Genomic DNA, 144,179 nt, shown 5'->3' with positions numbered 1-144,179 from the left:
GGAGTCAGGATTTTAACTCAGGTCCTCTGACACGGTCACCTCCTGCCTCTTTTAGGAGTGTGAGTTGTAAAATCAGAGAGTAAGAAAAAGCCTCTGCCAGCCGTCAATCAGCTAGCTACAAAAGCAAAATCATTCCTAATTAAAATAAAATCAACTAAAGCACACTGGCTCAGCTTGTCTGCCCTGGCAACAAAACCTTGCAAAAAGTGCTCTGGACTTTCCTCATCTCACTGTGTGCAAGATGGGAAAACTTTGTCAAGACTTACAGGGAGTGCCCTTTGCAGGAGTTCTACAGTCACTTACATCTCTAAACACGAGAGAAAGACAGAAGGGAGATGTGATGAACATAGAGCAAATGAGGGAAAAATAGACTTGTTCAGATATGGGGCAAGCTGTGTTCTGACGGATGTGGATGGTTCTGGATCATTTGTTGGGTTCAGGTTTGTGTTCTCATGGGCCCAGCTTCACATCCAGCTGTAGGATGCGCTAGGGCCAGGCTGCACTCTGTTTCCCTGAAGTCTGTCACAATCATCTACAGTGGAATTGATCGTTACCTGCTCATTTCAGGCGTGTATAACTGGCAATGACTTCTTAGCCACATGAATCTGGCACATTTTACAGCAGTATGTGGGGTTTGGATTTAAAAGAGTTAACCTCGAGCAAAGTATTTCTGGCATTGGAGCAGGACCAGAGGAGGGAAAATCTGATGGTGAAATTTGAGAGGACTTGGTCGAAGTCATTTCTTCTAGGAGCATCATATGATGATTTTCCTTGTAACTCTCAATGCGTGGAGTCCCAGTGGATTTTAGAAACTTTTCAGATCCTCTCCATCTGTGTATACCGCTAGACATATGGACGGCTAGAATAATTTTAGAAAAATGACTTCATATGGTTTATTTTAATTTAGAAGAATTAGGTTAATTAAAAAAATAGCTGACAAGAAACTAAGGTGAATTCACTTTGGTTACAAGTTTTCTATAGGGTTTTAAAACTTCATACTATTCTTTTAATTGACAACCTTCAGGGAGAGTGAAATGGCCTGTAAGTGCCAATAAGCAGCAGCACAGAGCTAAAAAAGGGCCAACAAGTAGTCATTTGGTGCAGATCTTTGCTTTTAGTAGGTCGACCTCAAATTTCTGAGCTTATTTTTAAACTATTTTTTAAAGAACTCAAGGGATAAAAGGCTCAGTTGTGTTCTCAATACATGTCCTGCATTTACTCATCCTTTCCCTTGTGGCTCGGACGGTAAAGCATTTGCCTACAATGCTGGAGACCCGGGTTTGATCTCTGGGTCGGGAAGATCCTTGGAGAAGGAAATGGCAATCCACTCCAGTACTCTTGCCTGGAAAATCCCATGGATGGAGCGTGGTAGGCTACAGTCCATGGGGTTGCAAAGAGACTGAGCTACTTTATGACTTCACGTGATCACTAAGCCTTTCACCTGTAAAAGGGTTTCATGAATTTTTGGGGGGAGGGGTATTTCTATGGAGTTCAAGTTGTTTAACATCTAAATTATTCTTCTTTGTATGACCTCCCAGATAAAAGCCTTGTAATTTTCACATTAGGTTCATCTTTCTGATAACCTGAAATGTTGTCTTAAAAGGGAGTGGTTGTTTTGCAGGACAGGTTGGTGGTGAGTGGATGAATGGGATTGCCGGGGGTGTATCAGGGATCAGAAGAGAGCCCTGTCAACAGTTCGTTGTCATTACCCGGGAGCAGTGTGTTCGTGCCTTTAAAAGATAGCCATTCATCACGGAAGCATTCCCTTGGCACCCTCTTCTTTATAGCGAAGAAGAATGGTCAAAACCATCCCCAAATAGATCTTTACTATGCATCACATTTCAGAACAGATGAGTAGTAGATCTTCAGGCAAAGTTGCTATGTCATTGTCCTATGATTTAGAGGGCTACATAAAAAAGATAAAACATTTATAGAAATAAAACATAGCTTCTACAGTGATGCCAGAGCAGGGATTCTGTAAGTGCCTAAGTTTGTCAAACTGTGGCCAAAAAATAAAATTTTCTCGTATTTTGATTTTTCCTGGAACAGGGACTGACAGCTAGAAGGTTTAATTAAGAAGCATTCAATGTTGTTTTCAGACTAGGAGAGGAAATCAAACCAACTTAAAGTTGCTTCCAAATATACCTGTTTAGACTGACTGACAAACCAGGAAAAATAATAAACACACACAGGCAAAAAGAGTTTTAAGATCATAGAAGGAAATTTTCTTGAATGGAAGATAATGAGACAACTATGTTGGAAACCTTTCTTTCTAAAATTTTTATTTTCTATTGGAGTATAGTTGATTAACAATGTTGTGTTACTTTCAGGTGTATTGCAAAGTGATTTGGCTGTGCATATGTTTAATACATATACCTATTCTTTTTCATTCTTTTCCCATTTAGGTCATTACAGAGTATTGAATAGAGTTTCCTGTACTCTACAGTAGGCTCTTGTTGCTTATCTATTTTAAATATGCCCTTCTTAATTTGATTTTTCAAAGCAGGAGAGAATTAGATAACGATGCAGAGGTGGATAGAGCCTTGTAAGTGACTACAAATGAATAGCATCAGGGACCTTAAGAGAAGAGTTAGGGGGACTTCCCTGGTGCTCCAGTGGTTAAGAATCCATCTTCTAATGCAGGGGTTGTGGGTTCAACTCCTGGTTGGGGAGCTAAGATCCCACATGCCTTGGGGCAATTAAGCCTGAGTGCCCCAACTAAGACTCGACACAGACAAAAATAAATAAATAAATATTAGAAAAAAGAGAGAAGAGTTAAGGAAAAAAAGGGAAGAGTTAGGAAATTTGAAGTAGATAAGATATTAGACTACAGAAATAGGAAGCAGATATTAATTCAATAAGATCTGTATTGACAGAAATCTAAGTAATTATTTATTTAAGTCCTAATCTGTATTAGCATATTTCTGAGCAATTGCAAACACATAAAAAGGTGAAAAACATGTTTACTGCGTGTACTCTATAGTAAAGAATCTGCCTTCAGTGCAGGAGACGTGGGTTTGATCCCTGGATTGGGAAGATTCCCTGGAGAAGGGAATGACTCCCCACTCCAGTGTTCTTGCCTGGAGAATTCCATGGACAGAGGAGCCTGGTGGGTTACAGTTCATGGAGTTGCAAAGAACTGGACATGATTAAGTGACTAATACACATACACACACTGAATGTCAAACAACTGTCTAGTTATCCCAGCTCTTAATTTCTTAATACTTCCAGTTTATAGAGGGCTGTGGCAGGCCCTCCATAAATGTTTCTCAACTTTGGTCTTGGGAAGAATAGAAAGCAATGGATTTTGTAGAATAGAGAGAGGGAGAAATGAGAGGAAAAGAAAAATGGCTGTGCAGGTGTAGTTAAAAAAATATAAGCTCTCCAACAGAATGAATACTTAAGGGACTCTCATGTTTGGAAAGGAGCAGAAGGTCCCAGGAAATAGAGTCAGAACAATTGAATGGAAGGGAAGATGAATCCTGTAGAATTTCCCAAAGGCTGGATTTTGCTGATTGCATTCCTGTGGTTTTTTTTTTAGGTTACTCTGCCCCCTGTTTTTCTTGTTAGGTGGTGGTTAAATCTAATGACTTTGTTAGATTCAAGTTTGGCATTTTTGGCATGAATAATACTTGATAGGGAGCGTTGCATATTTCTATCACTCCTAACGAAATATCTTATAGTGACCTTACTTGACCTTGGATGTTTAAGCTCTTGAAGCTTCTGTATCCATGGGGAAGATTTCCCAACTGAAAAACAAGACAATACTTCAATTTAAGCTGCGATTTTTAAATTCAGAATTCAGTGGGTAGACTTCAGGAAGTTAGTAAGATCTCTAAAGTGATATGCAAGATTTTTTTCCACGTGTTCTAATGCTTACTTTTTTAAGTGGAGATTATAACTTCCATGAAGTTTTCCAAGGAGTATATAAATAGAAAAAGTTAGGATCCAATGATGTAAAACTTTAAAAGCTCCTTCTTTCTATTGGCCTCTAGTTACCAAAAAAATGTTTAGGATTTTCATGTTTTATAGGAACATACTATTAGACTTTGAAATGAGCCATGTTTATCATCTGCCTCATGCCCATTATTTTATAGACAGGAAACAAAAGAAGGGAAGTACCTCTGGCAAGAGCCCATGGCTAGTTAAAAGGAGCAAGGACTGGCAGCAGTATTCCATTATATTCTTTTAGAGTTCCTTATTTTTTATGGTTTATTATTTACAAGTGGCTAGCTATGTTTAAGTGTTACCATTCAGTTCAGTTCAGTCACTCTGTCATGTCAGACTGTTTGCAACCCCATGGACTGTAGCACGCCAGGCTTCTCTGTCCGTCACCAACTCCCGAAGCTTGTTCAAACTCATGTCCATCGAGGTGGTGATGCCATCCAACCATCTCATCTTCTGTCATCCCCTTCTCCTCCTGCCTTCAATGTTTCCCAGCATCAGGGTCTTTTCCAATGAGTCAGTTCTTTGCATCAGGAGGCCAAAGTATTGGAGTTTTAGCTTTAGCATCAGTTCTTCCAATGAATATTCAGGATTGATTTCTTTTAGGATTGACTGGTTTGATCTCCTTGCCATCCAAGGGACTCTCAAGAGTCTTCCTCAACACCACAGTTCAAAAGCATCAAGGGAGAGGGTGGGAAGATTTGGGAGAATGGCATTGAAACATGTAAAATATCATGTATGAAACGAGTTGCCAGTCCAGGTTCGATGCACGATACTGGATGCTTGGGGCTGGTGCACTGCGACGACCCAGAGGGATGGAATGGGGAGGGAGGAGGGAGGAGGGTTCAGGATGCGGAACACATGTATACCTGTGGCGGATTCATTTTGATATTTGGCAAAACTAATACAATTATGTAAAGTTTAAAAATAAAATAAAAAAAAAACCAAAAAAACAAAAGCATCAATTCTTTGGTGCTCAGCTTTCTTCACAGTCCAACTCTCACATCCATACATGACTACTGGAAAAACCATAGCCTTGACTAGACAGACTTTTGTTGGCAAGGTAATATCTCTGCCTTTTAATATACTGTCTATTACTAAGCCTTTTAATTTAATTCACTTATTTAAAATTTTTTAATTTATTTTTTTCATTGTAATTGCTTTACAATGTTGTTTTGGTTTCTGTGGTACAGCAACATAAATCAGTCATAATTATATACATACCTCTTCCTCTTGAGCCTCCCACCTCCTACATCCCCTCCCTCTTGAGCCTCCCTCCCTCCTCCCATCCCATCCCATCCCTCTAGGGCCATCACAGAGTGCCAGGCTGGGCTCCCTGTAATTCACTTAATTATTTTATTGAAAATTTACTTTTAAACATTTATTTAAGCATTTTTTTATTATTTATTTGACTGTGTTGGGTCTTACTTGTAGCATGTGAGATGTTTCATTTATTCGTTGCAGCACTCAGGCTCTCTAGTTGCAGTACTCGGGCTCAGTTGCCCCATGGTATTTGGGACATGGTCCCATCACTTCAGGACTTCCCTAGTGGCTCAGACGGTAAAGTGTCTGTCTACAATGAGGGAGATCCGGGTTCGATCCCTGGGTCGGGAAGATACCCTGGAGAAGGAAACGGCAACCCACTCCAGTACTATTGCCTGGAAAATCCCATGGATGGAGGAGCCTGATAGACTACACTGGGGTCGCAAAGAGTTGGACATGACTGAGCGACTTCACTTTCCTCCTTTCCTTTCCCATCACTTCATGGCAAATAGATGAGGAAAGAATGGAAACAATGGTAGATTTTATTTTCTTGGGCTCCAAAATCACTGTGGACAGTGACTGGAATCACAAAATTAAAAGACGCTTGCTCCTTGTAAGAAAAGCTACGACAAACCTAGAAAGCATACTAAAGTGCAGAGACATCACTTTGCCGACAAAAGTCTGTACAGTCAACGCTGATTTTTCCAGTAGTCATGTACGGATGTGAGAGTTGCACCATAAAGAAGGCTGAGAGCTGAAGAATTGAAGTTTTTGAACTGTGTTGCTGGAGAAGGAAGTCCAGAAAGCTGACTTTAGAACTTCTCTGATTCTTTTGTTTGTTTGTTTTTGTTATTTAAATTTTATTTTATTTTTAAAATTTACAATATTGTATTGGTTTTGCCAAATATCGAAATGAATCCACCACAGGTATACATGTGTTCCCCATCCTGAACCCTCCTCCCTCCTCCCTCCCCATACCATCCCTCTGAGTCGTCCCAGTGCACCAGCCCCAAGCATCCAGTATCGTGCATCGAACCTGGACTGGTGACTCATTCCATATATGATATTATACATATTTCAATGCCATTCTCCCAAATCATCCCACCCTCTCCCTCTCCCACAGAGCCAAAAGACTGTTCTATACATCAGTGTCTCTTTTGCTGTCTCGTACACAGGGTTATTGTTACCATCTTTCTAAATTCCATATACATGCATTAGTATACTGTATTGGTGTTTTTCTTTCTGGCTTACTTCACTCTGTATGAGGTACCATCTCACGCCAGTCAGAATGGCTGCAATCCAAAAGTCTACAAGCAATAAATGCTGGAGAGGGTGTGGAGAAAAGGGAACCCTCTTACACTGTTGGTGGGAATGCAAACTAGTACAGCCACTATGGAGAACAGTGTGGAGATTCCTTAAAAAAACTGGAAATAGAACTGCCATACGACCCAGCAATCCCACTGCTGGGTATACACACTGAGGAAACCAGAATGGAAAGAGACACATGTACCCCAATGTTCACCGCAGCACTGTTTATAATAGCCAGGACATGGAAGCAACCTAGATGTCCATCAGCAGATGAATGGATAAGAAAGCTGTGGTACATATACACAATGGAGTATTACTCAGCCATTAAAAAGAATACGTTTGAATCAGTTCTAATGAGGTGGATGAAACTGCTCTGATTCTAAGGCACAGTCCCTGCCTTCAAGGATCCTTCAGCCTATGGATGTGGGGTTTGTTTTGTTTTTCACAAATTCAGTTCCTCTGCCAAATGACACAACCTGTTACATGAGGGTCTGTTCTGGGTGCTTAGGAGCAGCTAGTGATCTTTATCTATTTGTACCTTGGACTCAGAGTTTTAATTTTCAGGGAGAAAATTTAGCATTATCACCAACAGAGAAAATCTCATTTTCCTGTTTGTCAGGATCTTTCCCCCTTTTATCGATGAAGTCATCATCACTGGAGTGACATGTTTGTCGTTAAGTACCTTAGTGTGAAGGCTGGGAAGAACCAGTCAGCTTCTCCCACGATGCTGGGAGTTGAATCTCATTTTTCACCATCACCTTCAAAAAAGGAGGCCCATTTCTGCCCCTTTATTAGCTTCCTTTTCCAGTTGACATCAAACCTATCAGAGAAGGTAAATGATATGTCAGCCAGATAGCTTCTTTGAAGGGAGTGCTGGGACAATCTGGTTTAAACATGACCTTAGAAAGATCCTTCAGTCCTTTTGAAATCCCTTTGGCATGTCACCAGGCCTGTTGGGTGATTTTGTGCATTTAAGGCTACAGAAGAAAAACAGATCCTCAATGGTGGGTGGGGAGTGCTAGCACAAGACTACAATGGTTTCACTCTTCTTGTTTTCTCCTTATTATCACCTTAATTCAAAGAACATGATAGATAATCAAATAAATCCATTGTACAATGGCTGTTGTCACTGATAATCCTTGAATTAACCCACACATTAGCTTTGGTGCCATTAGGTGTGATTTTCTTTTGCCATTTAAGGAGGCATTTTGAGTAACTGTGGTGTTCGTTTGCTGAGACATCATCTCATGCAATTTGCTGAAATCTTTTTTTTTTTTTTTAATTGAGGTGTAGCTGACTTATAATATGATACTAGTTTCAGGTGTACAACATAGTGATTTGATATTTTTATAGATTATGCACCACATGAAGTTATTACAGCATTGACTGTATTCCCTGTGATCTACATTACATCTCCATGACTTGTTTATGCCCGGTAGTTTGTGTCTCTTATTCCCCTTCAGATATTTTGCCCATTCTCTGATTCCCCACCCCTCTGGTAACCACCAGTTTGTTCTCTGTATCTATGAGTTTGTTTCTGTTTTGTTATGCTTGTTTTTTAAGATTCTACATAGAAGTGAAAATATAGAGCATTTATCTTTCTCTAACTTCTCTCACTTTGCATAATATTCTCTGGGTCCATCCATGCTGTGGATTTGTAAAATAGTAATGTTTCATTTTTTATGGATGAGTAATAAAAGGCAGAGAAACCAGAGACCAAATTGCCAATATCTGCTGGATCATCAAAAAAGCAAGAGTTCCAGAAAAACATCTATTTCTGCTTTACTGACTATGCCAAAGCCTTTGACTGTGTGGATCACAATAAACTGTGGAAAATTCTGAAAGAGATGGGAATACCAGACCACCTGACCTGCCTCTTGATAAATCTGTATGCAGGTCAGGAAGCAACAGTTAGAACTGGACATGGAACAACAGACTGGTTCCAAATAGGAAAAGGACTAGGTCACGGCTGTATATTGTCACCCTGCTTACTTAACTTCTATGCAGAGTACATCATGAGAAACGCTGGGCTGGAAGAAGCACAGCTGGAATCAAGATTGCTGGGAGAAATATCAATAACCTCAGATATGCAGATGAAACCACCCTTATGGCAGAAAGTGAAGAGGAACTAAAAAGCCTCTTGATGAAGGTGAAAGAGGAGAGTGAAAAAGTTGACTTAAAACTCAACATTCAGAAAACAAAGATCATGGCATCTGGTCCCATCACTTCATGGGAAATAGATGGGGAAACAGTGGAAACAGTGTCAGACTTTATTTTTGGGGGCTCCAAAATCACTGCAGATGGTGACTGCAGTCATGAAATTAAAAGATGCTTACTCCTTGGAAGAAAAGTTATGACCAACCTAGATAGCATATTCAAAAGCAGAGACATTACTTTGCCAACAAAGGTCCGTCTTAGTCAAGGCTATGGTTTTTCCAGTGGTCATGTATGGATGTGAGAGTTGGACTGTGAAGAAAGCTGAGCACCGAAGAATTGATGCTTTTGAACTGTGGTGTTGGAGAAGACTCTTGAGAGTCCCTTGGACTGCAAGGAGACCCAACCAGTCCATTCTGAAGGAGATCAGCCCTGGGATTTCTTTGGAAGAAATGATGCTAAAGCTGAAACTCCAGTACTTTGTCCACCTCATGCGAAGAGTTGACTCATTGGAAAAGACTCTGATGCTGGGAGGGATTGGGGGCAGGAGGAGAAGGGGATGACAGAGGATGAGATGGCTGGATGGCATCACTGACTCGATTGACGTGAGTCTGAGTGAACTCAGGGAGTTGGTGAGGGACAGGGAGGCCTGGCATGCTGCAATTCATGGGAACGCAAAGAGTTGGACACGACTGAGCGACTGAACTGAACTGACCGAATATTCCATTGTATATTGGGTTGGCCAAAAAATTTGTTTGAATTTTTCTGTACTATCTTTTGGAAAAACTGAAATGAACTTTTTGGCCAACCCAGTATATACTATATGGCACATCTTATCCACTCACCTGTGATGGGTACTTCAGTTTCTTCCATATCTTGGATATTATAAATAATTCTGCAATAAATATTGGGTTCATATATCTTTTCAAATTAGTGTTTTCATTTTCTTTGGATAAATACCCAGGAGAAGAATTTGTAGATCATATGGTGACTCAATATTTAACTTTTTTGGGAAACTCCATACTCTTTTCTAGTGGCTGAACCAATTCACATTCCCACAAACAGTGCATGAAGATGCCCTTTTCTCTACATCCTCTCCGACACTTGTTATTTCTTGTCTTTTTGATAATAGCCATCTGAAAGGTCTCAGGTGATATTTCATTGTGGTTTTGATTTGTATTTCGTTGATGATTAGTGATGTTGAACATCTTTTCGTGTATCTATTGGTCATCTGTATGTCTTCTTTGGAGAAATGTCTATTCAGGTCCTCTGCTCATTTAATTGGATTGTTTGTTTTCTGATGTTGGGTTGTATGAGCTCTTTATATATTTTGGATATTAACCTCTTATCAGACATATCATTTGCAAATATCTTCTCCCATTCAGTAAGTTGACTTTTTGTTTTGTTGATTGTTTCCTTCATTGTGCAAAAGCTTTTCAGTTTAATGTAGTCTCTTTCTATATTTCTGCTTTTGTTGCCTCTTACCCAAGGAGACAGATCCAAAAAAAATATTTCTTAGACCAATGTTAAAGTGAGTACTGCGTATGTTTCCTTCCAAGAGTTTTCAGGTCTTACATTTAAATCTGTAGTCCATTTTGAGTTTATTTTTTATGTGGTGTGAGAAAATGTTCTAGTTTCATTGTTCTACATGTAACTGTCCAGTTTTCCCAGTACCACTTATTGAAGAGATTTCCCCTCCCCCCATGGCATATTTTTGCCTCCTTTGTTGTAGAATAACTAATCAGAAGTGCATAGGTATATTTCTGGGCTCTCTATCCTGGATCTATGTGTCTGTTTTTGTGCTAGAACCATGCTGTTTCGATTATTGTAGTTTTGTAGTAATAGTTTGAAATCAAGGAGTGTGATACCTCCTGCTTTGTTCTTTCTCAAGATTACTTTGGCTGTTTGGGGTCTTTTGTGTTTCCACACAAATTTTGAGGTTATTTATTAGACTCTTGTTTGGATAGCTTTTACTTTTAGTTCAGTGTGGTTCATGTTGTAGCAGAACCAGTGTATAGAAGACTATGGGAAAGTCCTTACACACCAGGATTCTTCCCCATTTGGCAGTTGTCAGTGCCTGAAATTCAACCATTTATTGTGTTTGGTTCACCAAAATATTTTTCTTATTAAAAAAAACTTAATGTATTGTTTGCTTTTTTATTCATTCATCTACTCATTGAACAAATATTTATTGAATCTAAATGACTGGAGCACAAAAAGCAAGGGAGAAAGTAGAATGAGATGAGCTGGCAGTACACACGGCTGCTGGGTTGTTCTGGGGTTTTTCAACTCTGCTAACTATTTTGATCTTCAGCATGAGAGTCGTGGAAAACCAGAGGCAAATTTTAATCAAGGGAGTGCCATGTAGTGGTCATATTTGTGTTTTAAAAAGATAACCCCTTCTTCCTTGTAGAGAATGAATGAGAAAAAAGAGTAAATTATGGGTATCAGCTGGTAGGCTATTACAATTGTGCAGAAGAGAGAAAATGGTAGGTTATTATTTATTTTTTGTGGAATAATTATTTAGAGCAGTAGCACAGCATTTATTAGTTTTCTACCCCGAAGAGCATATTGAATAAAATTCAGCTTATTACAGACTCTTATGGCATCTATTGTATGTGTAGGCTGCATTCATATATTCTATAGGATTATATAATAAGCAATGTTTATTGTGCTATCTTAAACTCTACATGCTTGATAATATTCTAATCAGTATTCTTTTAGATAGGAAGTAGTTATATATCCAAAGAGCTGACTCATTGGAAAAGACCCTGATGCTGGAAAAAATTGAAGGCAAAAGGAGAAGAGGGTGACAGAGGATGAGATGGCTAGGAAGAATCACTGACTCAGTGGACATGAACTTGAGTAAATTCTGGGCGATGGTGGAGGACAGGGAAGCCTGGCATGCTTCAGTCCATGGGGTTTCAAAGAGTTGGACATGATGTAGTGACGTAAGAGCAACAATCACCATCATATATTTCAGTGAAGTGTTTTTTATTCAAGGCTCTTGTTTCATTGCCAGATTACTATGATGGACTAAATGAAAGAATTAAAGCAGTGAAAGGAGAAAGACCTGCCTGAAGTTGTCCAGTGAGTTAGTGGCAGAGGCGCCATGGAGCCCAGCTCCCCACATAACCACTGGCTTCATATTTCAGCTGTGTTTACAGCCACTTCTTGTGTGTTTATAGTATCTTTGAAGATTTACTTCTAGGTAGCTCCTTGCTATCAGAGAAGGCAATGGCATCCCACTCCAGTACTCTTGCTTGGAAAATCCCATGGACGGAGGAGGCTGGTGGGCTGCCATCCATGGGGTCGCACAGAGTCGGACATGACTGAAGTGACTTAGCAGTAGCATCTCCTTTCTATGGCATCACCAACTCAATGGACATGGGTTTGGGTTGGACTCCGGGAGTTGGTGATGGACAGAGAGGCCTGGCGTGCTGTGGTTCATTGGGTCACAAAGAGTCGGACATGACTGTGCGACTGAACTGAACACAAGCTCCTTTCTACATTTGTGGATGATGTTCTCCTTATCTATTTTCCTGCCTATTAATATGCTCCATGATTTGACTTTTGACAAAATTAAACTTATTCTTTCCTCTTTCTTTCCTTTTTTTGGGTACAGAAGATTGCTTTTCCTATGCTTCCAGTTTCAAAGATCTCTCCATAGCCTTTGAAAAGTCTTGATGATACTGTACCTTTTCTATATCTTTGTGTGGATTAGTGGAAAAGGCTTTGGGCTGGGGGTTAAGTCTCTGCTTACTATTAGGTTAAAAGCACTGGGTGATCTTAACTTCTCTACTCCCAGCTTTTTCTTATCATTAAAATGGGATTGATAATTTCCCTTGTTATTAATAGGGCTGATATAAACAGTGAATGTATATGAGGTCTGTGATGGATGTATATACATGAGCCTTGTAATCTGTAAAGTGCAGTATGCAGATGAGGGCAGAAGATGGTGATAATTGTAACCTTTTGTCTGGCTGCAGCCATGACCCCACAGGTTTAGGGAGAGGGGTCAATAAAGTTGTCAGGCAGTCACAAGAGCTAGATAAAAACTCCAATATAAAAGGCATGGCTAATTCACTTTGCTGTATAGCAGAAACTAACACAACATTGTAAAGCAACTATATTCCAATTTATAAAAGGCCTACTTCTGTCTCCAGGTGAATTAAAAATTAAACATTAGTTGCAAGAGTTTATATTTTATCAATAAAGTTCATGTAAAGGTCAGCCTAAGTTTATGCTGATGAATGTTCTGGTTACCAGCTTTAAGTTTAAACTCTGACTTTGCTATTTGCTACCCAACCCCTTCAGACCTCAATATCCACAAATGTGAACTTAGGTTAATACTCACCTCTGATTGATGAGGTTATTGTGTGAGTTAATTTAGATAATCCATTGCATATAAAAATGCCTAGTGGTCTTGTTTTGTTATATCTGTTCATTTGTTTTGTTTTTTAGATTCCACATATAAGTGTAAACACAGAGTACTTGTCCTTCTTTGACTTATCTCATTAAGTAGAATTCTATCCATGTTGTGGCAAATGGCAAGATTTCATTCTTTTTTTATGGCTAAGTAATATTCCATGACATACCACATCTTCTTTAGCCGTTCATCAGTTGGTGGGCACTAAGAGATACAAATGGCTAGTTATAAAATGAATAAATTGCATGGATGTACAGCACAAAGAATATAATCAATAACTTCGTATAGAGTGTACTCTATAAAGTATTGAGTTACTATGTTGTACACCTGAAACTAATACAAGTCAACTATTCTTCAATTTAAAAAAAAGAAAAGAAAAATATGAACAGAGAAAAAAAAGCTCAGTTGGTTCTATTATTAAAACACATGTGTAGTGCATGTGTGTGTGTAACAGCATACTCTATTTTGCACAACTCAACAGCATAAAAGCAAACAACCTGATTAAAAAGAAAACAGAGGAACTGAATTGAAAGTTTTCCAAAGAAGACATACAGATGGCCAACAAACCCATGAAAAGATGCTCAACTTTACTAATTACAGGGAAATGTAAATCAAAAACACAATGAGATTATCACCTCCCCTCTGTTAGAATGGCAATTATCAAAATGATAAGAAATAGCAAGTGTTGAAGAGTATGCGGAGAAAAGGGAACCCTCATACATTGTGGGTGGGGATGTAAATTGATGCAGTCACTATGGAAAATTGAATGGGGATTCCTAAAAAAGAATACAGCTGCCATGTGCTCAGTTGCTCAGCTGTGGCCAACTCTTTGCGACCCCATCGGTTGTAGTCCACCAGGCTCTTCCGTCGATTAAATTTTCCAGGCAAGAATACTGGAGTGGGTCACCATTTTCTTCTCCAGGGGACAGCTGCCATATGATCCAGCTATTCTACTTGTGGGTATTTCTCTGAAGAAAATGATAATGCTAACTTGAAAAAGATATATAAACCCCAATATTCATTCATTACAGTATTGTTTACAGTAGTCAAGATGTGGAGACAACTTGTGTCTATCAGTGGATGAATCAGTAAAGATGATGTGATACACACACACACACACACACACACAAAACAGTAGAATACTGCTCAGCTGCATAAAAAAATTCTTGATGCGTGTGACAACATGGATGGACCTTGAGGGTATTATGCTAATTGAAATAAGTCAGGTGGAGAAAGACAAATATTGTATGATTTCATTTATTTGTGAAATCTAAAAAACAAAACAAAAAACGAAATGGAAACAAACTCATAGAGATTAGATTCATGGTTACTGGGGGGAGGCAAGTTGCAGGGAGGATGAAATGGGCGAAGAGGACCAATTGCATGATGAATGGTAAATAGACTTGCGGTGCTAATCACTTTGTAGTATATGCAAATATCCAAATTAATTATGATGTTGTACCCGTGAAATTTATATAATATTCTGTGTCAACTTTGCCTCCATAGAATATTAAACTACCAAGTGCCAATTTTATCCAAATTTTAGATACGGATTTGACAAACATGAATTTGAAGCATAAAAGTAATAATTTCACAATTTGAAGGCAATTGGGAGACTACTGCAGATATTGCTCACTATTTACCAAAATTCAATATTTATTCAGCCATAGAAATGGAATTTTGGCCAAGCACATGCCTGTCTAACTATACTAGTTTTCTTAGCTTTGTTTAAATTTAGTCATGGTGGTATATCTAAGTTCTTTCCAGTGAAGTACAGTACAAAAGCTGTGGCTTTGTTCCTGAGGGTGTGCCTCCTCCGTGTTCTCTTTCTTCTTCCCACCAGCTGAAATCCGAGAGAACATCTGTGATTTATGTGGACTACATCAATGCCTAGGGCTGGAGTTATGATATGGAGGGATAAACATGGGTCCTTCAATCAACAATATAGAGCAGATGTGTCTGCCAACCTGGGATACTCACCTTGGACTATTAAAAAGGGAGCAATAAACTTCTGTGATTTTGTCTCTTAAAGAGAGAATACTCTGTTTTGGTCAGGTAAAATGAGCCTAAATCACACTATGTTCTGGGTTTGGATCCAGTTTGCTGGGAAGTTATATTTTTTTAAACAGATTGCTCTAAATTTATGGACTTTATTTCAATATCCTGGGTGCCTTTTTTTTTGGCTGCATCTTGCGCCATGCAGGATGTTAGTTCCCCAACCAGAGACCAAACCCATGCTTCCTGCAGTAGAAGCACAAAATCTTGACCACTGGGCCACCAGGGAAGTCCCAGCCTGAGTGCATTTTAAAGTCTCACTTTTTTTTACATAGATTATATCCTAAATTTAATTCCCAATTTCTTTATTTGGTATATTTTATTCTTATTCTTACTATGTTATCTGTTTAAAGTTATTTATACTTTAGGGTGGATGCTATGTCCATTCTCAGGTTTCCAGAACATTCCATATGTTACAATGTGTTATAATAACTGAGGTTTAAAAGGTAGGGTGGAGCAGTGTGCCAGTCTTTGCTAGGGAGGCTTTGCCTGTGTCCTATTTCTTTGGAGCAGGTGAAAGTCATTCCCAAATGTCTCTTGTTATATCTCACTCCCATTCTTTCCCTACCCTCTCTCTGTCTTCCTCATTTCTTACACAAACTATGACTCCTTCCCTCCTGCTTTTTCTTTCATTTCTCTCCTAGAATTAGAGGAGACATCAGGGGAGAGTGGTCAAGTTGGTTGGAGGGACAGAATCATTCCAGCTAGTTGTCCTTTTTCTTTAATATTGAGATCATAACACGTCAGGCTTCCCTGGAAGCTCAGCTGGTAAACAATCTGCCTGCAATGCTGGAGACCCCAGTTTGATTCCTGGGTCAGGAAGATCCTCTGGAGAAGGGATAGGCTACCAACTCCAGTATTCTTGGGCTTCCCTGGTGGCTCAGCTGGTAAAGAATCGGCTTTCAACCTGGGAGACCTGGGTTTGATCCCCGAGTTGGGAAGATCCCCTGGAAAAGGGAAAGGCTACCCACTTCAGTACATGGGATCACAAAGAGTCAAACATGACTGAGCGACTTTCACTTTCTTTTCACAAGTCGATTAGGGAATAAATTCTTGCCAAGTGTATATTGCTTTAGAAAGGAAGAGGTGGTTTTGCATGGTAGTTTAAAGTGCAGGATCTGGAATCATGCAGTCCTGGGTTTGAATCCCAGTTCTGATACTAGCTATGCTAAATTTTGAATGATTCATGCCCCAGGCTCCTCATTTGTAAAATGAGCAATGTAGTAAAAGCACCAGGAGAACACTAAACACTTTGTCTCCAACATAGGAAGTACTCAGTAAATGTTACTTGTTATTATTGTTGCTATAAAAAGATGACCCATAGAAGGTTATGGAGCATGTTTACATCTTCAAATTATTAGTTAAGGTAGAAATCTAAATATATACTATCATTACATCAATTGTGTTCCCTGAGGCTCAAGTACAACAGGAAAACATGATTTCATGTTGAAATGATTTAAACACTCATGCCTTTATATGCACTAATCTCCTGTTTTGGCTTTTGGTATTCTATGGAGATAATACATGAGACTCCCCTCTCCAGGTTTACCTTTGATTCAATTGTTAGATAAGGGTGGCAGACAGTAATGCTCCTCTAAAGATGTCCATTAATACCTAGAAGCTGTGCACACGTATGCTACTTGGTAAAGTAGAATTGAGGATGCAGACGGAATTAAGGTTGCAAACAAGATGGTCTTAAAATAGGGAGGTTTTCTAGAATTATTCAGTTGGACTTGATGTAGCCTCATGTGTCTGTAAAAGTGGAAGAGGGAGGTAGAAGAGTGAGTCAGAGAAGGGTTCAGAGTGATGAGATAGCTGACTTTGAAGATGGAAGGGACACACAAGTCAAGGAATGTGGGAAACTGGAAAAGGCAAGGGAACAGATTCTCCTCTGGGACCTCCAGGAAGGAAAATGGTTCAGCCAACACCTTTTGTTTTAAGCCCAGTGAGATCCACGTCAGACATCAGACTTCTGAAATAGAGAACTGTGAGACAACAAGTGTATGTTGTTTTGAGCCATTAAGTTTGTGCTAATTTGTTACAGAGGCCATAGAAAGTTAATACAGCATGTATATATGTGTGTATAACATTGCAAATAGGAATTCTAGCAATTGATTTTGGCTGAAGATTAAATTAAGACCGATAGACTATTTTCCCATGTCACTTACAAAACATATATTTTCAATGCACATATATAATATGGAATTTTAAATTATTACCATGGCAGCAAAGACGATTGCAGTGACTACTTCATAAACTCTACATTATTCAAATTATAGGCAAATTTTTAAATTTACAAATTAATTTATGTATTATACCTCACAGAATTAGAATTTAAATCACGTTAACTTGAACATTTCACAAGTGAGTTTATTGAAAAGTGTAAAATTAATAAAAATCAAGGTTTTTCCTGAAGATGCAAGGTGTACATGGGTACCATGGTTAGGGTATGGATGCAAATATTTTTTTCTTTACACCCAAGTCCATCTCCCACCTGATCTCATTCTCTGTCCACATGTTTTTAACTCCCCTGTGGACTTTGCTCTCAGACAAACCTGAACTGTGGGTTTCTCTGTCACTAATTACTGTTTACTGCATAAGCTTCATATCATTAGTATGAAGAGATGGTGCACCAGATGAGACAGTGGACATAATACCTGCATTCTACTCCCATTGAATATTCAGTTCTATTTGGGTGAGCTCCAAATGATCCCTTGGATTATCTCACTCTGTGGCCACCAGACCATACATTTTTCTTCCTTATTTTTTTCTGTTTCTCCCAATTTCTCCCCTGAAGTCACAAACATACCATCTTCTACTTTTACTATCTAAACCTAATATTACACTTGATTTCTTTTCTTATAACTAATGCCCCCAAATTTGTGGCCTTCATTAAACATGGTTCTGGGGATGGATTTTCAATGTCCTATCCTATCCCCCCTTTCCCTGTTAATCTCAGGATGGATCAGAACCAGAAACCCCCTAGAGCTTTAGTGGCCCCTGAAGCTGATGAAGCCACAAGTCATCTGTTGGAAACATGAGTATCTTGTAGCCATTGTTTCAACGCTGTGTTTATCATGAATATGAAAATGATTAGAATGAGATTTAGTTTTGATATGCACTTCTCTGATAATTAGTGATGTTGAGCATCTTTTCATGTGCCTCTTGGCCATCTGTTTGTCTGATTTGGAAAAATGTCTATTTAGATCTTTGGCTCATTTTTTGATTGAGTTGTTTGTTTGTTTTCATGATATTGGGTTGCGTGAGCTGTTTGTATGTTTTGAGATTAATCCCTCGTCCATTGCAAATATTTTTCTCACCCTGGGATTTCTTTGGAAGGAATGATGCTAAAGCTGAGACTTCAGTACTTTGGCCACCTCATGCAAAGAGTTGACTCATTGGAAAAGACTCTGATGCTGGGAGGGATTGGGGGCAGGAGGAGAAGGGGACGCCAGAGGATGAGATGGCTGGATGGCATCATTGACTCGATGGATGTGAGTCTGGGTGAGCTCTGGGAGCTGGTGGTGGACAGGGAGGCCTGGCGTGCTGCGATTCATGGGGTCGCAAAGAGTTGGACATGACTGAGCGACTGAACTGAACTGAAGGGTTGTCTTTTCATCTTGTTTATGGTTGTCTTTGCTGTGCAAAAGCTTTTAAGTTTAATTAGGTCCCATTTGTTTATTTTTGTTTTATTTTCATTACTCTAGCAGGTGGGTCAAAAAAGATCTTGTAGCTTGGTGCTCTGTGGTGACCTAGATGGGTGGGATGGAGGAGGGTGGAGGGGGGTCCAAGAGGGAGGAGATATATGTATAATACAAATAGCTGATTCACTTTGTTGTACAGCTGAAACCAACACAACATTAAAGCAACTATACCCCAATTAAAAAGAAATGAGGTTTTCCTGATAGTTCTCCAATGAAGACCTCTTGATTTATGTCTGGTGGAGATGAACCACTGCATGCCAACCTTCAAACAATAAACTTTACATGAACCCAGCAAACATAACTGCTGTGGTTAGACTGAGATGAGGTGGAGATGCTCTTTAGAAAGGCTCTGTCTGATTACCAAGGCAAAGCATTTCCAGGGCGACACTCCTCTGAGCAGTCACAGTGGTCCATCTCTGTTCTCAAGCTGGTGGGTCCAGGAGCATCATTATTATTAGTGTACCAGAACCAGAGGAATGCTCAAGAGCTGATTCGTAGTAACCTAACTATTAAGTGACAGTTGAGTGAGCTAGAATGCAAATGTAATTAATTTAACATTGAGAGATGATCCATTCTGCAGCCAGAAAATTCCCGTCTACACCTTCTTTATTGTATCTGAGTACTGGAGAAACCAAATTGTGGTGTGGAGGTTGTTCAGCAAAATGGACCCAGATGAGAGATGTTGGGTTTTCATAATGAAGCCTCGGGAACCACCCGGACTCTCCACGTGCTGTGATTGTGTTCAGTGTTGGTCTTTCACGGATTAGGCTGGTTATGAACACCATTGATTTGTTTTTAGGGGTCCCCTTCTTCAGACTTCTATGACACACACGTTATTTCTTTAAACATTTATGCCTTGATTGGGCCACAGATACTGTATTGTCAAACTTGAGTGATTAAGCTCAGGTCTTTTGGCATATATTAATGGAAGACTTGAATTTATTCCAATTTTAACTTGAGTGATATATAACCGTATGACACTGAGCGAGTGGACTTCCGTAAGCCTTGGTTCCCTTATCAGTAAGGTGAGAATGATAATAATAATAGTAGTATTACCTGTTTGTTTTGAGATTGAGAGACAAAATTCATGTAAAGCTCTTAGCACAGTTATGCTAGGAGAATGGTCACCAGTCCTATCTGAACTGCTCTGTCATATCCATATTCCACAACAGTAATCCTATTTACAGGGCTGTCTTCAAACTATTTTCCATCCTCCTCCTGGGCCATCTTCTTCCTATTGATTGCCAAAGACTGTGAAGGTTGACATATTAAGAAGAGGTCATTTCCATCTGAGTTCCATAACATTCTGGAAAATAGAAGAGTTAGACCTATATGTGGCAATCATTCGCTATGTGTATGTAATACATCAAAACGACTTGAATGTAGGTAATGTTTATTAAAAAATAACATAAAGATTTCATCTTAAATCTACAGCTATCATTAGTTATCAGGATGGCTTTCCATGTCTGTACCATTGCCAGATCAACGGAAATACTTCATTAGCTCAAATGTGGGTATTTTGTCCATTGAATGTACACTTCTCAAAGCAACACGGTGAAGTCATAGTCACAGTGTTGCCAGGTACTAGGCATGCTTTCAGAGCTTTGCTTGCATTAATTAGTTTCATCATCTCAACCCTATGACATCGAAGCTATTAATAGGCAGTGGAGATAGAGAAGTTAGGTAAGTTGCCCAAGATCTCATGGTAGGTGGCAGGGAAGGGCTGGGAATCAGACCTAGCTAGTCTAACTTCAAGTATTTGTTCTTAATCAGCATGTGACTCTGCTTCTTAGCTAGAGATGGCCAATGTTCTCTTCTGGCTTTTTCTGATGCTTTGGTAGGGGTCATGGGTTCTGAATTTTCATTCTAGTCTCTTTTTCTTGATCAAGTTACAGAGTCTTCCTGAATGCTGTAATTTTTATTTGCCTTCTACTGTGAGACTTTTATCTGCACCCACAAAGCTATGCTAAGGGATGGGGAGGGATGGTCTCTTGGACTGTGGTGGTTAAGGAGGAAGGCATAGTTAGTTTTTTCAGATGGGTCAGTAGAAAATGAGTTGACAAACACTTATTCTCCACTGAGATGCAGAGAGAAGACCTCTCTATTGTTACATACAAGTGAGAGATAGGCGGTTCTCTATAACCAAATACATGGCTTTGGAGAAATTCAGTCCCAAGTGGGTCTTCTGGGCCTGTAGAGTTAAGTTGCTTCTCCAAGGGCAACACGTGTCAAGTTAGTAGGTACAATCCTCACCAGTGTGACTCACAAGCACCTGCTAGGCACACTGGGCCACCACAAGGAGGTGTAATACCAGAGATCTTTGCCCCTGGCTTAGAATAAAGGCCTTCTTATTTTTTTCAGGGTACCAGTAGTGTGTCCAAGTTGATTGTTAGCATTGTTCTAGGCAGAGAGGGAAGAGAGAGAGAGAAAAAGAGAAAGAAGGGGAAAGGAGAGAAGGAGGAAAAGACAGATGGAGAGGAAGAGAAGGGGCAAGAGAAGAAGGAAGAGGTAGAGGAACAGGAGGAGGAGGAGAATATGAAGAGAACAGTGGGAGGACCAAGAAAACACATTCAGAAACTTGGCTATTGGTGACATCACGTTAATTAGAATATTTAGAAACATTGGCATATTACGTATTTTCTTATGTGCATGTAAGTGGTGGTCTGCGTCTTAAATGTATCACCTAAGAAAGAACTGCATATATAATGTTCAACCCCAAATGATAATTCAATTAAATAAACCTTTTCAATGTTGCCAAATAAGGTTGTTCCCATTTGAACTGGGTGCGTGGGTTGTTCCCATGAAGCTTGTGAATCATGCATAAATACACAGGCCAGATATTTCTAGCCAGCCAAATAGCCAAAGGATTCATTTCCTATAAAGTCATTTGATCACAGTGTTGAAACAATGTATCCCAGACTTGCTTGACTGATACTAACCCATGGCACTGTCTCATGGACGCTGGTTGCCTTGGCCTAGGAACTCTTCCTAGCATGGATGGCATACCTCCTTTCTCTTTGGGGACACTTACCTTTTCTCCTGAATTTTAATCTCTTTCTCCCTTCCTCTCATTTGGAAGGGGAATTTGCTTTTAAAATACCGTTTATTATCAAAACTTGAATTTAATTTTTTCTTTATTTTATTTTTGTTTTTTTAAGCTCTTTATTTTGTATTCAGTTATAGCCAATTAACAACATTGTGATAGTTTTACGGGACCAGCGAAAGGACTTGGCCGTACACATACATGTATCCATTCTCCCCCAAACTCCCCTTCCATGCAGGCTGCCACGTAACATTGAGCAGAGTTTCATGTGCCAACCAGTAGGCCTTGTTGATTGTCCATTTTAAATATAGCAGTGTGTACATGTCCATCCCCAATTCCCTAACTACTCCTTCCCCTTATTGCTCCCCTGGGCAACCATAAGTTTGTTCTTTGAAAACTTCAATTTTAAATCAAAACAGACAGAATTAGGATAAACCTACTCAAGCAATGAGTAAGATATTTTTCTCCATTGTTTGAGAGATGGAAATTAAGGGAATTAATAATAATAACAACATACAATTATTAGCTTATAAAGAACTTAAAGAGCTTATTGATGGCATCAAATTGCTTTTGAAAGAAATCAGAGAGAGGAGTTGGAGGATGTTTTGTCAAGTGTCATTTCCTGTGTACGTATGCAGAGGACTAGACACAATGAGTGACATCAGGAATTGTAAGGGGAACTAATGATGTTAGATCAAGAAGATTCTGGGTGAGGATTCAGAGCACAGGGAAGTCAAAGGATGCTCCTGACGATTAGACCTGAATGGCACTGTCTTGTGGCCCAGGGTGGTTTCCATCAGACCCAGTTTCACCCCAACTACTACCGATGTGACAAAGAAGCAGAAGAGAGAGTACTAGATTCTCTTACTGACTGCGTAGTGATGGGCCAGTCACCTTTCTCTCTGAGTTGCAGTTTCTCCATCTCTGATATGAAAAAAATATATATATATTAGATGCCACAAAAATACTTTCCTAATTTTCAAAAAGACACAAGCACTTTCATGTTCGTTGTGGCACTATTCTCAATAGCCAAGAGAAAGAAACAACCGTCTCTGTTCATGATGGATGAATTAAAAAAAAAAAAATCACACACACACACACACACACACACAGACACTCACACACTGAGCCTTAAAAAAGGAAATCCTTCAGTATGTGGCAACATGTCTGAACATTACACTAAATGAAATAAGCCAAGCACAGAAGGACTAAAAATGCATAATTCTATTTATATGAATGATTTTAAATAAAGTCATTGCAACAAAGGATAGAAGTTGCCAGGGGCTTGGATGAGGGGGAAGGGGGAAGTTACTAATCAACAAGTATAAAATTTCAGGGGGGAAGGAGCTAAGATGGTGGAGGAGTAGGACAGGGAGAACACTTTCTCCCCCACAAATTCATCAAAAGAACATTTAAACGCTGAGTAAATTCCACAGAACAACTTCTGAATGCCGGCAGAGGACATCAGGCACCCAGAAAAGCAACCCAAGTCTTCGAAAGGAGGTAGGAAAAAATATAAAAGACAAAAAAAGAGACAAAAGAGGGAGGGATGGAGTTCCGTCCCGGGAAGGGAGTCTTAAAAAGAGAGAAGTTTCCAAACACCAGGAAACCTTCTCACTGCCGAATCTGTGCCAAGCCTTGGAAGCACAGAGGGCAACATAATAGGGAGGAAAAATAAATAAACAATTAAAACCCGCACATTGCGAGCCCTAAGGTAACTCCCCCAGCGGAGAAGCAGCGCAGACTCCTGCATCCGCCATTAGCAAGCGGGGGCTGGGCAGGGAGGCGTGGTGCAGGCTGCATCGCAAGGATCTGGCAGAATACCCTGAGCGCTATCTGAACGAAATAATTTGGGCTAGCAAACCAGACTGGGGGATATCTACCACTCGAAAAGCCAGCCCTAACCTAAGACACCGCCAGGCCCGCGCACGGAACAAAGGACTGAACAGAGATAGCCGGCGGCAGACCTTCCCCCTCCGGTGACAGGCAGCCAGAGCCGGAAGGGGACAATCGCAGCCCCAGAGAGACACTATCTATAAAACTGTAAGCAGGCTTCTTTGCTAACTAAAACTACTTGGGGGTCTGGACGGTCAACATCTGCCTGAGAAGGTGTGCCGGTTGCACACCTAGAGAACTGAGCGGCGGGGAGGCGATAAGTCACAGCAATTGCGCGCGCCAAACACCTCATCACCTGAGCTGCTCGGATCTGGGAAGGGCACAAAATGCAGGCCCAACTGAGAGTCTGCGCCTCTGAGGACTACCCGAGTGCCTGAACCTGAGCGGCTTGGACCTGGAAGTGCAGGCAGCCCAGGGCAGGCCACGGATGGTTCCCAGCGGAGCAACCTAGAGCCTGAGCAGCGTGGGCAGGGAGGCTACACACGCCGTGAACGGGGGGCAGACCCAGTGTGGTTGAGGCACTGCGAGCACACGCCAGTGTTATTTGTTTGCAGCATCCCTCCCTACCTCCCCACAGCGCGACTGAACAAGTGAGCCTAAAAAAAAAAAAAAAGTGTCCTCAACCGTCCCCTTTGTGTCAGGGCGGAAACCAGACACTGAAGAGACCAGCAAACAGAAGAAGCTATAACAGAGGGAACCGCCTTGGAAGCTACAGGCAACAGATTAAAACCCTGTGGTTAGTACCAACTACATAGGAAGGGGCCTATAGATCTTGAGAAATATAAGTCGGACCAAGGAACTAGCCAAAAATGAACTGAACCCACAATACTCACAACAAAACTGGAGAAAGTCCTAGATATATTTTTACTGTTTTTATGATCATTCTTTCTTTCTTTCTTTTTGTTATTTTTTTTAATTAAAAAAATTTTTTTTAAGTCCTCTATTATTCCCTTAATTTTCACTTTTATAACCGATTACTTTGCAAAAAAAAAAAAAAAAAGAAGACCCTATTTTTTTAAAGCAAACTTCATATATATATATTTTATAATTTTTTTGACCTTGTTTTTTTTTTTTTTTTTTCTTCTTCTTTTCTTTAACATTGTATTTTTGAAATTCCAAACTCTACTCTAGATTTTAAATTTTAGCTTTTTGGTATTTGTTATCAATTTTGTACCTATGGTTTTTTTTTTTTTTTTATAATTTCTGTGACCCTTTTTTATTTTTTCTTTTTCTTTTTCTCTGTTTCTTTCTCTTCTTCTTTTAAATAACATTGTATATCGGAAATTCCAAACTCTACTCTAGATTTTTAATTTATGCTTTTGGTATTTGTTATCAATTTTGTACCTGTATTTTCTTTATAATTTATGCAACTTTCTTTGTTCTTGTTTTTTTTTTTCTCTCTCTTTCTTTTTCTTCTTCTTTTTTTAACATTGTATTTTTGAAATTCCAAACTCTACTCTAGATTTTTAACTTTTGCTTTTTGGTATTAGTTATCAATTTTGTACCTATATTTTCCTTATAATTTTCGCGACCTTGTTTGTTTTTGTTTGTTCGTTTTTTCTCTCTTTCTTTTTCTTCTTCTTTTCTTTAACATCGTATTTTTGAAATTCCAAACTCTACTCTAGATTTTTAATTTTTGCTTTTATGTATTTGTTACCAATTTTGTACCTTTAAGAACCCAATCTTCAGTACCCACTTTTCACTAGGGAGCAAGATTACTGGCTTGACTGCTCTCTCTCCCTTTGGACTCTCCTTTTTCTCCACCAGGTCGCCTGTGTCTCCTCCCTAACCCCTCTCTACTCTACCCAACTCTGTGAATTTCTGTGTGTTCCAGACGGTGGAGAACACTTAGGGAACTAATTACTGGCTGGATCTGTCTCCTTCCTTTTCATTCCCCCCTTTTATCCTCCTGGCCACCTCTGTCAACTTCCTCCTTCTTCTCTTCTCTGTATAACTCTGTGAACAACTCTGAGCAGTCCAGTTGTGGAGTGCATATAAGGAAGAGATTACTGGCTAGCTCACTCTCTCCTCTATTGATTCCACCTCATCTCATTTGGGTCACCTCTAACTCCCTCCTCCCTCTTCTCTTCTCCATGTAACGCTGTGATCCTCTCTGGGTGACCCTCACGGTAGAGAAACTTTTCATCTTTAACATAGATGTTTTATCAATGGTGCTGTATAGAAGGAGAAGCTTTGAAACTACTGTAAAAATAAGACCGATACCTGGAAGCAGGAGGCTTAAGTCCAAACCCTGACTCCAGGGAGCTCCTGACTCCAGGGAACATTAATTGACAGGAGCTCATCAAATGCCTCCATACCTGCACTGAAACCAAGCACCACACAAGGGCCAACAAGTTTCAGGGCAAGACATACCAAGCAAATTCTCCAGCAACAAGGAACACAGCCCTGAGCTCCAAGATACAGGCAGCCCAAAGTCACCCCAAAACCATAGACATCCCATAACTCATTACTGGACATTTCATTGCACTCCAGAGAGAAGAAATACAGCTCTACCCACCAGAACACAGACACAAGCTCCCCTAACCAAGAAACCTTGACAAGCCACCTGTACAAACCCACATACAGCAAGGAAATGCCACAATAAAGAGAACTCCACAAACTGCCAGAATACAGAAAGGACACCCCCAACTCAGCAATTTAAACAAGATGAAGAGACAGAGGAATACCCAGCAGATAAAGGAACAGGATAAATGCCCACCAAACCAAACAAAAGAGGAAGAGATAGGGAATCTACCTGATAAAGAATTCCGAATAATGATAGTGAAATTGATCCAAAATCTTGAAATCAAAATGGAATCACAGATAAATAGCCTGGAGACAAAGATTGAGAAGATGCAAGAAAGGTTTAACAAGGACCTAGAAGAAATAAAAGAGAGTCAATATATAATGAATAATGCAATAAATGAAATTAAAAGCACTCTGGAGGCAACAAATAGTAGAATAACAGAGGCAGAAGATAGGATTAGTGAATTAGAAGATAGAATGGTAGAAATAAATGAATCAGAGAGGATAAAAGAAAAACTAATTAAAAGAAATGAGGACAATCTCAGAGACCTCCAGGACAATATTAAATGCTACAACATTCGAATCATAGGGGTCCCAGAAGAAGAAGACAAAAAGAAAGGCCATGAGAAAATACTTGAAGAGATAATAGTTGAAAACTTCCCTAAAATGGGGAAGGAAATAATCACCCAAGTCCAAGAAACCCAGAGAGTCCCAGACAGGATAAACCCAAGGTGAAACACCCCAAGACACATATTAATCAAATTAACAAAGATCAAACACAAAGAACACACAAGAGAATTCCCATAAGGATAACAGCTGATCTTTCAATAGAAACTCTTCAAGCCAGGAGGGAATGGCAAGACATACTTAGAGTGATGAAAGAAAATAACCTACAGCCCAGATTATTGTACCCAGCAAGGATCTCATTCAAATATGAAGGAGAAATCAAAAGCTTTTCAGACAAGCAAAAGCTGAGAGAATTCAGCACCACCAAACCAGCTCTCCAACAAATACTAAAGAATATTCTCTAGACAGGAAACACAAAAACAGTGTATAAAATCAAACCCAAAACAATAAAGTAAATGGCAACGGGATCATACTTATCAGTAATTACCTTAAACGTAAATGGGTTGAATGCCCCAACCAAAAGACAAAGACTGGCTGAATGGATACAAAAACAAGACCCCTACATATGTTGTCTACAAGATGCCCACCTCAAAACAGGGGACACATACGGACTGAAAGTGAAGGGCTGGAAAAAGATTTTCCATGCAAATAGGGACCAAAAGAAAGCAGGAGTAGCAATACTCATATCAGATAAAATAGACTTTAAAACAAAGGCTGTGAAAAGAGACAAAGATGGTCACTACATAATGATCAAAGGATCAATCCAAGAAGAAGATATAACAATTATAAATATATATGCACCCAACACGGGAGCGCCGCAATATGTAAGACAAATGCTAACAAGTATGAAAGGAGAAATTAACAATAACACAATAATAGTGGGAGACTTTAATACCCCACTCACACCTATGGATAGATCAACTAAACAGAAAATTAACAAGGAAACACAAACTTTAAACGATACAATAGACCAGTTAGACCTAATTGATATCTATAGGACATTTCATCCCAAAACAATGAATTTCACCTTTTTCTCAAGCGCACATGGAACCTTCTCCAGGATAGATCACATCCTGGGCCATAAACCTAGCCTTGATAAATTCAAAAAAATAGAAATCATTCCAAGCATCTTTTCTGACCACAATGCAGTAAGCTTAGATCTCAATTACAGGAGAAAAACTATTAAAAATTCCAACATATGGAGGCTGAACAACACGCTGCTGAATAACCAACAAATCACAGAAGAAATCAAAAAAGAAATCAAAATTTTCATAGAAACGAATGAAAATGAAAACACAACAACCCAAAACCTATGGGACACTTTAAAAGCAGTCCTAAGGGGAAAGTTCATAGCAATACAGGCATACCTCAAGAAACAAGAAAAAAGTCAAATAAATAACCTAACCCTACACCTAAAGCAACTAGAAAAGGAAGAAATGAAGAACCCCAGGGTTAGTAGAAGGAAAGAAATCTTAAAAATTAGGGCAGAAATAAATGCAAAAGAAACAAAAGAGACCATAGCAAAAATCAACAAAGCCAAAAGCTGGTTCTTTGAAAGGATAAATAAAATCAACAAACCATTAGCCAGACTCATCAAGAAACAAAGGGAGAAAAATCAAATCAATAAAATTAGAAATGAAAATGGAGAGATCACAACAGACAACACAGAAATACAAAGGATCATAAGAGACTACTATCAACAATTATATGCCAATAAAATGGACAACGTGGAAGAAATGGACAAATTCTTAGAAAAGTACAACTTTCCAAAACTCGACCAGGAAGAAATAGAAAATCTTAACAGACCCATCACAAGCACAGAAATTGAAACTGTAATCAAAAATCTTCCAGCAAACAAAAGCCCAGGTCCAGACGGCTTCACAGCTGAATTCTACCAAAAATTTAGAGAAGAGCTAACACCTATCCTGCTCAAACTCTTCCAGAAAACTGCAGAGGAAGGTAAACTTCCAAACTCATTCTATGAGGCCACCATCACCCTAATACCAAAACCTGACAAAGATGCCACAAAAAAGGAAAACTACAGGCCAATATCACTGATGAAGATAGAGGCAAAAATCCTTAACAAAATTCTAGCAATCAGAATGCAACAACACATTAAAAAGATCATACACCATGACCAAGTGGGCTTTATCCCAGGGATGCAAGGATTCTTCAATATCCGCAAATCAATCAATGTAATACACCACATTAACAAATTGAAAAATAAAAACCATATGATTATCTCAATAGATGCAGAGAAAGCCTTTGACAAAATTCAACATCCATTTATGATCAAAACTCTCCAGAAAGCAGGAATAGAAGGAACATACCTCAACATAATAAAAGCTATATATGACAAACCCACAGCAAACATTATCCTCAATGGTGAAAAATTGAAAGCATTTCCTCTAAAGTCAGGAACAAGACAAGGGTGCCCACTTTCACCATTACTATTCAACATAGTTTTGGAAGTTTTGGCCACAGCAATCAGAGCAGAAAAAGAAATCAAAGGAATCCAAATTGGAAAAGAAGAAGTAAAACTCTCACTGTTTGCAGATGACATGATCCTCTACATAGAAAACCCTAAAGACTCCACCAGAAAATTACTAGAACTAATCAATGATTATAGTACAGTTGCAGGATATAAAATCAACACACAGAAATCCCTTGCATTCCTATACACTAATAATGAGAAAACAGAAAGAGAAATTAAGGAAACAATTCCATTCACCGTTGCAACGGAAAGAATAAAATACTTAGGAATATATCTACCTAAAGAAACTAAAGACCTATATATAGAAAACTATAAAACACTGGTGAAAGAAATCAAAGAGGACACTAACAGATGGAGAAATATACCATGTTCATGGATTGGAAGAATCAATATAGTGAAAATGAGTATACTACCCAAAGCAATTTATAGATTCAATGCAATCCCTATCAAGCTACCAACAGTATTCTTCACAGAGCTAGAACAAATAATTTCACAATTTGTATGGAAATACAAAAAACCTCGAATAGCCAAAGCGATCTTGAGAAAGAAGAATGGAACTGGAGGAATCAACCTACCTGACTTCAGGCTCTACTACAAAGCCACAGTTATCAAGACAGTATGGTACTGGCACAAAGACAGAAATATAGATCAATGGAACAAAATAGAAAGCCCAGAGATAAATCCACGCACATATGGACACCTTATCTTTGACAAAGGAGGCAAGAATATACAATGGATTAAAGACAATCTCTTTAACAAGTGGTGCTGGGAAAACTGGTCAACCACTTGTAAAAGAATGAAACTAGAACACTTTCTAACACCATACACAAAAATAAACTCAAAATGCATTAAAGATCTCAATGTAAGACCAGAAACTATAAAACTCCTAGAGGAGAACATAGGCAAAACACTCTCTGACATACATCACAGCAGGATCCTCTATGACCCACCTCCCAGAATATTGGAAATAAAAGCAAAAATAAACAAATGGGACCTAATTAACCTTAAAAGCTTCTGCACATCAAAGGAAACTATTAGCAAGGTGAAAAGACAGCCTTCAGAATGGGAGAAGATAATAGCAAATGAAGCAACTGACAAACAACTAATCTCAAAAATATACAAGCAACTCCTACAGCTCAACTCCAGAAAAATAAATGACCCAATCAAAAAATGGGCCAAAGAACTAAATAGACATTTCTCCAAAGAAGACATACAGATGGATAACAAACACATGAAAAGATGCTCAACATCACTCATTATCAGAAAAATGCAAATCAAAACCACTATGAGGTACCATTTCACACCAGTCAGAATGGCTGCGATCCAAGTCTACAAGCAGTAAGTGCTGGAGAGGGTGTGGAGAAAAGGGAACCCTTTTATACTATTGGTGGGAATGCAAGCTAGTACAGTCACTATGGAGAACAGTGTGGAGATTCCTTAAAAAACTGGAAATAGAACAGCCTTATGATCCAGCAATCCCACTGCTGGGCATACACACTGAGGAAACCAGAAGGGAAAGAGACACGTGTACCCCAATGTTCATCGCAGCACTGTTTATAATAGCCAGGACATGGAAGCAACCTAGATGCCCATCAGCAGATGAATGGATAAGAAAGCTATGGTACACATACACAATGGAGTATTACTCAGGCATTAAAAAGAATACATTTGAATCAGTTCTAATGAGATGGATGAAACTGGAACCTATTATACAGAGTGAAGTAAGCCAGAAAGAAAAACACCAATACAGTATACTAATGCATATATATGGAATTTAGAAAGATGATAACAATAACCCTGTGTACGAGGCAGCAAAAGAGACACTGATATATAGATCAGTCTTATGGACTCTGTGGGAGAGGGAGAGGGTGGGGAGATTTGGGAGAGTGACATTGAAATATGTATAATATCATGTATGAAATGAGTCGCCAGTCCAGGTTCGATGCAGGATACAGGATGCTTGGGGCTGGTGCACTGGGACAACCCAGAGGGAGGGTTGGGGAGGGAGGAGGGAGGAGGGTTCAGGATGGGGAACACAGGTATACCTGTGGCGGATTCATTTTGATATTTGGCAAAACTAAATCAATATTGTAAAGTTTAAAAATAAAATAAAATTAAAAAAAATGAAATCATTCCAAAAATAAATAAATAAATAAAATTTCAGCTATATGAGATAAATACATTGTAGAAATCTACTGTATAGTATTGTGTCTAACAAAACTGTATTGTTCACTTAAAAAATCTGTTAAGAGGGTCGATCTCATGTTAAGTGTTCTTACCACAGTAAAGTAAAATTTAAAATAAACACACTTAGTCTGTGAATTTTTGGACAAAGAGAACTATCAGTGCTAATGACATAAAGACTCCTGGGATGGTTTCTAACTAGAAGCAATGACAAGCAAACTGGAGAAAGGTGCTTTGAAAAATAATCTGTTGCTGCTGTGAATTTTTTCTATTCTTAGACACTGATTATATAAAGTATCAGGTGCTATTTTGACTTTCCTAAGGAAATCAAAGTACTTAAAATTCAGTCTTATTATTGTGTGGTGGCATTGAGTGAGTCACTTAACTTCTCTATCTGTTGGTTTCTTTATTTTTTTGTATTTTATTTTTTATTTTCTATACAAGTTTGAAAGACTATTTTCCCATTGACAGTTATTAGAAAATAACTTTATTTTGTTGGTTTCTTTATCTTTTATATGGGAATATTAATAATAACTACTTTATGGTAGTGTTTTGAGGATTAAATTAGTTAATAACACTTATTAACAGATTTATTATTGATGAACCCCACTGTATAAACAGGTGGATGGATATGTGGAGAAGGAGCTGTCTGTAAGTGTGGTCATCTAGCAAGCTCATTTCAGAACCTAAAAGAAAGCCCCCGACAAAGGTATCACGTCATCCAGAACTTTAAATCAAAAGGCACTTGTCAGATAGAAAGCAGTGGCTTTTAGTTCAGTGTACATGCCTCGGCTGAGGATATTTGTTTAAATTTGCATTTCAGGGTCCCACACCTGGAGATGCTAATGCAGGAGGTCTGGGATAGGGCCCCCAAATTTGAATGTTACAAGCTCTCCAGGGTATCTAGACGTAGTTTCTGGGTCAACTGGAGAATTCCTGGTGGAAAGTAATGCAAGAGGTTGTCACTAACCCAGTTTTTGGGGAAATTATTTTAGGCTGCTTCTTCTAACTAGAAATTTCTGTTAGTAATGGCAGTATTGATAATAATACCAGCTAACAGTTACTGAATACATGCTGTTCATCAGCTATTCCTCTAAGCACTTTACATGCTCTAGTTCATTTAATGCTCAGAATGATCTGGTGGTAGGTACTGCTAATACCCCCATTTCACAGATGGGGAAAGTGAGTTCCAGGAAGGGTCAATAAACAGTCTGAGGGCTCACAGTGAGGAATCAGAGGTGAGATTTGAACCCAGACTCCAGAGAACATGCTGTTTCCTGATTTATGATTGACTTTTGAGTTGTGCTAAAGTTATACTTAGAATTTTTTTTTATTTTGTTGAAGTATATTTGGTTTAAAATGTTGTGTTTGTTTCAGGTGTACAACAAAGTGATTCAGTTATGCATAGATATATATCTATTTTTTTCAGATTCTGTTTCCTTACAGGTTATTACAAAATACTCACTTTAGTTCCTTGTGCTATATAGTAGGTCCTTGTTGGTTATTTTATATATAGTAGTAAAAATTCCTAATTTATCCCTCCTCCCTTCTCCTTTGGTAACCACAAGTTTTGTTTTTTTTTTAATCGAATCCCTCCTTTTCCTCTCCATTAGACCCTTATGTACTGTACTCTTGGCCTACACCTAACTAATAAAAAACCCTTTAACTCCCTCCTGTGGCTGTATAGGATATTAATTTAGCTTCCTGGGAAAAGTCCAGACCCGCTTATCACCTTTAAAAGGTTTGGCCACTCATATACAAAGTCCAGTAGATAGTTTTATCTTCCCTTATATAGAGAAACACTTAAGAAATCCATTAGCTGTTGAGTGGTCAGATCCCCTCATCACCATGCAGTTTCTAATGATTTACTTCGATCATGGAAGGCATGTGGGAGACTTTGCTCTGAGCAGAAGGAAGATGTCCTATTTCTAGAAAAAGTTGGCAATGGCATTGCCGTACCAGCCCAAGGTTTCTCTGAATCCAGCAAGGCTCCTAAACCCTGAGTCTTGTTGGACTTGAACCTCAGAGCAGACCGTGCAGCTCTGATCTTTCCTTAGTTGGTTTCCCAGTTAGTGTTGATGGTGTGTACAGGGTGGACTGGGGACTATCTCTGAACCGGACACAAAGGAAGAAGGTATGGAAGGAAATGACACATGCCTAGATTTCAATATAAGGAATAAAAACTCCCTTCTGCACAGCGTTTTACAGCTTACAAGACCCTTTCACCATCATTATCTCCTTTTTAAAAGTTTATGGTACATTTTATTGAATATCAATGTTGTCACTATTTGCTTAAGACATAAGTCCCCATCACCATGAGGTATTTAGTGAGGTCAGAGAGGAGGGAGCTTTCCCTGGAATCTTATAAGATTTCAGTTTAAATGAATTTTGGAAAAATCATTGATTTTAAGGGTCATAGACCACTGGCATGGACTAAAGTTATGTTGATCACAAGATTGTTAAGGTGATTTTCATTAAAAGGTGATTTTCATCATTATCTCCATTAATCCTTCCAGCTGTGCAATAGACAGGGCCCTAGTTATTATGTCCTTTTTGTTCAAGGGCACGCACACACACACAAGCTGATTTAAAAGTCTGTCTTGGAGTTTCTGGCTCTAAACTGCATGTTCTTCCCACATTTCCATCCTTCAGTTTGAGATAGAATGCAAGGAAGTGCTGATCAGAGGTAATTTGAGCATTCAGAGTTAAAAGAGATTATTGATAGAAAATAGATCCCTCTGGGAGTCCTGCAACCCATTTGCTTAGTGTAATTTGCTACTCGTCTGGAGGAAGTGTAGGGCTAAGCTGTGAGCTAACCAATGCTTTCATCTTTGATGTGGCCACAGCCATCAACTGATACTGATACGTGCTCTAAGACTTCAAAGATGTTTTATTGAGTAGAACTGTGGGCTTGATCACAGGAGATCTTATTCTATTCTTTTTATCTGTCAAAGCCAAACACTATTAAAACTCCAAAATCATGACTGGAGAACTAAATTCACAGAGAAAGAATTTTAACATGAGATAAGAATGATAAAATTAGTTCTAGGGCTTATATAAAAACATTTGTATAGTACTTTTCAGCATACAGAGCAGCTTCACATAGAAACTGCATCACATAGAAACTTCATCTGATCATCACAACAACCCTGTGAAGTAGGCATGAATCTCATTTAACAAATAAGGGAATTAAATTTGATGACGGCTCAAGATTTGCCAGAGTCATGGTTAGAAAGTGGCAAGTATAGGACTTCAGGACTTTTGGCTTCACATTCTGTGTATGGGTTGAAATTATTTACTGAAACTTCTGGAAAGGTAAAAAAAATTTTGTACAGACTGATTTAAACAGTCTGAGACCTTACTGTAAGAAGCTCTGATAATGGCTGGTACCTAAATGGTGCGTTCTCACATTGGGACTGCTTGCAAGCAGGAATTATTCTTGATTACTTCTCTGCAAGGTTTGTTGGTATTGAGTCCATTTCTCTATTCTGATAGATTGAAGCAGGCATCTAAGTTATTTTTTCATGGCACCTGTCACAGGGAGATAGAGGAGCAGGGTAATGTCTTGAGATTTCCAGCTACATGTCCTTTGTCAAACAATCAGAACTAAAGCCCATTCCCTAAAGAATAGAAGGAGAAATAGCAAACATTTAATGAAAGGATCCAAGATATTTCTTCAAAATGCTCTGGATTCATACCCCACAATGATTCCCGATTCTTGATGAAAATATTTGGAGAGCCTGATGATTTACAAAGTTTTGGAGAATGTGTACATCTTTAAAAATATTTTTGTGCATGGCGCTTCCCTGGAAGTCTGGTAGTGAAGACTTGGTGCTTTCAATGCAGAGGGTGCGGGTTCCATCCTTAGTCCAGGGACTAAGACGTTGCATGCCATGCAGGCAGATAAAATACATACAACAAAATACATTCACACAAACAAAAATAAAAACGAGGAAAAACTCCAGTCTTCATCTAGAAGGAGTGCAGAGAGAGAACAGAGAATGGGAGATGAAGGACTTGAATATCCTCAAACACATGAGTTGTAAAACTTAAAATTCAAGAAGCCCAAAACATCTTGAGCATAATAAATAAAATAAGTAAAAAATTAAAAAAAATATTTGAGAGCAGGCAGAGTGTGTACGTGTGGATAAACAGTCATTGAGACAACAGAGGTGAATAGGATTCAGACTCACGACTATTCAAGGAAACTAAGTATTAAAGACTTTTCTCTGTTCATGCCATCCCCACATTAGCTTCTTTCTATATACAAATAAGGAGTTTAGAAGGAAAGATTTTAACTTTTCACCTTCATGTTCTGTGGCCAAAAACAACCCTCAAACTTGTCTGACCGGCTCTAGAGAGGAACGTAAGTAAACAGGCCTGAATGAACACAAGAGAACCTGCCCATCACCTGTGGAGTCAGGTAATGTAGGTCACCTTGTCACACCTACATATCAGTGCCTGACCTTCAGATACATGGGAAATGTGCTTCCAGAGAAATGTCATTTATTGTCGTGTTGGTGGCAATGACTTAGGGAAGGAGCAGAATAAAAAATCTTATATCTAGCAAAGGGGACCCAATGTAGTAGCAAGAAACTAAGTACCTCAAGGGACTGGGGGGTTCTGGCAGAAACAAGGATTGGCCTCTCTTTCATGAATCAGAGTCATTTTTATCACCTTGGGACGTCAGGCTTTGGCAGTTCTGGTGATGAAGCAAGGCTGCACGTGCTTGTGAGAAGAAATGACTTTCCCATCCTTGATCTCCTCAGTGATGGTGCAGATTTTAACCAGAATTCTGGGCAGGATGCTGCAGGTGCTGTGGGACTCATGTATCCCACAGGGGCCTAAGGATGATGTGTGAACTGGGGCTGTGCATTCCATGGTCCTGGCCTTGCTGGATATGCAAGCAGAAGGCTCATGCTTGATGGCACACGAGTGACAGGGAAGCCTAGGAAAAAACAGAATTTTGCTTGTGATTGAGGGAAGGCAATGGTGGCTATGGAGAAACATGGCAGTGATTAATTTTTCAATATGTGTCACTTAAAACAAGTACTTCCTAATACTTGTTTATTCATTTTACACAAGCACCAGTGGAAGAAAAAGAATCAGACCAGACCCATGGGAAAGCAGCATCCTAGGTTTAGACGTGCTAGATTATGTAAGCTGCCATTACAGCCAATGCCGTAGCGTTGGATGAACAGGCCAGGCGTCCAAGACAGGAGTGGAGCCCAGGTCTGTCATTTGCCAGCTGGTGACCTCAGATAAGTCAGTTAACCCTCCTGAGCTTTAGTTTTTCATCTGTAGAATGGATATAGTGGGAACTCAACAGTGAGAAGGGACAAGTCAGAGGGCTTACTATATGAAGAAAGGAAGTTAATCTGGTATTTTCCCTAATGAGAATGTTAGTCACAGTTCTTTTGGTGACCGATCTCCATCTATGGAAGAGTCCTCAATGCTTCATCCAAGATCTCTGAAGTATCTTCTGGGTGTCTATAAGTGACTAATCTTTAGAGAATTAGAGTTGGGAGGAGTTACAAGTAAGAACTCTTTGAGGAAGCATCATGTTTCTTTGATGGATGATTCAAGGTACTTTGGTATGTTATAGCTCCTCAGAGTGATCACAGAGGTGAACATTGTGCTAATATAATGTGGACATGCCAGTGAAAAGATTGCTGTGAACAGAGTTCACTGATTGTTTCTGGGAAGGAAGTCTCCTTAGCAGTTGTAAACTAAGTCTGCATTTGGGGCATTAGTTTGGATGGAGTTGATTCAAAGAGCTCATACTCCTTATCAGTTCTTTATGAGTTGGTTAGCTTCTTATCATTAACAAAATCACAACTTCTGTAAAAGATGCTGATACACACATGTGTACATGCTGCTCTTGGCCATCAAGGGCAAGTGACTGGACAAGGCTAGGAGTTTCATCCTGAGCAGAACGTTTCTCCTAAGGGAACATGGTTGTCCTATTCGATCTCATGACAGTCAGATTTTCATCTCAGTAGGGGAAAAATCTCTAAATCACTAGGAATGTTCATCTTTGGGGAAACTATTTTTTTCCCCTAGTAATTTTTAAGACTTTAAGAAGCTAGCCAGCCAGTAGGGAATCAGTCTGGAGCACTGGCTCTTCAAAAACAATGCAGTTCAGCTCACCCCTCAAATTTGGACTAGGTTACGATTGTAGGCCTCCAAACCGCACAGCTCTAGAGAGAGTGGATGGACTGTTTCAGCCGAAGTGCCCCATCACCGACAAGAAGACCAAGGTGATTGTTCCCCGTTGCTGGTGGCAGCACACGTATGTGTGTGTTTGAGCCTTTTCTTGCAGAAACTGCTTTTATTTTACGTACTTGCCATCTGAGCTCTCCAGAAGGCTGTGGTATGTGGCAATCTCACACTCCAGCTGTGACTTGACATCTAGCAGAATCTCGTATTCTTGGTTCTGTCTTTCCAGGGCCCCCCGGATCTCTGCCAGCTGAGCCTCTAGGTTATCGATCAGACACTGGATCTGGGCCAGCAAGACTGCGTAGCGGGCTTCCGTTTCTGTCAGGGCACATTCCTGGGAGTCTCTCTATCACAGAGGAGGAAAGGAGAATTTCTAATGATGACTCCCTTAAACCCAAGTCATTTGTGATCAGCATCATTTTAAACAGTGTTTTTTTTTTTTTTTTTTTTAATGACAGGTACTAATGACTCTCCAAGCCCTCTTATTACTTCCTAACCAAACAAATCTAAAAATAAAATTATCAACTATGTTAAAACTTGCTTTTGTCTTTTTTCTTTGGGCATCTCTTTAAATAATTATCTTCCTCTTCCTTAATCACCTGACAATCTCCTACCACATTCTCCTACCTAAAACAGAAAAAAAATTCCAACGTATTTTACACTTAGGCATTAAAACCACATTACCATGGCACCTCGCTTTATGAGGATTTGTACCTTAAAAAGGAGAAAAAGGAAGTGAGCAGCAGTTAGCCATAAACAATTCCTTCACTGAAGCAATTCCTTTACATGTAAAATATGAGAGTTGAACCTTTGGTAATTGAAGTTCTTTCCTGATCTATCATTCTGTATGACTATATATAATGGGATTTTAGTTTTCAATAACATATGACTTGCATGATTATTCTAATTTTTACAGATGAGAAAACTGAGGCTCAGGAATTTAAATGAGTTGACCAGCTGGTGACAAAACCAGCTTTGGGGCAAGGTCTTCCTAATACCCTACATACCAGAGCATTTAAATAATTTCCTACTTCAGGGAGGTTGTAGAAAGAGGAAGAAGTGGTTCCAGCTTTGGAACCTGCATTCTGGCTCAGACTTGAATTTCTTTTGTGACTTTTGACAAGTTACTTAATGCCTCAGGAGCTCATATCTCCATCTACAAAATAAGTGAGATGAAACTTCTCTTGGCTTTGACTTGGTAAAGCCACCTTAGCTCTCTGAGCCTCGTCTGTAAAATTGGCTTAATAATTATGCCATGTCCTTCAAAAGATTATTTTAATAAATTTGATAGTTTGTAAAACTGTTTTGCATATAATAAAATGCTCTTATAGAGTTTCCCAAAGTATACTCCATGGATTATCATTGCTGTGAGATGCTCTTTTAAAAAAAAGGAGTCCATGGTCAAATGAGTTCTAAAATGCTGAATACTATATATCCCTTTCTTGTTGATTCATGGTGAACATCAGCTTATTGAAGGCCTGTAGGAAGGTACTCTGTTTCACCTTTGTTTAATCCAGGATTTCTCTGGCTTATTTGATCACAAGGTCTTTTTTTAGCACAGACCCTTTAGGAAACAGAGGAACTACTGTTCTAAGGGACACACGCTGGGAAACACAGCACCACAGATTCAGGGACTATTGCCATCACTGCTGTGCTGGGTCTGGTCAGTGTTTCAGTTACCATGCGGTGCTGGGCGTGCAGTTCAATCTCCAGAGCATTCATGGTGCGTCTCAGTTCAATGATCTCCTTCTGGTAGCACTGCTGTTGTTGAGTGCTGGTCACCACCTGCTGGTTCAGCTCCTCCATCTGAAACGCAGTCAAAGGCCATCAAAGGATATCATGAAGGGAAAGCTTGACTGTGTTTCAAGGGCCCCTGGAAGTAGGGTTAACTTTTTGTTTTTGCATTTTCTACCCTCCCTACCTGTGTGTTGAACCACTCTTCTACATCTTTGTGGTTTGTCTCCATGATCGACTCATACTGACATCTCATTTCTCGTAGAACCCGGTTTAGGTCAACAGACGGGGCACTGGTCACTTCAATGTTGAGTCTGTCCCCAAGCTGGCTCTGTAAGGAACTGATTTCCTATGGAAAGAAAAGAATGTGAAGTCATTTGATGAACAGATGACCCTCTTGTGCTCTTGTTTCAGTCTAACAGTGATAATTCAGCTTAATTGCATCTGAAAGAAAGCCCACAATAAAGGAATACATGATTTACAGGTGCTATTATATGGCAAAAACCACTACAATATTGTAAAGTAATTAGCCTCCAATTAAAATAAATAAATAAAAAAAACATGTTACGACTTAAGGCTATTTCAGATATGACTGTGTGTTCAAGTATGTGCAATATTACAAGGAATTAACTAGCAAGATCAGGATTTAAAAGAATTTAGATCATTTCCATAGGTAACGGGTGAAGTGACATTGAGGTGAAATTTATAATGAGAGATCATAGTCTTTATGATGCCAATATGTCCTTATGCCAATATTGGCTTATAGCAGTAGTGGCAGAAGTCTGTGCAGAGATGCCTATAAAAAGATGGGAAACCTGTGAGCACAGGAAAATTGGGTTGCTTCCTTCTCCTGGAAAAACTAGAGAGGACAGTGGAGGCTTCAGATATTGTGTTGTAGGCAACAGATTTGAAACACACTGAATCAATGAATGGTAGTAGTAGTAGATATAATCAAGGTAAAACAGAGTAGTGGCTAGTGGGGACAACTTTTGTCAAATTCAACTCAAAAAAATTGATGCTACTTTTAGAGGCTTAGTTTGTAATAACTCTCTTGGTCTATCTCTAACCTGTTCATGGTCGTTTTTGAGGCAAAGGAGCTCCTCTTTCAGAGACTGGACTTGTGCCTCCAGGTCAGCCTTGCCCAGCGTCAGTGCATTCAGGATCTGCTGTAGGCCATTGGCATCTGCCTCCACTAGCTGGCGTAGGGACACCTCAGCTTCATACCTATAAAAATGAGACATGAAAAGTAGGTATTAAAATGTAGATGGTGTAAATCAAGCCAAGAAGAACTTTCTTCTGCATTTTTCACTAGGCTTCTCATTTCTTATGTTTCCATCAGAGGTTTTATTCTCTTTAAAGGTAGAATCATTTGAAAACATCAAAATGGGTTTGCAAATTATACAGTTATGCAATTATGCAGTCCATGGGGTTGCAAAAAGTCACAAAGAGTTGGATACAACTGAGCGGCTGAACTGCACTGAATTATGATTCCTTGGTTTGTCAGTGGTGCTCTCTTGTGATTTAAGATGAATGAGTTTATCGTCCTTCTCCTTCCACTAGAGGCAGTGTAGTGTAAATGCAAAGAGCAAAATTAAGATTTAGCAAGCTTGGGTCCAAGTTTTCATCTTGCCTTGTACTAGTTGCATGCCTTGGAGCCTTTTAAACCTCAGTTTCTCACCTTAAATGGGATAGTAATACATTAGCTCTATCTATCTTATTGACTATTGTGCAGGTAATCAGATGTGTTCATATGTTATAAACTGCAGATACTGGATGCATGTGAGTGGTCGTGACTCTCAATCATTTATAGTGAGTTTGGTGGTCTTCTCTGGTCTGGTGCTGACATGGCATGGGCAGGAGAGTGAGTAGACTTGGAGATGGTCTTATTGGGACTGTGTAGCATCAGACGCAGGGTGAACTCTGTCATGAACGACAGAGCTGGGTGGGCTTACTTGGCTCTCAAGTCATCAGCAGTCAGTTTGGTGTTGTCAATTTGTGAAACCAGTCTGGAATTCTCAGCCTTGGTACACAAGATCTAGAATTAAGAAGTTGCACACACAAATGAGACAAACACCAAGATATCCTCCTTTAAGAGCCTCCAAGGGGCTTATGTGTGTTTCAGTTAACAGGGGGAGGCTAGTTAGGCTTTTCATAGCTATGCTTAGTATGCTGGGGAAGTTTGGGAAGTCAGAGTTTTTTGTTATTTTCCTTAAAGATCAGCAAAAAAATTACTTCAACAAAAACTTCTGTAGATGTTTTGCTGTTAAAATATAAAGTTCATCGCACATTTGCATAACATACCAGGGTCCACTGGAATGTTCGTGCTATGAGGGTGAGACATTTTAGTTCACCAATTTGTTCCCAGAGCCTAGAATAATGTCTGGTACATTGTTGCTGGTGCCCAATAAATATTTTTTGAAAAAAATGTAACAGAAAAAAAAATCCATGATGTGTAGCAGCAGCATATCATTCAGAATTTTAGGTTTGGCATGGGAAGAAACTATACAATTTGGAGACGATGAAATGAGCATAAAAGGAGAAAAGAGTGACGATGATTGAAAAAAATGGACACAAGTTAAATTGTTTAGGATCTTGTTTAAACAAAATTCATTTTCTTAGATCCCTGTTTTCTAATCTTTGTTAAAGAAATGGCAGCAGATATTAATATATCTTGGTCATGTGTTATCTGATAGCAGAGTGTAACTCTGGAAAATGAAAAGCTGTAAAACTCTAAATATTGCCTCAACAATTTCATTCAAGAAATTTTCTTACTCTACAAAATATTTTTCAGTATAAAATGAACTAAAATACTAAAGTTTAGCAAATGACTATTGCTTTGAGAACATCAACTCACAATGTAATTATACGCGTTCCTAAGAAGCGTACCTTTTGCTGGAGCTCCTCAATGGTTGCATAGTAGGACAGGTAGTCAGGACATATGACCGGGAGTTCTTTGTTACATTCTTCCTGGATTTTGCACTCCAGTGTGGCGTTCTCTCGTTCCAGCATTCGTACCTTTTCCAGGTAGTTAGTAAGGCGATTGTTCAAGATTTTCATGGTCTCTTTCTCATTACTGTTGATGCCACCATCACACCAGCCACAATCATCCAGAAAGGGACAGGTGTTGAAGTTGTTGATTAAGCAGAGGGGTGTGAGAGAAAAGCAAGGAGTGGGTTCGTAGTCCTGGGACTGGAGAGTTCTCAGAACATGGCCGGTTGGTTGACAGCTATTGGCTTTAAGACCACCATGCTGGCAGCTGGTGTTAGGAAGGATGGTTGTTAAATCTGTAATCCCAGAACAGCTTTGGCAAGGTGTTGTGGAAGACATAGTTGTTGTACAGCCCTTGGTATCCAGAGTGTGTGCCCAGATTTGGTTGATTTCAAAGTCTGTGGTCTCCGGGATCCAAAGCTCAAGGCAACCACGACTGGTTCTAAATTCCAAGCCTCTTGGCTTTTTCCTCTTTGAAGCACTTATATAGCCTCTGCTGTAGGTGGTGTCACAGTAGGCAGGAAGTTCTCCTTTCTAATGTTTATATATCAAACCCCACAGGAACATCTCATTAGTCTGCTTTTTACTTGCCTGAGAAGGGCTACTTGTCCCATAAAAATGTGTATTTAGGCTGTTACTAAGTTATTACCCATCACAACTACTACTTATCATTAGATTCAGAGCTTCACCTTATATCTTCAAAAGGATCTGTCATCATGATTCTAACTGCATCCATTATTAAGCAAGTGTGAGTATGTTAAGTTCATTAAGTCCTCGTTGACCTCTTCCCATGGCATTAAGCTCGATCAGGAATGAGTCCATCCTTCTTTTCCTTTCCTCTCTAAAAAGGGGAAACTACCGATATCTAATAACTATTGGTGAACTTAGAAATCAGTATTTTATTTTGGTATGTCCAACAGAATTTCCCATTTTCATTGTTCTGACATGTTGGTCTTAAGACGCTAAGTAATTGCTGGATTTCTGTTTTAGATTTCCAGGTTGGGTTTGATTGCTAATAAGAAATTCCTTGGAAAACAGGCTGGTCACCTTTCGAGTTTCCAAAACTCACACTTTTAGTACTCAGTGTTTGTTTGTTGTATTACATTAGCTAAAAATTTGCTATGGTGTTGGTTTATGTTTGCTGTTTAAACATAATCTGCTGCAAGATAAGTGTGCTCTTTTTCAGGAATACTTAGCATTATTCTTAAGAAATACTTTATTAGTATTTTGTTCTTGATCCTTTCTGGAGGACCTAGGAGACAATAATTTCCTTACCTTTTCCAGCTTCTAGAGCCTATCCATGTTCCCTGACTTGCTGGCTTTTCCATCCTAAAAGGCAACAATAGCCAGTCAAGTTTTTCTCACATCGCATCACTCTAACACTGACTCTTCTGCTTCCATCTTCCACATTTAAGGAAGAACCCTTGTGATTACATTGGACTGATGTCATCTAGGATAATCTTCCTATTTTAAGGTCAGCTAATTAGTAACCTTTCTTCTCCTTTGTCATGTAGCCTAATATATTTGAAGTTTCTGGGATTAGGACATGAACATCTTTAGGGACTCATTATTCTGCCTAACACACAATGGAAGGGGAAAAAAATGCAATTTACAGTAGTACCATAAAATGTAAAATATGCAAGAATAAATTTAGACAGGTATAAGATGATGCTGTTAAAGTGCTGCACTTATTATACCAGCAAATTTGGAAAACTCATCAGTGGCCACAGGACTGGAAAGGGTCAGTTTTCATTTTAATCCCAAAGAAAAGCAATGCCAAAGAATGTTAAAATTACCGTACAATTGCACTCATTTCACACGCCAGCAAGATTATGCTCAAAATCCTTCAAGCTAGGTTTCAGCAGTAAAAGAACCGAGAACTTCCAAATGTACAGCTGGATTTAGAAAAGGCAGAGGAGAAGCACATCTAGTGATAGAAGAGCTGTATGGGCTCCTGAGAGGTGGGTCAGAAGAGCGGAGGCTGTATCCCACAGACGCTGCTGCTGCTAAGTCGCTTCAGTCGTGTCCGACTCTGTGCGACCCCATAGACGGCCTCCTACCAGGCTCCGCCATCCCTGGGATTCTCCAGGCAAGAACACTGGAGTGGGTTGCCATTTCCTTCTCCAATGATTGAAAGTGAAAAGTGAAAGTGAAGTCGCTCAGTCGTGTCCGACTCTTAGCGACCTCATGGACTGCAGCCTACCAGGCTCCTCCGTCCATGGGATTTTCCAGGCAAGAGTACTGGTGTGGGGTGCCATTGCCTTCTCCTAGCATCATGCATATATTTGATTGGAAGATCAACTTTGATGCACTCTTTAAATTTTCCCACATAACCCCCTCTACACAGCAGCACCTGAAGAAGGTCTCCGCCAGTTTTGTCCTCTGTATGTTTGTGGTGGCTGCAGGGGCCTACGTCCATGTGGTCACCCATTTCATTCAGGCTGGCCTGCTCTCTGCCTTGGGCTCTCTGGGGTTGATGATTCAGCTGATGGCAACACCTCACAGCCATGAATATAAGCAAAAAAAGACTGGGACTTCTGGCTGGATTTGCTTTCCTTACAGGAGTTGGCCTGGGCCTTGCTCTGGACTTGTGCATTGCCATCAACCCCAGCTTCCTTCTCACTGCCTTCATGGTCCCAGCAATGATCTTCACTTGCTTCACCCTGAGTGCACTCTGTGCCAGGTGCCATAACTACTTCTTTCTAGGAGGTATCTTGATGTCAGCCATGAGCCTGATGCTCTTGTCTTTCCTGGGGAATCTATTCTTCGGATCTATTTGGCTTTTCCAGGCAAGCCTGTATGCGGGGCTGGTGGTCATGTGTGGCTTTGTCCTTTTTGATACTCAACTCATTATTGAAAAGGCTGAAAATGGAGATAAAGATTATATCTGGCATTGTGTTGACCTCTTCTTAGATTTTGTAACTCTCTTCAGAAAGCTCATGATGATCCTGGCTATGAATAGGAAGAAGTGAAGCAGTCATCCAGCCTTCCCCAATTTGACTTCCTTTCCCACCCCTCTTTACCTCTTTGCACACATTACAGTTGGCATGTTCTGTGATAATGAAAAGCATCAGAAAAAAAAAAGAGAAGAAAAGGCAGAGGAACCAAAGATCAAATTGCCAATATATGCTGGATCATAGAAAAAGCAAGGGAATTAAAAAAAAAAATCTACTTCTTCTTCATTGACTATGCTAAAGCCTTTGACTGTGTGGATCACAACAAACTGTGGAATATTCTTAATGAGATGGGAATACCAGACAACATGACCTACCTCCTGAGAAACCTATATGTAGGATAAGAAGCAGCATTTAAAACTGGACATGGAATAACAAACTCGTTCAATATTGGGAAAGGAGTACCTCAAGGCTATATATTTTCACCCTGCTTATCTATCTTATATGCAGAATACATCATGCAAAATGCTGGACTGGATGAAGCACAGCTGGAATCAAGATTGCCGGGAGAAAAATCAACAACCTGAAATATGCAGATGATACCACTTTAATGGCATAAACTGAAGAGGAACTAAAGAACCTCTTGATGAAGGTGAAAGAGGAGAGTGAAAAAGCTGGCTTAAAACTCAACAATCAAAAAATGAAGATTATGGCATTTAGTCCCATCACTTCATGGAAAATGGAAGGGGAAAATATAAACAGTGTTAGATTTCATTTTCTTGGGCTCCAAAATCAGTGCTGATGGTGATTGCTGCCATAAAATTAAAAGATGCTTGCTCCTTGGAAGAATAGCTATGACAAACCTATACAGTGTATTAAAAAGCAGAGACATCACTTTGATCACTCTGCCAACAAATGTCCGTATAGTCAAAGCTATGATTTTTCCCACAGTCATGTTTGAATGTGAGAGTTGGACCATAAAGAAGGCTGAGTGCTGAAGAATTGATACTTTTGAACTGTGGTGCTGGAGAAGACTCTTGAGAGTCCCTTGGACAGTGAGGAGATCAAACCAGTCAATCCTAAAGGAAATCAACACTTAATATTCATTGGAAGGGCTGGTGCTGAAGCTGAAGCTCCAATACTTTAGCCACCTGATGTGAAGAGGTGACTCATTGGAAAAGACCCTAATACTAGGAAAGATTGAGGGCAAGAGAAGGGAGGTTGAGATGGTTGGATGGCATCACAGACTCAATGGACATGAGTTTGAGCAAACTCAGGGAGACTATGAAGGACAGAGAAGCCTGGCATGCTGCAGTTCATGGGTTTGCAGAGTCAGACACGACTTAGTGACTGAACAACAACAAAGATTTTCAACTGATACCACATAAATACAAGGAATCATAAGTGATTACTATGAACAATAACAAACCAATAAAATGGACAACTTAGAAGAAATGGATATACTCCAAGAAATGTACAATCTGCCAATACTGAATCAGGAAGAAAGAGAAAATAGGAACAGATGATTACCAATAATGGAACTGAATCAATACTACAAAAAACTCCCAACAAACAAAAGTCCAGGACAAGATGACTTCATGGGTGAGTTTTACTATTCACCTTTTCAAACTATTTGAAAAATTTGCATAGAAAGGAATGCTTCTGAATTCATTCTACAAGGCCAGCATCACTGTGATACCAAAACTAGATAAGACACCACAAGAAAAGGGAAACGAAAGGGCAACATCACTGATGAACACAGATGTAAAAACTCTCAATGAAATATTAGCAAACTGAATTCAACAATGCCTGAAAAGTGTCGTATACTACAAACAAATGGGATCTATCTCAGGCATGCAATGGTTCAATATTTATGGGTCAATCAATGTGACACACCACATTACCAAACTGAAGAATAAAAACTATAGAATCACCCCAATAGACGGAGAAAAATGTTTTGAAAAAATTCAACATCCATTTATTAAAAAACTCTCAACAAAGTGTGTATAGAGGGAACATACCTCAGCAAAAACGGATCATATGTGACAAGCCCACAGTTAACATTATACTTAATGATGAACATTGAGAGTATTTCTTTTAAGATCAGGAATAAGATGAGGCCCATTCTCACTACTTTTATTCAACATAGTATTGGAAGTCTTAGCTACAACAATCAGAGAAGGAAAAGAAGCATAAGGAATCCAAACTGGAAAGGAAGAAGTAAAACTGTCACTGTTTGTAGATGACATGTTACTATATGTATATATAATATCCTAAAGAAGCACCCCAAACTATTAGAACTAATGAATTCAGTAAAGTTGCAGATACAAAAATAATATACAGATATCTGTAGTATTTCTATATACTAATAGCAAACTATCAGAAAGAGAAATTAAGAAAATAATCCCATTGAAATTACATCAGAAATAGAATACCTGGGAATAAATTTAATCAGAAGGTGAAAGACCTGTACTCTGAAAACTACAAAACACTGATGAAAGAACTGAAGACCATGCAAACAAATGGAAATATATACTGTGCTCATGGATTGGAAGACATAAAATTATTAAATTAACCATACTACCCAAGAAAAAATCACTGCAGATGGTGAGTGCAGCTATGAAATTAAAAGATGCTTACTCCTTGGAAGGAAAGTTATGAACAACCTAGAAAGCATATTGAAAAGCAGAGACATTGCTTTGTCAACAAAGGTCCGTCTAGTCAAGGCTGTGGTTTTTCCAGTGGTCATGTATGGATGTGAGAGTTGGACTATAAAGAAAGCTGAGTGCTGAAGAATTGATGCTTTTGAACTGTGGTGTTGGAGAAGACTCTTGAGAGACCCTTGGACTGCAAGGAGATCCAACTAGTCCATCCTAAAGGAGATCAGTCCTGGGTGTTCATTGGAAGGACTCATGTTGAAACTCCAATACTTTGGCCACCTGATGTGAAGAGCTGACTCATTTGAAAAGACCCTGATGCTGGGAAAGATTGAGGATAGGAGGAGAAGGGGACGACAGAGGAGGAGATGGTTGGATGGCATTACCAACTCAATGGACATGGCTTTGGGTGGACTCTGGGAGTTGGTGATGGACAGGGAGGCCTGGTGTGCTGCGGTTCATGGGGTTGCAAAGAGTCGGATACAACTGAGCAACTGAACTGAACTGAACTGAAGACAAAGTAGAGATTTGATGCATTTGCTATATAAATACCAAAGAAATTTTTCACAGAGCTGAGCAAGTAGTCATAAATTTTTTATGGAACCACAAAAGACCCCAAATACTGAATGCAACCTTGAGAAAGAAGAACAAAGCAGTATCACATTCCCTGATTTTAAACCATACTACAAAGCTACAGCAATCAAAACAGTACAGTATTGGCATAAAAACAGACAGATAGATCATGAGACAAAATATAGAGAGCTCAGAAATAAACCCACACAGATACAGTCAATTAATTTATTGCAAAGAATACAAGAATGAGGAAATGAATTCCTTCAATTAGTGGTGTTTGGATAACTGGATAGAGCTATGTAAAAGAATGAAAAGAGACCACTTTTCACACCATATACAAAAATCAACTCAAAATGGATTAAAGACTTAAATGTAAGATCCTAAATCATAAAATTTCTAGAAGAAAACATAGGTAGTATTCTTTCTTTGAAATTGGCCTTAGCAATATTATTTTTGGATGTATCTCCTCAGGCAAGGGAAACAAAAGCAAAAATAAGCAAATGAGAACACATCAAACTAAAACCTTTTGTGCAGCAAAGTAAACCATCAGCAAAATGTAAAGGCTGCCTAATGAGCTGGAGAAAAAATTAGCAAATGGTATATTTTTTAAGAGGTTAATATTCAAAATATAAAAATACTCAGACAAGTTGACATTAAAAAACACAATTAAAAATTGGCAGAGAACCTGAATTGACATTGTTCCAAAGAAGACATACAGATGATCAACAGACACATGAAAAAAATATTCAACAAAATTAATCATCAGGGAAATGCAAATCAAAGTCATAATCAGATACTACCTCAAACTTATCAGAATGCATATCATCAGAAAGACAACAAATAACAAGTTTTGGGGAGGATGTGGAGAAAAGGGATATGGACAAATATAAATTGGTGCAGCCACTATGGAAAACAGTAGGGAGGTTCCTAAAAAGCCTAAAAATAGAATGCCCTGTGATCCAGAAATTTGACTTCTGCATATTTACCTGAAGGAAATAAAAACACTAACTCAAAAAGATATAGGCACCCACATTTTCAGTGCAGCATTCTTTACAATAACCAAGATAATAGAAGCAACCTAAGTGTCCATTGATAGATGAATGGATAAAGAAGATGCAATATTACTCTGCCATAAAAAATGAAATTTGCCATTTGCAATGACAATTACAATGGATGTAATTCAGAAGACATTATGCTCAGTGAAATGTCTGAGAAAGACAAATACCATATGATCTCACTCTTATGGTGAATATAAAAAACAAACAGAGCAAAATGAAAATAGACTTACAGATTTAGTAAGTCTATTTAGAATGTAAGACTTACTAAATAGTCTTACTAAATAGACTTACTGAGTCTATTTAGAATGTAAGTCTTACTAAATAGATTTTAGTAAGTCTATTTAGAATGTCATGTAAATAGAGCAAAATGAAAATAGACTTACAGATTTAGAGAACAAATAAACTTCCCTTAGTTTATTTCGAGTATTTTCATTACTTTTTTGTTATTGTTAAATCAGGAGGATGCTATATAAAACATCTAGCATAAAATTTTAGGTCTCAAACTTGATTTTTCTTTCAACCTGTATTAACTATTATTATTATTACTGTTATGTGCTTTATTTCTGGGTTTTTAAAAAGGTAGAAATAGAAAATTGAGGAGAAGAATTCTCTCCAGTTTTCTGGTTTTTTTTCAAACTCTTAAATTTTGAAACAGTAATAGAGTCACAAGGATTTGCAAAGATAGTACAAGAGCGCCCATATACCCTGGTTTTCTGCAATGGTTATATGTCATTTAACTGTAGTACAGTTGCAAAATCAGGAAGCTGACATATTGATACAATGTTTGTGTTTCACTCTATATAATGTTTTTTCACACATGTAGTTTCAGGTAACCACCACTGCAATTAAGATGTGCAACAATTCAACTAACACAAAGATCTCCTTCATGCTACACCTATTTGTTCTCCACCTCTATAATTTTGTTATTTCAAGAATGTCATGTAAATAGACTCATACAGTATCTGACCCGTCAAGACTACCTTTTTTTCACTCAGCATAATGACCTTAAGATTTTGAGCACATTTTGGTTGTTTGTAGTTGTTAGCTATTATCAATAAAGCTTCTATGAACAATTGTGTGATTAGTTTTGTTTTCAATCCCTTTACTTACAATGTACCTATACCATTGTATGTGGTGATTGTATGAAGTGATCTTCTTGTTAAAAGCATAGAATTGTGTCATGCTTGTTCTAATCCATTCTTCCAATCTCTGTCCTTTAATTGATGTATTTATACCTTTTCTATTTATTGTAATTATTGATATGGTAGGGCTTAAGTCCACACTTCCTTTTTTGTTTTCTGTTTGTTCTCTCTGGGTTTTTTCATTTTTCTTTTTCCTGCCTTCCTTGAACACATTTTAGAATTCCACTTTGATTTGTCTATAATGTTTTTAAGTGTATTTCTTTGTATATCTTTGAAAGCAATTGCTCTAGGTATTACATTATATATGCATATCATGGTCTACTGGACTTGACATTTTGTCAGTTCAAGTGAAGTTTAGAAACCTTGCCTCCCTTTTCTTCCCTTTATTCTCCTCTTCTTGGAGCATTTTTTTTTTCTGTCTGTACCAGCTGGTGTTACTGGGTTCTTGGTTTCTCCAGCTCACAATTCCAGGGTATATGAGGCAAAACAAAACCCCAGGGAATTCACCACTCTGTTGTTCCCTGAATCTAGATGGTTTGGCTTCTTCCAACTTTTTAGAGTCTGCTTTTGTTTTATATATGACTTCCAGGGTTTCTAGCCATACTTAGGAAGGGAAATAGGGAAATACATGTCTACTTTAACTTTCTGGCAGTTCTCTACTTTGCCATTTAAATATGTGGAAATATTCATTCTTACACCCTACATGTCCAATAACAGACCAGTGTACCTTAAGGTATTTTATGAAACCACAAAATAATGATCATGAAACAATCTTATATTTTTATTAGGAAGGAAAATGCTTAGATAACATAGTGAAAAAATAGGTTAATACTATATGCATATGCAACTATGATTACTACCATTATAGGAAAGAAAACTGGAAGTTCCCCAAATACCAACAATGGATATTTGGGGTATGAAATCATGAGTGATTTTTCCCTTTCCTCTGCCAAATTGCGGAGAAGGTAATGGCACCCCACTCCAGTACTCTTGTCTGGAAAATCCCATGGATGGAGGAGCCTGGTAGGCTGCAGTCCAAGGGGTCGCTGGGAGTTGGACATGACTGAGTGACTTCCCTTTCACTTTTCACTTTCACGCATTGGAGAAGAAAATGGGAACCCACTCCAGTGTTCTTGCCTGGAGAATCCCAGGGATGGGGGAGCCTGGTGGGCTTCCGTCTATGGGGTCGCACAGAGTCGGACACGACTGAAGCGACTTAGCAGCAGCTGCCAAATTGAAAAAAAAGGAATCTAGTACTTTTATAATTAATATTCTCAAGTGTTTCTTCTCAGAATGATATATACACCTATCTTCCAGGATATATGACATTTTATATGAATTAGCTAATCTAGTTGTATTCAAGGAGTTAACAAATATTTTCCTTCTGGGTTTAGGCAAAACCAAACTACTGGCATGGGTTTAGACAATTACCTTGGCATCAAATGGTTATTATATTAACAGTAATGAGCTACAAGGCTGTATTTATCGTGCTAAAGGAATGAAAACATTTTATTGGAGAGCAGCAAGAAAGCTTTACAGACTCCTAGAATATCACAAATAAGCAAGCAGGAGAGGAAATGACAGAATAGAGATACTTCGTGCATGCTTAGAGGACAATTTTAGAATACAAAAGCCTTCTTAACTTGAATTTCAAGTTTGGATGTCCCTGATTGAAGCACCGTCTTCTTTCAAGGATTCTGCTGGCTTCCCTTCCTCCATCTGCTGTGTTGGGTGTTTAACCTTCAGGGACAGCTGTTTTCAACTGTGCAAATTATGTACGCCGAGCATGGCTCACAAGTGTCGTTTGACGTGCTTGTTGCAGAACATGGGTTACAGGGAAGCCTGTGAAAAATCCATTTTTAACTAATCTCAACATGGAGAAGCTGGATAAAATGTCAACTCAGAAAAAAATCATGCCAAAATTTGCCCTTCAAATTATATTTTGAACTCTATTTTCAGAACAACATTTGAATGAAGTCTGTTTTATCCCTGGACCCAGAATTGTCACTTCCTGTTCACTGTAGCAGAGACAGTTGGATAAACTTTTATGTATTTTCTTTAGTTGGCAAATGCCATCTTATGTGTGTTACTGACTTTCCTTTTTTTCTTCTTCCAGTTTTATTGAGATATACTTGACATACAGCACTGTATAAATTTAAGGTGTACAGCATAATAATTTGATTTATATACAGCATGAAATGATTAGCACAATAAATTTACTGAGCATCCATCAGCTCATACCGATATAAAGTAAAAGAAAAGGAAAAATATTTTTTCCTTGTGATGAGAACTCTTAGGATTTACTCTCTTAACAGCTTTCATGTTAATATATCACATACAGCAGTGTTATTAATTCCATTGCTTTCTAATGCCTATTTAGGTCCCATTAGCCAAAAGTTATGCATATTTTGTTATTTGTCTAGTAGTTAAATCATTCAGTACCCTGGAATATTTCTCCTGAGTTTCCTGAAGTCAGGAGCAAAGTGAAAGTCCCAGCTTGAAATGTTACATATTATATTTTTTTCTGCATTGGAAATTTTTAACATTTTGAACATTTCAATTGTCATGTGACTAGCCTTGCTGCTTTTCATCACTCTTTAAGAATATCCTTTAACACCTTTAAGGAGGTTTGAATATGGCCAGATCTTTGGGAAACAGGATGGTCCTTCAAGAGCCTCTTTGTGACTCTGGGGGATTTTAAGAGGGATTGTGTGGAACTTGCCTGCTGTCCTCGCTGTCCAGCAGCCCCTGGTATGTGTTGATCTCACACTCCAGCCGGGCCTTGGTGTCCAGCAGCACCTGATACTCCTGGTTCTGCCGCTCCAGGTCGCAGCGGATCTCAGCCAGCTGGTTCTCCACGTTATCGATCAGACATTGTATCTGGGCCAGCTCCGAGCTGTACTGGGCCTCAGTCTCTGCCACGGTGCATTCCAGAGATTCTGTCTGCAGAAGGAAAGAGAGTGTAAAGAATGTGGTTGTAGAACAATCTCTGGGGCCAGATTGCCTGTTTTCCAACCCTGTTCTACTTTTTATCTTTCCAGCTACGTGACTTTGGAAAATTACTTAGCTTCTCTGAGCCTCAGTTTTTGTTTTTTGTTTTTTGTTTTTTTTTCAGTTTGGGCATTATTTATTTAGTATAAATACATTTTAAAAGCCCCAAATCTCCTACTATTTTACCACCCTGGAAACACCATGGTGTCAAAAGTCCTGTTAAGATCAAAACTGAACTGAAAAGCCATCAGTCTGAACTCAGTTTTACTGTATAAAAAACGAAGAATGCAAAGTACCAACCTCATAGAATGGTTGGAGGGTTAAATGAGTAAATATACATAAAGTGTCTAAAACAGTGCCTGGAAAATTTTAAAGGTAGTAAGAGTTATCATTACCACTATGACCTCTGCGACCTATAACATACTCGTGTAGCCTAAGAAGGATCAAAAGCATTTGAGAGAAAATGTTGTAATGGGCTCCTGGCTCCTAGTGGGGTTAAGAGAAGAGGCTCTGAGATTGAACCACTTGGATTCAGCTTCCACTTTTGCCTCTTAAAACTTGTATGAACCCCTGTTACTTGATCTGAGCCTCAGTTTTCCTCATCTGTATAATGGGGTCAGTGGAGGGATTTACCCCATAAGGTTAGTGTGAGAATTAAGTTAGCACTGTGCCTCTCACAAGATGAATGCTCAGCTATTATTCATTTAGACATTCTCTATAGGACCTAATGTGGCTCTCACGGTAATGGAAATGCTTAGTGTAATCTTGAATGCTTTTCAAGATATTCTTGAAAATATCTTTTCAAGGTATTCTTGCTGCTTGGGTGAAGCGTGGTACAGAGAAGGGTCCAGCTGAGGTGTGCATCCTGGGAAAGTTTAGGATAGTTATAAAATGTAAAGTCTGAGTATCTTCATTTTAAATGTGATGGTGAGCTTGGAAAACTGGCCCAAATCACAAAAGAGTTAGTGGGAGAAAATATTTGTGAACCATGAAACCAACATCTCCAAAATTTGCAAGCAACTTATGTGGCTCAATTTTTAAAAAAACGAACAACCCATTCAAAAAATGGGCAGAGGGCCTAAACAGACATTTCTTCAAAGGAGAGCCTTTGGTTTGTCAGTTCCTCTCTCGTTCTGCTCCTTTCTGTCCCCCCTCTCTCTTTGTCTCTGGAGGATGCTGCAGGATCATGCCCAAGCCCAGAAAGGAAGGTCAGGACATCCTAGTGGTACATTACAAACTGTTGACCTATCACTTCTGCTTCCAGCTGGGTAAACAGCATCTTTGAAAAAGGGAAGGAAGTTCAGACCTTCTGCTGCATGAACTGTGGGTTTGTCCTTTAGGTTACAGAATAGGGGATAGTTAGTATCTTAAGCATGATTCTTCAGGGACAATGGTCTTGCCCTTACATACCAGGCTCTGCTGTGCTTGAAGCTCAATTTCCAGAGTGTTGGCTGTGCGCTTCAGTTCCAAGATCTCCGTCTGGCAGCCCTGCAGCTGCTCTGCACTGGATAGCTGCTGCTGATTCAGTTCCTCTGTCTGAAATACAGGCATGATTAGAATATGCAAATTAGGCAGAAGTCTGCATGCCTGTCATTTTATTGCTCTAAGTGCCAACCTGAGCAGCGAACCATTCTTCCACGTCTCTGCGGTTGTTGGCGAGCACAGTTTCATACTGACAACGCATCTCATCCAAGACCCTGTTGAGATCCGTAGTGGGGGCCGTGTCTAGCTCCACACTGAGTCGGTCACCCAGCTGTCCACGAAGCATGTTGACCTCCTGAGTTGGAAATGGAGTAAAGAATGTCAGACTGATGGGGAAAAAATTCAACATGATATACCAATAGCGCCCCATTTCTGTTTTTTGCAGTAGTGAGTAAAAGTGTGAGATTTAGATTCAGATTGCCTAGCTTGAGTCTCCTTTCATCACTCAGTTTTTTCATCTGTGAAATGGGTATGATTTTACCTTTACAAGAGAGTTATTGTGAGATATTTGAGAGTTCATATTCATAGAAAACACTTAAACAAGACCTAACTGCATCATAAGGTCTCAATGTTAGTTACTATTATCATAAACAAATGTTCAAAAGGAAAATATACTCTGTAACATCATTCAGCTTTTCATTTGTCAGCTTCATAAATATAGGATAATTATATAATTCACGTTGATGATTTCAAAAGTTTATAAATGCAGAATATTAAAAAAATCAGTCTAAATATTGCATGAATCTTTTCTCCTTTATGAAACAACCTTCACACTCTGCAATTATCTGCTTGATTTTCATACTTTGTGGGTTAGAGATAAGAGTGGTATAAAACACCCGGGAAAGCTATTTGTGGAGCTACCTTCTCCCCCAAAATAATGGCAGGTGAAGTTCCTCCATTTGGCACTGGCCAGTGGTCATTTTACATTTACATTCAGAGATATACCAGAATGATCAGGCTGAATAGTAACAGTGCCTAGAGTGACTTTCTTCCACATCAATCAACATCTACTCAAGTTCTATGTATATACACAACATGAGCTCTCCCAGCTTAACTTTGTCACTTTGAGAGTCCTTCAGTGATTTTGCCATTTTCCTCACCTCTTCATGGCTCTTCTTAAGGCAAAGGAGATCATCCTTCAGAGACTCCACATGGGCCTCCAGATCAGATCTGCACACAGTCAGCTCTCCCAGAATCCCACGCAGGCCACTAATGTCAGTCTCTACCAGCTGGCGAAGAGAGAGTTCAGACTCGTACCTTTTACAGCAAAAGAGATACAGCCAATGCTTACTCTGCTGGACACTGAGAAAAGTGCTGAGGCATACAGATGAGGGACACATGACATCAAGGAACCCACATGCCATAATTTCTTCTACACCCCAAATCATGAAAAATTCAAGATTTGTGAGCATTCTTAGCTTGAAAAAATATTATAAAGGGAATACTTGTGATGTGTGCATGTAGGTATGTGAGAGACGAAGCGAAACAGCCTACCATATATTAAGTTCAAATTCAGATCTGGTCTTACTCTAGCTTGGACTTGCTTCTAAGTCCACAATATAAGCAGCTCATACAGCTCAATATCAGAGAAATAAACAGTCCAGTCAGAAAATGGGCACACCTAAACAGACATTTTTCCAAATAAGACATACAAATGGCCAATAAACACATGAAGAGGTACTCTACATCTCTCATTATTAGAGAAATGTAAATCAAAACTACAATGAGGTATCACTTCACACCAATCAGAATGGCCATCATCAAAAAAACTACAAACATTAAATACTGGAGAGGATGTGGAGAAAAGGGAACCTATTGCACTGTTGGTGGGAATATAAATTGGTATGGCTGCTATGGAGAACAGTATGGAGATTCCTTAACAAACTAGGAATAAAACTACCATATGACCCAGCAATCCCACTACTGGGTATATACCCTGAGAAAACCATAGTTCCAAAAGACACATGCACTCCAGTGTTCATGGCAGGACACGGAAGCAACCTAAATTTCCATTGACAGATGAATGGATAAAGATATTTACATTCATACATACACACATAAAGATACATACATCTACATATATGTATGTAAAGATACATACATACATTGTGATAATACATATAATGGAATATTACCCAGCCATAAAAAGAAAAAAATTGAGTCAATTGTAGTGAGAAGGATAAACCAATAGCCTGTTATACAGAGGGAATCATTAATAAGTCGGAAAGAGAACAACAAATACTGTATATTAATGCATATATATGTATGGAATCTAAAAAAATAGTACTGATGAACCTATTTACAGAGAAGAAATGGAGATGCAGATGTAGAGAATGGTCTGGTGGACACGGCAAGGGTAGGACAAGTTGAGAAAGTGACATTGACATACACACACTATCGTGGGGAAAATAAATAGCTCATGGGAAGCTGCTGTATAACACAGGGAGCCCAGCCTTGTGCTCTGTGGTGACCTAGAGGGGTGGAATTGGGGCGGGAGAGGCTCAAGAGAAAGGGGATATACATATATATGTATATAATTATGATTGGTTCATGTTGATATATGGCAGAGACTACCACAACATTGTAAAGCAATTTCCGCCAAGAAAAAAAGTTCAAATTAAACTTACTTTGACCTAAAGTCATCAGCAGCCAGTTTGCAGTTGTCAAGCTGTACAGCAAGTCTGCAATTCTCAGCCTTCGTACACAAGATCTGGAAAGTAAGTTACTATGTCATGAATGATTCTTTGAAAGAAACCCACATATGCACTCATTTAATAACTATGCCAGTGTTTATCTTTTAAAAGTCTTTATAAGAAAATACAGAATAACTTTCAGCCTGCTTTTATTGACCACATCATTTCATGAAGGAAAAAGGAGGGCCAATTTATAAACAAAATAGAGAAATAAAAAGTTTTATTTTTTTTAATGACTTAAAACATTTTTGCAGTATTCCTTGGCCACTGAACTTAGGTAGATTTCTCTCTAGGAGTTTATATTATGACTACATCTCCACCCATGATAATAAAAATTTATCAGTAAGAAAAGGACATAATTACTAGGTAAAATTATATGATTAAAAATATGACATTTCCATATCTATGTTAAATAATGTACATGTACAGTGTTACACACAGAAATAATTTTAGATATAACACTGCTTTTCCTCATTCTCTAGCTGATAAAGGTAAATTTAGGGTTAAGCGAGTTTATTATGGTCACTTAGTAATTAGCGGCAGCATATAGGCTAGCGCTGACGTTTACTGACTTTTTCCCCCCTCTATTCTTTTTGGCCATGCCGCATGGCATGTGGGGTCTTAGTCCCCCACCAGGGATGCAACCTGAGCCCTCTGCTGTGGAAGCACAGTGTCTTAACCATTGGACCACCAGTCACCCTGTTTGCTGACTTTTTGTCCAGTACCCTTTCCTATACATCACGTTACCTCCGGGAAGTCCCTCCCCTTTCCCTGGTTTCCCTCCATTGAACAGACTCGTAGTAGTATAAACATAAAGCACATCACAGACTGGGAAGGTGGAACATTAGGGTGATGAGATACCAGACCTTTTGTTGGAGATCTTCAATGGTGTCGAAGTAACACTGATAATCAGGGCACACCAACGGGACATCCTCTTCACACTGTTCTCCGATCCTGCATTCCAACTCGGCATTCAACTCCTCCAGCCCGCGCACCTTCTCCAGATAGCTGGCGAGCCTGTCATTCAGGAACTGCATCGTCTCCTTCTCGTTACTGTTGAACACACCATCCTCACACCAGGCGCAGTTCCCCACCACGCACGGAATATTACAACTCCCAGCAAAGCAGGCGGGCGGGAGGCACCCAGTTGGCAGGCGAGACCCGGATAGAAAGCTGGGGGTCTGGCAGATGGATGTGGCACAGGCGCTGGGGAGACAAGTGGTTTCCATGGAACAGGTTGAAGCAAGCGCACAATCAGAAGCCCTGGCACTGGATTCAGAAGAGCAGCCCGTGGGGGAACAGTCAGAAGCCATTCTATCAGATGTAAAGGACAAAGACTAGCTGCAAAACTCCTACTGCCCGCCTCCAAAACTCTCATTCCCTCCCGAGACTTTTATATATACCCCACTTCAAATAGGTATTTACAGACTACACCGGATGTTTTCCGGTGCCAGTTTTCATATGAACATTCATTAGTCTTGTTTATTTGCTGAAGAAGAGTTTTATGCTTCATAAAAGAGGCATAACTTCAGGTTTCTAAATAAGGATACCATCTCCATGTGCCAGTAGGATAAAGCACTTGTTTCAGCAAATCTTCATAGGAAGCATTGTCCTTTTGACAGAATAAGGAAAGAAAGAGAAAATTTGGGCAATCAGTAATTATAGATACAACTGATTACACATAAGGGAAATAATATCCCTACAGATTTTGATCCTGTGCATTGAAAACTGCTCATGTCTTCTTTTGAAATTAATATTACAACTCATTTAAATGCCATTTATTTGCTTGTGCCACCACCATAGAAGTGTTCTGTGTAATTAGCCATCTTCAATGCTGTTTGTGGTCTTGCTGTGCTCACATGGTGGAGGAGTGAGTGTGTACTGAATTTGAAGTATGTGTGTGAGAACCATACATGCCCATGTGCAAACTGAAAAGTCACTTTATGTAACTGATGGGATCACTTTTGCCCTACATGCCAAAATATAAATTGGTTATCAAAACACGGAGTTGTAATCTTTGATTTCCTGAAACTTGCCTTCTCCACTTTTCCTATGCTTCACTTTTATATCAGAGATACTGATTTTTATCTGTATCTCTATAAGAATGAAATACAAATTCTGTTATAATTTTTTAGTCTCAGGAAGCTAAACCTTCGTTAACTACACTTCAGTATAGAAAGAAGAAAGTTACAAAAGGCATTTCTTCTGGGACATGGAAGCCATTTTCTCTTATTTACTTACTTATTTAATTTTGAAGGCCTCAGTTTCATGAAAACTGAATATGCTGAAACTTGGGAATAAAATTCTATTGTATGAGTTCCAGCAATTCCATTGGATGAACTCCCTGGGGCAGTACTGAATGGATAGGGATCTGAGATGTAAGTTTTCTGGGTTCTTTGTTAAGTTTTATCTCCAATTTTCAGTTTTCTTGCCTTTGATTGTGGTATTTATTTCATTTTAAAAAGTGTACACAGCAAATTGTCTGCAGAATGTTCAAGATCTTTATGGGGCAGGGGTAGCCCATTACTCTGACAAAGTTAAAATTTTCATGATTCAGAATAAACAATTTTTTTCTAACTCTGAGGACTTCTTCCTTAAATAGCTGATAATGGAAAAACAACCAACCAACCAAAACCAAACCTGGAGACTTAAGATAGAGGATTAAAATAGTCTCTTAGAATTTATTATTCATTGAGCAAAGTTGGTTTTGATTTTAGTAATTCTCCTTATATTTTAACACTACACTAAAAGTTCTTAACTGTATAGAAATTAGACATCATTTTACTCTTTGATACCCTCTTTTTAATGTGGGTTTCCCCCTCATTTAAAAAAATATATTCTATTGATCTTTGTTAATTCAGCAGTTTGACTGTGATATACCTAGATGGTGTGTGTGTGTGTGCGTTTTAGGTTGTATTTATCCTGCTTGAGATTCCTGAATTTGTGAGTTACTGAAATGTATCACTAAATTTGGAAAATTTTCAACTTCCCTTCCCCCAGTTTTTCTGCCCCATTTTCACTCGCCTATCATTCTGGAACTCCGATTTCATGCATACTGGACTACTTGACACTGGCCCAGAAGATTTAGTTGGCGTTTTCTATTCTGGTATTAATGGCAACTATTGACTTTTTTTAATTACAATCTTTAGTTCTAGAATTTTCATTTGCTTCTCTCTTAATTTAAATAAATTTAATTTATTATTAATTTATCAAATAGAATTAAAAATTTTTACTTTTTCTGGTGAGATTCCTCCTCTTATCCATTCTTTTCCTTTTACCTTTTCTCCATCATTCCCTTTAAATCCATGAAAATATTGATAATACCTGTTTTAAGATATTGTCTGCTAATTCTAACATCTATATATCTATGGATCTATTTCTATTGGCAGCTTTTTCTCTTGTTTATAGGTGAGATTTTCTTGCTTCTTCACATGTCTGGAAATTTTAAATTATATGCTATCCATTTTAGAGAATACATTTTAGGAAATTTCAATTATGTTGCAGAGTTTTGAGTGTCGGGCTTTGTTCTGACAAGACGTCAAATCTCTGGAAGATCCTCTTGCTCCTCTCAGCCTAGGTTTTAGGTTTTTCCAGGGCAGGTATAATTTCATGTGTTCTCTTTCCAAGGTTGTGATCCTTACTCTTTTGGTGTGTTCTTCTGGAATATCAGTAGAATCTCCAAGGTACACAAAGAGCTTTGGCCCCTCTGGATAGGCTGGGAATTCAAAGTCCATTAGTACTGAATGACTTCTGGTATTTCCAGTCAGCTCTTTATCCCTCAAAAGCCATTCTATGTCAACCTCATAGAATTTCATTCAGTGCGCGTGCAAAACAGCTTTCTCTTGACTATCGTCTTTTACACAGACTTCCTCACCTTCCCTCATATATTTGCTTCCTTCTAGAACACAATCACAAATTCCAGTTGCCTAAACTTCATTTGTTTGCCTGGTGGCTCAGGTGATAAAGAATCCACCTGCAGTGCAGGAGACCTGGGTTCGATCCCTGAGTTGAAAAGATCCCCTGGAGGAGGGCATGACAACCCACTCCAACCCACTCTTGCCTGGAGAATCCCCATGGACAGAGGAGCCTGGTGGGAAGTCCATGGGGTCACAAAGAGTTGGACATGACTGAGCGACTAAGCACAGCACAGCAGAAACTTCATTTAGATATGTCACTTGCGTTTCGACATTTCTAGAGCAGAACACAGCATTCCTTTTTAAACTGGTGACCTTACACTGCTGCCTAGTATCTCTCGACATCTTTTTCATGTTCATTTGATCTCCAGCTTCGGTCAATTTGTCTTTGACTGTGTCTTTTCTCCTTTTATCACTTAAATCTTAATTTCTTAATTGTTCTCGATTTTTCCATACCACAACACTTCTCTAATGCACATTTTTGACTCACATTTTTTAAATTGAAGTATAGTTAGTTTACAATGTTGTGTTAATTTCAAGTTTATAGCAGTTATACATACGTATATGTGTGTGTGTGCTAAGTTGCTTCAGTTGTGTTCCTCTCTTTGTGACCCCAGGGACTGTAGCCTGTCAGGCTACAAGAGATTCTCCAGGCGAGAACACTGAAGTAGATTGCCATGCCCTTCTCCAGGGGATCTTTCTGACCCAGGAATTGAACCTGTGTCTCTTATGTCTCCTGCATTAGCAGGCAGGTTCTTTACCTCTAGCACCACCTGGGAAGCCCCTCTATATAAATACATTCTTTTTCAAATTCTCTTCCATTATACCTTATTACAAGATTTTGAGTATAGATCCCTGTGTTATACAGTATAATTCATATATTTTTATTATAATAGAATGCTAGCATTCAATAAATAATTGTTAATTGTATGAGGGAGTGAGTGGATATTGTATATATATCTGCCTTACTTTCCAGACAATCAGTTCATTTTTAGCAGGGATGGTAAAACAGGGTACATAATAGGTACTTAATATGTTTATTGAATGAATAATATTGCTATATATTTTTTGCACAAATAGGTCTGGCATCTAGATTAATTGATATATTAGGTCATATTTGGTCTTTGGATCATATTTGATGTTTCCCAATCTACCTTAAACCATTTTGGAGGAAGGACAAGTTAGGGAAATTATGCTGATATCCTGGACCATTTTATATGCAACGCCGTTCAGTTTTCTTAAAACAACAAGAACAACAAAAGCAAGAAGTATTTGTCTGTACTGCCACCCTTTTCAGTTTTGCAGATGTTCTGAGTTTCTTAAAATGCTGACCTTTGGAGTTAAGAAATACATTTGATGCGTTAACAAAAGTAAATGGAAGTAATTATAGACATTGTGTTATGCCAGAGATGTAAACTTTATTAGAATAATCATGAAGAAGAGCCTCAATTTCCAGAAAGATACCATTCAAGACTGGAAACAGAATTCCCCAAGCACAAAAGAAAGATACAATTTAACATGAAGGAACTGAAGAACGTTGGGAAGCCTATAGGCATCTACCTATTCCAGTTGTCCTTGTTCACTGACGTCCACTACACAGCCATCGAAAATCTCTTGGTTTCTTTTTTGTGAGGGTTGTCTGTGATAATGCCATCCTTGTTCCAACTTCGAAAGCGGAGCCACATTTAGTTGCAGGTACTGAGACAGGTGAGCACTAAAGCTTCTGGGTTGACTCTGTGTCAGGCTCTGGGTGAGGCAGCCATCGGTCAGCAGCAGCTTGGGATGCAGGGCTCACAGCTGGGCTGAGTGTAGGTTGTGAGGTTGATGGTTTCCAGGCCTGGGGTGGGCTGGGAAGAGTTGAGCAGGAAGCAGGTGGGCACACAGGGCTGAGGAATGTGGCAAGGTGGGGGGCAGTTGTCACAGCAGGTTGGCTCCAGTAACCAGACTGTGTGTGGGCAGGTGCTGGGCAGGCAGACTCCACACCTGCAGAATTTGTCAGAGGAGCAGATGGTGGTGGCGGGGCTGGTGCGGACGTTGCAGCAGAGGGGAGCACAGCAAGCCATGGTGTTGGGAAGCTGTGTTTTTTATTGATTTGGTTTAAAGAAGATGAGTCTCCTGAAGTGCGAATGTCTCTTTTTTGCTCTGGGGCTCTTATATACCCTCTCCAGTGGGTGTTGGTCCAACCGGAAGGCTTCTTTCCTGGTTCTTGTTTATGTTAGTGTACCCATTATACTTTGACTGGTTTGACATTTAGATGCTTGTAAATTTATTTTCCTAATTAAGCTTTGTTTGAGCTCACTGCTAAATCTGAACAGATTACTCCTGCGATTTGTCACTGGGACACAATCTTTACGAGGTGTCATCAGTGGCTTCTGCTATTATAATTCCAGCGCCAGCCCTGATGGGGAATATGCGTGAGAGCACAGCTGTAGGGCGTAGGGCTTTTCTCTCGTGCTGGTCAGTTTTTATTTTCTTTACCTTTATCTGTTATCAATTCGTTTGATGAACTATTCTTCTTTTAAAGATAACTTATTTTTAGTAACTCTTTTTTAGCTTTGGGGACTTTAATAAATTAACTGACTTTTAAATGACACATAATATACACGTAACATTGTATTAGTAGTATTGTAGTGCTGGGACTTTTGAAGATCTAACTTACATTAATATGGAGACATACACTATTATCCCATTTTTATTGTAAAATGTTGCATGTTCATTAAAAATGCAGACTATATAGAAATATATAAAGAAATTATCCACAACAGCTTATCATCAAGAGAAATTCTCTATCAGCATTTATATATATCCCTCTAGTCATTTTTCTATATACTTGTTTATCATTTTATGACACCACTGGAATCATATTGTATATACCATTCTATAACTTGAATTTTCACTTAAATATATGTTTTTTCATGATTTTATATTCTTAAGTATATTTGATAGTATCATTTTAAGTATTTCCTAATGTTCATCATATAATTGTACTTCTAAATTGCTTAGAAATCTCATATATTAATCATTTAAACTGTTTGCAACTTTTCTTCTAAGATAATCGTGGCAATAGTAACAACTGTGTACATAAATCTTTATGCACATGTCTGATCATTTCAGAAAGAGGACTAATTATTAGATAGAATTATTGGAGCAAATTTTATTTAATGATATTTTAAGACCTTTGATATTCATTGCCATACTGCTCTCCAGAATAATTTTATTTGGCTATTTTTTCCTATTTACATATTCCCAATTGCTATTTGAAAATTCCTGTTTCTGTATACTTTGATGGATATTTTATTTTAAAAGTGTTTGTCAATTTGTCAGGTGAAAATGAAATTCCATTGTTATAGTATTTGTATTTCTTTCATAACTGTTAGGTTAAAGCATTCTCTCATATACACATTGCTGCTAAGTCACTTCAGTCGTGTCCGACTCTGTGTGACCCCATAGACGGCAGCCCACCAGGCTCCCCCGTCCCTGGGATTCTCCAGGCAAGAACACTGGAGTGGGTTACACATTGGCCATGTATATTTCTATCGAAAACTGGCTTATTTTCTTTCTCTACCGAGTGTGGGAAAGTTGAATTTTTAGCTTATATGGGTTCGATTGCTGGGTCGGGAAGATCCCCCGGAGAAGGGAATGGCGACCCACTCCAGTATTCTTGCCTGGAGAATCCCATGGACAGAGGAGCCTGGTGGGCTGCAGTCCACGGGGTGGCAAAGAGTCGGACACAACTGAGCGACTTCACTTTCTTTCACTTTCAAACACTAAGTAGAAGAATAATTTCACTACCAATATTGCTACCAATGGAAAATGAAGTTAAAGACCTATGTTAATCTATCCACAATCAATTTTATTCATTGGTTTTTTTTTTCCCCCAAAGTAGTACATTTTCTCCCCAAGTGAAATGTAGCTGTGGTAAGGAAGACCTGTATTCTAGTTCCAGTAGACCTTTTAGGCTTCAAGCATGGTCCAGCATAAAGAGGGAGCACAGTGCAGACTCCTGTCCAGGGTCATCCAGACAACTCAGACCATTTCCTCTCAACTTGGATTCACTCATCCTTCAAGCCATGGTTCTCCTCTCTTCCGTTAAGTCTACCTGTATCTCAGTGCACAATGGTGGGAAAGTCTGTGCGTTTTTTCCTGGAGAAGGTGTGGATTCAAGAGCACCCCATTAAGAGTTACAATTGGTTGCTGCACAGCAGGCTACCTTTCTTGCTATGGCGGGCAATTAACTTTTTGGAAGCTCATTTTCTCCTCTGTAAAATAAGGATAATTATATCTACATTCTTCAACTCTGAAGATTATTGTGAGGCTCAAATGAGATAAAAATGGGTTAAAATCCATAGATGAAGTGCAATGCAAAGGTAAATTATTGTTATTATCTAAGCAAGTTACAGATCAAACTCAGGGGAAGAGGAAGGCAGAGAAACTAAGTTAAAGAGCAACCTTACAGGAAATAGCAAAATTTACCTAAAAGTTCACACCTACAATTAGAGAAAATGGCTGGCACAGAAATGAATACATTTCAAATTTTAAAAAGTTCTCTATGGCTCTGCTTGAAATAAAGTGTTCATGATCTTTACTGATGTCCCTGGATTTCCCCCAGATGAATCTTTGAGTGAATACCTGCCAAATTGATCATCCTTTTCCTCAGGACAGATTTATATTTTTTTCCAGTATTTAAAAAATAATTCAGTAGATATTTATTGAGCTGTACCATATACCAGAAACTGTGATTATACAACAGTGAACAAAATGGACATCATCCTTGCTTTCAGGAAGCTTAGGGTCTGGAGGAAGGTTTGTCATACATATATGTCTTATGTCATAATGTATTCTTATAAGTTACTGTTGTTATAATTTATGAAGGATAAGAAAAGACTGGGTTCCAAGGATAAAAAATAAGCTGAAGGAAAGTATTTTGACATTTTAAAGAAAAGTATTATAAAGGAGTTTTTAGACTCTTGCAGTTAGAATTTCATGGCAGAAAAACATCAGTCTCTTACTTAGAATGCATATTATTTTGAATCAACCTTATTAGGATAAAGGAATTGTTACTATTTTGTGTGGAATAGTATGTTTCTAGAACTAGAAATAAGACTTAGCATTACAGACTAGAAAGAGTCATAAAATACCAAGTTTATGAATAAACTCATATATTTTATTGAAAAGACTTGTACTTCATTAAAATTTATTTTCTCTGCAATTGTCTAAGAGACCTGGGAATAACTCTCCTTTGTTTTTAGATTAGGATCATGAATCCTAGACAGGTAAGATGACTTGCTTTAGGTAGCCTGATGACTGACTTGTTAAGAACTAAATATAGGACCTACTGGGACTGAGTTACCTTTTATGTGGTTTAAAATGTAAGTTTAAAGTATGTGTCAGAGATTTTAAACATATTTTATTTTTAGAAAGAAAAGGTACCCTTTTCCTTCAAGCAAGTACAGGAAAAACATGGTGATCCTTGATGAATTTCAACAGTTTGAAAACCTACACACACACATACATGCACACCCACTCATGAACTTGTCCGTTTTTTTTTTTTTGAAATATAGTTGGTTTACAGTGTTGTGTCAATCTCTGCTGTACAGCAAAGCGACTCAGTTATACACAGACATTCTTTTTTAATGTTGTTTTATATTATGGTTTATCATAGGATACTGAACATAGTTCCCTGTGCTATACAGTGGGAACTTTTTGCTCATCATCCTACAAAAAATAGTTTACATCTGCAAATCCCAACTCCCAGTCCTTCCCTCCCCACTCCCCTTCCCCTTGGTGACCACAAGTCTGTTCTATATGTCTGTGAGTCTAGAACTTGCCCAGTTTTAATTACACCTTTTTACAGTCAGTAGGGGTATATGTGACAGTAAAGACCATAGATTGATCATAAGAAGTAATAGAAATAATAAGTAAAATATGATTGTTAGTCTCTTGCTTCAAATCTCTCACTGCTTTGAGGGTTCAGCCTGAACCTCTCTGCTGGGGGTCCACTTCAGGGTCTCTGCATTTCTTCTTTCTCGTTGGCCCCGGCCTCTCCCATCTTCAATGTGTCCATGAGTTAGTAAGCTCCAGTTCTGCTCTTCACCTCTTCCACCTCATCATCTCTTTTCTTTTTTCATTCCGGCTCATCATCTTTTACTGCTTAGCTTGGATAGCTTGAAGCCTTTTCATAACTGCCCCTCACCCTGACACTGAATCATCAAATAAATCTGGGTTTTAGTTACTCTGTGTGCTTGCTTGGCATACTGCTCATAGCTCTGCCACAGCAGAGATTCCATGGCACTATAATTACATTCGTACAACATACATAGAACATGTATACTGTGGTTGTAATAACTTGTCTGTCTCCTTCACCAGATTTGAGAGAAATGTGAGGGAACTTTAGATAATAACGTTACTTTTATCTTTATACTCTTAGTATGGATTTGAAGCCTGGCACGTGGGAGGCATGCAAGAAATGTTGGCCAAGTGAATGAGAAAATGGACTAAATCCTTTGTTGACTGTGTCCTAGATTATGTTCCATCGACCCCATGGCTTCTAAGTTCTGTTCATTCAAAGTCGAGCTTCTAATAAACCTGTGGGATCCTCTGAGAAATTCTTCTCTTGAGAGAGTGTCAGGGACAATGAGGACATTTAAAAACATTTATTTAAAGGCATTTGTTTCTCCTCTTCCTTGTTCGTTTTCTTTTTCACATGTATGCTTTTGGTTCTAGCTCAATGCTTTATCAGAGTTTGACGTGTACCTTAAAGTATATATTAAATATTTATATATAAATATTTAATATATACTTATATATTATCTATTCTAATATATATATATATATGTAATCTAAGGCTGGGAAAAATAATCTGTGCAAGATAAAAAAAAGTAGGTTGGTAAAATGAAGTAGTAGATTAAATCATGTTTAATCAGACTTTAGCTCTAGCCCTCAGACAATCACCTGGAAAATATTGCTGTTCTGTTCATTACTGGGGTAGTGTTGTGGCGGGTAGAAGGGTATTCCTATTGCCTTACTACTAGAACTGACCACTGTAAGTTCTCTCCAAGGGAAGATGAAGTCAAAATGGTTGGCCCACTAAATGACCCAGCTCGTAGAACTGAATACCTGCCACTTTTAATCTATAAGCCAATATATCCTTGTCCATTACAGTTGGATTAGATGATTTTGTTAAAGATTTTTATACTTTTATTTCTTTTTCATATTTTATTTTTTTTTAATTTAATTTTATTTTTAAACTTTACATAACTGTATTCGTTTTGCCAAATATCAAAATGAATCCGCCACAGGTATACATGTGTTCCCCATCCTGAACCCTCCTCCCTCCTCCCTCCCCATTCCATCCCTCTGGGTCATATTTTAAGTTAATGTCATAACTGTGTTTATTAAGTTTCTGGCTCTGTTAGCACTGGGGGTTCTGTGATGTGATAGAAAGAATTGAGCTTGAAAGTCAAATAGATATACGAGGAGCTGAATCCTGGTATTTTTAATAACTTTGTGACTTTGAGAATGTTGAATCACTCTTAAAGCTTCGTTTTTCTTTTTATGCTGTTTTAAGGGTTACACGAGTTAATACATGTGATCTACCTGGCAAAGTGTAGGTAAGTAAATGTCTCACCCCCAAATTGTATTTGTCTGAGTAAGAGAAAAGAGGGTGAATTTAAAGATAAGCAATTTAAAGTTAGCAAGCCATGTTAGTAAGCTAGTTTTAGTCATTCCTCTGAGATTCTTTTTTTAAATATAGATCAATGGAACAAAATAGAAAGCCCAGAGATAAATCCACACACCTATGGACACCTTATCTTTGACAAAGGAGGCAAGAATATACAATGGATTAAAGACAATCTCTTTAACAAGTGGTGCTGGGAAAACTGGTCAACCACTTGTAAAAGAATGAAACTAGAATACTTTCTAACACCATGCACAAAAATAAACTCAAAATGGATTAAAGATCTAAATGTAAGACCAGAAACTATAAAACTCCTAGAGGAGAACATATGCAAAACACTCTCTGACACACATCACAGCATGATCCTCTATGACCCACAGAATGGGATCCTCTATGATCCCAGAATATTGGAAATAAAAACAAAAATAAACAAATGGGACCTAATTAAACTTAAAAGCTTCTGCACCACAAAGGAAACTATAAGCAAGGTGAAAAGACAGCCTTCAGAATGGGAGAAAATAATAGCAAATGAAGCAACTGACAAACAACTAATCTCAAAAATATACAAGCAACTCTTGCAGCTCAATTCCAGAAAAATAAATGACCCAATCAAAAAATGGGCCAAAGAACTAAATAGACATTTCTCCAAAGAAGACAGATGGCTAACAAACACATGAAAAGATGTTCAACATCACTCATTATCAGAGAAATGCAAATCAAAACCACAATGAGGTACCATTTCACACCAGTCAGAATGGCTGTGATCCAAAAGTCTACAAGCAATAAATACTGAAGAGGGTGTTGAGAAAAGGGAGCCCTCTCACACTGTTGGTGGGAATGCAAACTAGTACAGCCACTATGGAGAACAGTGTGGAGATTCCTTAAAAAACTGGAAATAGAACTGCCTTATGATCCAGCAATCCCACTGCTGGGCATACACACCGAGGAAACCAGAATTGAAAGAGACACATGTACCCCAATGTTCATCGCAGCACTGTTTATAATAGCCAGGACATGGAAGCAACCTAGATGTCCATCAGCAGATGAATGGATAAGAAAGCTGTGGTACATATACACAATGGAGTATTACTCAGCCATTAAAAAGAATACATTTGAATCAGTTCTAATGAGGTGGATGAAACTGGAGCCTATTATACAGAGTGAAGTAAGCCAGAAAGAAAAACACCAATACAGTATACTAACGTATATATATGGAATTTAGAAAGATGGTAATGATAACCCTGTATGTGAGACAGCAAAAGAGACATAGAGGTATAGAACAATCTTTTGGACTCTGTGGGAGAGGGAGGGGGTGGGATGATTTGGGGTAATGGCATTGAAATATGTATAATATCATATATGGAACAAGTCACCAGTCCAGGTTCGATGCAGGATACAGGATGCTTGGGGCTGGTGCACTGAGACGACCCAGAGGGATGGTACGGGGAGGGAGGAGGGAGGGGGGTTCAGGATGCGAAACACGTGCACAGCCGTGGCAGATTCATGTTGATGTATGGCAAAACCAATACAATACTCTAAAGTAATTAACCTCCAATTAAAATAAATAAATTTATATTTAAAAATAAAAAAAAATAAAATTATCTTCCCTTTATTTTTTTAAATGAGAGAAATATACCAAAAACTCTAACATAAATGAAAAACACAGCTTGCCACAGAAACAAAGTTTATTGGAAAACCATCAAAAGTTATTTTTCTTCTATGAAAATGCCCAATACAAGAAATGGGACCCAAGAAGCAACATGACCAAGAAAATAGAGTCTGAGGTCTTATAGATTTCACTACTATTTTGATAATAGATGATCTCTATCTATCCAAATGAACCAAAGGGTTACTCAGCCAAATAAGCATATTTTTAAACATTTTCTTTCCACGAAAATGAAAGTTAGGTTTTCCATATCTATGCCGTCTGATCTACATCATTATCTGATAAACTACTGAGGAAAGTAAATATCAAATAGATAGCTTCTGTGTTATTGCCAGGCACTGAGTGGGTTGGCCATCGGTCAGCAGCAGCTTGGGATGCAGGGCTCACAGCTGGGCTGAGTGTAGGTTGTGAGGTTGATGGTTTCCAGGCCTGGGGTGGGCTGGGAAGAGTTGAGCAGGAAGCAGGTGGGCACACAGGGCTGAGGAATGTGGCAAGGTGGGGGGCAGTTGTCACAGCAGGTTGGCTCCAGTAACCAGACTGTGTGTGGGCAGGTGCTGGGCAGGCAGACTCCACACCTGCAGAATTTGTCAGAGGAGCAGATGGTGGTGGCGGGGCTGGTGCGGACGTTGCAGCAGAGGGGAGCACAGCAAGCCATGGTGTTGGAAATCTGGTTTGCTTTTGGTTTCTAGAAAAGAAAGATGAGGTTTCTAGGATGAAATGTCTCTTCTCACTTTGGGACTCTTATATACTCCTCTCGTTGAGTGTTGGTCCAATCAGAAGACTTCCTCTTATTTGCATTTATGCCACCCTTTTCCACTAAGACTCTCTAATCAGTTTGGTATTTACTTGTCCATTAAGAGTTCCTGAGCTTATTAGGGTAATCATGTTTTTGACTCATTGACTTGTCATTAGATAATCACTTTTATCTTTACAGGGTTCTGGAATGCCAAATCTTGCATGAATTATGGATAATGAATCCAAGTGACAAATCAGCTATAGTTTCAGAGGCTAAATTCTTCTCTTCATCCCGCCCCCCCAATAATTTTAAATAATATGCTTAACATGATATGATTTTTAATGAATAATTTCAGAATATGCAACTTGATTAACTGGATCAAGACATAGCTACTTACAGATGAATGTTGCATGTGACTATATGCATATATACATCACAGATATATTTACCTTATTTATTGATGATATAATTCGGTTTCTATTGAGCAAGCAAGGTGACAGCCACAATAGACTAAGATGAAACCCTTTTCATTATTTTTAATAAATCTATAGTGAATTTCCAAAGATTGTATTACTCTATGGACTTTTTTTAAAAAACAGTTTCTATTCTCAAAGTTGTACCAGTGTTGTAGTGAGTCAGAGTGTGAATCCACCGGAAAAGATTCACCCAGGGCTGTTTTTTATTATTGTTAAATATACCACTATAAGAAAATCACCTCAGTCTTCACTCATTTTCACAGGAATTATATATTTTAAAATGAGATGCAAGAAAGAAGAAATCACAAGATTCATAAAATCACAGTGGGTTCTTGAAGGGAATTTGATCCAATGTGATTTAGCAAAATGGCATTCATAGAAATCATTTTTTTCACTGACTTACTTCCTACTTTGTATGTTTATTTGCTTTCCTATCTTAGGTCTTCAATTAGATTGTAAATTCCTTTGAGGAATACCTTACACACATTCTTTGCCTCAATTCACCTTGAATTGCCTTACTGTAAGTTGGCAGATAAGGAAGTTGAACCAAGTGATCTCCAATGTGTAATATACTATGATTCTAACATTTCTACATACATGCCCCATGATCAGCACAAAATTATTCAGAAAGTAGAATCTAAAGTACATAATTTGTTAAATAGCAAATGTACAGAATCTGTTGTCTAAATTACAGATTTGTTGAATAAACACAATGTATAGACTCTGTTGTCTCTGAGGAGACATTAGGGAAGACCAATTTAGTCTGCCTAAAAGAGAAAGAAGTTGGCTAAAATAAAATCAGTGAAAAATACTAAATGTCATTGGTTAGTAAACCTCATATATTTTGAGAAGAGGAACTTATTTGTGAAGTTGGTTTGATTTTGACTTAAATATTGATGTTTATCATAGAACACATCAAATGGAAATGAAAGTTGGAGACTCCTAGGTACTTTATAACAATATTTTTTCTTTTGTCCTTCCTCCATTTGCTACTTCTCAAATCCTACTTGTCCCTCAAACTCCAGCTTGAATATCCTTCATAAAGAAATTTTAGGTGGTTCTTCTAGATGTTTTCCTTCTTTTCTCTGCTCTCACATTTTATTCTACTATCTATTGTAGTTACTCATCTATATTTGTCTTCTTTCCTCCAAAGGTAACTCTTTGAAAGTGGGAATTGTGTCTTAATCTTCTTTGTCTCTGTCAAGCACTTAGGACAATGCCTGGAACACAGGCATTTAATAAGTGTCTACCGAATTGCATTAAATAACAGATTAGAATGAAAAATTTTATGTATCTATTTTTAGAATAGCCTCTAATAATAGTATAACATATTACATGATCAGAGTGACATTTCATTTGTGAACGGCTTTACAGTTGTCTGTTTTGATTTACATTCAAAAACTGTTCTGTTTTATATTCAAAGCTTCACCTAAACAAAACAATGGGGAAAATGTGGCTCAGCTCAGTGTTTGGGGTCTCTTCTGCAAGTTTGTTGATCTCTAATTGCCAATTCCTTAGCCTTTTTAGGGAAATAGGAAAAGGAGTACAGTCAAGGCTGTATATTGTCACCCTGTTTATTTAACTTATATACAGAGTACATCATGAGAAACGCTGGACTGGAAGAAACACAAGCTGGAATCAAGATTGCCAGGAGAAATATCAATAACCTCAGATATGCAGATGAAACCACCCTTATGGCAGAAAGTGAAGAGGAACTCAAAAGCCTCTTTTTTTTGTTTTTTTGTTTGTTTGCTTGTTTTTTTTTAATTTAATTTTATTTTTAAACTTTACAAAATTGTATTAGTTTTGCCAAATATTGATGAAGGTGAAAGTGGAGAGTGAAAAAGTTGGCTTAAAGCTCAACATTCAGAAAACAAAGATCATGGCATCCGGTCCTATCACTTCATGGGAAATAGATGGGGAAACAGTGGAAACAGTGTCAGACTTTATTTTTCTGGGCTCCAAAATCACTGCAGATGGTGACTGCAGCCATGAAATTAAAAGACGCTTACTCCTTGGAAGGAAAGTTATGACCAACCTAGATAGCATATTCAAAAGCAGAGACATTACTTTGCCAACAAAGGTCCGTCTAGTCAAGGCTATGGTTTTTCCTGTGATCATGTATGGCTGTGAGAGTTGGACTGTGAAGAAGGCTGAGCGCCGAAGAATTGATGCTTTTGAACTGTGGTGTTGGAGAAGACTCTTGAGAGTCCCTTGGACTGCAAGGAGATCCAACCAGTCCATTCTGAAGGAGATCAGCCCTGGGATTTCTTTGGAAGGAATGATGCTAAAGCTGAAGCTCCAGTACTTTGGCCACCTCATGCGAAGAGTTGACTCATTGGAAAAGACTCTGATGCTGGGAGGGATTGGGGGCAAGAGGAGAAAGGGACACCAGAGGATGAGATGGCTGGATGGCATCACTGACTCGATGGACATGAGTCTGAGTGAGCTCCGGGAGTTGGTGATGGACAGGGAGGCCTGGCGTGCTGTGATTCATGGGGTCGCAAAGAGTCGGACACGACTGAGCGACTGATCTGATGTGATCTGAAGTGAGTTACTTACAGAGGCAGGGGAAAAAATTAAAATTAAAAATAGATATGGACCTTGGAATTTAAAGTGATTCTAAACTTAGAGTTTAATATAATATCTTTTATTATCCAGGCAATTTTCTTCACATATTTACATATCCCTGTGTGACCTCTTTTTGGCTATAAGATTTATGTTGATGTCATCAGAAAGTGTAATTCTGCTGGACATATTTATGGGTTCATGATGCATACATGTGTCAAGAGTCAGGTAATTATGGCATTAGACACTGAGACAGTCCATGGTTTGGGAAAGAGAGGTGTTTATTTAAAGCAAGGAGGTCCATGATAGCATTTTTTCCACTTCTTATTTGAAATCATTGTTCAAAACATAGAACACTTCTGCAAAACTGAAGGCACAGAGTCAGAATGTTTTTTCTAGAGCTTCTTATTAAAGGCCATTTGCTGAGCAGCTCTTAATGACAATGGCAGCGCCTTAGGGCAATGCGGGCAAGCTCATTGAGGTATCTTTGGCTAGTAGGATTTTGCTTCACCCTCACAGGGCTGGACGCAGGGTGTGACAGAGATTCCGCTCAGGTTTGGAGTAGGGTGGCAGCTGTTGAGCAGCCAACAGGTTGGCACGTAGGAGTCGGGCACGCAGGAGTCAGGCACACAGCAGGGTGGGTGGCAGGTGTCACAGCAGGTGGGCTGAAGGAGCCTGATCTCGTGTGGGCAGGTGCTGGGCAGGCAGGCTCTGCATTGACAGCGTACATCAGAGGAGCAGGTGGTGGTGGGGGGGCCGGTGGGCACGCTGCAGCATCCCTGGAGACGAGACTCACAGCAAGACATAGAGACAAAGGATCAGGCAGATGTTTGTTGCAAAGGAAGCTGTTGTACATAGTTGTCCTCGGTGAGTCTTTTATAGCTATCCAGCTCAGGGAACGTGGCTCCCTTCCATCAGAATGCTTCCTGTTGTTGTTTGTATAATCCCCTACAAATAACTCACTAACTTATTTATCTGCCACAGGACTAGCACTCCTTCAGTTTTATTTGGTTGTTGCTACATTTGAACTTGTTTCCTATTGTAGTTTCAAAATGGTGTCGATACAGGTTCTCTACATACTTAACCACGGTAAATACATCAGTATTTACTCTGACTTTCCTCTTTTTTACCAACCAGAATGCGATCTTACAAATGAACACTACTGGGTGTGAAGAGTTAGAAGTGATTTCCCTTAGAAGTAAGAAATGATCCCTCTCAAAAGATATGCCCTGGGCTTCCCAGGTGGTGCTAGTGGTAAAGAACCCGCCTGCCAATGCAGGCAACATAAAGAGATGCAGTTTCAATCTCTAGGTTAGGAAGATCCCCTGGAGGAGGGCACAGCGCTCTTGCCTGTAGAATCCCATGGCCAGAGGAGCCTGGCATGCTATATTCAATGGGGTCGAAAAGATGAGACATGACTGAGTGACTTAGAATGCAGCACACAGCAGGGATATATTTGGGAAGTCAAAATCTGTGGGATTTTTTTTTTCCCCAGCAGATTCACCTTGCTATCTTTTCATGGATTTGAGAAAATATCAAATATATGCAACATGATCTTGATTAGAAAGTTCAGAGCCTGCTAGATGATTTTCTATGGTTTCACTGCATTATCTATAAATGCAATTATGCATAAAAATAAATAAACTCTCAATTTTAGAAAGGATGTCATTTTTTTAGCTGGAAGTCAGAACATATTAAAATACAGCTTCATGAGATTATATATGGCCTGAAAAATAAATTTGGCTTTCTTTGCAAAGTAGCATGAAAATTTCTTTTCTTTTTTTTTTTTTTTAAGGAAAACCAAACTGCGAACCTGTTCATTCCATTTTCCAAAACCACTGCTTAAGCTGATAATCACCATCTATCAGACAGGAACCTTTAAAAATTCCCTCCCATTTTACTTCAGTTACGATGTTAACAAGTCATAGCTAAAGCTAGTATGTAACTAGAATAAAGGAGACAGATCAGCAAAGCCATTTGTTTTAGGTCAAGTAGTTATTGATTCTCTAACATATTCTGAAGAGTCTGGTAGAGATTTGGCAAAACTAATACAATTATGTAAAGTTTAAAAATAAAATAAAATAAAAAAAAAAATAGAAGACATGGGGCCTGCCCACAAGGAGTATGTGGGTCTGATGGAAAAGGCTAGAAATTCCTTTGCAAATGGTTCAAACAACATAATTTAGTACATGACAGTGAAATGAAAGAGATTCAGAGGTACTTTTGAATCATGACTAGCACTTACATGCTGTGAGACCTAGATCAAGTTATTAGACTTTTTGGGCTTTAGTTTTCTCAACTACAAATTTGGGGAAAATATAATCACCTGTTATAGTCTTATTATTAGTATTAGTATTAAAGACCAAGTGAGAATTAATCAGGCAAATCATTCATCACTGTGCTTATTAGATAAATCTAATAAATAGCAGTTTCTCCTCCAGGGACTGTGAGAACTCCCACAAGACAAAATGTGATGAAAAAGGGCTGAAATGACCAGAAGTCTTCATGGAGGATTTGGAATAAGTTGTTTTGATGAGAAACACTTAGAAAAGAGGTAAGTGCTTTTGGGGCAAGGAAAACTGAGTTCTGTGATGCTGTTCTGCCCCTGCTCTCTGCATGGTCCCAGCAGAACTGGTCATGCCATCCTTTTTACCTCTATTGTATCCTATATCCACCCAAAAAACTTTGTCACATTTTTTTGTACACATGTTGGTTCTCTTTACTAGGGTGTAATCTCCTTTAAAGCAGGAACTATGTCTCATTTTTCCTGGTTTCTCTATTACCTAGCATAGAACCTGAATCACCAGATGGAATCTGGTGCCTGGAACACATGGAATAAATATTTAAGGAAGTTTGGAAAATAATCATAACCAGCATTTACGAAGGCTTCTGTATTAAGTGTGGTCAGGAAAATAAGCAAACAGGAACATCCTCATGCAGTAGGTACTTCAACAGAGAGAGCTTGAAGATAGGGAACTGGTTTACATAGGTATGGGAGGACTGAGAAAGAAAAAAAAAATACACAGGTAATGAACACAAGAAGCAGCTATCAGCTAGAGAGCTGGGAATGAAGAGAAGACGTTGAGGATGAGTGGACCTAGGAGCTTGGAAGAGTGGTCCTGCAGGGCTGGGCTCAGGCCCCAGGTGTTGCCCCGCTGGTGCTCTTAACTCAGAAGCTCAGAGGAGAGGTCCCGTGGGGCCAGGGCTTGGACCTCTGTGGAAAGGAGATGGTGGGGGGAGGTCACTCCCTTGCTGATTCTGTTTTTTCTGAAGAAGTTAAATTATATATATATATATATATATATATATATACATATATATATATATGAGTAAAGAAGCTAGAAAGGAGAACCCGCTGCTGCCGCCAAATGTAGGGCTTATGGCTGGGGCAATAAGACCTTTCTTTCCTCCTCTCATCTTGCAGTCTCCTTCTAGCACCCTCTATTGGTGGAGTCTAGTACGAAACCAATACTGAGGGGTTTCCCTCCTAGCTGAGTCGGTAAAGAGTCTGCCTGCAATGCAGGGGACTCGGGTTCAATTTCTGAGTCAGGAAGATCCCCTGGAGAAGGAAATGGCAACCCACTCCATTCTCCAGGCAAGTATTCCCATGGATAGAGGAGCCTGGCAGGCTACAGTCTTTGGGGTCGCAAGAGTGGGACACGACTGAATGACTAAGCACATAGCATGCAACAGAAACCAGCCAAAGGAGAACCCTTCTTCATTCCAGCATCAGAGAGTATTATTAGTAAAAGGTATTCTTAGAGGCTGACAGTCAGCACACAGTTTTCTAAGGGCTGGATGTGTTTTAATAAACTTAATTTTCACTACAGTTTTATGATTTATATACTTTTTTAAAACTAGCTTTTTATTTTTGAATAATTTTAGATTTGCAGAAAGGTTGCAAAGATAGTACTGCATTCCCATCTATTTCTCACTCAAGTTCCCTTTAATGATAACATCTTATGATAAAACTATTGTGTTTGTCAAAATTAAGGTACATCACTATTAATTAAACTCCAGACATCATTCACATGTTACTCGTTTTCCCACTAACGTCCTTTGTTCCTGAATCGAGTCTGAGACACCACATTGCATTTAGTCATTGCGTCTCCCTGGTTTCCTCTGGTCTGTGATAATTTCTCAGTCTTTTCTGGTTTTTCATGATCTGGGTAGTTTTGTGGTGTACTGGTCCGATAGTTTTCAGGGCACCTACTGGTTTTAATCTTAACATTTGAGAAACCAGAGGCATAGGGAAATTAAATGGCATGGCCAAGAACACGAAACTAGTAAGTGATAGAGTCTGTGCTGTGCTTAGTTGTGTCCCACTCTTTGTGACCCCATGGACTTGCCACCAGGCTCCTCTGTCCACGGGGATTCTCCAGGCAAGAATACTGGAGTGGGTTGCCGTGCCCTCCTCCAGGGGAATCTTCCCAACCCAGGGATCGAACCCAGGTCTCCTGCACTGCAGTCGGATTCTTTACCATCTGAGCCACCAGGGAAGCCCAAGAGACACCATTTAGAGCAAGACAGTCTGGTTTCAGAGACCTCTCTCTTGACCACTGAATAGGGAGAATTGCTCTGACTAGAGTACGGGATTCATGTTGCCCAAGACAAGTAACAAGTAGTGTTTGATGAAGATGGTTGTACCAGATTATTGAGGGTCTTAGAGTCACACTGAAGAATTTAGACTTGATTCATTAAAAAACAAAAATCTTGAGTCATCGAAGAGTTATGAGTAACTCAATTTAGCCAATATTTATAGAGAAATAGAAATCTATTCTGACAGAAGTATAGTTTGTGTGGAGGCAGAGGCATGGGATACTTGACTCAAGGTCAACGAGGAGACTGGCTGTGATCATAAGTGCGGTGATCAGAGTCTAAATTAGGCTAGAGTCCATCCATAAAGATAGAAAGGAAGACCTGGAGGCCAGATCTTTGAAAGAAAATGAAATGATTTGATTTTCTATTCTATTCTCAAGGGTAAACTATCTTTAAGGGCAGTTTGTTTTATCTTAAACTAAGTCACTGAAACTCACCAGAAAATTGAAAATCTGAGTTGCCAAACATTCTACATTTTAATGCAAGGTTAATGAACCAGTTAGTATTTTTCCTGTGCTGATGTTGCTCATCAGTATTTAAAGTCTGACTTAAAAAAACATGATTTGTTTTCACCTTAGAAACATAAACAGTTTTTCCTAGACTCATTGTGTATACTCATTTTGTCTTAAGCTATAACAACCACAGAGAAAACTGTTGCCATGTACAACCAACTAGACAATCTAGAAGCATGTGTTGTCAAGTAGCGTGTACTTTCTCCTGGATAAAGAGAGCTGTGTGTGATCGTGTTTCTCTTGGGCATGTTGCTGTCTGCAGAGGAGGCAGATGCTTTGGTATAGTGGAGGGCATGTTGCTGTCTGCAGAGGAGGCAGATGCTTTGGTATAGCGGAAAGAGGAAGGACTCTGAATTCAGATAGCTCCTCTGTCACTATTTATTGAAATTTTGCAAGTAATTTCTCCATCTCAGTTTTCTCACCTATATAGTGGGGAGAATAATGGTAGCTACCTGTTAGTTTTTTTTGTTAGGGATAAATGAAATAAAGCACATATTAGAGTGTGCAGGATATACTCACCGAACATGACTGAAAGAGGTAAAAGTAATACAGTAAGATAGGGTTGATTAGCAGCATGGAGTATTTGTTACTTAAAATGTTTCTAGATAATCTAGAATCACAGAATGTTCAAGCTGTAAGTAATTTTAGAGAGCACTTGGTCAACCAACCCATTTTACTGATGTAGGACCTGAGACCCAAAGAGTTCAAGTGACTTGATCAGGGTTACAGAAGCAGCCTGAGGCAGAGCCAGAACTGGAACACATATCACCCGATTTGGGGGCTTTTTAGCTAGCCAAGGGCCCTTGAATGCTTAAAGGCCCACAATGGTAATAAAAGGACTCTGAGAGTTATTTTTAATATTAAAAATAAAACCTAAATATTTATCCCTTATAAGCATGTATGAAAACATCAAACTCCTTTGATTTTGGCTGAGAAAGAGGTGGGTTGGCATAGTTATCTTGTTCAGTTCAGTCAGTTCAGTCACTCAGTCGTGTCCGATTCTTTGTGACCCCATGAATCACAGCATGCCAGGCCTCCCTGTCCATCACCAACTCCCGGAGTTCACTCAGACTCACGTCCATCGAGTCAGTGATGCCATCCAGCCATCTCATCCTCTGTCGTCCCCTTCTCCTCTTGCCCCCAATCCCTCCCAGCATCAGAGTCTTTTCCAATGAGTCAACTCTTCGCATGAGGTGGCCAAAGTACTGGAGTTTCAGCTTCAGCATCATTCCCTCCAAAGAAATCCCAGGGCTGATCTCCTTCAGAATGGACTGGTTGGATCTCCTTGCAGTCCAAGGTTTCTCAAGAGGCAGGTCAGGTACTCTGGTATTTCCATCTTTTTCAGAATTTTCTACAGTTTATTGTGATCCACACAGTCAAAGGCTTTGGCATAGTCAATAACGCAGAAATAGATGTTTTTCTGGAACTCTCTTGCTTTTTCCATGATCCAGCAGATGTTGGCAATTTGATCACATCCAAGATAAGAGAACCCAAGTAAGATGGTAGGTGTTGCAAGAGGGCATCAGAGGGCTGCTGCTGTTACTGCTGCTAAGTCACTTCAGTCGTGTCTGACTCTGTGTGACCCCATAGACGGCAGCCCACCAGGCTCCCCCGTCCCTGGGATTCTCCAGGTAAGAAAACTGGAGTGGGTTGCCATTTCCTTCTCCAATGGATGAAAGTGAAAAGTGAAAGGTAAGTTACTCAGTCGTGTCCAACTCTCAGCGAACCCATAGACTGCAGCCTACCAGGCTCCTCAGTCCATGGGATTTTCCAGGCAAGAGTACTGGAGTGGGGTGCCATTGCCTTCTCCCGCATCAGAGGGCAGACACACTGAAACCATAATCACAGAAAATTAGACAATCTAATCACACTAGTTATCTTGTAGTAAAGCCTAAAATTCAGAACATATTACAAAGCAACAGTAATCAAAACAGTATGGTACTGGTAGAAAGACAGGCACATAGGTCAGTGGAATAGAATAGAGAGCCCAGAAATAAATCCACACATTTATGGTCAATTAATCTACAACAAAGGAGGCAAGAATACACAGTGGAGAAAAGACAGTCTCTCCAATAAATGATGCAAAGAAAGCTGGACAGGTGATATTATTAATAGAACATTCTCCAACACTATGTTTAAAAAAATAAACTCAAAGTGGATTAGAGACCTAAATGAAAGACCAGAAAACATAAAAATTCTGGCAAAGATCTGCAGAAAAGGGAACACTTGTTCCATGTTGGTGGGAATATAAATTGATGCAGGCACTCAGGAAAACAATATGAAGGTTCCCCAAAAAACTAAAAATAGAACTGCCGTATAACCCACCAATTCTACCCCTGGATATATAGCCAAAGAAAACGAAAACATTAATTTGAAAAAAAAAATGCACCACAGTATTCATAGGGGCATTATTTACAATAGCCAAGGTATGGAAGAAACTTAGTGTCCATCGACAGATGAATGGATAAAGAAGATATGGTATATATGGAAACAATGAAATACTACTCAACCGTAAAAAAAGAATGAAAATTTTGCCATTTGCAACAGCACAGATGGACTAGGAGTGTAATATACTTAATGAAATAACTCAGAGAATGGCCATACTGTTTGCCAATGGATATACTGTTTGATATCACTTACATGTGGAATCTAAAAAATAAACTGGTGGATATAACAAAAAAAGAAACAGATTCACAGATAAGGAGAACAAGCTAGTGGTCACCAATGAGAGGGAAGTGGAAAGGAAAAAGATAGGGCAGGGGACTGAGGTACAAACTACTCTGTATAAAATAAATAAGCTTATTGTTGTTCATTTTGCTAAGTTGAGTTTGACTCTTTGGGACCTCATGGACTACAGCACACCAGGCTTGCCTGTCCTTCACTATCTCCCAGAGTTTGCTCAGATTCATGTCCATTAGGTCAGTAATGATATCTAACCATCTCATCCTCTGCCACCTCTTTCTCCTTTAGCTCTCCATCTTTCCCAGCATCAGGGTCTTTTCCAATGAGTCTGCTCTTCATATCAGGTGGCCAAAGTTTTGGAGATTCATTGCCTGTCTTTCCAATGACTATTCAGTGTTGATTTTCTTTAGGATTGACTGGTTTGATCTCCTTGCAGTCCAAGGGACTCTCAAGAGTCTTCTCCAGCACCATCATTTGAAAGCATCAATTCTTCAACACTCAGCCTTCTTTATGTTCAACTCTCAAATCTGTACATGACTATTGGAAAAACCATAGCTTTGACAATGCAAATCTTTGTCAGCAAAGTGATGTCTTTGCTTTTTAATATGCTGTCTGGTTTTATCATAGCTTTCTTTCCAAAAAGCAAGTGTCTTTGAATTTCATGACTATAGTTACGGTCAGAAGTGGTTTTGGAGCCCAAGAAAATAAAATCTGTCACTGCTGACACTTTTTCCCCTTCTATTTGACCTAAAGTGATGGGACTGGATGCTATGATCTTAGTTTCTTGAGTGTTGAGTTTTAAGCCAGTTTTTTTTCACTCCTCTCTACCCTCAACAAGAGGCTCTTTAGTTCCTCTTCACTTTCTGTCATTAGAGTGGTATCATCTGCATATCTGAGGTTGTTGATATTTCTCCAGGCAATTGATTCCAGCTTGTAATTCATCCAATCTGGCATTTCACATAATGTACTATGCATAGAAGTTAAATAAACAGGGCAACGAAATACAGCCTTGTCGTACTCCTTTCCCAATTTTAAACCAGTCAGTTGTTTCATGTAAGTTTCTAACTTTACTTCTTGGCCCATGTATAGGTTTTTCAGGAGATAGGTAAGGTGGTCTGGTATTCCCATCTCTTTAAGAATGTTCCACAGTTTGTTGTGATCCACATAGTCAAAGGCTTTTATGTAGTCAGTGAAGCAAAAGTAGATGTTTTTCTGGAATTCTCTTGCTTTCTCTGTGATCCAAAACATGTTGGCAATTTGATCTCTGGTTCCTCTGCCTTTTCTGAGCCAAACTTGTACATCTGGAAGTTCTTGGTTCAAATACTATTGAAGCTTAGCTTGAAGAATTTCGAGCATAACATTGCTAACATGCGAAATGAGCCTAATTGTATGATAGTTTGAATATTCGTTTGCTTTGCCGTTTTTTGGGATTGGAATGAAAACTGATTTTTTCCAGTCCTGTGACCACTGCTGAGTTTTCCAAATTTGCTGACATACTGAGTGCAGCATTTAAACAGCATCATCTTTTAGGATGTGAAATAGCTCAGCTGCAATTTCATTACTTCTACTAGCTTTGTTTGTAGTAATGCCTCCTAAGGCCCACTTGACTTCACACTCCAGGATGTCTGGCTCTAGCTGAGTGACCACACCTTTGTGTTTATCTGGGTCATTAAGACCTTTTTTTGTATAGTTCTGTGTACCAAGTACTATGTATAAAATAAATAAGCTACAAGACTATATTGTACAGCACAGGAAATATAGCCAATATTTTATCATAACTATAAGTGAAGCATAACTTATACAAATTGGGTCACTATGTGGCACACTTGAAACTCATATAATATTGCAAAGCAAGTATATCTCAGTTTTAAAAAAGGGTGGGAATCCAAAAAAATAACCTGCTGAATTTTTCACTTTTCAGCTCATCACAAAGAAGCAGTATCTAATTTTTCAATGATTCCACCATGAGAGCTCTCATTCTGCTGGGGTAAATCTTGGGCAGCATGATGAGCTGCTGTTCAAGTTTAGGTAGGCATTTCACTTTCCCTAAGAAGAAACACATGAACAAATAATCACAAAGCCGTACTTGCTAGGTAAGAATGAAGTTTATTGTTGAATAGTCAAAATGGTTCATTTCCAAAGAATAGTGATATAATCTAAAAGACAGAAAGAAGGTCTCCAATTCTATCCAAAAGAAGAAAGAATCAAGAAGTTGGGCAAATGCATGAAAACACTGCCCAGGCTATTGGGATTGATTTAATTTGATGTAGGTAGTAGTGGGTGTTGAAGGCCAGACGATGCATTTGGACTTGAGCAGCACATCACTGAACCTGTGCAAAGATGTGGCTGCTTAACAGCAGGGCTCGCAGACATTGTCACAGCCAGGCTGAACGAAGGTCGTCAGGTTGATCCCACTCAGTCCGGGAGTGGGGTGGGAAGAGTTGAGCAGCCAGCAAGTTGGCACATAGGTATCAGGCACACAGCAGGGTGGGGGGCAGTTGTCACAGCAAGTGGGCTGGAGGAGGCTGATCTCGTGTGGGCAGGTGCTGGGCAGGCAGACTCCACACCGACAGAATTTGTCCGAGGAGCAGATGGTGGTGGCGGGACCAGTGGGGACGCTGCAGCAGTAGGGGGCACAGCAAGCCATGGTGTCAGGAGCTGGGTTTTTGTTGGGTTGATGAGAGAAGTCTCTTGGTGTCTCGATGCTTCTGTCTTCTCCGCTGGCTCTTATATACCCACCTCCCAGGGCGTCAGCCTATTACCGAGATTTTTCCCCCATGTTTCAGTTTATAGTTATCTCCATAAAAGCATCTAATTACTTAAGTGTTTATTACTTAAGGCATACTCCTCACCTCACAAAAGGAGTTTAGATTGTTTTGTTGTCAAATCAGGGCTCTTAACATTGGCTGTTTGCCACTGCATGGACATTTCATTTCAGTCTTCAAAGGTACTGAGTTATTATCTTCTAATTATTATACATCACTAATAATGACCTGGCATGCTAGGTATCTGCAGATTGTTTTCACATTTTCTTGTCTACTTTTCAGATGGAGAGAGAGCTAAGCTTTTCAACTGCTGTTCTACCAGAAACCAAAGATTCTTTATGATGATTAAGCCTTCTGGCTGAAAAAGTGATACTATTTTAAGATTTCACATGGCTCCAAGAGACTGCGTGAACAGATGGAATCAACAGGGAAAGAGATTCTGGTTCTGTGTTAATGATCACTTTTTTTTTTAACAGAGCTGTAACAAATTATTTGCTCTCCATTCCCTTCATTTGTGCTTTGAATGAAAACTTGTCAGGGGCATGTAGGTGAGAGTTCAGATCTCCACGGGTGACAGTGATGGAGGCCCTTTAAAATTCTATCCAAACATGTTATGAATTAATATTATTTATGGGGATTTCTTTGGAAGGAATGATGCTAAAGCTGAAACTCCAGTACTTTGGCCACCTCATGCGAAGAGTTGACTCATTGGAAAAGACTCTGATGCTGGGAGGGATTGGGGGCAGGAGGAGAAGGGGACGACAGAGGATGAGATGGCTGGATGGCATCACTGACTCGATGGACGTGAGTCTGAGTGAACTCCGGGAGTTGGTGATGGACAGGGAGGCCTGGTGTGCTGCGATTCATGGGGTCGCAAAGAGTCGGACACGACTGAGCGACTGATCTGATCTGATGGCACCCAAACTAATCATATTAGGCCATTTAGAGGCTAAGTGGTGCAGTAGTTCCTAAAATGAGTTTCATGAACACTTATTTCAAAGAACACTAAAGGGTTCTCTGGTAAATAAGTTTGGGAAATACTGAATTCTTTGCTGTCTTGACCTTTCAGAGCCTTTAATATGCTAAAGTGCTTTTCGACTTTTCTTTCCTTCTTTTATTTAAATTTATTTGGCTGTGCCAGGTTTTAGTTGTGGCATGTGGGATCTAGTTTCCTGACTAGAGATGGAGCCAAGGCCCCCTGCATTGGAGGGCAGAGTCTTTACCACTGGACCACCAGGGAAGTCCCATGACTTTTCAATAAAGAGATATAGCATGTATTTTTTTCCCAACTTATTTGATCATAGAATCATTTTTATTTGTTAGTTTTCATAGATTAGTGTTCTATGGAGTACACATGGGGAGATCTCCCAGTTACATTTAAATCACTAGAATCTTAAAAATAAAATTATTTAAATAAGTAAAAGCATGAAACTTAGAATGATATTTTAGCATTCCTTTAAAGGAGGAAAAATATTAAAGTGGTAAATCTTTAGAAATATTTTCCTTTGAAATCTTTTTAAAAATATTTTTTCTTGACTGATCTTCAAGCAAAATGACTCAGCCTCTAAAATGAAGTAGAAAATTGTACAACACAGAGGAGTCAGAAGCTTAAAGAGATGCAGATTAATACAATGAAGGATCCAAAAGCTACTCAACACGAAAACTGCTTTTATTTTAGCCATCTTCTTACTAGAATGATTTTATGATTTTGGATCACTCTGCTAGAATTGTTTGCCGTCCACATGACTTCAGTAGGTATCACTCAAACACTCATTGCTTGAGCACCTGCTGTAAGTCAGGGATTATGCAAAAAAGATGCAAATATTTTCCTGCCATTGAGGAGGCCATAGAAGAGGTCACAGAGAAGTAAACTGACGAAGGACAGACAACACACGTTGTGCATCCGGGTTTTCTAGATAAGATGTGGGAGTTTAGAGGTTGGAGCCCCTGCCTTTCCCTGGAAGATCTGGGGAGCCTTTGGTGAAAATGGAACATTTATGTGGGTCTTGAAGAATGAACAGGAACTTTACAAGTAAAAGGGAATAGGAAGGGAATTTCAGCAAGTAAAGTAGAGAAACAAAATGCCATGGTGTTTTCTTGGGATGGCAAAAAGTGTCAGCTGGTTAAAGCACAGATTTTGAATCTCCTGTAGGGAGGCACTGGAGGGGAATCACGAGATATAAAGCTGCAAAGGTGGCTTCTCACCACAGTAGGAAGAATTTGCACTGTGCTTAAGTGTCCTAAACTTAGGATTCTTAATTTCATCTTGTTGACAATGGACATTAAAAGTTTTTGAACATGTATATGGCATGATTGGATTTGTGTTTTAGAAAGGTGAGTAGTTTCTGGTGTAGGCTTAATATCATCATCATCATCATTGCTAAGTGTCAAGCTTTGTGGTTTACACATACTCTATGATTCTCACCAAAGCTTATGACATATGCAGTATTACTCTCCTTGCCATTTGCAGATGAGGAATCCAGGGCATGGAGAGGTTAAGTAACTAGTAAGTGAGTAAGTGAAGGAGCTGGCATTTGAAGCCAAGCAGTCGGGCTCTAATTGCCGTGCTCTTAATCACTATGCCATATTCCCTCTCACTGTGGGCGTGTTCTAATGAGAGTGAAGAATGCCCTTAAGGTTAGTTGTGCATAAGAACAGCGGGAGGATGGGACCAGGTTATTGAAGTTCTTGAGACCGTAAGATTTTAGAACCTATTTTCTTAACCAACATACTATACTGTAGAAAGGAGACAATTTGAAGATAGGAACAATGGTTGGGAGCTACTTGAATACCCTGAAGGAGTGATGAGGAGGGCATGATTTCTGTCCTTAGTATCATAATTGGTGGGAACAGAGAAAAGGGGATATATCTGGGATTCCTCCTCACATCAGTTTTCTAAGGTCCACTATTTGGTGGGGGGGGGGAGGTATACCAGTTTCCACGATAAAGCAAATATTCTTTTTAAAATTAACTAGAACATTCTAATCTTACCCTCCACTAATAGTTAGCATTTATTGAATACATACCATGTGCCAAGCATAGTGCTAAGTATTTTATGCACATCTTCTTCCTTATTTCTTACACCCTGATGAGGTCAAAACAATTACTACACCCATTTTTCAGATGTTAAAACTGAGAGCTAGCAAATGATGGCTCATCTAACAGCATACTTCACACTTATTAATAAAATTAGTATTCCGTGGAATTAACTTTTATATAATTATAAATTATAGTCATTCTTTTTTTTTTTTTCATTTAATAATTCATTCAGCAAAACATCTAGCACCATGTTAGGTGCTAAGCACATTGACATAAACAGGTCAGCTAAGGTTCTTCTCGTCATGGTGCTCATTCTAGTGGAGGATACAGATAACACAAATGTAAACAGACGAATAAATAAGAACTGCAGACAGTGACAAATGCCTGAAGGAAGTAAACCAGAGTAATGTGACAGAGTGATTGGGAGATAGTTCAGGGAGTGTACCTGCTGTGATTAGGTGGTCAGGGATGGTCTTTGCCAGGTGGCTGGAGTATAGAGAAAGGGAAAGGTTGAGATCCACAATAATGAGGTAGGTAGGCACAGGCCAGGAAGGACTCCAGTATCCTTGCCTGGAAAATCTCATGGACAGAGGAGCCTGGTGGGCTGCAGTCCATGGGGTCGCAAAGAGTCGGGCACGACTGAGTGACTAACACTTAACACTGCAGAGTTTAGATCTTATTCTAAGGGCATTGAGAATCTACTGGATAATTTTCAGCAGGGAGAGATCAGATGAGAGTTGTGTTCTGTAGAAAAGGAACTGCAGCAGGGCCACAGTGGGAACGGGTGGAAGAAGTGCGTGGTCCAGGGGAGAGGATGAACGGGGATGCCAGTGCTTGATGAACTAGTGAGAGGTGGTAGAGTCTGGGAGGTAATTTTGAAAGTAGGGATGGTAGGTCAAACTGATCAAGGATCACGTTTAGGTCTCAGGTTTTTCTCCTAGGTGAGAGGCCACCTGAACCAGAAAGCTGCTGTCTGGAGTAATAGGGGAGAGGGTCTGTGATGAACTCAGAGTGGGAACTGCAGAAAGGGAGCAGGGCTGAAGTTTGGAAGCTCCAATACAGAGATGAAATACGTGCTTGCCACCAACTTCCTGGACTGTGATAAAAGATCAGTATTATGTGTGTTAGTCACAGTTTGTTGTGAGTCTGTGTGTACCTTACTAGCATCCGCCTCCCAACAACTCGGTGCATTTCTGGGTTGCTGTCGGGAAACCCCTCCCAAGACAGTACCTCCTGTAGGCAGGGATGTCAGTGGTAGGAGGGTTCACACTTCATGGCAACCCAATTTTCTTGACGCCCAATGAAGTGCTTCATCCCTTCACAAAAGCAAGATATAGATATCTTTCCAATTTGTCATCCTAATAAAAATGCTTGCAAGTAAAAACACTTGGTCTTTACTTCCTGAATTGCAAAATCTTTAAAATTTCTGGAAACTCCTTTATGACATGGGTTGGAAGAAAGAATGACTGGCATCAGGACTGCCATTGATGTCAATCTTTTAAAACATTGCAGAAAGTGTGCTGTAGGAAAAAAGCAGATTAGCCAAGATGGCACGGTCAGGCTCTCATGCCCCATGGCCTCTTGCTCTTGCCCCACATTTGGTAAATAATGATTGTGTAGGAGCTGAGCTCACTTGGCAGCGCTGCGCATGCGCGTCATGAGGCTTATGTAACAGCTGAGCTCACTTATAGGACTGCGCATGTACACCAGGTACTCGTTTCGACTTGGGTTACTTCGTGTGGGACACCTGGAGCCCTGGCTGCTGCTACACTGGGGCTACATTGAGTGACACCATGATTATGTTAGATGAGGTTGTGTTAGAGCTCCACTATGGCTGTGCTTAGTTGTTCAGTCGTGTCCAACTCTTGCGACCCCATAGACTGTAGCCTGCCAGGTTCCTCTGTCCATGGGATTCTCTAGGCAAGAATACTGGAGTGGGTTGCCATTTTCTTTGCCAGGAGATCTTCCCAACCCAGAAATCGAACCCGGGTCTCCTGTATCGCAGGCAGATTCTTTACTGATTGAGCTACAGGGGAAGCCCCTTAGCCGTTATGGCTATGTTATGGTTATATTCTGGCTACTGCTATGGCTGCTGCATCAGCCAGGAGAGAGACTGTGTTATGGCTGCTTTGTCAGCCAGGGGAGATTAAACTGTGTCTGCAGTTCCTACGGTTCCTTGAGTCTCCTTCCAGCCTCTGAGCTGGCGCCTTGCCTACCCTGGATTCAGTGAACAATAGTGCAGACAGTGTGAACAGCAAGACAATTGGCATAGTTGGCAGCATACCCAGCAGGCAGGGGAGCCTGAGGCTCCACCGGATGGAGGAAGCCAGTGGCTATGAGATAGCATGTGGTCCCATGTGGCTGCGATCCTCTCCATGTGGGCTCCAGTGTAAGACTGGGAGGTGGTAGACAAGTCACCAGATAGCAGTGAAAAATCATTAGAGGCAGTGAGTTCCCATTTGCCGAACAAGGTGACATGGACTGCTGCTGCACCCATGGGGTGGATTTCCCTGGCTGCCCTGAAGGTGAATATGCCTCTCCATGATGCCATGCCGGTGCTCAATGTGTGGAGATGCTTGGAAGAACTAGAGCAACATATATTTGCATCAGAGCAGAACCCCGTGGCCCTGAAGAACCCAGCATCTCTGACAGTGAGGCAGTAACTGAAGGTGACAATGGACATTATGAGACTGTGGGTCCCTGCTTGGCAGTGAGGCCTGTTGTGCAGCAGAGAGTGAAGGATGAGCAGTCTATGGCCCAGGGGAGACATCCTCAAGAAACCCCCAATGTGACCGAGCATGACATATCACCCATATACTCTGGCGGAGTTGGTAGACTTGGGTATGCAATTTTGTCAAAAGCAGGGTGAACCCTTGGCAGCATGGCTCTTGAAACTTTAGGACACAGAGGTGGACAGTATCATATGTGTTGGGGATGAAATAGAACGGTTGGCATCTATAACCACTCACTCCTCATTGAGACAAAAGTTTCAGAATGCTAGGTGGCTCATGCAGGGTGTGCCTAAACCAAATGTACATCCTCATGGAATGAATCCCCTGGTGGCTCAAATGGTAAAGAATCCGCCTGAAATGTGGGAGGCCTGGGTTTCATCGCTGGGGTGGGAAAATATCCTGGAGGAGGGCAAGGCAACCCATTCCAGTATTCTTGCCTAGAGAATCCCTATGGACAGAGGATCCTGACAGGCTACAATCCATAGCATTGCAAAGAGTCAGACATGACTGAGAGACCGAGAACAGCAGATGGAATGGATTAACGCTGCCATCCATATCGTGTGGTCGAACACAGGAGAGCTCCCGGATATACTGTGAGTACATGGCATACCTATGCCAAGTTGACCCAAGTGGTGAGAGAACTGGGCATGAAGCAGTAAATATTTAACCCAAATACCCGAGGCCCATATGACAAATGTTTTACTGGTGGCATTCGAGGCACTAGTTTGAACAATACCCTGTCTACCATTTTCAGATCCCTGACTGCTATTCTTGTGCCCTTTGTGGGGCACCCTATCTATAAGGTGACCTCGATGGTGGCTAGCCTTGGAGAAATAGAGGGATGGCAGTGGGCAAAGGGGATTAGGTGTGTGAAGACCCCAAAGGGGGCCTGGACTGGTAGGGGCCCAAACTGGGTAATGAGAATGCAAACGGGGGCTGATTTGCTGGCAGCAGAAGTTGACAGAAATAAAATGGGTAGATAGCCCAATGCTCTGCTTCTGGAGCTGTGGGGGCAACTGAGACCAGAGCAGCAGTTTGCTAAGTTTGAGAGGCACCCACAGTGGGAGATGCGGGTGGTTCAGCTGGAGGATTGAATGGCACCCGAGGGTGTTCCTTTGGATGACACCCTTTTCTGCTTTGAGTGGAGCTTGGACCAGGGTGCCTTTCTCGGGGGCCCGAGCAGGGACCAGAGGCCCCATGTGGAGCTTTCAGTTCACTGGTTGCTGGGTAGTGTGTGGAGAGTGGTGGCCTGGTTTACACCGGGGCTGAATGAAGCCTTGTTTGTGGCAGGCCGGAGCAGTTTCCTGATCCTAGTGCATGCACTGATGGCTATGATGGCCAAATGGTTAAGATAAAGGCTGTGTCCTACGATACAGGTTTGGAGCAGGGTGCTGTGAGGACTGTGTCCTGTGATGTGGGTTTTCAGTGGAGCAGGGTGCTGTGAAGCCTGTGTCCTGTGGTGTGCTGCCGATTCCTGGTTCTCTTGCAGATTTGGAGCAGTGTGAAGGCATTTGGAGTCTTGTGGGTAGGCTGTGAATGCCACAGGAACCCCCTTTTTTTGGGCATGGGCCCAGAACCTATGGGGGTGTTTTGGGGGTCCTTGGTGGAAACCCGCAGGAACAGAGTTGTCCCTGTGGAGGCTTTCCTGCGGTTTCACAAGGACAAACGGTGGACTGAACTTGCCATGGAAGATAAAGGTCCTCTACATGCACTGGGTGGCTCTTCTAGAGACCCTGAAGAGGTGGAGTGTAGGGAAAAGAGCAAATTAACCAAGATGGCATGGTCAGGCTCTCTGGCCCCCTGGCCTCTCACTCCTGCCCCATGTTCTGTAAATAATTATTGTGTGGCAGCTGAGATCACTTGTAGTGCTGCACATGTGCATCACAAGATGCTCGCTTGGACATGGGTTATTTTGTGCAGTGCACCTGTATGAGCTTCACCATGAACCCCGGCTGCTGCGACATTGGGGCAGCACCATGATTATGTTATATGATGAGATTATGCTACGGCTTTGTTATGGCTATGTTATGGTTATGTTGTGGCTACTGCTACCACTGCTGCATCAGCCAGGAGAGACCTGTGTTATGGCTCCCATGTCAGCCAAGAGAGAATTAACGTGTCTGCAGTTCCTATGGTTCCTCGAGTCTCCTTCCAGCCTCTTAGCTGGTGCCTGGTCTACCCCGAGTTCAGCGAACAGTGTGGACAGTATAAACAGTGAGACAGTTGGCCCTTTGAGCAGGGTCAGCAAGACAGTCCACTTTGCTCTTTGATGAGCATGTAGGCAAAGAATTCTGGGTTTGGGTTAAATGGTGGGCTATGAGGGCCCTTTTTCAGTTGAATAAGAAGATATTTTTTAGCGTGTGACTATAGTCAATCTGGGATGACTCAGACGGTTAAGTGTCTGCCTGCAATGCAGGGGACCTGGGTTCAATCCCTGGGTCAGGAAGATCCCCTGGAGAAGGAAATGGCGACCCACTCCAGTACTCTTGCCTGGAAAATCCCATGGATGGAGAAGCTTGGTAGACTACAGTTCCTGGGTCGCAAAGAGTCGGACACGACTGAGCGACTTCCTTATTCTCTATAGTCAAGACTTGATAACTGTACTGAGAATTATCTCATTACATCTGACATATATCCAGCAGATGGTTGGAAATGATAGCTTCTCATATTCTGCTATTTTTGTTTCCTCAGCATTAGATATATTCAGAAATACAAAGGAAAAACATCATTTTTCTTTTAAAGGCCATGCATTATGCTAATCTCTAACTCTCCCTGTGGTAGAGGCAATCTGATAAGTAATTTTGTTATAGAAAAGGAAGAAAGTATATAAACAAGTCACACATTATGCAACTGTCAATCCCATAAATTATTTTGTATTATGTAATGATACACTGATTTTGTATAAAATTAAAGACAAGTAATTTTGTCAAATAGCTTTACTATGAAAAGGATTGTCAAAGATTTTCATATTTACTTTCTGGGGAATCTGGGACATATTATAAAATGCATCTTCTATGGAGAACTTTGGAAAAAAGAAAAGAAAAAGACTGGTATAATTCTTTCTAGATTTTTAACCTGCACTGAAAATTATTCTCAAATTGATTTCATTCAAATGGAAACAATGTGGTTTTGCCACCTGAGGACAGATGATATTGGCTATATTTGTGCATGTATATATGACCTAACCTGGCGGAGAGCATGGCAACCCATTCCAGTATTCTTGTCTGGAGTATCCCATGGACAGAGCAGCCTGGCAGGTTACAATCTGGAGGGTTGCACAGAGTTGGACATGACCAAAGTGACTTACCTCACATGCATATGACCTAAAGGAGGTGGCTCTTCTGCCCTGTCTCACGTGAACACATATGTTCCCATTGCAACATGCCAGAGTGGCTCTCACAACACTCACCCAGCATGGGCCAGCTTCTGTTGGAAGTGTTGCCTATTTTTCTTGGGCATCTTAGGTTTTCAGTTTAATTCTCATGTATTCTGTAAGATATAGAATATGCAGGTAGTAACAGAGAATTATATGTAGTTAAGTAAGTAAAGTCGCTGAGTCGTGTCCGACTCTTTGTGACCCCATGGACTGTAGCCTGCCAGGCTCCTCCGTCCATGGGATTCTCCAGGCAAGAATACTGGAGTGGGTTGCCATTTCCTTCTCCAGGGGATCTTCCCCACCCAGGGATCGAACCCAGGTCTCCCACATTGCAGGCAGACGCTTTAACCTCCGATCACTCAAGGAAAGCTAGCCTCAAATTTAGTTAAGTAGTTAAGTAAAGCCTAAATATATTTGCTGACTAACATTAACCTCGCAGTTAATGGGGTCACAAAGAGTCAGACACGACTGAGTGGCTGAACTGAACTGAACATTAACCTGACTCAGAAAAAGAATGTTCAATGAAACTTAAATGCCTAATATATGCCAGGCACTGGGAAAATAAAAATTTCATGCTACTATGAACAAAACTTACTATAACAAACATAACAAAACTACTATAACAAAAATTACTATGTCGACTATTGAAATATTTAAACTTAATCACTCTATAGTAAACCTTAGACTTTTTTTGTCCTTGGAATTATTTGCTAATAACAGTTGTATCTTATGATTTTATTTTGAATCAGAGATGTTTTTGTTCATTGGTTAGACAAATTTTAATACGGAATTGAATGAAATAACCACTGGTTTTCCAAAGAGCTCCTACAGTACTTGAAAAAAATTTTAATTAAGAGAATTAATTATGTATTTAAATACTAGTAGATGACAGAGAAGGCAATGGCACCCCATTCCAGTACTCTTGCCTGGAAAATCCCATGGACAAAGGAGCCTGGTAGGCTGCAGTCCATGGGATCGTAAAGAGTCGGACACAACTGAGCAACTTCACTTTTACTTTTCACTTTCATGCATTGGAGAAGGAAATGGCAACCCACTCCAGTGTTCTTGCCTGGAGAATCCCAGGGACGGGGGAGCCTGGTGGGCTGCCGTCTATGGGGTCACACAGAGTCGGACACGACTGAAGCGACTTAGCAGCAGCAGCAGCAGTAGCAGCAGCAGACATTATGACTTTAAAATATATTTTGAATCATTATCTGAGTTTGCTAAATATACAACTGGTTTTTATAACATCAGCAAACACTTAGGTAGCTTTACTATATAACAGATACAGTTCTAAGTGCTTTACATACATTATGTCACTTAATTCTTACGACAACCCTATGAGGTTGATATTAAAGCTATCCTCTGTTTTATAGATAAGTAAAACTGAGACAAAGAGAAGTTAAATTGCCTAAGGTTAGTAAGAGGTAAATAGTGGAGTTGGGATCTGAACCAAGGCTGTCTGGCTTCAAAGTCTGTATTCTTAATTGCCATATACTAATATACAATCTCTCCATTATTGGTTGTTATATTTTCAAGATTAAATTAATAATTTTATTTCAACCCATCATTGTTAAGCATCTGCTATTTGCCTTGCACTGTGCTAGGAGATTTGGAGCATTCAGGGTTGAGCAGGAGATAAGTGTACTCTCAGGTAATTTAGATTATAGAGGGGTTCATTGGACACATAGGACTTGAACACAAGGCAGTGCAGTTATTCCATCTGTAGTGAACAGCAGCAGTAAATGCACAGAAATGGAAGAGAAAAAACTGAAAACAAGAGGCAATGAGTAGTGCAGTGCTTCTAGAAAATAATTATGTGAGATAAAAGCTAAATACAGAGAGTCTTGACTCCTGGGATGAGGAGTTTGAACTTAATTAGGTAGATTATTGAAAGACGCTGGTAATTGTTTTTCTAAAGCAGGGAAGTAATTTTATTAATCCCCTCATATGTAAAATATGGCCATCACATTGATGACTCTTTTAAGACTAAATTAAATAATGCATTAAAATATTTAACAGTGTCTGGAACATAGTAAGTGCTCCAATGGTTCTTATAGGTGTGGTACTTATTATTAAGTAAGCTGAGGGAAGCTGGAACTCTTTTCTCATCATTTTAGGTATTCTCTTCATCCACTAGTGAAGTGATCTGGAGGTAAATCTGGAAATATAGCTTTCTAGTCTCTTATGTCTGAAAAGTCTTCTGCCTGTTCATAGTCTTCACTATGATTTTGTAACAAGTAGCAACTCTACCACCACGAAGGAAGGACTAGTGGCTTGTTATTATGGGACCGTGAGAGACTCTTGGAAAGCCGTGTCTGCTTCTCAAGTACCTTCTGCCATCTTGCCCGTCTATGGATTCAATCATCCCAAATCCCTGGTAAGATTTACTATTTAGAGTGACCAGTGCAACATCTCTGTTAGCTTGAGAATCAAATTTGTCCCATTCTCTATTTCTCATTAATATCTGTGATTTTTGTGAAGGGATGATATTCATATTTAAATCTGGTTAGACACTTTAGCTAGGGAATAAGATGTGTTGGGATAGTTTGTAATCATAGTTAGTCAGTGTTCTTCAGTAGAAATTTGGCTTTTTGATCAGTTGGGAAGAAGTGTTTGAAAAAAGAAAAGTACAGTTTTTACTTTGGAACAGATACAGTTCTAAGTGTTTTTTATATATTATGTCATTTAATTCTTATTACAGTGCAGATGAGTTGGATAAAGAAGGACCAACCAACAAACTGGAGTAAAATATCATCCTGTAAAGTCATCTTTGAGTTTTCTCAGCCTTTTCCCCACACATGAGTATTCGGATATTGATGTTACAGTCCATGGGGTTGCAAAGAGTCCAACGTGACTGAACTGAACTGAAATGATCCTTCCAATAGTCAATAGGATTTTTTGTTTCTAAGGACATACACTGAAATCAAGAAGAGGAAGAGGAAAAAAAAAACACCCTAATTTCTTTAGCACCTGCCATGTGCCAGGCATATCACTATTGATAAACTTATTTGACAGTCATAGGGACACTATGAGATATTAGAATGCTCATCTGGAAGACAAGATAAAACAGTACTTCTGAGAAGCTACAAGATTTGTCTAAGGTCACAGTCAGTCAGTCAGTGGGTAGGTTTGGGATTTTCAATTCCAGTCTTCTGATTCCTTTTCTCATCTTGCTCTCTGTCCTTTCCTACAGTTAAAAGTATCTTTAGAGTAATCAATATGTAGAAAATACACTTGAATAGAACAAGTTTTTTGTTTGGCTTAGTTCATGTTAACACATAAAACAACATATTGGTTAATATTACTCCTAGTCTCAGCAGTTGATTCACACCAACTTCTGTTCCCAACTTTGTGTGACTCTCTCCTTTTTGTCTTTTCTGTTCAATAAAACAGTAAGTGATGGGGTGAAGTTTCAAAATACTAACCTCAGAGTTTCCTCAATTCTCTCTTTAGGTGTCTTACATTGTCTCTCTCCTCTCCCCACTCACCACCACCCTGGAGGAGAACCATGAATTCCTCCTACTTTTAGCTCTTTTGTGACTAAATTTCTGTCATCTTTGACTCTTCTCAAACTTCTTCAAGTCCCCTGATCTCAGTTTCTCTGAAATCCTGAGTTCTTTCATCTTTTCTTCCCACAGTGTCATAAACATAGGATCCTTATTTTTTTCCTTCTAGATTTAGAGGCCTCATCTTTTGAAGAAATGAGTACTATCTTGCATGCATCCTAAGTCACTCAGTTGTGTCTGACTCTTTGCAACCCCAAGACTGTAGCCCACCAGTATCCTCTGTCCATGGGATTTCCCAGCCAATAACATTGGAGTGGGTTGCGATTTCCTCCTCCAGGGGATCTTCCCAACCCAGGGATCAAACCTGTGTCTCCTACGTCTCCTGCATTGGCAGGCAGGTTCTTAACCACTGAGCCACCTGGGAAGTCCGAGTACTATCTTACAGATGACATAATTGCATTACTTTGCTCTGGCCATATCCAAGAAACCTCTGATCCTTCTGGTAAAAGATCTGATTTGTCTCCTTTACCTAAAATAAATACAATATTAAAAAACCAAGAGACCAAATGTCTTGAAATGTTATGTATTAAATATTAGCCATTTAAAAGCCAGACATTTTGATTTTGGGGATCAGGTAGTATATCAATCCTGTTTCTCAGTCTCATATTTATAGTGCAGAAACAAAGAAGGAAAAAAAGGAATGTGCTAGAAATGAGAAGATTCAATATGGACTAATACTTGGGGCTTTGAATGAGTCTCTCTCAACCTCACAAAAACAATTTACTTAACACTCAAATCCCGTCTTATCCAAATCTCATATGCTTCAGTTGATGTGATGATTCAACATTTTCTCCCTTGCAGCTTCTCAAAATCCCTTTCTGTCCTTGGGCTTTTAAAACTGATTTTGCTTATTGTCACTTAATAGGATAATCATGATGGAAAGCAGATTTCATAGGTCAGAGTTACGGTTTTGGAGATAAGTCTGTAATTTAAAAAGGGCAAAGTTTATTTACATGGAGGATTTAGGTGAAACTTACTTATCTACAGAACTAACTGGCACTAAATAATCTTTCTAGTTCCTCCACCAGATTCTCTCAGGCTTGAAATGCTGTAATTCTCTGGCTGTCACCTCCAAAGCTCAGAGACTAATTTTTTCCATAATTGTCTACTATGATTAAACAAAGGGAGTAGGTGAAAAGTCTGAACAAATGGTTCCCTAAATAATGTGAAAATTTAAAGGCATTATGAATATAACAGGGTCCAGTCCAGATTTATTATTTGAATTGAGTGGATTTTGTATGAAAATTTTCATTTTATTTTTAAAAATTTTATTGGAGTTTAGTTGATTTATGATGTGTTAGCTTAAGGTGTACAGCAAAGTGAATCAGTTATATATATATATCTCCACTCCTTTTAAGATTTTTTTCCCATATAGGTCCTTATTAGTTATCTATTTTATATATAGTAGTGTGTATATGTTAGTCCTAATCTTCCAAATTATCCCTTCTCTTCTTACCCTCTGATAACCCTAAGTTTTCTTAAATTAAGTTGTTAGGTAGCTAAAAGAATAAAACAGAGACATTGAGATAGTATAAATGTAGGAAATTCAGAAATCCGTAGGAATATTTTCTTTGAAAGGAAAAGGGAAAAGAATTAAAACTTAGAAATTTAGAGAGGAGGTCATACAAGGCATTTTAGGGACCTGACTGGTGCTGATGACTCTAAACTGCAAACCAAATTTAGGTGCTGCAATGGAAAACATCTGTTGATACTGGAGTGAAGAGAAGTTACTGGGGTCATAATCCTCAGAACCACCAGCAGAGAGGAAGCCCCAGTTAAGTAGAAGAAAGCAAAAAGAAAGGAATCATCCCCTCTTCCTCCAGCTTTGCAGTTTTCCTCTGTCACCCTCTAGTGGCAAAGCCTGGCACAGAGCAGCTGGTGAAGCCGTAATGAAACTGGCAGAGCCCTATCACAGCATGGCAAAGCTGAGTATTGAAGGGAGGGTGTGAAGCTGAGAGATAACAACTTCACAGCTGGCATAGAGAACCCCACAGCTCCCACAACAGCCATCTTTAAATCAGTTGAATCTCCCTACACCGGCTTCTTAATTTCATTGTCTCTTCATGAGCTTTAGAGTCAGAGTTTGGTTCACAGTTCAGATTTTATGTATGAGCTGTGTGACTATAAGTAAGCTATTTAAACCTCATTTATTTATTTGATAAAAAACACTTTATTGAGATACAATTGACATATAAAAGCTATACATTTCTAATATACATATCAAAGCTATAAATATATCCATTCCAAAAATTTCCTTCTGTACTTTTTTGTGATAACAAAACTTAATGTCTTTCCTTTCACTGAATCTATAAGTATAGAGTACAGTATTGTTAACTATAGACCCTGTAGTGCACAGTGGGTCTCTAAGAATAAATGAAACTTCAAATAAAGAAGTTCATTCATTTTGCATAAGTGAAACTTTTGCCACTTGACCATCATCTCCCCAATTCACCCACCACCAACCTCTGGTAACAAGCATTCTACTCTTTACTTCTATGAGTTTTGATTCATCATATATGTGCTATCATCTGGTATTTGCTCTTCTATGTCTGGCTTATTTATCATAATGTCCTACAGGTTCATTCATGTTGTAATTCACATGATTTCCTTCTTTTTAAAGGCTGGATAATATTCCATTGTATATAAACACCACATCTTCTTTCTCCATCTGTTGATGGACATTTAGGTTATGTCCATGTCATGGATACTACAATGAAAGTGGGAGTATAAATCTCTGAGATACTAAAACCACATCTTAATAAAATAACCAGTAGGTCTCTGAAGACATCAAAGAGAAAGTAAAATTCACCTGGAGAAAAATGAAAATGGAAAGACAGTGATCTAAAATCTAAGTCACACAACAAAAGCAGTACTAAAAGTGAAGTTTATAGTGATATAAACTAACCTCAGGAAACAGGAAAAAATTCAAATAAACAACCTCTCCATATACTTAAAAGAACTAGAAAAAGAACAAACAAAACCCAAAGTTAGTAGAAGGAAAGGAAAAATAACTAGCATGGAAAGAAATGAAATAGACACTAAGAGAAGAATAGAGAAGAGCTGATTCTTTGTAAAGATAAACAAAATGGATAAACATTTAGCTAGACTCAGAAAAAAGAGGGCTCTAATAAATAAAATCAGAAATGAAAGTTATTTCCTTCACCCCTCTTCATACAAAAGTTGTATATATAATAAGATAAAACAGCTTTAAGACTCCAACTATCAACCAGACATCAGAAGACTTAGCTAAGGGTTGGTCCAGGTCCTCCCATGGCTGGCTGTATGGCCAAGGAGCTCTCAGGACTGGTGTCAGCCCCCTGGTAGTCAGGTAAGTCCCTGTAGCTAGTTGGCTAGAGGGAGGATTTCAAAACTGCACTTGGTAGCATTTGGGGCAGTTCTCCAAAATGCTGCTGTCAGAGTCTATGTTTCCAGGGAGTGTCCCAGTTGCCTCCTGCCTCCCTAGGAGGCTCTCTGAGATTAGCAGGTAGATCTGAACCGTGCTCCTTTCAACTTAACTGCCTCTGTGCTGGGACTTGGATCATGTGAAGTTTTGTGTTCACCCTTTCAGAGCAGAGCCTCTGTTTCTGACTGTCCTCTGGCTGTCCTGTTCTTGAGCTTTGTTGGCCTTCAAAGCCAGATATTCTAGAGATTCATCTTCCTAGTAGAGGACCCCTGGCTAGGGAGCCCAATTGGGGGCTCAGACCCTTTGCTCCTTGGGGAGAATTTTTGAATTGTGATTGTCCTCCCATTTGTGGGTCACTCACCTGGGGGTTTGGATCTTGACTCTACTACATCTCTGCCCTCCTACCCATCTCATTGTGGTTCCTTCTTAGTATATTTAGTTGTAGCAAATCTTTTCTAGTCTTCAGGTCTTTCTCACCTGAAAGTTATTCTATAAATAGTTGTAATTTTGGTATGCCCATTTGGGAGAGGTGAATTTGGTTTCACTGGTGGATCAGAATGGCATTTTGGGTCTCTAGAATTTAGTGTCATCTCAGTGTCTAGTAATCCTTGTGGTGGGCAGAATTTTGATCTCCATGACCTCTGAACCATTGTTTTAGGCCCATGAATTTGTTACTTTATAGTATAAAAGGGACTTTGCAGATGTAGTTAAGGTGACTAATCAGTTGACTTTAAAATGTGGACAGTGTTCTGGATTATCCGGATGGGCTGAGAGACAATAACCTAACAACTGGCTCAAAGAAGGAACATATTCTGAAGCCCAGAGCTTCCAAAATAGCTATCTTAAAAATCTACTGAGCCTCAGCATGCTTTTATTTACATCTAATTCCTAATTTTAGTCTCTGTGAATTTTGGAGTCAGGCAGAATTGAGTTCTGATTTCAGTTTTCTCGTTTTCTGTTTTGTTTTTACTTATAAGAATATGTGACTTAAACAAGCTATTTAGCTTTCTTTATATGTACTTTTCTCAGCTACAAGACAGAATAACAATATCTACTTCACAGGATTGTAGTAAGTATTAAATGAAATAAAGTTCACATGAAATATAGTTAGCATGTGGCACCACATGTGGTAATAAATAAGGTCACGTTGGTTCTCATCTTTCTCCTGCATATGTGTCTTCACCGTCATTCTTCCTCATCTTTTTCTTGCCCGTTGTCCCGAATTTGTTATCTACCTACTCATATTATGGTCAATGAACATCAATAAAAACATTCCCCACTATTGCTTTAGCATCTATGATTGATGTCCTTTTGACATCACTCAACTTATGAATCTCAAGTACACTTAGGTGTCATATATAGGAAGCTACCATTTTGAAAGCTTACTGCAGTCTATTGCTTAGTGTAACAGTTAGGAATGTTCTAGGTTTCCAGTTTTAGAAAAGCCAACAAATACTGGCTTAATCAAAGGACCTATTCTCACAGGGAGGCATTGGTTCAGAGGTTCAGTTGTCAGGATCAGTGCTTCTTCCATTCTCTTGGGATTTTGTAGCTCTAGGAATCATTTAAAGTACAAAGAGTCAGGGTGAAGAGGAAGTGGGAGCACCAGCAATATGTGTCTCTTTTATCAACAAAGAGAAGCTTTCTCAGAAGCTCACATCTGGCTTATGTTTAGATTTCATAGACCATTCCTGTATCTTTTTATTTCTGTAATTTTGTTTTCTTAAATCCACAAGCTTGTATTTTGGGCTTCCCAGGTGGCTCAGTGGTAAAGAATCTGCCTGACAATGCAGGAGATGCAGGAGACTTGAGTTTGATCCATGGGTCAGCAAGATCTCCTGGAGCAGGAAATGGCAAGCCACACCGAGTTTTCTTGCTTGGAGAATCCTATGGACAGAAGAGCCTGGTGGGCTATAGTCTGTGGGGTCACAAAGAGTCAGATATGACTTAGTGACTGAGCTGGCATGCAAACTTATATTTCAGTGTTGGACTATAGGCATCTGCAGGGCATAGTAGGCAAGGACAGTTTGACAGCTTTTTATCATCTCTATAGTTTTGTCTTTTTCAGAATGTCATTTAGCTGGAATCACATAGTATGTAACCTTTTCAAATTGGCTACTCTCATTTAGCAATTTGAATTTAGGATTCTTCCATGTCATTTTGTGGCTTGATAAGTCATTTTTTAAAATAAAGAAGTAGTATTTTATTGTATTCATATAAGACAATTTGTTTATCCATTTGTGTCTTGAAGAACATTTTGACTGCTTATAATTTTTGGAAATTACAAATAAACCTGCTATAAACGTTTATGTGCTAGCTCCATCATGTGCTTAAGTTTTTAGCTTATTGAGTAAATATTCAGGAGATAAATTACTTGATGGTATGTCAAGGATACAATATTTATCTTTTTCTCTTTGATTCATTTCATTAAAGCTTAATATTCTCTGGGTCCATCCACTTTGCTGCAACTGGCAGAATTTCATTCTTTTTTCTGGCTGAGTAATATTCCTATATAAATATGTGTGTGTATATATACATACACACACACACACACACACACACACACACACACACACATATGGGCTTCCCTGGGGGCTCAGACAGTAAAGAATCCATCTGCAAAGCAGGAGACTTAGGTTAGATCCCTGGGTTAGTGAGATACCCTGGCGAAGGGAATGGCTACCCACTCCAGTATTCTTGCCTGGAAAATCCCATCAACAGAGGAACTTGGTGGGCTACAGTCCATGGGGTTGCAAAAAGTCAGACACAACTGAGTGACTAAGCATGTGCGCGTACACACACACACACATGTATATATATGCACACAGACACCCATCTTCTTTATCTGTTCATATGTTGATGGACACTTGGGTTATTTCCATTTCTTGGCTAGTATAAATAGTGCTGCTATGAACATTGGGGTGCATATATCTTTTCAAATTAGTGTTCTCATTCTTTCCAGCTATATACCTAGGAGTGAAATTGCTGGATTGTATGATAGTTCTATTTTTAGATATTTTGAGGAAACTTCATGCTATTTTTGACAGTGGTTGTACCAATTTACATTCCTACTAACACTGTACAAGGGTCCCCTCTTTACCATATCCTTACCAACATTTGTAATTGGTAGATTTTTTGAGGACAGTCATTCTAACAGGTGTGAGTGATCATTGTTGATTTGATTTTTATTTCTTTAATAGTTAGCTGTATTGATCATGTTTTCATGTGCTTGTTGGCAATCTGTATGTTTTCTTTGGAAAAATGTTTATTCAAGTCTTCTGTCCATATTTTGTTTCAGTTGCTTGTTTTTTTTTTTTGTTGTTGTTTTTTGGATATTGAGTTGTATATCTATATATTCTGAAAGAGATGGGAATACCAGACCACCTGATCTGCTTCTTGAGAAATTTGTATGCAGGTCAGGAAGCAACAGTTAGAACTGGACATGGAACAACCTACTGGTTCCAAATAGGAAAAGGAGTTCGTCAAGGCTGCATATTGTCACCCTGTTTATTTAACTTCTATGCAGAGTACATCATGAGAAATGCTGGGCTGGAAGAAACACAAACTTGAATCAAGATTGCCGGGAGAAATATCAATAACCTCAGATATGCAGATGACACCACCCTTATGGCAGAAAGTGAAGAGGAACTAAAAAGCCTCTTGATGAAAGTGAAAGTGGAAAGTGAAAAAGTTGACTTAAAGCTCAACATTCAGAAAACGAAGATCATGGCATCCGGTCCCACCACTTCATGGGAAATAGATGGGGAAACAGTGGAAACAGTGTCAGATTTTATTTTTTTGGGCTCCAAAATCACTGCAGATGGTGACTGCAGCCATGAAATTAAAAGACGCTTACTCCTTGGAAGGAAAGTTATGACCAACCTAGATAGCATATTCAAAAGCAGAGACATTACTTTGCCAACAAAGGTTCATCTAGTCAAGGCTATGGTTTTTCCTGTGGTCTTGTATGGATGTGAGAGTTGGACTGTGAAGAAGGCTGAGGGCCGAAGAATTGATGCTTTTGAACTGTGGTGTTGGAGAAGACTCTTGAGAGTCCCTTGGACTGCAAGGAGATCCAACCAGTCCATTGTGAAGGAGATCAGCCCTGGGATTTCTTTGGAAGGAATGATGCTAAAGCTGAAACTCCAGTACTTTGGCACCTCATGCGAAGAGTTGACTCATTGGAAAAGACTCTGATGCTGGGAGGGATTGGGGGCAGGAGGAGAAGGGGACGACAGAGGATGAGATGGCTGGATGGCATCACTGACTCGATGGACGCTAGTCTCAGTGAACTCCGGGAGTTGGTGATGGACAGGGAGGCCTGGCATGCTGCGATTCATGGGGTCGCAAAGAGTCGGACACGACTGAACGGCTGATCTGATCTGATCTGATCTGATAGTCACTCTTGGTAAAAACTCTCATCAAAAAGTTTCCACAGAGGGAACATATCTCAATATAGTAAAGGCCATTTATGACAAACCCACACCTAACATCATACTCAACAGTGAAATGTTGAATATATTTCCTCTAAATCCAGGAACAAGACAAGGATGCCTGCTCTCACCATTTTCTATTTAACACAGTACTGGAAGTCCTAGCCACAGCAATCAGATGAGAAAAAGAAACAAAAGGCATCCAAACTGGAAGAGAAGAAGTAAAGCTGTCACTATTTGCAGATGACATGATACCTGATACAGAAGACCCAAAAGTCTCCACTGATAAAGTAATAAAACTAATGAATGAATTCAATGAAGTTGCAGAATACAAGATTAATACACAGAAATCTGTTGTTTTTCTATATGCTAATAATAATCTATCAGACAGAGAAAGTTAAAAAAAAACAATTTAAAATTATACAGGTTTAATGTGACCCTTATCGAAATACCCATGACACTTTTCATAGAACTAGAACAAATAATCCTAAAGTTTATATGGAACCACAAAAGACCCAGAATTGCCAAGGCAATCTTGAGAAAAAAGAACAAAGCTGAAAGTGTCACTCTTCCTGACTTCAGACAATACTACAAATCTATAGGAATCAAAATAGCACGGCTATGGCACAAAAAAACAGATACATAGATCAAAGAAACAAAATAGAGAGCCAGGAAATAAGCCTATGAACCTATGATCAATTAATCTATCACAAAGGAGGCAAAAATATGCAGTGGAGGAATACTGTCTCTTCAATAGGTGGTGCTGGTAAAACTGGACAGGTTGGGTGGACATATTATATCATATCATGTAAAATATCATGTATTTTTTACATATCATGTAAAAGAATGATATGAGAACATTTGCTCACACTGTATACAAAAATAAACTCAAAATCACCTAAATTTAAGATCAGAAACTTTAAAACTTCTAGAAGAGAATATTGGCAGAACACTCTTTGACATAAGCCATAGTAATATTTTTTTTGGATCTGTGTCCTAAGGCAAAAGAAATAAAATCAAATATAAACCAATAAATAACTTAAATTTAAAAGATTTTGCACAACAAAGGAAAACATTGACAAGATGAAAAGACAACCTACCAAATGGAAAAAAAGTATTTGCTAGTGATATAACTGACAAGGTGTTTAACTCTTTTCCTTACATTTAGAGTGACTTTCAAGGCCCACTTCAAAGATCACCTCCTTGCGAAGCCTTCTCTGATGCTTTCCCCAGGATACTCCCTTCTCGTTCCAAAGTGATCACTTTTTGAAATCCTGTTGCTGGTTCTGCTGTTTTCTCTGAAGTCTACATAACCAAGATGCTACTTTCCACAATAATGCCTATCAAAATCACCTCTACAATTTCTGAGAGTTCCTGAGGCATTACTTTCTTGTGGTCCCACTTTTCTGTCTGGCTCCTGGGCTGAACTCCATCTTCCCTTGAATCAGTCCAGACAGAAATCTGACTTCCTTCACTGGTTTTCATAGGAAAGATGATCTATACATGAGAATTTTGTGAGTTTGGTAATTTAATGGGAAAGGACAAAAAATAGAGTAATGTTCATAACTTCCTGACTAGATCTCTCCTCTCTCTTTTTTTTCCTCACTCCCTTTATGGAGTAAAAAATGTTCCTCCCTTTGTTTCATGTGTAATTTATTTTACATCCTTCTCTGGGATTTTGGGGTTGCCAACACACTTCTTCCCATGTGGATGTACCTGTTGAAAGTTCACTGTCCAGGTTCGATGCATGATACAGGGTGCTCAGGGCTGGTGCACTGGGATGACCCAGAGGGATGGGATGGGGAGGGAGGTGGGAGAGGTTCAGGATGGGGAACACATGTAAACCCATGGCTGATTCATGTCAATATATGGCAAAAACCACTACAATATTGTAAAGTAATTAGCCTGCCCCCAAAATAAAATAAATAAATAAATAAAATAAAAAGATACAGCCAGGTTTGAAAAAAAAAAAAAAGTTCACTGTCAAGGGATACTGGCCACAAAAGTGTCTGCCCCTGAGACACAGGGAGTTTCTTCTATCAACTGCTAAGAGAATACAATTTATCTTGTCATATTGTATGTAACTACTTTCACACATATACTTTTTTCTTGTTGGATAGTAAAGTCCTCAAGAATAAGAACCAATTTTCCATCTTTCTGATCTTCTTAGTTCCTGCTTTAGAAGTGGTGGTCAATAAATTTTTACTGAAGAAATGCCTAAATGATTACACTGTATATGACTTCAGTCCCTTTCAGAAAGAAACAAATGTATTTCTTTAAGATAGGCATCTTTGAATCAGAAGAAATTAACCCATTTTATGTGTAAGTGGACACAAAGACCATGATTTCTTTGCCCAGTATGTAACATTTATTAAGAAATTACAGAAGATACTGAATCACAGATATAATTGAAATAGCCAACAGGCAAAGGGGAGGATGAAATCAGATGCTGAAATATGGAAAAGTCTCATCTCCTTCTTAGAAGCTGAACATTGGGTGAAGAGCTTCTATTCTCATCAGTGACATCTGAAGATGTCACTTAGCTATACTCTGGTGCCTTTGATGTTGCAAAAATTTGGGGACAAACAGAGGCTAAAAATAGATCATAAAGCAGGAGAAATAGGCTTGTGGACAGTTCAAAAAGATGAATTCCACAATATGTCAGCAATATTCAACCTTGCATGAAAATGAGAAATAGTATAACCAAAGCAATTTGATGATGAGCAGGTGGTATGCAGCGTCTGCCGTGGAAAGTCAAGATATTCATTGTAGAATGAAATCAGATAGAATTCATATACTTGGTAGCGCCATAGCAAAAACCCAAATGGGAGACTAAGAACTTGTTAGTTGTCCATGGGTGGTTGAGGCGATAAATTGTTCAGAGATACTGTGTCCTGGGCAATTTTAAATGAGCAATGTGGCTTTTAGCAGGTGGGCTCACAGCAGATGGGCTCACAGATGGGCTCAATGCAGGTGGGCTGGCAGCAGCAGGCTGGGCGGCAGCAGGACTGTCCACAGTAGGATGGGCGGCAGCAGGAAGCCTGGGCATAGTACAGCTGGCAGCAGGAGGGGGGTGTGCAGCTCACCACACAGCAGGGAGGCAGGCTGGTGCCCTCCAAACGGCAGTCAGGGCGGCACCACCTGGTGCGGCTGCTCACAGCTCCACTGCCACCCACCTGGCCGTAGCCAATGCTGCCGCCAATGCTGCCACCAATGCCACAGCCGGTCTCACAGCCACTGGTCTGGAGGCAGGTTGGCTGGCAGCAGCTGGTCTGGATGGAGATTGGCTGGCAGCAACCGGTCTGGCAGCAGGTCGGCTGGCAAAAGTTGGAGCCACAGGTCCCACCAGTGGAGCAAGTGGGAAATCCACAGAAGCTGGTGGAGCAACAGGCCATGGTGTCAGGAGTTGGGCTGAGAATTGCAACGCTTGGAGGATTTTGGGTGGTGACTTCTGTGTCAGGCCTTTTATATATCTGGACCAGCGGCTATTTATAAAATTCTTAGCATATCTTCCTTGTTTTTGTATAAATTTGTTTTTCAGTGGTCCTCTGATTGGCTTACATTGAAATACCTATGATACATTATGGGCAGCAGTTTAAAAATTACTTCGTTTTATAGTTTCATTTGGACTCCTCATATTGGTCCTTTGCTCTTTGGAATAAGTTTGTGGTTTTCCATGTTCAAAGAGCCCTCTCATTTTTGTGCACGTCAACACCCTCATTTTGTAGAGGTAGTTATTCCATGTGCTTCTCTGTCCAGGTCTCTAAGGCTAAGAGTAATTGTGCTGTTTTTAGCTATTTTTTTTTTCCTCTTGAATATATAGACTGAATTCTCTTGAATTTAGAACATCTAGACATCCACTGAATTGAAAGGTACCTTTGGTCACACATAATTAAAAGCTTCCAACTCATTTATTCCAACATCAAATAAATCACCATCATTTTTCCTTTGATTTCAACCAATTTGAAATGTGTAAATATTACTTGTATTCCAGGCCAGAAATATTTCCTTGTGAACCAAATGATACAGTATATAGAAAGATAACCAACACAGTGCTTTGCTTCTGGTAGAACCTTAATAAATGTTTACTGAATCTGCTTTTCAATGGGTGGAGTAAAAGGCATGATTCATGGGTGTCTATACCACTTATAAATGATTAAATAGAACTTTTAAGCTGTAGTGCCTCTCATGAAGCAGTCCTTATTATTGTCAAAAGAGAACAGGAAAAGCTGACATCTTTTTGTATTTAATAGTTGAACTAAGTCTTAAGAAAAAGCATCGATAAGCTCTGACATTTTGAAGGGTGCACTGTATCTGCTTTATTCTTCTCTGAAATAAGTCATCTTGTGTGTGACCTACTGCTGCCACCAACTGAAGGATAGAGGTGAGTGCTGGGAGCTTGTAATTGTCTCAAAAATATTGTTCTCAACATGTTCTATGTTTTGTCCTATTGGGTTTTGTATGTTGTGCTCACATACTTAAGAACTTAAAAATTAAATGGTAAGAGGTATTTTTTGTTCCAGATGTGTGTGCATTTATTGAGAACATTTTTCAGATTGGGTTGCAAAGTATACAATACATGGTTGTTTCAGATTTCTAACGAATGTGTCTGACACATCCATTAGAATGGTGATGGCAGAACTCACTGGCTATCTCGGCAGCTATTTGTTCTATTCTCATTGAGACCATAGATACACCATAAAAACACAGTTAATGGCGGTTAGTGTTGGGTTTGAAACTTAGAGAGCAATTTGGAAATCAGTGAATAGAATAGGCTAAGGTATAGGAACTGAACATAAATGATCTTGGAAAATAGATGGTATCTGATAGTATCTGGTTGATATTTTGAAATCTAGTTAATAGGTAATACAATTTCTTTAGATATGGGGCCTGCATGAAGGAGAACATCTAGTATATTAAGTAGAAGGAGATTAAAATATGATAGGATTACGTCTATAGCTTTGATCAATCTGAAAATGTTAGGTAAAAAGGGCCTGGTGGCTCAGAGGGTAAAGAGTCTGCCTGCAATGTGGGAGACCCAGGTTTGATCTCTGGATTGGCAAGATCCCCTGGAGAAGGAAATGGCAAACCATTCCAGTATTCTTGCCTGGAGAATCCCCATGGATAGAGGACTCTGGTGGGCTACAGTCCATAGGGTTGCAAAGAGTCAGACACGACTGAGGACTTCACTTTCTTTCTTTTCTCAACAGATTACATCAAGTAAGTATTTGAACAACTACAAAGATTATTTAATGCATAGAGCATTTTGCTAAGCAATAGTTTTAAGTATAATGTAATTTGTATTTAAACTCTCTGGCTTAGACTTTATGTTCATGCCTTAGCATTACTGTCAAATTCACTCTTCTTGATCTCCAGCTAAAGGTGGATAAACTTGAAGGTAGAAGGAAGAAAATAACTCAGTTTGCTTTGCAAGTTTAAATATTTTATTTGAAATTAACAGGGGATATTGAAGGAGAAAGCAGGTCTGAAAATATGTGGGAATCAAGAGAGAGGAAAGAGATCAGAGATGTCACTGAAATGAAGAGCTACTCGAGTCTGGTACTCTGCTCAAGCAAGGCAGGAAATCCAGACACCGTGGTTGAGGCCTGTTTTCAGTGCGCTATTGCAGAACATTCAAAAGTGTCCTAAGACTTTCATTTCTGAGCAGCTTAGAAACTTCGCGATACTTAGCATCCATGAAAAATTGAATGGTTCCTCAGAGATCAGCACAGGTTTGTTCTACTTCCCCTTTCATTCTTAAGTAATCAGCAGCCTTGCTTTTAGCAGGTGCGCTCACAGCAGATGGGCTCACAGATGGGCTCAGTGCAGGTGGGCTGGCAGCAGCAGGCTGGGCGGCAGCAGGACTGTCCACAGTAGGATGGGCGGCAGCAGGAGGCCTGGGCATAGTACAGCTGGCAGCAGGAGGGGGTTGTGCAGCTCACCACACAGCAGGGAGGCAGGCTGGTGCCCTCCACGCGGCAGTCAGGGCGGCACCACCTGGTGCGGCTGCTCACAGCTCCGCTGCCACCCACCTGGCCATAGCCAATGCTGCCGCCAATGCCACAGCCGGTCTCACAGCCACTGGTCTGGAGGCAGGTTGGCTGGCAGCAGCTGGTCTGGCAGCAGGTTGGCTGGCTGCAGCTGGAGCCACAGTTTCCACCAGTGGAACAGATGGGAAATCCACAGAAGCTAGTGGAACAGCAGGCCATGGTGTCAGGAGTTGAGAGAGGAGGGTTGTTAAGAGAAGTTTTTGAGTTTTGGCTGCACCTTCTACATCTGTCCTTTTATATATCCTCTAGAGCCATGTCATTTCCCTAACATTTAGCATTTTTCCTGGATACCATTGCAGAGTCAGTCTCTGATTGGCTAACATTTGAGTTGTTAAGAAGGTTATAAATAGCATTTGGAATAGCCTGCTTTTGTCATTGTTCAATTAAATCTCATTATGTTTCTTCTTTGCCCTTAGGGTCAAGCCAAGGCTCATTATGGAAGTTGCATGATAGATTAGACCTTGGCTAACTTGCCCTGGCTTGCTTTGTCATAAATGTCCTTCGATAACTTTTAGGCAGAATTTGTCTAAACTAAACATTCCCTTCCTAAGTGGTCATTCACTTAAGGATCATGATTTTGTAAACAATTTGTCTAGACTTGGAATGGCTACCATTAGTGTCATCAAAACACAAGCTATCACCTGAGTCATCAACATCAAAAGAAGTATGCCTTTCTATGCTCCATTTATGTAAGCTACAGGATCCTCAGCTCTCTAACTAGTATTTTTGTTATTAATGTACGTATTCTCAACTGAAACCCTTAGTGACTTTTCCTGTAGATTGTTTTCTGACTCTGCTAATTTAAAAATAATAAGATAGTAATGAATACACATTTTAATAAGTCAAACAGTATGCAGACACATAAAGAAAAGTTAATGTTATTCTCCCTTTTCCCAAAACATACACATCCCTCCCAAAACTAGCTCTTCAGAGATAATCAATATTAACAGTTTTAGGGCACGCTCTGTCACATTTCTCCCTGCTTCTGCAAACATAAACCAGAGTATGCACATATATATCATTTAACTTAGTAGAGTTGGAGTCTCTTATATCTATTTATGCAATGCAAGAGACCTGCTTTTGATCCCTGGGCTGGGAAGATACCAACTCCAGTAATCTTGCCTGGAGAACTCCAAGGACAGAGGAGCCTGGAAGGCTACAGTCCATGGGGTTGCAAAGAGTTGATACGACTGAATGACTAACACACTATACCTATTTATTATTAAAATTTTTTAATAAAATATACATAACATAAAATTTACCTTCTTAACAAATTTTAATAGTTCATTCTACTAGTGTTAAGCATGTTCACATTGTTGTGCAGTCAATCTCCAGAACTCTTTTTGTCTTACAAAACTGAAACTCTGTATCCATTAAATACCACTTACCCATTCTCCCCTCCCCAAACTCTTGGCAATCATTATCCTACTCTGTGTCTTGATGAATTTAACCACTCTTTGTACCTCATTTACGTTGAATCATACAGTATTTGTCCTTTTGTGGCTGGCTTATTTCACTAAGCATAATGTCCTTTAGATTGATCCACCTTGAAGAGTGTGACAGAATTTCCTTCTTTTTTAAGGCTGAATAAGATTCCATTATATGCATATTCCACAATTTGTTTATCCATTCATCCATCAATGACACTTGGGCTGCTTCCATCTTTTAATTATTATAATTAATCATGCAGGAATATGAGTGTACAAATATCTTATCAAGACCATGCTTTCAGTTTTTTTGGGTGTATACTTAGGAGTACAATTGCTAGATCATATGGTAATTCTATTTTTGATTTTTTGAGTAACTGCCATTTGCTTCCCATAGTGGGTATATCATTTACATTCCCACCGGCAGTGTACAAGGGTTCTAATTTTTCCATGTCCTTGCCAATACTTTTTTGAGTGTTTTAAGAATAGCCATTCAAATGGATGTGAGATGGTATGTCATTGTGGTTTTGGTTTGCATTTTCCTAATTATCAATAATACCGAGCATCTTTTCATGTGTTTTTTTTTTTTTGCCATTTGTATATCTTCTTTGGAGTTATGTGGATTCATGTCCTTTGCCCAAATTTTGTTGTTGTTGTTTTAGAGTTGGTGTTCCTTTTGTTGAGTTGTAGGGATTCTTTCTATATTCTGGAATCTATGATTTGCAAATATCTTCTCCCATTTTGTAGATTGCCCTTTCATTTTGTTAATTGCTATTGTTGTTCAGTCACTTAAGTTGTGTCTGACTCTTTGCATGTCCTTTGATGCAGAGAAGTTTTTAATTTTGATGTAGTTCAGTTTATTTTTAACTTCTGTTGCCTATTCTTTTGGTGTCATATGCAAGAAATCATCAAATGCAGTATCATGAAGTTTTTCCTCTGTGTTTTCTTTAGATAATTTTATAGTTTTAACTCTTATTTAAGTCTTTGATCCATTTTGAGTTAATTTTTGTAGAAGTTTTAAGATAAAGGTCCAACTTCATTCTTTTGCATGTTGACATCCAGTTTTCCCAACACCATTTGTGGAAAAGATTGTCCTTTCCTACTGAATGTTCTTGGCACCTCTCTTGCAAATCTTTTGACAATATAGATGAGGGTTATTTCTGGGCTCTCTGTTTTGTTTCATGTTTGTCTCTATGCCTGCTTTTGTGTCAGTACCATTCTGTTTTGACTACTCTAGCTTTGTAGTGTAGTTTGAAATCAGGGAGTAAGATGCCTCCATCTTTGTTCTTCTTTCTCAAGATTGCTTTGGATATTCAGGGCCTTCTGTGGTTCCACACAAATTTTAGGATAGTTTGTTCTATCTCTGAGGAAAATGCCATTGACGTTCTAATAAGGATTGCATTGATCTATAGATTGCTTTGGGTAGTATGGACATTTAAGCAATATGAATTCTTCCACCATGAGCATGGACTACCTTTAATTTATTTGTATCTTCTTTAGTTCCTTTCATTCATGTCTTACACTTTTCAGTGTACAAACCTTTCACCTCCTGGATAAGTTTATTCATAAGTATTTTATTCTCTTTGATGCTATTGTAAATGGGATTGTTTCTTAAATTTTTCTTTCTGACAGAATGTTGTTAGTGTATAGAAGTGCAAGAAACTTTATGTATTGATTTCATATCCAAAAACTTAACTAAATTTGTAACATATTTTTTTTTTTGGTAGAATCTAAGATTTTCTGTTTATAATATCACATTGTTTGCAAATAGAGACAATTGTAAATCTTATGACTTTTATTTCTTTTTCTTGCCTAATTGCTCTGGTTATGCCTTCTAGTACTATGATTAAATAGAATAAGTGAAAGTGGACATCCTTCTCTTGCCCCTGATCTAGAAGAAAGGTTTCAGTTTTTCACTGTTGAGTATGATATTCGTGTGGGATTCTCATGCATGGCTTTTGTTGTGCTGAGGCAGTTTCCTTCTGGTTCTAGTTTGTTGAGTGTTTTTTTTTTTTTTTAATTACAAAAGGGTATTGAATTACCTCAAATACTTTTTCTGCATCTATTGAGATAACCAAATGTTCCCTCACTTAATTCTGTTATGTGATGTATTACATTGATTGATTTTCATATATTAAACCATATTTGTATCCTAGGACAAAATCTCATTTGGTCATTGTGTATAGTCTTTTTAAATGTGCTGTTGAATCCTGTTTGATAGTATTTCATTGAGATGTTTTGTGTCAGTATTCATCAGGGATATTGGTCTATAACTTTCCTTTCTTGTATTTTCTTTGTCTGGCTTTGGTATTAGAGTAATGCTGGTCTTGCAGAATGAATTTAGAAGAGTTCCTTTATCTTCAGGTTTTTGGAAGACTCTTAGGAGGACTAGTGCTTAATTTTTCCTTAAATGTTTTATAGAATTCACCAGTGAAAACTTCTGGTACCAGAATTTTCTTTGTTGAAAAATTTTATTATTGATTCCATCTCCTTATTAATTATACATCTGTTCAGATTTTCTATTTATTCATGATTAAGTTTCAGTGGGTTGTGTGCTTCTAGAAATTTATCCATTTCATCTTGATTGTACATATTATTCATTTAAGTAGCATGTAATATTCCAGAGTACGATCATACAACACTTTATTCAATCACCCCCTATTGCTAAACCCTCAATTTTTTTTTAGTTTGTGGTTTTTATGGGGATTAACCTCTCCTGGATTTGATCATATTTCCTAACATGGTATAAGAAGAATAGCATGGAATATCACAGTCAGATTAGAATCTTTTGTGCAACACTCAATGAAGAAAAAGAGATAAGTTTGCTGCATCAAATGTATATATTTTATTAGATCTTGGTATATTATTCCCTTTTCATAAGAAGTGCAATTTGCAAAATGGTGGAGTTTAGGAGGTGAATGTATCTGAGAAGGAGAGATGGTTCTTCCTCAGCCTTGGCAGCAAAGAGCTGTGAAGAGGAGGCTTGCTGAAGGTCAATCCTGACTCAAACTGGTTTTCCCATTTATTGGGTCATATTTATATTTTGGTCAGCTTAGAGGAGAAATCAGCATCTTTCTAGTATTGAATGGAATCAGATAAGTCTATGAAGCCCAAATATTTGGTAACCCCTCATAAAATTTTGATTAAAGTTCAAGAACTTGTTAATGGTTCAAGGACGGTGGAAGAGATAATTACTTCATGGACTGAGTTGGAAGTTGAACTTTCAAGTTGAAAATCAGCAGCCTTGCTTTTAGCAGGTGGGCTCACAGCAGATGGGCTCACAGATGGGCTCAATGCAGGTGGGCTGGCAGCAGCAGGCTGGGCGGCAGCAGGACTGTCCACAGTAGGATGGGCGGCAGCAGGAAGCCTGGGCATAGTACAGCTGGCAGCAGGAGGGGGGTGTGCAGCTCACCACACAGCAGGGAGGCAGGCTGGTGCCCTCCAAACGGCAGTCAGGGCGGCACCACCTGGTGCGGCTGCTCACAGCTCCACTGCCACCCACCTGGCCGTAGCCAATGCTGCCGCCAATGCTGCCACCAATGCCACAGCCGGTCTCACAGCCACTGGTCTGGAGGCAGGTTGGCTGGCAGCAGCTGGTCTGGATGGAGATTGGTTGGCAGCAGCTGGTTTGGATGGAAGTTGGCTGGCAGCAGCTGGTCTGGCAGCAGGTTGGCTGGCTGCAGCTGGAGCCACAGGTCCCAGCAGTGGAACAGATGGGAAATCCACAGAAACTGGTGGAACAGCAAGCCATGGTGTCAGGGGTTAGGTTGAGAGGAGGGTTGTTAAGAGAAGTTTTTGAGTTTTGATGGACACTTCCACAGTGGGCCTTTTATAAGCCTGGACTAGCTGCTATTTGCATAATTCTTAATGTTCCTTCCTTGTTTGTTTTGAAACAATTTGTCTCTGAATGGTAATTGGCCTGTCCCTGAGTTATTTGTTCTTTTCTGAAAGCTTTGAAAGTTAGTTTTATTTGGTCTTCAATTAGAATTTTTCACCATGGTCAAGTAGTCATTAGCATTCACTGTGTACATAACCTGTAATTCCACATATTTGTTAAAATATGCTCATTGCCTGAAGAATAATTGAGTGATGCTTCACCTTTAAAGGAAGTGTCAATATTACTCAGTGTTGATCCTTATAATTGAGCTCTTGGGTCTCATATGACAGTTTAATTCCCAGCCAAGTGGCCTTCAATCTGCATCTTGTCAGTGAAGTTGGTCAGAAAGAAAAAGATTCTGTCTTTAAGACTAGGAAATGTGGATGATTTAGCACCGATAATATTTTTGGAGCATTTATTATATGCCCAAGTGGTTCTGAAACTGTGCATGTATCAGTTCATTCATTCTTCATAGAAATTCTATAATGGAGGTACTGTTGCTATTCCCATCATCCATGTGATAAAACCAAGTCACAGATTAAGTAATTTGTCCAAGTTCACACTAAGAAGTGCTTAATCTGAAATTTGAATCCACACCATGGGCTTCCAGACTAAACTAATTTTTAAAAATATTTTGGCCATACCATGCAGCAAATGGGATCTTAGTTCCCCAACCAGGGATAAAACCCATTCTTTCTGTAATAGAAGCACAGTCTTAACCAGTGGACTGCCAGGGAAGTCCCCACACTAAACTCTTTTTAGCACTATAGTCAATTTGTTCTTTCCTAGCTAAGCCATTGTCCTAGGGAAAATCAAAGAGTGAGTGACAGTTTGACCACTTTCTTAGGCCTTTTTTAGGGTGAAGGGAAGAAAGATAAACCGTAGGGTAAGCAGTAATGCTCTTCAGTAGAGACTTTTCTGGAGATTTTATTTTTTTTTTAACTATACAAATGCATACTTCAAGGAAATAACTGCTAAAAAGTTAACTTACTTGATTTGTGACTTTAATCTTAGATTTTAGGATTTTCTATAGATTTCAATGTCCTTAACTGCATAAAATCACAATCTTTAAATTTTTTTTTAATTTAAATTTTGTATCAGTATAGTTGACTTACAATGTTGTGTATCAGAGTATAGTTGACTTACTATATATATATATATATATAGATTCTTTTCCCATTTAGGTTATTATTGAGTATTGAGCAGAGTTCCCTGTGCTATACAGCAGGTCCTTGGTTTTTTTAAATAAACCTTTTATTTTGTATTGGAGTATAGCCATTTAACAATGGTGTGATAGTTTCAGATGGACAGCAAAGGGACTCAACCATACATATACATGTATCCATTCTCCCACAAACTCCTTCCCACCCAGGCTTCTACAAAACATCGAGCAGTTCTCTGTGCTATACAGCAGGTCCTTGTTGATTATTTTGTAGTGTGTATATATGTGTGTGTATATATGTTAATCCCAAACTCCTAATTTGTACATCTCCCCCACCTTTCCCCTTTGGTAACCATAATAAAAACCACACTCAATACATTAATTCTGGAGTATGTAGCATATAATAATGCATTAGAGCTTCAGTGTGTAGTTTATTTCAGATGTTAGAGAGTAATCTAAGCTATAAAGTTTGTATAACTGTACAATTTGAATGAGGCAATTGATGAGGTGAAGATAAAGGTTTTGTTTAGGGACAGGAAAAGGTAATTTGGATTTATGAGGCTTAAACCAGAACAATAAATGTTTGTTGTGCCTCTCCAGGAATGACAGCTTTGAGTTTATGCCTTAACTCTTCCTTAGTCTGAATTAAGTATTTTCAAATCCCACATTGAATTTGATATATTTCTTTGTGACTATTTTACTTTTTTTCCTTGCTGCTGCTACTGCTGCTGCCAAGTCGCTTCAGTTGTGTCTGACTCTGTGTGACCCCAGAGACGGCAGCCCACCAGGCTCCCCTGTCCCTGGGATCCTCTAAGCAAGAACACTGGATTGGGTTGCCATTTCCTTCTCCAATGCAGGAAAGTGAAAAGTGAAAGTGAAGTCGCTCAGTTGTGTTGGACTCTTAGAGACCCCATGGACTGAAGCCTGCCAGGCTCCTCCGTCCATGGGATTTTCCAGGCAAAAGAGCACTGGAGTTTTCTCCTTAAGCAAATCTATATAACATAGACTCTTTGATTAGCTGTTTTTTTCACCTTGGATGTTTGTAATATGCTAATTGTAATAATTGTCATTATTATGATCTCAGATCAGATCTCACCAGCTATTTAATTCATAGTGAAACTCAGCAGAATCTTTGATACTAAAAGTATTTTTCTCCTCTTGCAAAAAGTTTAAATGTTTGAAGAGCTGAAATGCAGGGTGCTGGAGACAGTAGCATTGCATATCAGCCTTCCATTTCTGTACTTTTCTACTGTGGCACTATTTGCAACATCTCTCTCAGTGCAAAATTTAGCTCAATTTTCATGTTTCTGTCTTTAGTTACCCTTATAGAATTAAGAGTAAGATGTATTAGTCAGTGTTTACTAGAGAAACGAAAGTGGTTAGATAGATATAAATATGTAGAAAGGGATTTATTAGGCAATTTTGGAAGCTGAGAAGTCTTATGATCTGCTGTCTACACGCTGAAGACCCAGGAAAGTTAGTATTATAATTTCAGTTCAAACTTGAAGGCCTGAGAACCAGGGGAGCCAATGGTATAAATTCCAGTTCAAGTCCAAAGCCTGCAGAGTCAGGGCCCCATGCCCAAGGGCTGGAGAAGATGGATGTGTGCATGCAAGAGAGAGCACCCTTCTTATTCTATTCAGGCCTTCAACAAATAGGACAGTGCCTACTGATATTGGCGATAGGCAATCTTTACTCAATCCATCAATTCAAATGCCAATCGCTTCAGAAATACCCACCATAGACATACCCAGAAATGTTTTACCAGCTATTTAGGGATTCCTTAGCTGTCAAAGTTGCTACATAAGATTAACCATTGCAAGATATGGCACTTAAATTTGAGAATTCTATTGTTCTGCTACAGAATGAAAACTAATCTGACCATTTCTTCACCCCCTCTAAATAAATCAAGAAAATAAATTTTAATCAGAATCTTTCTTCCTACCACTTAAACCCATTTCTTTCTGATTATTTTTCATAGAAATAGGCTAAGAAGTTGTAATCATTTGTGATGCTTCCCTATGTAAATTTTCTATCCTGGGTACCCCTATCTGTAGTCTTCTTTGGGAAAAAAAATGCCAGGTCCTTTATCATTAACACTTTTTTATTGCTGTGCTTATTCTCTTTGGTTCTGATTACTTCACTGAAGCTATGGGGCCCAGACAATACCAGAATCATAAATGTGTGTTTGTTATGCATAAAATGTGTTTGTCTGTTATGCTTCAGTGTTGGCCTTTGTTCACAGATATTAAAGTTTTGAGTTGTTATTTTTTAAGATGTTAGGGTTTCAGTTTTCTAGTTAAAGTTTAAGGGGTTCTTTCCAATTTCTTAAACTCAGTTTTTAAATTCAGTTGCATCTACCTTTCTTAGACTCCTCAGACATAAGACATGGTTGAAGTACCAGCCAAATGAACAGTCAATCCTGCTTGGGATTCTGGGTTTCTAGCCTCCCATTCCAGTGACCAAGACTAGATAACACATAAACTTCAAGGACCTCGTCTCATCCCCAACTTGTGGCTCAGACAGTAAAGAATCTGCTTGCAATGTGGTAGACCTGGGTTCAACCCCTGTGTTGGGAAGATCCCCTGGAGAAGGGAATGGCTACCCAAGCCAGTATTCTTCCCTGGAGAATTCCATAGACAGAGGAGCGTGGTGGGCTATAGTCCATGATGTTGCAAAGAGTAGGACAAGACCGAGTGACTAACACACACAAACAAGACCCTTCTCTTCTCTCCTCAGTGCCAACGAGCTCTTTTTTTGTGCTTTGAAGCTGAAAGTGAAAGTGAAGTCACTCAGTCGTGTCCGACTCTTTGCAATCCCATGGATTGTAGCCTATCAGGCTCCTCCATCCATGGGATTTTCCAGGCAAGAGTGCTGGAGTGGATTGCCATTTCCTTCTCCAGCGGATCTTCCCGACCCAGAAATCGAACCTGGGTCTCCCGCATCACAGGCAGACGCTTTACCATCTGAGCCACCACAGAAGCTGAGGTCCTTCTAAATGAAAGGTGAATCCAACCTAAATCTTACCAACCTGATGGGAGACAAGAGAGTAGTATTTGAGTGGGTAGATTGATGACCACATTTTGGAGCCACTGTGTTTGAGTGTGTAGGTTGTGTCCAGATGAAGGACTTTGCCTACTCAGAGGAAGTAGATTCTTTCTTTACACAGAGCTATGTCTCAACAAGATGTGTATTCCTCATTGTGTCTACCTCAAGGGGGTGCCTTTTTCTAATTCTTGAAATTTGCACTAATGGAGACCCCATCTCTTTGATTAATTGAGGTGAAATTCACATAATATACAATGAACTGTTTTAAAGTGTACAACGGAGTGGTATTTAGTGTATTCATAATGCTGTGTAACCACCACACCTCTCTCCAGTTTCAAAACTTTAGAAGAATATCTGCTGCTAAGTCACTTCAGTCGTGTCCAACTCTGTGCGACCCCATAGATGGCAGCCCACCAGGCTCCCCCGTCCCTGGGATTCTCCAGGCAAGAACACTGGAGTGGGTTGCCATTTCCTTCTCCAATGCATGAAAGTGAAAAGTGAAAGTGAAGTCACTCAGTCATGTCCGACTCTTAGTGACCCCATGGACTGCAGCCTACCAGGCACCTCCGTCCATGGGATTTTCCAGGCAAGAGTACTGGAGTGGGGTGCCATTGCATTCTCCGTGAAGAACATCTAATAACCCTTAAGTAAACATTCCTAAAGTTTGGTGCTGGGGAAGACTCTTGAGAGTCCCTTGGACTACAAGGATATCAGACCAGTCAATCCTAAAGGAAATCAACCCTGAATATTTATTGGAAGGACAGATGCTGAAGCTGAAGCCCCAATACTTTGGCCACCTGATGCAAAGAACTGACTCATTAGAAAAGACCCTGATGCTGGGAAAGATTGAGGGCAAGAGGAGAAGGGGGCAACAGAGGATGAAATGTTGGATGGCATCCCTGACTCAATGGACGTGAGTTTGAACAAACTCAGGAAGATAGTGAAGGACAGAGAAGCCTGGCCGGCTTCAGTTTATGGGCCACAAAGAGTCAGACACGACTTAGTGACTGAACAACAAAAGCAAATCATTCCCATTCTCCTCTACCTCCAGCTATTGACTCACCACTTTGATTTTATGACCAAAGATTTCATTCTTTAGCACAGAAGTTCCATTAAGTGTCTTTTATTTCATCTTTGCTTCATTCTGGAATGCTCCTTGGAGGTTAGCATGAGGATGGTGGATACCAACTTCGTGTTCATATAAACCCAGCCCAGCAATGGACATTTATTTTCTGCTTCACAATATAGGAGGGAATTGTGTAGATATTATAAAATACATCAGTTGTAATTCCCTTTCCTCACTTTCCAAAGAATATTTTGAGGAGTACTAGAATTAACTGATAATAGGATGTTCAGAGTCAGTCAGTTCAGTCGCCCAGTTGTGTCCAACTCTTTTCGACCCCATGGATGGCAGCACACCAGGCTTTCCTGTCCATCATCAACTCCTGGAGCTTGCCTAAACTCATGTCTATCAAGTCGGTGATTCCATCCAACCATCTCATCCTCTGTTTTCCCCTTCTTCTCCTGCCTTCAATCTTTCCCTGCATCGGGGTCTTTTCCAGTGAGTCAGTTCTTCGCATCAGGTGGCCAAAGTATTGGAACTTCAGCTTCAATAGTTGGTAATAAATGACTCAAGGATTCTCTGGGAACCACTGAGTGATGGTTATAGAGATTCCTTTATTATAGGACATCTCAGTCCTTTTAATTTTCTAAGGTGCTGTATATACCTTCCATATGTTGATAACACATGCAACACTATTTGACCATTAAATATTTTTTCCCCTTTGGGCATCTGAAGGGACTAATTATCAATGTGTCACCTATTTAGGAAATGATCTAATATCCTATGCCAGTAAGGAACATTGCAAGAAATAAAATTCAATTATATCATTCTCCAGGTTAGAAACAGGGCTCCAGACAAGCAAAGGGACTTGTTCAAGAGCTCATGGATTGTGGGTTACAAAGTGGGGAGTAGAGTTCAGGATGCCTTACACCTTATGATGTGCTGTGCTGTGCTGTGCTTAGTTGCTCTGTCATGTCCAACTCTTTGCAACCCCATGGACTCTAGCCCACCAGGCTCCTGTGTCCATGGGGATTCTCCAGGCAAGAATACTGGAGTGGTTGCCATGCCCTCCTCCAGGGGATCTTCCCCACACAGGGATCGAACCCAGGTCTTTCACAATGCAGGCAGATTTTTTATTGTCAGAGCCACCAGGGAAGCTTAATAATACTGGAGAGGATAACCTGTCCCTTCTCCAGGGGATCTTCCTGACCCAGAAATCAGACCCAGGGGTCTTCTGCATTGCAAGCAGATTCTTTACCAGCTGAGCTACCAGGGAAGCCCACACCTTATGCTAATAACTGTCTTTCCAATTATGTATTGCTTTTATATCCTTGATGATTTAAAGAATTGTCCACAGAATCATATATGAATGAACTGAATATCTTTGGTGACACCTCAAGAAGCCAAATGACATAAAATTGGTATTCTGGGATACCTAACCCATTAATTGGCATACTTGAGGACTTCAGGGAATAGTGTCTAAATACTGATGTATTCTTTTAATCATGTATTTTGACTGTAGATAGACAAGGAAAGCCACCTTTTAAAGGCCACTGCTAAAAGCACAATAATAAAGAAAAACCACAGCGCTACGCTACATTTATTGACATTTTGAGAAATCCCAGTACCCTAATATCAATAACAGATACCAAAGAAAAGAAAGCTCCAACAATGACTTCATCACTGAAGAATGAAAAATTTTATTAAATCCAAAGGCCAATGAGTTGTTGAAACATTTCAGAAGATATTTATAGTAAAGTATTACACATTTCTTTTCACACTGTAGGACTTCTGTTGATATCCAGATCTATGAAATATTTTTGGTTTTTTATTATAAATCAATTTCCATGTTAGGGAAATTATGTAGCCTTTGACATGAGGTGGTAGACTGGGTTATGGGTGCTAGTGGTTAGAAGTTTGTTGGGACTCTACATTGGCTAACTTTGAAGTGCCATTGTCTTAGGATTTCCATCAGAAGGTTTTTAACAGATGGGTTGGCAGCAGGTGGGCTCACAGATGGGCTCAATGCAGGTGGGCTGGCAGCAGCAGGCTGGGCGGCAGCAGGACTGTCCACAGTAGGATGGGCGGCAGCAGGAGGCCTGGGCATAGTACAGCTGGCAGCAGGAGGGGGGTGTGCAGCTCACCACACAGCAGGGAGGCAGGCTGGTGCCCTCCACGCGGCAGTCAGGGCGGCACCACCTGGTGCGGCTGCTCACGGCTCCACTGCCACCCACCTGGCCGTAGCCAATGCTGCCGCCAATGCTGCCACCAATGCCACAGCCAGTCTCACAGCCACTGGTCTGGAGGCAGGTTGGCTGGCAGCAGCTGGTCTGGATGGAGATTGGTTGGCAGCAGCTGGTTTGGATGGAAGTTGGCTGGCAGCAGCTGGTCTGGCAGCAGGTTGATTGGCTGCAGCTGGAGCCACATGTCCCAGCAGTGGAACAGATGGGAAATCCACAGAAACTGGTGGAACAGCAAGCCATGGTGTCAGGGGTTAGGCTGAGAGCTGGGATGCTTGGAGAAGTTTCTGAGTTTGGTCTGCTTGTTCCACTCACACCTTTTATAGAGTTTTGCCACTTCCTGTTTTTGTGATGGACAGCATTTTTATCTTATTACTCTTTTAAACAATCTTTTCAGGGCCCTCTGATTGTTGAAATAATGAGTTATTTTAAATACATCTCCAAATTGGATTTTCCATATTGCTCAGCTAATACTCACCAAACGTGTTTGTCTTTGGTAAAAATACTGATGTTTTGTTTTCAAATAATGCTGTAATTTCTCTTCAAGTCTCAGCCTTTGTTTTATGCTTATGATTACATCACTGTCACTCATAAGACAATGTGACTATGGGATCATATTTTCCAAACCTTCAGTCTCCAGAATAAATGTATTAACCATTGATTGTCCTGTGTCTAAGCCTTCCTACTTTTTTTAGGTAATTGAAATTATAGTTTCTACAAGCAGCCAGATAGAAACTGATAAACTCCACATTCATAGGAATTCATAGATGTTTCCAGAAATTGGATCTCTCCAATTTCTATGATCTCTCTTGAACTTCACACATTCAGATTTGATGAAACACTTATCACTGAGGAGAGTATGAAATCTCCATCCCAATTTACTGTATTTTGTTGTTAATATTAATAACACAAATTTAAAAGAAGGACTAAAATTCATACCCAGTAATTAGGAAAAAAAGTCACAAAAATTTTATGTGTAACTGACATTTCTCTCTGAAGGATAAGAATCACTTCTCTATGGATTCTCTGAACAGTATTTATTTCTCAAAGGTGGGATTCATTTTCAATTTATGTCATTTTTTATGTAACTACAACTTGTTTCCTATGAAAGGATGATATTAGACCAAAGAGCATGACAATTGAATTTAGGAAAGAGAACCAATAAAAGAAGAAGCAGAAGCTAGGGAACACTTTTTTTGGATCACAGTCTTGTAAGGCAGATTAGAGTTGGACACTACTTAACAACTGATCAACAACAACAAAGGGAATGGATGATCAAGTGTCATTCAGTAGATACAAGTGCAAAGAGATCAAGATAAATTTCAGCAAAACAAAGGTCAAAACAATTCTTGGTAGTTTCCAAAAGTATGTGATTTTCCATTAGAAGTTTGGAGTTATACAGGAGGAAGTGAAAAAAGTGGTGGTCAAAAGCATACGTTATTGCTACTTGTGGTAGGTTTGTTCTTGCCTTCCAACCCTGAGTAGAAGCACATATTAGCTTTTATGAGGTGGAGGTTTGGTTTGTACAGTGATAGAATTACAGTAAAGAGTGATTCATGGCAGTGTCAATAAAGGTGTCCTCATCATGGTAACCATGACTGCAGGTGTGATGATAAAGGATGGTTAGGGGAATCACTGAATGTCAGAGATCAAAAACTTAATATATCATTTTGTCCAACCATTTAATTTTATAGGTTTGGAAACAGACATCATTCTTTTTATAATTAGCACGTGTTTATTGAATACTGTTATGCCTGGGGCACTGAAGGATTATGTAGAAGGGAAGACCCAATCTGCTGCCTCATATCTTACTCTAGTGCACAAATTGGCATAGTACCAATAAGCCAGAGTTGAACATAGGAACAGGACATTCCTATGGAGATGCAGACCAGAGAACAGACTTGTGGACCCAGTGGGCAAAGGAGAGGTTTGGACAAATAGAGAGAGTAGCATTGAAACATATATATTACCATGTGTAAAACAGATAGCCAGTGGGAATATGCTGTATGTCACAGGGAGCTCAAACTGGGTGCTCTGGGACTGCCTCGAGAGGAGGGATGGGGTGGGAAGTGAGAAGGAGGTTAAAGAGGGAGAGGAGATACATGTGCCTGTGGCTGATTCATGTTGATGTATGACAGAAACCAACACAATATTGCAAAGAAATTATCCTCCAATTAAAAATAAATAAATTTGAAAAAAGATTGATGTTGTGAAACAGAAAAAAAGAAGGAAACATTCAGCCTCAAAGTTCTAAATTGAAATATTAATGTTGTGGTGTGAACTATTTCTAATTTCCTCTCAGCATCAGTTGATATTAGAATGCTATGGAGTTTAGGATTGACTGCACTTTGGAGAGGCTGGTAGCGTGCTCCATTCACATAGCCAGTACACAGCCAGAAGAGATGGGTATAAAGCTTCTATTCCTCATTCCTAGATCAGTTCATTTTATTTTACACTGTTTCTTTCCAGGATCAATTAAAGTTAGTAAAACTCACTGTCTTCTCTGTTTTCTTCTAACATTTCTGTGTGGTTTTAAACACAGAGCAAGTAAGTATAAATATTTAAAAATTGTTTTAAGTATCTTCTGACCAGAAGAGTTTCCCATAGATCTGCGATTTCTAAGTATTTTATTCCTAGTTGTTTCTTGTTTCCTACATTCAGATTGGTTAATTCTCCACCTGGGTTTCTATGTCTGCCATATTCTTTGTGTCTTTTTTATTCCATGGTAATATCTCAGTTAACTCTTACTGTGTATCACTTAGACCATGGCAGTGGTCTCTTGATTGCTTCTGTATAGTCATTATTATGTCTAGCCTTTGGCCCTTTGTTTTTATAAACATCTACCACAGAAATCATCCTTATGCCCAACTCCTGCCATGCCATTCCCCTGCCCTAAAGCTTTCAACAGTTCTTTGTGTTTGTTGAATAAATGGCATATTCCTTTGGCTAGTTCTAAAAGCACACCAACTTTCTAAAATGATCTTCCATTATTACTTTACCTATATCCCCCTCTAATCATCTCTGAACAACTTCTCTATACCTTTGTCAATACTGTTTCCATTATTGAAAATGCCATCTTCCCTGAGATCTGGACACCTAAATCTTAACTCGTATGAAATGTTAGCTTCTTTTTCAATCTTTCTTGTTCTCCCCAATTGATAGTAACTTCTCTGTTGACAGTGTGTTGTATATTTTCATATTCTAATCATTGGTTAATTACTGTGAGTTTGTTTCATCTCCTGGAAATTTCTTGAATAGGGTGGCATTAACCCAACTTTAATACAGTCTATGGTTTGCAGACGGTAGGCAATCAGTCTATTTTTGTTATGCTTACATTTAATACAAAAAATAGAACGAATAAGTAAAACCAAAGTTGAGTTTGCTGGGCCAAAAAAGAGAAGTTTATTAGAAAACAAACATGCTGCAAGACTTAAGATCTAAGAAGGGGAGAAGGAGGTTGTTACTATTACTTGAGAATAGCCCTAGCCTTAATAGATGAGCCTGCATCTCCAGTTCCTAGTTGATGTGAGGTCTTAAGGGCTCAGGGCAAGAGGTTTGTTAGGTAGAGAAATGGGGGTAGAACTTTTTCAGACGGTTGGTTGCTTGCTCTGCGCAGGCAGTGCCCTGCTCAGCAGCAGGGGGAGGTCCTGCAGGTGCGGCAGGTGGTGCGGCAGGGGGCGGGCCGGCAGCAGGTGGGGCGGCAGCAGGGGGACTGCACAGAGATGGGCTGGCAGCACGTGGTGGCCCAGCAGCAGGGGCGGCAGACCACGGCCTGGCAGGACGTGGGGCAGCAGGTGATGGGGCGGCAGCAGCCCTCCTGCAGGCTGCAGGGGTCGCAGCAGACTGGGCGGCGGCAGGGCTCGCAGATGGGGCGCGTGCAGCGGGGCACGCAGGTCACGGGGCGGCTCACGGTGGTCTGGCAGGACACTGGGCGGCAGCAGCAGGGGTCGCGGTAGCAGCAGGGCTGGAGGCAGCCTCCGCCACAGCTGAGGGAGGAGAAGGTGGGGCCGCAGCAGGAGCCGGTCATGGTGGTGTGTGGGGCTGAGTGGTGTTGAGGTGGTGAGAGGAGTTGAGTGTTCTCAGGTGTGAATGTCTTCCTCCTGCTCTGGGCCCTTTATATACCCTGGCCAGGAGATGATGACGCCTCTTGTTTATTGTTTGCTCAATTAAATAGAAATTTGTTTTGACTAATGGTTGCATTAGTCAAAATTAGTTGCATTTGACTAATGGTGACATACTCATAATCTCATTAAAGAACATCTGTTGCATCCCTAAATATGGATGTATTCATGCTGTTCATCATCAAAATCTAAATACTCTGGAACGTTGGAGGTGAAGCAGCTCTTGATGCTTATTTTGAGTAGATGGCATCTGACAAAACCTGGGCAAAATGGTGCTGAAGGGGCTACAATTTTTAAAGACATTAAAGGCATAAGAGTTTCTAGACCACTGACTAGATCCTACCCTTGACCCCCAAGAGATTCCCAGAAAAGCCTGCATGTGAATCAGACAGGTGTTAGACATGTTCTTTGGTGTGGATTCCTTGGGAAAACGTTTGTGTTTCACTTGATATAGAGTTGGACTGCTGAGCACAGAAGAACTGATGCTTTTGAACTGTGGTGTTGGATGGCATTGCCGAGTCAATAGACATGAGTTTGAGCAAGCTCTGGGAGATGGTGAGGACAGGGAAACCTGGCATGCTGCAGTCCATGGGGTCATAAAGAATTGGACACAACTGAGCGACTGAACGGCATAGTGAAATGTACATGCCTTGAATAGTACTGCAGCTCATATATTTGTATTGAAAAGGTTAAAGTTGACTTTCATACACTGAGTATTAGAATAAAATACCCAAGACTGATATCTATTTTTTTCTTTTTTCCAGCTCACATTGTGACAACTCTAGTTTTTCTGGTTTTTATTAATACTAGTTTTCCCTGAGGCATGATATTTTTTATACTTGTCTTTCTTGTGTATGTGATATGGAACTGTGTAATAAAATTTTTCTTACTATACCTTGACATGGTTGCTACAACTATGAAGTAATAAGGCAGAGGTTTTCCCCCTACATAATAGATGTAGAAAACAAACTTGTTTGCCAGGGGGAAGTGGAGGAGAAATAAATTAGAAGATTGGGATTGACATAAACACACCACTATATATAAAATAGATATCTAATAAGAACCTGCTGTATAGCACAGGGAACTCTTCTCAATACTCTGTAATTACATACATGAAAAAAGAATCTAAAAAGGAGTGGATAGTGCTTGCTTTGGCAGTACATATTCTAAAAAGCAAAGACTTCACTTTGTCGACCAAGGTCCATATAGTCAAAGCAATGATCTTTCCAGTAGTCATGTACAAATGTGAGAGCTGGACAATAAAGAAGGCAGAGCTCCAAAGAATTGATGCTTTCAAACTTTGGTGCTGGAGAAGACTCTTGAGAGTCCCTTGGAAAGCAAAGAGATCAAACCAGTGAGTCTTAAAGGATATCAACCCTGAATACTCTTTGGAAAGACTGATGCTTAAGCTTCAATATTTTAGCTACCCAATGTGAACACCTGACTCATTGGAAAAGACCCTGATTCTGGGAATTATTGAAGACAGAAGGAGAAGAGGGTGACAGAAGATGAGATGGTTGGATGGCATCACCGATTCTATGGACATGAACCTCGGCAAACTCTGGGAGATGGTGAGGGACAGGAAAGCCTGGCTTGCTACAGTCCGTGGGGTCACGAAGAATCAGACATGGCTTGGTGACTGAACAGCAATATTCCATTGTATATATGTACTACAGCTTCTTTATCCGTTCATCTGTCAATGGACATCTAGGTTGCTTCCATGTCCTAGCTACTGTAAACAGTGCCTCAGTGAACACTGTGGTACATGTGTCTTTTTCCTCAGTTATGGTTTCCTCAGGGTATTTGCCCAGTAGTGAGACTGTTGAGCCATATGGTAGTTTTATTCCTTCTTTTTAAAGGAATCTTCATACTGTCTTCTGTAACGGCTGTATCAGTTTACATTCCCACCAAAAGTGTGAGAGGGTTCCCTTTTCTCCAAGCCTTCTTCAGCATTTATGTTTGTAGATTTTTTGATAATGGCCATTCTGACTGGTATGCACTCTCACCACTTTCATTCAACATAGTTTTAGAAGTCCTAGCCATGGCAAACAGAAGAAAAAGAAATAAGAGAAATTCAAACTGGAAAAGAAGTAAAACTGTCACTGTTTGTTGATGACACGATACTATCCATAAAAAATTCTTAAGATGCCACCAGAAAACTACTAGAGCTAATCAAGCAGCTTGGTAAAGTTGCATGATACAAAATTAATACACAGAAATCTCTTCCATTCCCATACACTAACAGTGAAAGATCAAAAGAGAAATTAAGGAAACAATCTCATTTACCATTGTAACTAAAAGAATAAAATCCTAGGAATTAACCTACCCCAGGAGGCAAAAGGCCTGTACTCAGAAAACAATAAGACTGATGAATGAAAGTGAAGATGACACAAACAGAGGGAGAGACACACCATGTCCTTGGCTTGGAAGAAGTCATTGTGAAAATGACTGTACTGCCCAAATCAACCTACAAATTCAGTACAACCCCCATCAAATTACCAAGGGCATTTTTCACAGAATTCAGTTCATTCAGTTCATTCGCTCAGTCGTGTCCGACTCTTTGTGACCCCATGAATTGCAGCACGCCAGGCCTCCCTGTCCATCACCAACTCCCGGAGCTCACTCAGACTCACGTCCATCGAGTCGGTGATGCCATCCAGCCATCTCATCCTCTGTCGTCCCCTTCTCCTCCTGCCCCCAATCCCTCCCAGCATCAGAGTCTTTTCCAATGAGTCAACTCTTCGCATGAGGTGGCCAAAGTACTGGAGTTTCAGCCTCAGCATCAGTCCCTCCAAAGAAATCCCAGGGCTGATCTCCTTCAGAATGGACTGGTTGGATCTCCTTGCAGTCCAAGGGACTCTCAAGAGTCTTCTCCAACACCACAGTTCAAAAACATCAATTCTTCGGCGCTCAGCCTTCTTCACAGTCCAACTCTCACATCCATACATGACCACAGGAAAAACCATAGCCTTGACTAGACGGACCTTTGTTGGCAAAGTAATGTCTCTGCTTTTGAATATGCTATCTAGGTTGATCATAACTTTCCTTTCAAGGAGCAAGCGTCTTTTAATTTCATGGCTGCAGTCACCATCTGTAGTGATTTTGGAGCCCAGAAAAATAAAGTCTGACACTGTTTCCACTGTTTCCCCATCTATTTGCCGTGAAGTGATGGGACCAGATGTCATGATCTTCGTTTTCTGAATGTTGAGCTTTAAGCCAACTTTTTCACTCTCCTCTTTCACTTTCATCAAGAGGCTCTTTAGTTCCTCTTCACTTTCTGCCATAAGGGTGATGTCATCTGCATATCTGAGGTTATTGATATTTCTCCTGGCAATCTTGATTCTAGCTTGTGCTTCTTCCAGCCCAGCATTTCTCATGATGTACTCTGCATATAAGTTAAATAAGTAGGGTGACAATATACAGCCTTGACGTATTCCTTTTCCTATTTGGAACCAGTCTGTTGTTCCATGTCCAGTTCTAAGTGTTGCTTCCTGATCTGCATATAGATTTCTCAAGAGGCAGGTCAGGTGGTCTGGTATTCCCATCTCTTTCAGAATTTCCCACAGTTTATTGTGATCCACACAGTCAAAGGCTTTGGCATAGTCAATAAAGCAGAAATAGATGTTTTTCTGGAACTCTCTTGCTTTTTCCATGATCCAGTGGATGTTGGCAATTTGATCTCTGGTTCCTCTGCCTTTTCTAAAACCAGCTTGAACATCTGGAAGTTCATGGTTCATGTATTGCTGAAGCCTGGCTTGGAGAATTTTGAGCATTACTTTACCAGCTTGTGAGATGAGTGCAATTGTGCAGTAGTCTGAGCATTCTTTGGCATTGCCTTTCTTTGGGATTGGAATGAAAACTGACCTTTTCCAGTCCTGTGGCCACTGCTGAGTTTTCCAAATTTGCTGGCATATTGAGTGCAGCACTTTCACAGCCTCATCTTTCAGGATTTGAAATAGCTCAACTGGAATTCCATCACCTCCACTAGCTTTGTTCGTAGTGATGCTTTCTAAGGCCCACTTGACTTCACATTCCAGGATGTCTGGCTCTAGGTGAGTGATCATACCATCGTGATTATCTTGGTCGTGAAGATCTTTTTTGTACAGTTCTTCAGTGTATTCTTGCGACCTCTTCTTAATATCGTCTGCTTCTGTTAGGTCCATACCATTTCTGTTCTTTATCGAGCCCATCTTTGCATGAAATATTCCCTTGGTATCTCTAATTTTCTTGAAGAGATCTCTAGTCTTTCCCATTCTGTTGTTTTCCTCTATTTATTTGCATTGATTGCTGAGGAAGGCTTTCTTATCTCTCTCTCTGCTATTTTTTGGAACTCTACATTCAGATGCTTATATGTTTCCTTTTCTCCTTTGCTTTTAACTTCTCTTCTTTTCACAGCTATTTGTAAGACCTCCCCAGACAGCCATTTTGCTTTTTTGCATTTCTTTTCCATGGAGATGGTCTTGATCCCTGTCTCCTGTACAATGTCACAAACTTCCGTGCATAGTTCATCAGGCATTCTGTCTAACTGATCTAGTCCCTTAAATATATCTCTCACTTCCACTGTATAATCATAAGGGATTTGATTTAGGTCATACCTGAATGGTCTAGTGGTTTTCCCTACTTTCTTCAATTTAAGTCTGAATTTGGCAATAAGGAGTTCATGATCTGAGCCACAGTCAGCTTCTGGTCTTGTTTTTGTTGACTGTATAGAGCTTCTCCATCTTTGGCTGCAAAGAATATAATCAATCTGATTTTGGTGTTGACCATCTGGTGATGTCCATGTGTAGAGTCTTCTCTTGTGTTGTTGGAAGAGGGTGTTTGCTGTGACCAGTACATTCTCTTGGCAAAACTCTATTAGTGTTTGCCCTGCTTCATTCCATATTGCAAGGCCAAATTTGCCTGTTACTGCAGGTGTTTCTTGACTTCCTACTTTTGCATTCCAGTCCCCTATAATGAAAAGGACATCTTTTTTGGGTGTTAGTTCTAAAAGGTCTTGTAGGTCTTCATAGAACCGTTCAACTTCAGCTTCTTCAGCGTTACTGGTTGGGGTATAAACTTGGATTACTGTGATATTGAATGGTTTGCCTTGGAAACGAACAGAGATCATTCTGTCGTTTTTGAGATTGCATCCTAGTACTGCATTTCGGAGTCCCTTGTTGACCATAATGGCTACTCCATTTCTTCTAAGGGATTCCTGCTCACAGTAGTAGATATAATGGTCATCTGAGTTAAATTCACCCATTCCAGTCCATTTCAGTTCACTGATTCCTAGAATGTTGACGTTCACTCTTGCCATCTCCTGTTTGACCATTTCCAATTTGCCTTGATTCATGGACCTAACATTCCAGGTTCCTATGCAATATTGCTCTTACAGCATCGGACCTTGCTTCTATCACCAGTCACATCCACAACTGGGTATTGTTTTTGCTTTGGCTCCATCCCTTCATTCTTTCTGGAGTTATTTCTCCACTGATCTCCAGTAGCATATTGGGCACCTACTGACCTGGGGAGTTCCTCTTTCAGTATCCTATCATTTTGCCTTTTCATACTGTTCATGGGGTTCTCAAGGCAAGAATACTGAAGTGGTTTGCCATTCCCTTCTCCAGTGGACCACATTCTGTCAGACCTCTCTACCATGACCCACCTGTCTTGGGTGGCCCCACACGGCATGGCTTAGTTTCATTGAGTTAGACAAGGCTGTGGTCCTAGTATGATTAGATTGACTAGTTTTCTGTGAGTATGGTTTCAGTGTGTCTGCCCTCTGATGCCCTCTTGCAACACCTACTGTCTTACTTGGTTTTCTCTTACCTTGGACGTGGGGTATCTCTTCATGGCTGCTCCAGCAAAGCGCAGCTGCTGCTCCTTACCTTGGACGAGGGGTATCTCCTCACTGCCGCCCCTCCTGACCTTGAATGTGGAATAGCTCCTGTAGGCCCTCCTGCGCCCACGCAGCCACCGCTCCTTGGACGTGGGGTTGCTCCTCCCGGCTGCCACCCCTGGCCTCGGGCATGGGGTATCTCCTCCCGGCCACCGCCCCTGACCTCAGACGTGGGGTAGCTCCTCTCGGCTGCTTCTGTGCTGTTGAAGCCTGGAACTCTCGGCCGCTGCCCCTAACCTCGGATGCGGGGTAGCTCCTCTTGGCCGCCACCCCTTGTGCATGGGGTCCTCCCGGCTTCTGCCTCTGACCTCGGACGTGGGGTAGCTTCTCTCGGCCGCACTTGTGCGCCATCACAACCGCCCACGCTTTGCATTTCATGCAAAGATGGGCACAATAATGGACAGAAAGAGAAGCAGAAGATATTAAGAAGAGGTGACAAGAATACACAGAAAGACTATACAAAAAAGGTCTTAATGACCCAGATAACCATGATGGTGTAAACCTCACCTAGAGCCAGACATCCTGGAATGTGAAGTCAAGTGGGCCTTAGGAAGCATCACTACAAACAGAGCTAAGTGGGGGTGATGGAATTTCAGCTGAGCTATTTCAAGTCCCAAAAGTGCTGCACTCAATATGTCAGCAAATTTGGAAAACTCAGCAGTGGTCACAGGATTGGAAAAGGTCAGTTTTCATTCCAATCCCAAAGAAGGGCAATGCCAAAGAATGTTCAAATTACAGCAGAATTGCACTCATCTCACACCCTAGCAAACTAATGCTGAAAATCCTCCAAGCTATGCTTCAATAGTAGATGAACCAAGAACTTCCAGATGTTCAAGCTGGATTTAGAAAAGGCTTAGGAACCAGAGATCAAATTGCCGACATCCATTGGATCATAGAAAAAACAAGAGAATTCCAGAAAAACATCTACTTCTGTTTCATTGACTGTCTAGGTTTGATTTTGACTGTGTGAATCACAACAAACTGTGGAAAAATCTTAAAGAGATGGGAATACCAGACCACCTACCTGACTCCTGAGAAATCTTTATGCAGGTCAAAAACCTAGAGGGGTGGGATGGGTAGGGAGATGGGAAGGAGTTTCAAAAGGGAGGGAATATATGTATCCCTGTGGCTGATTCTTGTTGAGGTTTGACAGAAAAGAGCAAAATTCTGTAAAGCAATTATCCATCAAAAATTTAAAAAAAAGGAACAGAACCAGGCATGAGACAATGGAGTGGTTCAAAATTGGAAAAGAAGTATGTCAACACAATATATTGTCACCCTGCCTATTTAACTTACATGCAGAGTACATCGTGTGAAATGTTGGACTGGATGAAGCACAAGCTGGAATCAGGATTGCCAGGAGAAATATCAATAACCTCAGATATGCAGATGACACCACCCTTATGGCAGAAAGCAAAGAGGAATTAAAGAACCTCTGGATGAAAGTAAAAGAGAAGAGTGAAAAACCTGGTTTAAAACTCAACATTCAATAAACGAAGATCACAGCAGCTGGTCCCATCAATTCATGGCAAACAGATGGGGAAACAAGGGAAAGAGTGAGAAACTTCATTTTCTTGGGCTCCAAAATCACTGCAGATGGTGACTGCAGCCATGAAATTAAAAAAAAAACTTGCTCCTTGGAAGAAAAGCTATGATCCATCTAGACAGCAGAGACATTACATTGCCAGTAAAGGTCCATCTAGTCAAAGCCATGGTTTTTCCAGTAGTCATGTATGGATGTGGGATTTGGACCATAAAGAAAGCTGAGTGCTGAAGAATTGATGCTTTTGAACTGTGGTGTTGGAGAAGACTCTTGAGAGTCCCTTGGACTGCAGGGAGATCAAACCACTCAATCCTAAAGGAAATCAGTCCTGAATATTCATTGGAAGGACTGTTGATGAAGCTGAAGCTCCAATACTTTGGCTACATGATGCAAAGAACCAACTCTTTGGAAAAGACCCTGATGCTGGGAAAGATTGAAGACAGGAGGAGATGGGGCCAACAGAGGGTGAGATGGTTGGATGGAATCACCAACTTGATGGACATGAGTTTGAGTAAGCTCTGGGAGTTGATGATGGACAGGGAAGCCTGGTGTGTTGCAGTCCACGGGGTCACAAAAAGTCAGACATGACTGAGCGACAGAACTTAACTGACATATAGCTGTGTAATTTTAAGGTGCATGTTGTGATGATTTGATATATGTCTATATTGCAAATGTTTACCACAGTAAGGCTAGTTAAGACATTCTTTCCCTTACCTAATGTCATTTTGTTGTTGTTGTTATGATGAGGATATTAAAGCTCTACTCTCAGAGTACCTTTCAGGTATACAGTATACAGTTGACTCTTGAACAACACAGGTTTAGACTGCATGGGTCTACATATATGGAAATCGTTTTCAGCCATAAATGCTATAGTGACACATGACCTGTGGTTAGTTTCATCATGGATATGGAGGAACTGAAAGTACAGAGGAACCATAGATATGAAGTCTCGGATATGGAAGGCAGAATATAAGTTGTACTTGGATTTTGACTGTGCAGAGTGTCAGTGCCCCTAACCCCAGAGTAGTTCAAGGGTCAGTCATAGTATTGTTAACTATAGTCACCATGCTGTACATTAGATCCTTGGAATTATTCATCTCATAACTGAAAGTTTGTGCCTTTGGACCCAAATCTCATTTCTTCTACCCCTCAGCCCTTGGTAACTACTTTTCTACTCTATGTTTCTTTGAGTCTGATGGTTTTAATTCCATGTATAAGTGAAATCATTGCAATATATGCTTTTCTCATGTCAACTTATTTCATTCAGCATTATGCCTTCAAGTTTCACCCCTGTTATCACAAAAGGCAGGATTTCCTTCTTTTCGTGACTATTATATATATATATGTGTGTGTGTGTGTGTGTGTGTGTGTGTGTGTGTATAATTTAGCCTAATTAACAACTAATTTTATTTAGCCATTCATCTGTTGGACATTTAGGCTGTCTCAGTGTCTTAGCTATTGTAAATTACTGTTGTGAACATGAGAATGTGGAAATCTCTTTGAGATAGTGATTTCATCTTCTTTGGATGTATACCAAGAAGTGGAATTGCTGAATCATAGAGTAGTTTTATTTTCAGTTTTTTGAAGAAACTCCAAACTGTTTTCCATAGTAGCTGTAGCAATTTACACCCCCCCCAAATAACAGGGTACCAAGGTTCCCTTTTCTCCACATCATCACACTAGCATTTGTTATCTCTTGTCTTTTTGAGAATATCCATTCTAACAGGTGTGAGGTGATATCACACTGTGGTTTTGATTTGCATTTCCCTGGTGATTAGCAATGTTGAACATCTTTTCAACATGTACTTGTTGACCATCTATATGCCTTCTTTGAAAAAATGTTTACAAATCCTCTGCTTATTTTTTAAGTGAATTGGTTTTCTTCTCTCTTTTGTTCTGGTCTGTTGCTATTTACTTGTAGGAGTTCCTTGTGTTCTGTGGATACTAACTGCTTATCAGATACACAGTTTGCAAATAGTTCCTCCCATTTGGTGGTTGCCTTTTCATTTGTAGATGGTTTCTTCTGCTCCATAGAAACTTTTTAGTTTGATGTAGTCCCATCTGCTAATTTTTGCTTTTATTGCTTGTGCTTTATTCTTCTCAAGGCACATTGTCTAATAATCAATTTTTCCTGTTGCTGGGGGTGAGGTGTCTTCATAATGATCACATTTTGGGCAAGGAGAACCTCTTCAGAGGATAATCTCAGGTAAGAAGACTCATTTCTCTACTCTAAACACTTAGGATCCAAAACTGTTCTAAGATGACTTTTTTCTTTCTTTTATAAAGATATACAAAGAATGAGAGGCCATGAGCCCTCAGTAAATAATTCCAGTGTTTTCAGCCGAGGATACTCATCCTACCCCACACCCAAATTTCATTTCCTGGCAGAGAAAAAATGGGTCATGTGTGAATAATTCATACCACTGAGCTCTGTGATTTGACACTGGTGGCAAGTCATGTGCTATTTTCTGATGCCACTTATTCTAAAACCAGACAACACTCATCGAAAACTTTGCAACTTACCGACTATGTGTCTTTGGGCCATATGGAATAATAATAGATGTGTAATCAAGGTTGTTGTGAAGGTTAAATGAGCTAATAATTTTGTCAAGCACTAAGAACAGTGCCTGGCACTTAGTGTCTTATATTTGTTGAGTTAGTAAATATATTTTAATAGGTAGTGTTTCAGGGGTGCTTTATAAGCTCTAAATTTTGAATTTAGAGCAAAGATGAATGGTGTTTGATATGGTAAGTAGCCAGTTCTCTGCTCCATCACCAAAAAATACATATTAAATAGGATTATTCAGTGGGGTATTTCATCAATCATGTAAAATAAAAATATCTTGAAGGAAGATATTAGAATTCCTTCTATTTGAGCACTAATCTCTGTAAAGGGGAGTCAGGCTACTTTAGAACAGACGAGAAGAACATGTGTCAGAATTGTGGATAGTGACACTAACCCTACTGAGAGTCCCACAGCCCATGCAACAGAGGGAGGTCTTAAAAAACAACCATAAAAGAAAAGGCTTAAAATTTAGACAGGTTCTTAGTGATGATGGACAACATATTTTGCATAATGAATGCTAGGGCTTTATTTAACAGTATCATTCAACAACCACATTATGAGCAAATTTTAACATGAAAAATACTATCTTATGTTCTCAATTCTAGTTGCTATACAAAAGGAGAAAAGCAATTGCACATGTAATCAAAAACAGCCAGCAATTTTTAACAATTTTTATTGGTACATATTGAAAGTGGACCTTACTTTATGCCATTGGGATGATCCTAAAAAGTTAAAATATGATTTCAATGTTTAATAATTTGATCACATTTTAAAGACCTCAGAGAAGTCCACTATTTACAACATAATGGCATACTCTTCTATATATAATAAAAGACTTCTTTAGGAGTACAAACAGATGCTCTCTAACTTATCTGCTTTAAATTCATTTAGACTTTGATAAATATGTTTTTAAAAAGTATAGCATAATCATAAGAAAGTTTTAAATAATTTCCCCCAGAATAGATATGTTTTAATAGTCCATTTCATTAAAAGTAAAATGTGTGTTCATTTTTAAAAATAATTAAGAAACATATGAAGAAGAAAATATTAATTCCCAGTGACTGTTAGATTTTTGTTGCATAATGTTCCAGGCATATTTTTAGGTATAAAAACACACAGACACAGACATACAGAACACACTTTTTCTTCATAAGATAGTTTAATATTTTACAGCTTACTTATTTTTCACTTAAAAGTGACAGGACAATTTTTTGCAGTTTCCTAATAGGTTTACAGTCTTCAACTATTTTTGGTAATGCTGATATTATGTATTATTTGACTTTTTTCTTATTTATATCTCATCTCCCTAAGTAGATTATAACTTCTTTGAAGCAGGAACTCTGTTTTATTCCTTTATCTTCCTTCAGGGCAAGTCAACTCAGTGCCCTATTCATAGTAGATATTCAATAAATACCTGTAGATAGGCAGTGATTTATTTGCCTGGAAGATGCCATAAATGGCCAATTCCTGAGCATCAAGATAAGCAACTCTCAAAAGCCAGTGTGGATTTACTATCCACACTAGTTGACATTGTGAATAATAGTCTAAATAATAATCAGATCTGTAATATATAGAAGGGAGTGTATTACATGAAGAAGCAGTCATACTTGGTCACAAAATACAAAACAGTTCCCTTGGGCAGAGGAACGAGTCTCTGATCATACTAAGGTGAAATGTTTGGCCTAAAGGCTTAATATCAGGGGCCTTGCATTCTCTTGGGTCTTTTCTGAACATCAGTGGTTATAATTACATTAAGAAACATAGGGAGCTTCCCTGGTGGTCCAGCGGTTAAGAATCTGCCTTGCAATGCAGGGAACATGGGTTCAATCTCTGGGCAGGGAACTAAGATCAATGTACAGCGGAGCATCTAAGCCTGTGTGCCCCAACTACTGAGCCCACAGGCTACAGCTAGAGAGTCTGTGGTCCACAAAGAAAGATCCTGCATGTGGCAACTAAGACCCATGCAGCCAAATACATAAGTAAATATTAAAAAGAGAAAGAAACTTATTTGATCTTTCATTACTCATTTCTCTTTAACTTGAGGAAATTCTTTTTTTTTTAATTTTTTATTTTTAACTTTACAATATTGTATTGGTTTGCCATATAGCTCTTTAACTTCAAAAATAGACAATTGGCCAGATGCTGCTCAAAGTTTCTTCCGCCTTTTTCTATGATGTGCTGCTGCTGCTGCTAAGTCGCTTCAGTCGTGTCTGACTCTGTGCGACCCCATAGATGGCAGCCGACCAGGCTCCTTCATCCCTGGGATTCTCCAGGCAAGAACCCTAGAGTGGGTTGCCATTTCCTTCTCCAATGTATGAAAGTGAAAAGTGAAAGTGAAGTCGTTCAGCCGTGTCCGACTCGTAGTGACCCCATGAACTGCAGGCTACCAGGCTCCTCTGTCCATGGGATTTTCCAGGCAAAAGTATTGGAGTGGGGTGCCATTGCCTTCTCCCTATGCTGTGCTAACAGGTGTCATTTCCGTGAATGAATACTCAGACTGGGAATATAAGTGGTAACCCGATGTAGACGCCTTACTGGTCACTACTGAAGACCATTTCTCAGGTGTTTGGTACCTACCTGTCTGAACTGTAGGCATTGGTGACTTGGAGATGTAGCTGCTCCTATCTTCATAGTCAGCTACTGTGTCTTATAAATGCCATTTACAATGATAATGAGGAAACTACCCAGATTTTTGTTATTTTAGAGAAGAACAAGAGGATTATTTCCTATCTTGCTTTAGATATCTCTGGAAAATGGAGACAGAATCTAATGAAAGGAAATATCACAGAGACCATGATTTCTATGCCGAAAGTGTTAAGTTTATTAGAGAACCAACAACACAATATAGGAGTGAGCAGGGGTCGTGGGAGGACAGGATATTTTTCATCATTTGAAAAGGGTGCCGCCTAGTTTGAAGAGAGGAGGAATGGGCTTCTCAAGAAAAGAGGTGGTTCTGCTGTGAAGCTGTGGGACAGCAGGATAGACCCCGCCATCTACTTAATGATGATGCGCGCCTAGGAAGCTCAGCAGCAGGGGGAGGTCCTGCAGGTGCGGCAGGTGGTGCGGCAGGGGGCGGGCCGGCAGCAGGTGGGGCGGCAGCAGGGGGACTGCACAGAGATGGGCTGGCAGCACGTGGTGGCCCAGCAGCAGGGGCGGCAGACCACGGCCTGGCAGGACGTGGGGCAGCAGGTGATGGGGCGGCAGCAGCCCTCCTGCAGGCTGCAGGGGTCGCAGCAGACTGGGCGGCGGCAGGGCTCGCAGATGGGGCGCGTGCAGCGGGGCACGCAGGTCACGGGGCGGCTCACGGTGGTCTGGCAGGACACTGGGCGGCAGCAGCAGGGGTCGCGGTAGCAGCAGGGCTGGAGGCAGCCTCCGCCACAGCTGAGGGAGGAGAAGGTGGGGCCGCAGCAGGAGCCGGTCATGGTGGTGTGTGGGGCTGAGTGGTGTTGAGGTGGTGAGAGGAGTTGAGTGTTCTCAGGTGTGAATGTCTTCCTCCTGCTCTGGGCCCTTTATATACCCTGGCCAGGAGATGATGGCCCCCACGACACATAATCATTTCCTTGTATTTGTTTATTCCTTCTGAAATAGCCTTGGCAAGTTTAGTAAGTTCCCTAGACATTTTTTCCAGATGCTCAAGTACTCATAAAAGACTGTTTTCCTTATTTAATGAAGACTCATTATATTTTTCTATTTATGGTTCAAATATGAATTTAATGACCCTGACTTCAAAGTGTCCAATTATCTTCATAATTCAGTGATGCTTTTGCCAATTGATGTTTTGATAACATGAGACTGGTTGTCATGTTCTTACTAATAGTGGAAGTGAATTCCCCAACTTATGAGTATCCTTTAACACTGTTAAGCTTCATGGGCAAAGCAAGTTCAGAAAAATACTATAGAGATATTTTGTTTGTCAGCAAAGGAAGAAGTTTTCTGTCTACTTTTTGGAGCTACAGGAATGCATCTTAGTAAAACTATCATCAGTAGTTTTCCCCCCAAGTTTTTTAGTGCTAAAATACACATAACATAAAATTTACTGTTTTAGTCGTTTTTTGTGTGTACAGTTCAGTGGCATTAAGTACATTGTTGTGCCACCATCAGCGCTATTCATCACCAGAACTCTTTCATCTTGCAAAACTGAAATCCTGTACCCATTAAACAATGGCTCCCCATGACCCTCTCTCCCCAGCCCCTGGACATCTTCAGTGTAACTTTAAAAAAATCTCCCCTTTCCCCCCTGACATCCCATAAATATTGTTTCCAACACAAATATTGGTCCTAGCTAAAGGACCATAGTCAACTCAATTATCTGGTATCTTACGTGTAAAATGTGGAATATAAACCCAGCTTCTGGAAAGCACCATACTACTGTTACTATGTGTTTAGCTTTTTTTGGTCTTAGGTACATGCCTATTAATTTCCATTAGTTGTATCCTTCCAAATCATGATAAATTTTATGTAAGTTTCGTGATAGCCAGAATCATTGCGTTCTAACCACATTCTAAGCATTATACTAAAAGAAATAAATGGATTAATTTATTCTTCAAAAAATCTTATGATACTAGAGAACAAACTTATGGTTACCAAAGGGGATAGCGGGTGCTGTGTTGTACTGTGCTAAATTGCTTCAGTCGTGTCTGACTTTTTGTGACCCTATGGACCATGGGATTTCCCAGGCAAGAATACTGGAGTAGGTTACCATGCCCTCCTTGGGAATCTTCCCCGATCCAGGGATTGAACCTGCCTCTCTTATGTCCCCTGCATTGGCAGGCGCGTTCTTTACCACTAGCGCCATCTGGGGAAGCCTGGCTAGCAGGCAGAGGAGGACAAATTAGGAGTTTGGGATTGACATATACACAATACTCTATGTAAAATATGTAAACAGCAAGGACCTACTGTATAGCACAGGGAACTATGCTTAATATCTTGTAATAACTTATAAAGGAAAGTAATCTGAAAAAGAATATATATATATATGTGTGTGTAATTGGACTGCT

General features: G+C 39.6%; 10 protein-coding genes and 1 pseudogene across 10 annotated transcripts; 1 reads left to right on the top strand and 10 right to left on the bottom strand.

Annotated features, from left to right (window-relative positions):
* Positions 1-34,704: 34,704 nt before the first annotated feature.
* Positions 34,705-43,305, bottom strand: KRT39 (keratin 39). Its single transcript, XM_006043365.3, has 9 exons — positions 43,297-43,305; positions 42,468-43,103; positions 41,534-41,616; positions 40,649-40,805; positions 39,769-39,930; positions 39,528-39,653; positions 37,973-38,193; positions 36,306-36,576; positions 34,705-35,248 (listed from the first exon to the last, which is right to left on the bottom strand). The coding sequence occupies exons 1-8, from the start codon at positions 43,303-43,305 to the stop codon at positions 36,315-36,317; spliced, it is 1,656 nt and encodes a 551-aa protein (XP_006043427.3). The 3' UTR covers positions 34,705-35,248; positions 36,306-36,314.
* Positions 43,306-44,844: 1,539 nt separating this feature from the next.
* Positions 44,845-45,541, top strand: LOC102396906 (annotated as a pseudogene).
* A 7,012-nt stretch (positions 45,542-52,553) lies between these two features.
* KRT40 (keratin 40) lies at positions 52,554-59,429 on the bottom strand. The gene is made up of 7 exons (XM_006043363.3): positions 58,926-59,429; positions 57,994-58,076; positions 56,467-56,623; positions 55,500-55,661; positions 55,295-55,420; positions 53,616-53,836; positions 52,554-52,735 (listed from the first exon to the last, which is right to left on the bottom strand). The coding sequence occupies exons 1-7, from the start codon at positions 59,370-59,372 to the stop codon at positions 52,636-52,638; spliced, it is 1,296 nt and encodes a 431-aa protein (XP_006043425.3). The 5' UTR covers positions 59,373-59,429; the 3' UTR covers positions 52,554-52,635.
* Positions 59,430-63,371: 3,942 nt separating this feature from the next.
* On the bottom strand, positions 63,372-64,118 carry LOC102395673 (keratin-associated protein 3-3). The gene has a single exon (XM_006043361.4). The coding sequence runs from the start codon at positions 64,034-64,036 to the stop codon at positions 63,740-63,742; it is 297 nt and encodes a 98-aa protein (XP_006043423.3). The 5' UTR covers positions 64,037-64,118; the 3' UTR covers positions 63,372-63,739.
* Positions 64,119-71,318: 7,200 nt separating this feature from the next.
* Positions 71,319-72,046, bottom strand: LOC102395996 (keratin-associated protein 3-3). Its single transcript, XM_006043362.4, has one exon. The coding sequence runs from the start codon at positions 71,970-71,972 to the stop codon at positions 71,676-71,678; it is 297 nt and encodes a 98-aa protein (XP_006043424.1). The 5' UTR covers positions 71,973-72,046; the 3' UTR covers positions 71,319-71,675.
* Positions 72,047-84,976: 12,930 nt separating this feature from the next.
* On the bottom strand, positions 84,977-85,607 carry LOC102395335 (keratin-associated protein 3-1). Its single transcript, XM_006043360.4, has one exon. It carries the CDS (start codon positions 85,535-85,537, stop codon positions 85,241-85,243), a length of 297 nt encoding a protein of 98 aa, XP_006043422.1. The 5' UTR covers positions 85,538-85,607; the 3' UTR covers positions 84,977-85,240.
* Positions 85,608-108,552: 22,945 nt separating this feature from the next.
* Positions 108,553-109,659, bottom strand: LOC102395033 (keratin, high-sulfur matrix protein, B2C). The gene has a single exon (XM_006043359.3). It carries the CDS (start codon positions 109,600-109,602, stop codon positions 109,132-109,134), a length of 471 nt encoding a protein of 156 aa, XP_006043421.2. The 5' UTR covers positions 109,603-109,659; the 3' UTR covers positions 108,553-109,131.
* A 1,969-nt stretch (positions 109,660-111,628) lies between these two features.
* Positions 111,629-112,477, bottom strand: LOC102394385 (keratin, high-sulfur matrix protein, B2A). Its single transcript, XM_006043357.4, has one exon. The coding sequence runs from the start codon at positions 112,414-112,416 to the stop codon at positions 111,988-111,990; it is 429 nt and encodes a 142-aa protein (XP_006043419.1). The 5' UTR covers positions 112,417-112,477; the 3' UTR covers positions 111,629-111,987.
* A 4,028-nt stretch (positions 112,478-116,505) lies between these two features.
* On the bottom strand, positions 116,506-117,495 carry LOC102396603 (keratin, high-sulfur matrix protein, B2B). The gene has a single exon (XM_044938983.2). The coding sequence runs from the start codon at positions 117,433-117,435 to the stop codon at positions 116,935-116,937; it is 501 nt and encodes a 166-aa protein (XP_044794918.2). The 5' UTR covers positions 117,436-117,495; the 3' UTR covers positions 116,506-116,934.
* A 7,023-nt stretch (positions 117,496-124,518) lies between these two features.
* On the bottom strand, positions 124,519-125,383 carry LOC102394703 (keratin, high-sulfur matrix protein, B2B). Its single transcript, XM_006043358.4, has one exon. It carries the CDS (start codon positions 125,315-125,317, stop codon positions 124,817-124,819), a length of 501 nt encoding a protein of 166 aa, XP_006043420.4. The 5' UTR covers positions 125,318-125,383; the 3' UTR covers positions 124,519-124,816.
* Positions 125,384-128,447: 3,064 nt separating this feature from the next.
* LOC112583526 (keratin, high-sulfur matrix protein, IIIA3) lies at positions 128,448-142,678 on the bottom strand. The gene is made up of 2 exons (XM_025279261.3): positions 142,216-142,678; positions 128,448-128,712 (listed from the first exon to the last, which is right to left on the bottom strand). The coding sequence occupies exons 1-2, from the start codon at positions 142,602-142,604 to the stop codon at positions 128,703-128,705; spliced, it is 399 nt and encodes a 132-aa protein (XP_025135046.1). The 5' UTR covers positions 142,605-142,678; the 3' UTR covers positions 128,448-128,702.
* Positions 142,679-144,179: the final 1,501 nt, after the last annotated feature.

The sequence above is a fragment of the Bubalus bubalis genome, chromosome 3 (assembly GCF_019923935.1).
Source record: "Bubalus bubalis isolate 160015118507 breed Murrah chromosome 3, NDDB_SH_1, whole genome shotgun sequence".
NCBI classification, from domain to species: domain Eukaryota; kingdom Metazoa; phylum Chordata; class Mammalia; order Artiodactyla; family Bovidae; genus Bubalus; species Bubalus bubalis.
Note: the sequence above shows the minus strand (reverse complement) of the source record. Positions and strands in the feature narration are given on the sequence as shown.

Bases quoted from the DNA above. Each gene is read 5' to 3' on its own strand.
- KRT39 (XM_006043365.3), bottom strand. The intron at 40,806-41,533 runs GTAAGCCCACCC...TCATTTTTATAG, and splicing joins GCTGATGACTTGAGAGCCAA to GTATGAAGCTGAGGTGTCCC. The intron at 38,194-39,527 runs GTAACTGAAACA...CCTCTGTGATAG, and splicing joins TGCACGCCCAGCACCGCATG to AGAGACTCCCAGGAATGTGC.
- KRT40 (XM_006043363.3), bottom strand. From the start codon at position 59,372: ATGGCTTCTGACTGTTCCCCCACGGGCTGCTCTTCTGAATCCAGTGCC. The intron at 58,077-58,925 runs GTCTGGTATCTC...CTTACTTTCCAG, and splicing joins TTGAAGATCTCCAACAAAAG to ATCTTGTGTACGAAGGCTGA. The intron at 53,837-55,294 runs GTATGTAAGGGC...TTCCTTCTGCAG, and splicing joins TTCAAGCACAGCAGAGCCTG to ACAGAATCTCTGGAATGCAC.
- LOC102395673 (XM_006043361.4), bottom strand. From the start codon at position 64,036: ATGGCTTGCTGTGCTCCCCTCTGCTGCAACGTCCGCACCAGCCCCGCC.
- LOC102395996 (XM_006043362.4), bottom strand. From the start codon at position 71,972: ATGGCTTGCTGTGCTCCCCTCTGCTGCAACGTCCGCACCAGCCCCGCC.
- LOC102395335 (XM_006043360.4), bottom strand. From the start codon at position 85,537: ATGGCTTGCTGTGCCCCCTACTGCTGCAGCGTCCCCACTGGTCCCGCC.
- LOC102395033 (XM_006043359.3), bottom strand. From the start codon at position 109,602: ATGGCCTGTTGCTCCACCAGCTTCTGTGGATTTCCCACTTGCTCCACT.
- LOC102394385 (XM_006043357.4), bottom strand. From the start codon at position 112,416: ATGGCCTGCTGTTCCACTAGCTTCTGTGGATTTCCCATCTGTTCCACT.
- LOC102396603 (XM_044938983.2), bottom strand. From the start codon at position 117,435: ATGGCTTGCTGTTCCACCAGTTTCTGTGGATTTCCCATCTGTTCCACT.
- LOC102394703 (XM_006043358.4), bottom strand. From the start codon at position 125,317: ATGGCTTGCTGTTCCACCAGTTTCTGTGGATTTCCCATCTGTTCCACT.
- LOC112583526 (XM_025279261.3), bottom strand. From the start codon at position 142,604: ATGACCGGCTCCTGCTGCGGCCCCACCTTCTCCTCCCTCAGCTGTGGC.